The 117,742-nt window shown below is 41.8% G+C and overlaps 1 protein-coding gene across 1 annotated transcript; it reads left to right on the top strand.

Moving 5' to 3' along the window:
• The first annotated feature begins 7,246 nt into the window (after window positions 1–7,246).
• Window positions 7,247–94,081, top strand: LOC126237504 (general transcription factor IIF subunit 2). Its single transcript, XM_049947661.1, has 8 exons — window positions 7,247–7,426; window positions 23,085–23,170; window positions 51,461–51,534; window positions 63,308–63,459; window positions 86,473–86,559; window positions 86,651–86,775; window positions 90,365–90,508; window positions 93,752–94,081. Exons 2-8 carry the CDS (start codon window positions 23,096–23,098, stop codon window positions 93,887–93,889), a joined length of 795 nt encoding a protein of 264 aa, XP_049803618.1. The 5' UTR covers window positions 7,247–7,426; window positions 23,085–23,095; the 3' UTR covers window positions 93,890–94,081.
• Window positions 94,082–117,742: the final 23,661 nt, after the last annotated feature.

Genomic DNA, 117,742 nt, shown 5'->3' with positions numbered 1-117,742 from the left:
TGAATAAGTCTGTTCAAAATCAAAAATTACACTAGAATTCGATGTGCAAACCGTAAAGCAGTGAGCAAAACCGTTATATAAAAGTAAATATTTGTAAAACAAGGTGTGAGTTATACCTCCATTCATACATTAGAAAAGCTGGTTTGCTTTTTTGAATGAGAAACACTGTATACACTAATGCATAGAACTACAATTTACTACTGCATTCTTGAACATCACAAACAAACAATAGAAGTAATCCATTCACAGACATAATCATGATTTTAAGATAATGCAAAATTTAAACAAAAGTCATACAGTGGATTCATTGGAGGAATTACAAATAATTTCGCATCACAAAACACCAGAAAGTAAAATACGCTTAATGAAATGTTGAAGTGCATTTGAAGGTATTTTGATTGACATTAAAGTATGCTGTTGATGGAGAAAATAGGTATTTTTGTCTCTCAAATGTGAAATAAAATGTGGATAAAACGTGAAATATAGCATATCTTTCAAAAGAAAGGCATTCATTGTCAATAATTTAATAATAAATCATGTAATAATAAATCATGAGGGTAAATCTTCAAAACATTGCACACCAATACAGCAAACAACAACACAGAATAAAAACTAAAGGAAACAGTTGATAAATAGTACAAATACTACACAATGAATTTGTATTTATATCATGGAATTTGGATGTAAGTGTTCTCTCTGGACCAAACAAATAAAAAATGTGCATTCATATTTTACTAACAGTGAATTGTAATTTTTTAACTTTAGGACATGAACTTCTACACAGGGTTAACCAAAACTCCACCAACAAACTTTCAGAAGTAAGACTTGTGTAGACAAAAACAAGAAAAAAACTTAATAAACATGTGCTCAGAAATGCATACTTCAGTAGCTATGAGAACTTGTTGATCTTCACACTGTGAAACATATCTCTTGTACTGAACAAGTGTTCATAGCTCCTAAGGTAATCTTGTCAGACCACACGTTAACTGGACTTTTTTTCTTCTTTTGGTATATGCTATCACCTCCCAAAGTATGGCAAGCAAAGAGCTTGCAGTAGCAGTATTAAAGACGAACTGGTGCTCATAGCTCTTAAGATACGTATTTAAAGCCCTTGTTTAATAGCAAATTGACTGCAATACGCACTGTGATGGATGTTTCACTGCCGGGTCAGGCCATGGTATCCAGTATGGGGCTTTGCTGCAGCCACTTTGGGCAAATGATGTAAGGCTCTGCTGTGGCCCCTGACAGCCTTGTGGCAGTCTGTGTGCTACCCATTTGTTTCTTGTTTTGACCTTCTGAATGTCTGTTAGTGGAGTTTTGCATAACAATCTTTGACAGAAGGAAAAAAATATTGATCTCTGAAATAAGCATAACGTGGGACTAAAATGAAGATGCTGCAATGATGTTCAACTAGCTTCAGTAGAAGACGGAAATCGGTCTCGTGACGTCCCTCACTTGCTACTTTGGAGAAGCCTAATTGGATTTCATTGTATTTCATTGTTTACATATTGTAATTTGCATGTTATCACAGGACAACCAAAGAGTGCAGCTTAAATTGCTGCGAATGAAACGATTAGTAATGATATTTACATTCCTTCCTATCATATATATTTAGCTGAAATCGAATCTGTGGGATCCTTCCTACTCATTTAATATAGGGTGCCTAGGAAGCTGTTGTCTCGCATAGCTAGACAACATACAAGCAATTCTTATTAACGGAGTTTATTACAGTAAATTAAATTGACAATACAGATTGTACATAAGGTCTGGGAGCACTTTCAATGATTTATTTAAGAAGAACCAAATATTGCACACATACCGTACATACGAGGATTGACTGCAAAGTAATGCCTCTACCTTCGTAACTCTTCAACAGTTGGCAGCATTGGTATGCGGCAGGTACTGGCTTGTTCCGTAGCCTCTTCTCTACAGTTACAGTTGGCGGGAAGACTTAGCATTGAACGGTTGTGTTGTTACAGTGTAAAGTATGGAAGCCTGCGCAGACGATTGGTCAATGCGATTTAAGCAACGTGCAGTCACTGAATTCTTGACAGCAGAAAGTGCCACCCCAAAGGAGATTCGTCAGAGAATGAAAGCAGTTTATGATGATTGTATTGATGTGAGTACTGTGCACCGTTGGGCGAGTAAGTTTAAAGATGTTGAGGGGGGAACATCTGACCTACTTGACAAACAAAGAATTGGACGTCCAGTGACAGTAACCACCGAGTTTCACAAGCAAAATGTTGACAGATTGATTCAGGATGATCTTCGTATCACTCAGAGAGAAATTGTAAGCACAATCGTCGTTTCACAAGAGCGTGTGGGTCACATTATTGTTTTCCTTGGATTGGAATATCTGTGAACGATAGGTACCCCGGATGCTGACTCATGAAATGAATGCGCACAGACATATTGTTTGCCAGAAACTCCTCTCGCGTTACAAGAATGAAGGTGACTCCTTTCTCCATTCAATTATGACAAGAGACGAAACGTGGGTACACCATTACGACCTGAAGACGAATCGTCATTCTATGGAATATCGACTCAAAGACTCGCCCCAGAAAAAGAAATTCAAGAGGCAACCCTCAGCTGGAAAAATCATGGCCACAGTGTTCTGGGACACAGATGGTGTTCACCACGCTGATTTCCTTGATCATGGAACAACAATAAATTCAGAGCATTACATCATAATGCTGCAAACTCTGGAATATGTTTTCCTGCAGCATGACAATGAAGTTCTGCTGTGGTGGCACGTGAAGTGTGTGGTTTGGCATTGACTGAATCTAACCACCGTAAAGCATCCTCCATAGAGTCGAGATTTAGCAGCATCTGACTTCCATCTGTTCCCAATAACGAAAGACAATCTGTGGGGACATCATTATGCTTCTGATGAAGCCGTTGAGAGAACTGTGAGACTGTGGTTGCCTCACGGGATAGTAGTATGGTCTGAGGCGCCTTGCCGTGGTTCGCGCGGTTCCGCCCGTCGAAGGGTGTGTGTGTTGTCCTTAGTGTAAGGTAGTTCAAGTTAAATTAAGTAGTGTGTAAGCCTAGGGAGCGATGACCTCCGCAGTTTGGTCCCATAGAACTTATCACAAATTTCTAAAAAGAAGAAGAAGACTGGTTGCGGAAACAGAGTGTCGACTTCCTCCGTGACGGCTTCAGAAAACTTGTTCATCATTGGCAGAAAAGTATAAAACTGGCTGGTGATTATGTGGAAAAGATCACATTCTAAGGATTATTTATGAGTTTGATTTATTAAAATATTCCCATCCAAACCCAACTAACGAAGGTGGAGGCATTACCTTTCATTCTACCCTCATATGTCATTTTGAAGAGAAACCCTAAAAGTTTTTTCATGTATACCGTCACAGTACAGTTTGGTAATTTGCCGCTAGTCAGCACTAGTCGCAAACATGCCGAGTTGAGGTGCGGAGCAAGCTTTCTGTGTGTTAGAGTTCGACAAAACAAGTGTGCTGCAGCTGTTCAACGGATATTTAGAACCAAGTATGGTAAGAAGCCACCAACAAGGAAGGCCATTTACCACTGGCACAAAAAATTCGTTACGACGGGTTGCTTGTGCCCAGCAAAGAGAAGCGGACGTCCCAGTGTGAGAGAAGTGAATGTGGAGCTTGTACGAGAGACATTCATAAGGAGTCCAAAGAAATTGGTGCGTCGTGCATCCCGTGAACTCGAAATGGCTTCAATGAGAGCGTGGAAAGTCCTACGACAGAAGCTGTCTATGAAACCATTCAAATTAGAGCTAGTGCGAAGCTCAATGATGACGACAAAGACAAGCGTTTTGAGTTTTGTTTGCAGTTGCAACAATTGAATGAGGATGAGGATGGCATTGTTGATCACTTAATTTTTAGCTACAAAGCCACTTTTCACACTAATGAGAAAGTGAAGAGGCATAATTGTCGAATTTGGGATACAAAGCATCCACACGAATGGATTGAATTTGAGCGTGATTCCCAAAGGTAATTTTTTTTTGTGCCTTGTCACATCGAAAACTATACGAGCCATTCTTCTTCGCCAAGAGCAATGTCACTGGATATTACCACTTGGACATGATGCAGCAATGGCTGATGCCTCAAATGCAATCGGACCCTCTGTTCATCTTTCAGCAGCTGCCACATTTATGGATCTGCCATGCTACAGAAGTGGATAGCTGTTTCATGAAATGGCCTTCCCGATCACCAGATCTCACTCCATGTGACTTTTTCCTGTGGGGACACATTAAATGTACCACCTCTACCATGTGATGCAGCAGAGCTCCGGGAGAGAATACGGGAAACGGCTGCCACAGTCGATGATAAAAAATGTAAATGTCGTGTGACTCGGGCCTCCCGTTGGGGTAGACCGGGTGCAAGTCTTTCGATTTGACGCCACTTCAGCGACTTGCGCGTCGATGGGGATAAAATGATGATGATTAGGACAACACAACACCCAGTCCCTGTGTGGAGAAAATCTCTGACCCAGCTGGGAATCGAACGTGGGCCCTTAGGATTGACAGACTGTCGTGCTTACCACTCAGCTACTGGGGGCAGACACAGTCGACGATGCCATGCTGGGATGGGTATGGCAAGAATTCGATTACCGTATTGACATCGCAAGGTCACTCATGGTTCGCATATAAAATATTTCTATAAAAAACTTTCAGAGTTTCTCTTCACAATGCAATATGTATGACATCTGTACAATGTTTAGTTCTTGTGCAATAAATAACTGAAAGTGTTCCCAGACTTTATGTACAACCTGTGCTTAACTTTGGCTTTTTACAGTAAGGTATCGCAAGCAATTTCCGACATGCAAATAATCAATGTCCTAAGATATATACAATTTCCATGCAAGTAATTAATACAGATCACAAGTCACACCTAAATCGTTTGGATCATGGCTCATCTTCTAGTGCGGCTCTTCTAGCGCGGCTGAGGCTAGCTGGAGCGGCGCTTGTATTCTCTTTGTATAGGTGCCGCTCCTGTTGTGGTGTCGACCTAGTCAGCTTTGTATTGGCTGACGTCGTCTACAGCCTTCTCTGCTGTTACGTTATGGGCCGACGTACGGGCGCTTGATGTTGTGACGGAACAGAATCTTTAACACTTTCGTATATTAGGCATTCAAGACACAAATCGCGCCACACACCGAGCGGTGATGGTCTTGTGACAACACCAGTCTAGCGTCCTTATTTTAGATGCTCATTTAACCAAAGTGCTCGCTTGTGTGTTAGGGATGAAAGAACTAGGTCAAATTAACTATTCCAGGAAAGGAACTATACAAATCAGTCTTTCTTTTAGAGGACTATCATTCCTTTACTCCTCGCTATTGCTTACTGCGGGAAGTTAGAATGCACACGCTTGAATCTCCCCTCTCTTAACAGTGAGTATATCCCACTTCCAGGACCTAAGCGTCCATGATTTTGAATGCCTAGTGGTGAGCTCTTGGAAGCATGTCTGATAGGAAGATCGAAACCGCCCTATTAATTCAGTTAATTCTCTTCTGGCTCCAGTTCTGAACTGTGTGATATCAGGAGACAGAAATCATTCCATTCATTCATTTAGTTCTTATCAGTCTCCAGTTTCGGTACGCCCCTCCCTTGACCCCGAGTACACTCCTCGTTTTGTAAGACAACTGACGTTAGGTCTCACAGCTTTTATTGTTTCTTTACATCTTGTTCACCCTGTATCTAAGTATTTCTTTGGGTGAACTATTGTATTAAGTAAGAATGAATTTTTCCTCTATACAGACTCTATCATATAGGAGAAAGAACTAGGAAGCAGATAAATGCTGTGGTTCCCACTACCTTGGTTAAAATTGAAAGCCCTCATCCCATCCTAATAAAACGATTACATGTACAAGAAATAGTTAGTAGAAATAAGTACAATGAGTTTTTCTCTTAAAGGTCATTCAGTTTTTGTAATCAATAAATTATTGCTTTCTGATTTTTTAGTTTAAGGGTTTTCCTATGTACTCTTGTTTACTTTAACATTAAAAAAGTTTAAACCTGAACTTTAAAAAAGAACTGTGTCGTTCATTTGAACTACTGTTGTTCATTAAGAATAACTACCTCAAAAGGAATAGTTCAATAATATTGTAAAACCGTAAATATATTGACTGTGTGGAATCTTGTACTGACATATTGCCAATACTATAAATATTAACGAGCAGTATTAATGGCTCTCAAAATATTCTCAGTATTATCAGTACATACTGAACATGTGACAGTTTGACAATATTCTCCATCAGATGCTGATAGAGCTTCATGAACCAACCACATGACATGTGTTTATGTTTTCAATTCACCTTTGTGCGTATCATATGTCAGACTAAATTTTTCAAGTAATCTTTTGACACAAAATAATTTTAACAGCCCTATGCAAGAGTAGTAATTGCAGCCTATATACCACTTTAGTATGGTCAGTAGATGATTCACTAACACTGTTTACTTTATTAATTAGAAAATATAGTATAGGATGGCGAATTACGTAGCAGTTTGGAAAAACGCTTCCACTTTGAAAAAATGTGACGTATATCTACAATGACTAGTAACATATCTGTGAAATGCATGTCAGTTTCACAAGTTTATTACAAAAAGAAAACAATGTTTTACGTTACTTGACTGAAGACATATCATTGCCAGGCAGGTATAACTGCTTCACAGGTTTCCATTGAATTTTGCTAATTTGCTTGCTGGTGTTACAGAACTAAACTTCGAGCATTCGAATGACTTGCCTGTCGCCAGAAATATAAAAATTCATCTCTCGTCGAGTGCAATTGCCTCTCATTAACATCTTTTGCTTCTCTGTTTTGTCTCCTATCAGCATTAATAACTTGTCATACCGTGCAGGACACATCGGGAAATAATTTATGAAATCTTTCAGGTCTGTGATTCTACTTTGTCAGTAAATTAACATGTGACCAGTCTCTCCTTTTTGCAACCATTCACAGACCCATATCCTCTTTTTCGCTGTTTTCTGTTCCTTGTAAGGTATAGCTAATATAACTGCAGGACACACTTTCTTATTGCTATTCCACATCTTAAATTCGTAAAACCACATTGTGAACTAACGCATTTTGTCAGTATTATTGATGGTGTAATGCTGGTTTGATATAGTGAAGGTTTGATAAACTGATATTAACATTAAATAACATACGTGTGCGGGCAGAACGATTTGGCCTAACTCTGTTTAGTGTGCATCATATACATGGCAACTTCCCCGGCGCGTCGCTTACGCTGCCGTTGGACATCTATGATAGTAGCGTTCCGTATCTTTGGAATTCCCACACTACACGAGTTTGTTGTTTTAGTTGCAAGTTTGTGGATAATGATGAGGATACAGGTTGTGTATTGTGTATGTTGACATAGAGACACGGAAAAGTAACAAAGTAAAATTATAATCAACTGGTTTCTTTCTTCCACCAGTTCGAGGTAACACTTCAGTCAGTATGAAACATTCTGTCATTAAATTAACAGCATTCATTGTGTTAATAGCTGTCGTAAACAAAGTTGACATGACAGAATTGCTAGTTTAATTAATGATAAAGCAAAGCTCAAGTTTGCTGGAAATATGAAATCAAACTTCCCTACTCCAGTTTGTCAAATGGTATTCATTAGGACGAACACAGGAAAAGACGTCAGAGATGTAGAATGATATAAAAATTAAGTTGTTGATCGTCAGAACTAATGGGGAAGAGAGTAAGCTACTTTTCTGTGACGGTTCTAGTGCTGTTCAACTATTACATATTAACATTTTCGTAAATAGTGGTCTGTGTAGTTGAATGGTGGAGACTGTTATATCTTGGATCATTAATAAATTAATCGATTGGAGACTGATAGCCTTATTCCCATTCATACAAAGTAGCAAGGGTCATGAGCCACAATTTCAGACAGAATTCAGAATTCTTAAATTATTTAGTAATACCTGTGAGTGATTTATTCTTAACTAGGTCATCAACACTTATTTGCCATCAGATTGAGCACCAAATACACAATTATCCAAATGAAACTGTTTGAAATTTTAAGAAAGTTTAGAAACAGAACAAATTTTTTATTTCAACGTCAAGGTGACACCACCACTCTGTAAAGGCTTTTATTTAGTTTGAAGACGAAATGTACATTATCACAGTCTAAAATGTTCCGACAGTTTCATGATATCATCTCCTTGCAGATCCCAATTGAGAAAGGCATTTTTCACATAAAATTGCTTCATGTTTGTATTATACACTGTGGCCAAAGCAAAAAGAATCATACAAATTGATTCATACCTAATAACAGCTGAAAGTTTCTCAGTAAGCTAGTCCCAGTTTCTGGAAATATTTTTTTGCACATAATCTAGCTTTATACTTCTTTATGCTACCATCTGGTTTCCACTTAATTTTCGAAACTCACTCACAATCAACATCTTGTGATGTTGAGTTAGATCTACGAAATCCAAGTTATATATTTAGGGCCAAAGAGGGTATTTCATCTAATTGCTTCATACCTTTTCTCAAAAGTCTGTGGATACCATCACCTTCTGTAAAGATTGTGGCACATCAATAACTGCTGCTGAAGCCACACAACTTTGGAAGTGAACTGGAGGGCAAATTTCATATCAATTTCTAAGATTCATTAGTAGTTGAGTAGGCCTAAGCTACTCAAAAGCACAGGGATCTTGATTTTGCGCTAGTTAACCTCGGTGACAGGTTGTTGGATTTCACCTCCTTTTTACTTTTTGAGAAGTTGGTTCACACATAGGCCTCATGTTTTTGTTCCGGTATTCTGTAGGATATCATGTGGCATTTTCATTGAAGTTCCTGCCTCATAAAATGCCAATTTTCTTTCTTGTAGGATCATAAAACCTGTATTTATTACTGTAAGCAACCATTACCAGCTTCTTTGCTTTACTTTGATATTTGGATTCAAACTGTTTTGGCGTATGCATGAAGCATTTGGCTCAAAACCACCACATATGATTGAATGATGTTTCGTTCCCGAGCTATTTCTCCTAAGGTATCTTTTACAATTAGGCTTACAAGGACAGTGATTTAATGTATAGTCTGCTATGTTGACACGACTGCCCAAGTGTTTCTGGATGGCCAGAGCCAAGAAACATTGTGGGGGCATTTACCACTATAGACTTAATTTCACTTTCAAATTTACCACTCTACGGTTGTTTGTGGTGAACTGGTCTCATGGATAATTGTGGTCTGCTTGAAATAATCATTAAGTTGATTGTTAAGAATGTCTACCCTATTCTCGACTCTAATAACTTAAGACCTATTCCCCATCTGCCTCACCCAGCAGTGGGTTCGACTTCTTGAAACCGTGTATACGTGTATCACATAGTACAGCCATTCCATGCGGTGGACCCTCGTTTGCGAGTAATTGATGAGAAAGAATTCAGAATTTCTATGTGTCACTCTATAGAATTAAAAAAGTTGCACCAAATAGTTGGGGTGCATGGTGTAAAGGATAGGATAATAGCTTTACATGCATGTGTTGTGGATTCGAATTTAGTCAGGTGCAGTAATTTTTTACTTTTAAGTCTTGGATCATTATTTTTGTTCAGTTGCCGTAACTGATTTAAATGTAATTTTTTATTTCCATTCCTTTGTCATTTTGTTCATAATATCAGCTTTTCCATGTGCCCTAAAGCAGACGGGTGGAATCGGACATTTCCGTTAACCCCATTTTTCACACCATTGCACAGTCAATATAAGTAGATTTGGTATTTTGTTTCTTAACTGATGGATGGAAATTTTAAAATAAAAGTTGTAATAGGTAAGTATAATTAAATTCATATTCACAAAAATTCTGACGGAAAAAGGAATGTTATAAACAAATAATGAAACAAATGAAAAAAGTTCATGTGATGATTAAAATAATGTGACAAAAGAACAGAAATAAAAAATAACATTTAAGCCAGTTAACTAAATAAAAATTATGAGCAAAGTCATTTTGATAAAGATTTAAAAATATAAAGTTTACTGCACCTACTGAGATTCAAACCCACAACCTCTTGCATGTGAAGCTATTATCTATCTATTTTACCACATAACCAGACTATGCAATTCGACTATTGTAACATTATTGAGTATCACACAAAATTATGAAATTTTTTTCATCAATTACGCGCAAACGAGGGCCCACCAGAGTGAATGGCTGCTGGGTGTGATACTGAGATCTTAACATACATCACCATGTATTTGGTTTCGAAAAGCCAATCCCACCACTGAGGACCTCTCCTTATAAGAACGCAGAAGCAACATCACTTTTGTTCCATACAGAATGTACAGATCTGTATGAAGAAGAAGCATGCTTAGAAACTACAAAATAACTGGCTTCATGTAATGATGAGAGTGTCATCTTCCCACATACATCAGTATGAACAAATTCTCCAGAGGTTCAGCGGCAGTCTTGTCTGTAACTCCCCACTGGTTCACAAACATCACGAAGAGTCTGTGCTAATGTTTCAGTTGTACTAATATATTGTGCACTAGTATCACAGCAACATTTTATCACTAAAGAACTTGTTTCAATGTAACGTTTTTGTCACAGCAGTATGTTGAAAAAGTAAGTCTCATAAAATTCAGTCATATGAATGTATCACCAACTTCTACTGAAATTAAGAAAATTATACATTTTCTCAAAAGTAAAAGCTGGTTTTGATTGTGTCTGCAGCAGAGTACTAAAGATTTGGTCCCATATAATAAGCTTGGTCTTATCTGAAATATGTATGCCTTTTTCCAGAGAGACTGAAACATGTTATTGTTAAACCCCTCTTTAAGAAAGATAAGAGAAATGTCAGCAACTACTGACATGTTTCACTAACAAAATTTTGCAAAATTTTTGAGATGATGTTTTCTAGAGTAGTGTCATACCTTAACAACATCAACAATAACATCATCAGCAAATCAGTCTGGGTTTCAGAAGAGTTAATCTACTGAGAATGCCATTTGTACACCCACTCGCCAGTTTTACGAGTATTAGATAGTAAAATAGTGCTTGGTGATATTTTCTGTGACCTACCTAAGGTGTTTGACTATGTGAGTCACACTATTCTCCTAGATAAATTGAAGTTTATGGGACTGATAATATAGCCGACCAATGTCATGTCTAACAAAAGAATGCAGAAAGTTGTATGTACTAATTCAACCAAGACAGTCCAGGGACATAATTCTCTCTGAGGACAAATCATGTATTGGGTTCTCCAAGGCTCAATCTTAGGTGCTCAGTTGTTCCTCATACAAATAAATGATCATTTGTCTAGTGTCAAACAAGCAGAATTTACTTTTTGCAGATGACACTAGTATTGTAACCAGTCCAAGCAAAACGAAGAAATGGCAAACAAAGTTTTTAAAAGTATCATTAATTGGTTTTCTGCAAATGGTCTGATCCTCATTTTTAAAAAGACATAATATATTCATTTCTGTACATCGAGGGGTGCTACACCTGTGATGATTGGGGAAATAATAAATAGGGTGGAAACTTCAAAATTCGTAGCTGTCCATATTGGTGAGAGTTTAAATTGGAAAAAACACAGTTTGGAACACCTAAAACAAGTTAGTTAAGACACATTTGCAGTTACAAGGGAAACTCCCCATCATACCCCCCCCCTCATATTTATTCGTAACAAGCAAAATAGAAACAGCGAATGGTCCAAGAACAAGAAGTGCAATAAAGGGGAGCCAGAAGCTGCAACATTGTCGTGGGTAAGTGGTCTTGGTGTTGGAGTGCTAAGTGGACGAGCCGTGTTCACAACTCACTCGTTCCATATACATATATGCATTTTTCACAACATTATGAACTGTCTGTCCAGTCACTGAAATGTTTGTTCCCTTTCTGTAGTCTCGACAGTTGTTATACTATATATTGGTTACAGAATTTGAGTCATGTGGTAAGAATGTGGTACTGTCACAAGTAAATGTGATGAACAGTGAGAACAGGCAAGATACCAGGTAGACATCTCACAGAAATGAAAACACAAATAAACGAGTGTGAACTATCTTACAACAAAGGAATTCAGGAATCAAGACATCCAAAACATATTTTGACATAGCACAGAGAAACTGTGTGATTGTGAAACTGTTGTGTTCATTTGTTGCAGGGTATGTGACAGACTAATATTTTTTCATCATTTCCTTGGGAGTGATCATGTTGAAATACATACAAACACCTGCATCGGGCAAGGAGGCATGTCTCCCTCACTCATCAGTTGTACAAATTAGATGGCTTGATACTAGATTCCAATTGTATGATACATGTACTGTCACTAATGCTGTGTATGACGCATCAGATTTTTTTACGGTGGACGATTCGGTTGACTTGTCGCCTTGTCATCAAATGTTTGCAGCTCCCATTCGAAAGACACTTCTTTTCGGCTGCTGATAGAGTTGTTGTGCAGAAATAACTGTCATTATAGGTCCCAACCTTACACCTCGCTGTTGCAAATGGACTTTACATCACGACGCAGGCACAAATTTGAATAAAGCGAACAGCGAACAAAGAAAAAAATAATTGGTATAGGGAGGTTCGAACATGGCTTGCATGCATGGCAGTCCAATACCGTAACCACTGAACCACAATGCCATCTCTCTTCGCGGCTGCTCTAATGCTTGATATATGATCAGCTTTTGGTGGTCTGTCAACTGGGCTTTCTTATCACTAAATATGGAGGGTGGGTGTGAGGGGGGGGGGGGTGCGTTAGAATCATTGCAAATCTTGGGAAAAGACAAATCATTAAGTTAACGTATTTCACAAATTTTCATTCAATAATGTCATACGAAACAATATTCTGGGGTAACTCATCTTTACCCCTCAGGGGGCTTAGCATTTAGTTGCAGGTTACGGGCTTGGTGACCCCGGAGTCCCTGAGCTGGGGACTGGGAAGCGCCACCAGTCCTCAATACCGTAAGCTCTGAGCGTGCTTCAACGACCACTGTAAGGCGCAACAGTGGAACGTTGTACGGTACAGAGCCCGGGGATCTTAGCTTAACTGCCTGGGTCGTGAGGCTGGTATAAACCTCTATGAAAAACCCCTCAATCCCAAGATGTGCTGCGCACCGAGGAGACGCATGGCTGTTGAAGTGGAACAGTTGCCAGTTGCTAGCGGGCGACCTCTGGGGAACCTGCCCCTGCCCCCCCCCCCCCTTCCGGTTGTATTAGGCTTACCCGGGCAAGTGGGCTCTATCTGGGTGGACATTCCTTCCCCTAGCTGCTCGTGGGACCACCATGAAACAAAATACGAATAGTGCGCAAGCACGAGTCTCTAAGAAAGGAAAGTTCAATGCTTTACAGTATGACCCCCCCAATCGTTCCCTTACCTGTCTACACCAGGGGAGGAACGGCGGTCTAAATTACCTGGTGCAACGTATTCTCCTCGATTTCTGGTTTGCAGTCGAACAGATGGAGACTCATTTCTGACCACAAAGCCTCAGTTTTTTGTGGAAAATTTAGAGGACAAGTTTGGAGAAGTTGAGGGCAAGTCTACAATGAGGTCTGGAACAGTCCTCATACAGACAGCATCCCCAGCACAGTCACGGGCATTGCTTGCTTGTGACAAGCTCGGTGATGTTGCAGTCTCCATTATGCCTCATAAGAGCCTCAATATGGTTCAGGGACTTATTTTTCATCGTGACCTGTTGTTGCAGTCTGATGAGCTCCGTGCAAATCTGGAACGCCGCGGTGTCCACTTTGTACGACGTGTCTTCAGGGGACCTAAAGATAGTAGGGTCGCCACCGGTGCCTTCATCTTGGCTTTTGAGGGAGACACCCTGCCCGAGAAGGTCAAGGTGATGATATATCGATGTGATGTTAAGCCTTACGTCCCTCCTCCCATGTGCTGCTTTAAGTGCTGGAGGTTTGGGCATATGTCATCGTGATGTGATGCCAACCCTACCTGCCGGGATTGTGGACGTGCCTCCCACCCCAACATCCCGTGTTCGTTGCCCCCTGTTTGTGTCAACTGCGGACAGAAACATTCACCTTGCTCGTCTGACTGCGCGGTTTATCAAAAAGAACGGAAGATTATGGAGTATAAGACCTTGGACAGGGTCACTTACACAGAGGCTAAATGCAAGTACGACCGACTTTACCCTGTGTGCATTTCATCAACGTTTGCTGCAGCAGCCTCGATGTCGCCATCCCTGGCGATGAGCCCCCAAGCTCAGCTGCTTTATGTGGGACCTCCAGCCCGGCCGTCTATTCCTGCCGCCCAGGTAGTTGGGGGAACACCCTCTTCCGTTGCTCCCCTGTTATCAACATTGGGAGTAACAACCCCTCCTTCTTTGGGGACTTCAGCCCCCACCTCTGAGCCGGAGAAGTGCCCGCCTCCTCCAGCTCCCCTCGCGCGGAAGGGGTCACTTGGTGCCCTCCCTTCCACGGTTACTCCCCCTCCAGATGTCAGCCAGTGGCTGAAGAAGCCACCACCTGAAGGCCGTAGGGCTTCCAGGTCTTCCTCGGCCCATGAGTCTGGGTCGGAAAAGCCCACCCAGCCTGATAAACCGAAGGACAAACGGGACCCTACCAAAAAGAAGAAAAAGCTAAAGGAGAAGGACATAGAGACAGAAAAGGAGTTCACCTGAAGATGATGTGGAGCATCTAGCGTCCCCTCAGGAGCTAGATGTTGCTCGACCTGCAGCTGCTATGGAAGTTGATCAGGCTACTTCGCAATCGGTGGCGGCGAACGCTTCTACGGCGTAACCTATCCCCCCGCCCCCTCAGGTTCTTTCATGTCTTCACAGTCGGATACCATTACCCTTCAATGGAATTGCCGTGGTTTTTTCCACCACCTTGCTGAGTTGAAACGGCTTTTGTGCCACTTTCCTGCCACTTGTCTGGCCCTACAGGAAACCTGGTTTCCTGTTCGGCGGACCCCTTCCCTATGTGGCTGCCGGGGTTACTATAAGAACTGTGTAGAATATGACAGGGTGTCTGGCGGTGTCTGTGTTTATGTTCTTGCCACTGTTCCTAGTGCCCCAGTGCCACTTCACATGGCTCTTGAGGCTGTGGCTGTTAGAGTCCAGGCAGGAATGGAGCTTACCATCTGTTCCCTCTACCTTCCCCCATATGAAGTTGTCCCTCTTGCTGACCTAGCTGCCTTTTGGGAGATTTTAATGCCCACCACCCTTTATGGGGTGGGGCCCAGATCTGTGGCCAAGGTAGGAATGTTGAGGCTCTCTTGGCACAGCAGGACATTTCCCTCCTAAACACTGGTGCTCCCACATATTTTAGCTTAACTCATGGCACATACTCGGCCATTGACCTTTCTCTTAGTAGCCCAGGTCTTCTTCCTTACCTCAATTGGAGGGTCCATGATGACCTCTGTGGTAGCGACCACTTTCTTATCATGGTTTCTCTTCTTCAGTCACAACCCCCTGACCAGCTGCCACGATGGACTCTTCGTGGAGCTGATTGGGCAGCCTACACCTCGGCTACTATGGCCATTGCTCCGCTTCCTGGTGGCATTGATTTGTCAGTGGACGAGGTCACTATGACCATTGTTTCTGCTGCCGAGGCAACTGTCCCCTGTTCTTCAAGTACCCTAAGGCGTAAGTCAGTCCCTTGGTGGACACCAGAGATTGCAGAAGCTATCCAGGACTGCCGGCGAGCCCTGCAACGACACCGGCGTCATCCTTCCCTAGAGAATCTGGTTGCCTTTAAGTGGCTGCGAGCCCGGGCTCGGCGGTTAATCCAGCGGAGCAAACAGGACTTCTGGGAACGATATGTTGCCACCGTAGGCTCTCGCACCTCCCAATCTCAGGTGTGATCGCGGGTTCGGCGCATTTTTGGCTTTCGCCCTCGTGCATCTGTCCCTTGCCTTTCTCTTTGGGGTACACTTTGTACTGACCCAGTCGCCATTGCCGGACATCTGGCAGAGTACATCGCTCATATTTCTGCGACAGCAGGTTACAGCGCAGAATTCCGCGCCATTAAAGAGCAGGCTGAGCGTACGCAGTTGTCGTTTCGCACGCACTGTTGGGAATGATAAAACGCCCCGTTTAGTGAATGGGAGTTCCAAAGTGCCCTTACAGCTTGCCCCAATACGTCTCCAAGTCCAGACCGAATTCACACCGAGTTTCTTCGCCATCTCTCGGCGCACTGTCAGGGTGAATTACTCGCCCTGTTTAACCGCATCTGGACAGAGGGCGTTTTTTTAACTCGTTAGCAGGATAGCATTACCATCCTGGTGCTGAAACCTGGTGCAGATTCGCTGGTGGTTGATAACTATCGCCCTATCAGCCTTACTAACAGTATGCAACCTTCTGGAACGGATGGTGAGTCAGTGGCTCATGTGGATCCTTGAAGCTCGGGGCCTCCTAGCCCAGCAACAGGGGGGCTTCCGTCAGGGCTGCTCAGCGATCGACAATTTAGTCTCGCTAGAGTCGGCTATTCGTACAGCTTTTACTCAGCGAGAACATCTAGTTGCTATTTTCTTTGATCTCCGGAAGACGTACGACACCACCTGGCACCATCATATCCTTGCTGCACTGCACGAATAGGGCTTATGGGGTCCACTTCTGATTTTTCTACGGAATTTTCTCTCCAGTCGCTCCTTTCGGGTTAGAGTTGGCACATATTGTGGCTCTGCTCATATTCAGGAGAATGGTGTGCCGCAGGGCTCGGTTCTCAGTGCTCCCCTCTTTTTGGTGGCAATTAATGGTCTTGCGGCTGCGGTGGGCTCATCGGTCTGTTCCTCTCTATATGCTGATGACTTTTGTCTTTATTACAGTTCCCCAAGCATCAGTGTCGCTGAATGGTGGCTGCAGGGAGCTATCCGTAAGGCACATTTTTGGGCATCCAACCATGGTTTTCAGTTCTCAGCCTGTAAGACCCGAGTGATGCATTTCTGTCGTCATTGAACGGACCACCTCCATCCAGAGCTCACCTTGCCAATGAACTTCCTCGTATTGAGGAGACGCATCGCTTCCCTGGCATGCTGTTTGATGCTCAGCTCACTTAAACAATGGTGCTGGTGGCACCTCAACATCCTTCACTGCCTCAGCCAGGCCGTTTCGCGGGCTGCACGTACAACCCTCCTACAGCTCTATAAGGCCTTAGTCCAGTCCCTTCTCGACTACGGGAGCATCGTGTACGACTCAGCAGCACCTTCAACATTGCAGATCCTCGACCCGATTCTCCATTGTGGTGTCAGACTGGCTACAGGTGCCTTCCGCACTAGTCCGTTGACTAGCCTTCTTGTAGAAGCTGGAATCCCTCCTCTACGATTCCGCCGACAACAGTTGCTTGCATCATACATCGCCCGCGTCCATGCCTCGCCCGACCACCCAAACCGCAAACTCCTTTTTCCATCTTCTGCACTCCCCTCCCCACGACGGCAGCCTAGGTCGGGTCTCCCGATCGCGGTCCGCATTGGTTCCCTTCTCTCGTCACTAGAGTCCTTTCTTCTTCCTCTATCCATCCGGCCCTCTTCTTCTACCCCTCCTTGGTCCCTCCCTCGCTTGCGGCTTTCCTTGGGTTTGTCCTGCGACTCCAAGTCCTCCGTTCCACCTGCCAGTCTTCGTCAACAATTCCTGGCTCTTCTTGCCTCATTTTGCGATGCAGATGTAGTCTACACCGATGGTTCTATGGTCAATGGACGCACTGGGTTTGCTTTTATCCACGGCGACTACGTTGTGCAGCATTCCCTGCCTTGTGGGAGCAATGTTTTCACTGCGGAGCTGGTTGCTCTTTATCGTGCACTTGCTCACCTTTCCTCCTGCCCTGGGGAGTCATTTGTCATATGCAGTGATTCCCTGAGTGGATTGCAAGCACTCAACCAATGTTTTTCTCGGGACCCTTTGGTGCGCGGTATTCAGGATGCTGTTTTTGCTCTCGCCGAGTGTGGTCGTTCAGCGACATTTGTGTGGACCCTGGGCCACATTGGCATTTCAGGAAACGAACATGTCGATCGGTTGGCCAAGCAGGCCACCTCTTTGCCACCCCTGGAGCTTGGTCTTGTGGAAAGAGACCTCCGGTCAGCCCTACATCGCAAGGTCCACGATGTCTGGAGCTCTGAATGGTCTGTCTTGAACACGCCAAATAAGCTCTGCATGGTCAAGTCGTCCATGGCCGTATGGAACTCATCCTTGAAGGGCACGCATTGGGACTCGGTTGTTCTCTGCCGTCTCCGAATTGGACATACGCGGTTGACCCACAGCTATCTTATCCGTTGTGTTGCTGTGATGCAGGGCTGACAGTGGTCCATCTTCTGATGGACTACCCCCTTTTAGCCCCCTTGCGGCAGTCCTTTAATTTACCAGCTGCACTTCCTTTAATTCTCAGTGACAATGCCTCTATAGCTGACTCAGTTTAAGTTTTATCCGTGCAGCTGGGTTTTATCACTCGCTCTAGTGTGGGCACTCTCACATGATTTCTCAGGCTACACCCACTCCAGCTTCTTTTAATTGTGACGTGGATACCAAAATAGTGTCTTTTATGGTAACGAGTTGTGTTGGTACCTCTATCAACGCTTTCCAGCTGGAGGTTCTTCGTTTGTCGTTGAGTGGTTGATATTTTACCTGATCCATCAACCGCTGTAGTCTGTTTTACTCTAGTCAACTATTTGCTCTGCTCCTTTTAAGTGTCCTTTATTTTGTGTTACTGCGGTGTTCATGTTAGCTCTGTTCCCCTTGGTGTTCCCTCCCTCTGGGTGCAGAGGTTACGCTTTTACTGTATAGGCCTTTTACACGTATGTCTGTTCGGAACTGGGGACTGATGACCTCGATGTTTAGCCCCCATCAAACCCCAAAACCAACCAACCAACTCATCTTTAAGAAAGAAAGTTTCATTACTCAAAAACGTGCTGTAAGAATAATATGTGGTGCTCGGCCATGATCATCTTGTACACATCTGTTTAAGGAGTTGGGCATTCTGACTACTGCTTCACAGTACATTTATTCTCTCATGACATGTATGGTAAATAACAACTACAGTTGAAAACGAACAATGATATACATAATTACAATACCAAAAGGAAAAATGACAATCATCTGCTTTAGAGACACATTAAGGTTGTCTTTTGCACATAAAGGAGTGAACATATTGCAACAAAAACTTTTGGTCACATGCCCAGGATATAGAGTGTCTGGCAGCCACCAAAGGAAAATTTGAAAACAAACTGATAAAGTTTCTCTTTGTCAACTCCTTCTGTTCCACAGAAGAATTTCCATTATTGTAATGTGCAAAAGGTGGTGGGTAAGAACTACTAATTCAGATCAGTATATCCTTTTTATTTAAAAAAAAAAAAAAAACATAGCAGTTTCAGCATGTAACCATATGTACAAATTAATTGATAGTGTGATTGTAAACTGACTCGTTCCACATCATTAAGATTTACTGAGCAAAATTATATGTGGAATGTGAAACTAACCATGGGCGTCTGTGCCCATGTTGTCAATGCCCTCGAAGTGTGTTGTCCTGAACTGAAAAGCTGATACTCATGTTTCCCTTCAAGGAATCTGTCCAGTTCTTCTAGGGCGCCCCAGCACCCAACTAAGGGCCTGATGGTCAGTCACAATTTCAAATGTCTGGTGCGCCAAATACAGCTTAAATTTTTCCAGAGCAAGTAAGACTGCTAATGCTTCAAGCTCGTAAACAGAATACTGCTGCTCAAAGTGATTAAGTGAATTTGAAACAAAGGCAACTGGACAATGCCCTTCACCATCTTCTTGTAGGACAGTGGCCCCTATACCTGTCTGTGGTGCATCAGTCTTAACAATAAAACTCGTATCAAAATCCAGCATTGCTAACACCAGTGCCATCACCACGGCTTCTTTGATATTGAGGAAAGCAGCATCTTGACACTCACCCCACTGAAATTTCACTGCTTTCTTCCTCAAAGCATTCAAGGGAGCTGCCCTTTGGGAAAATCCAGGAATGAACTTGCTAAAAAAACTGGGCTTACCTATAAATTTTGCTATGTGCTTCACATTACGGGACGTAGGAAATCATCTGACTCTTTCACTATCTATAGTGAGACCCTCTGCAGATATCATGTGTCCATGGAACTGTATCAAGGGGCAACCAAACTTCACCTGGTCAGGATTGATCGAACACTATCTCAAAGTCTCAGAAATGATCTTCCATGGATACACTATAAAGTACCACATAATCTAAATGATGATACAAGATCTCAAATTTAATCCCCTCAAAGACTCGATCCAGGAAGTTGTGACAATACTGCAGCACCTGTTAAAAGGCCAAATGAAACACGGTTAAATTAATGTAAGATCCAATCTGTACTAAATGCAGGTAATGCTTTAGACGTCTCTTCAGGGTATATTTGGTAGTATGCCTGATCTAAATCTAGAGTGCTGAAAATCTTAGCTCCCTTAAACCATGCGAAACAGGAGTGGAGATGGGATAATGGTACCAAATGCAAAATTATCTTCTTATTAAGTTCATGGTAGTCAACAACAGGCTGAATTCCTCCTTGCGGCTTCGTAACCATGAATATAAGGGAAGAATAAGGCACAGAGGATGGTTGGATAACCTCCTGTAGGAACATCATCTCTGCTGTGAGCTTTAGCTGGTTTCATGCGAGGAGGAGACAATCTATAAGGCGATCTCCGTGCAGGTACGTCATCACTTACCTCAGTTTTATGTTTCATCAAATGAGTAAGTGCCAATCTCCCATGAAACTGTTTGTTCTATCATTTTACACAACTATACCCCTGGCAGCAACTACCATTTCCTTCCTTGTACCTTCCCTTGGTGTTTCGCACCCTGATGTTGACAAAACTTGGGCATGAGGCTGGCCTTGACAATGAAATCAGATCCTAGTATCAGGCTTGTTGTAAGATTATCCACAACCCTAACCAGTACTTTCCACGTGAAGTTATCAGTCCACAATTTTACCGTGACCGATCCTATAACTTCAACCTGTGATTTCTTAGCCACAGTATACCATCCTCCAGCAGATTTTATTGTTGGAAATTTAAAATGTGATTGGTTCTTTTCCATCCACCAGCTATCAGTGGCTGTAATGGCACTTCCAGAATCCAGTAATCCACAGATGGGTTCCTTGTAAACATACCAACACACAAATGGGAAGGTCCCCACCCTTGGTTCCAATATTCCAGCTATATGGTATTTGTTGTTAACTCTCCTCTGCCGCCACTTCCTTAATTGTCAGATCTCTATTCTGATCACAAAACCTCTATATGCGACCCCTCTTTCTGCATCTAAAATATTTAATCTGACTTCTATCACGATTATTTTGCCTTCTTCCAGCCTCCTGGTTGCACCAGACCTGGAGATTAACCCGCCTTCTTTTGGCCTTATACATTGTTCCCTGAACCTGACATGATAGTTCCCTCAACTGTTGACAATTGTGTGGTGCTTGACACAGTACCACTCGCAACCTATCATCCAGTCTTAGTCCATGGCGTACCACTTGTTTTTCAGTATAGCTCAACCCCAGTGCCTGAACACTTCATTTTACTCTCCGTATATAGTCATTTCTTAGGGTGTCTGCTCTCTACTGTAATGTACATACACCAACCCTTGGAGGGCAAGTAAGGATATAATCTCCACTACAGTTTGACTATGGAGTTAGCTAAATCCCTCCCCACGATCTACAGCCCTTTGTACATAAGATATGAAACCATACTCCACCAGTGATGTGATTAAAACTATTAATTCAGTATCTGGAATACCAGACAATCCAGCTTTCTCTTGCAAATCAACTGGCATATACAAAAACTTAACTACATTATCAATGTAACTATCACACATCATACCAATATCACTCATAAAATTCTGCAAAGGATGGGCCAGTTTACCAAGTACTATTGCCCCCTTATTCCCACCAATCACTAACCCTGAATTCCATTGACCCTGCACTTCTCCATCTTCCACACCATCACCATTACCCAACTCCACCCACTGTAAAAATTCACTCAGGTCATCTTGCAATTGCTCCAACTACCTCAGAATTCTCCTGCTCTCCTAATTTTCCAAGAATTTTCCACCTGTTTTGCTAATGTTCTAGCTTTGTCCTTAATCTCCGCTGCTGGCCAGTGATGGTTTACCGATATGGAAAAGATCTCTAACTGCTTGCAAATTGGTGACTGCTTCTTTAATAGACAGTAGCGTGTCACTTACCATTTCACTACCACAGAATGAAACAGAAACAGGCACTTCCCCCAAATTCTTGAGTGTGCCAAGCGGCTCCTGCACCATACCTTCACCCTCGCTTCCTCGAATATGGACTTCATATTTTAGTTCCTCGTGCCTTGACAGGTGTGGGTCTTGCACAGCTCATATGCTCAGTCTGAAACAATTGCAAAATAATTGTTCAGCTCATCTGCTCAGTCTGAAACAACTGCAAAATAATTAACAAATCAACAGCAGTCCAGCCTCGGCTCCTACACACCTAAACCACACTCTGTACTAACAGTTTTTGTCCTGATACTGTAGGACTGGAGGGCTGGATTATTAAATGTCAAGGTTAGAATGCAATCAATCTTTTTAATTTCTTTAAATGGGTTCCAACAATTAAAAATCAAGCTCTGCTGAATGTTCAACAACCATTGTCAGCTGTATGATAACAGGAAGCGAATGCCCTCTCAGTCCTCATGGAGCTCTGGATTGTGGCCGACCTCTCTAGAAGTTACCCTGCAAGTTCAGGTGGTTAGACTTGAACCCAGGCCAAACATACAACATGCTGTGTGGCAGGTTCCCTGAAACTAAGACCACAATCACTATCTTAATCCTGAAAGTAACTAAGCCCAAACTTAGCAGAGGGCTTAACAGCTTAAGCTTCCAATGAACAATTAAATGTTTTCATTGGCCCTTCTTAACTCTAAGGGGTATGGTCGATGCCAGAAACTCAACTTCTTAGGGCCATGATAAATAAATATCACAGAACAAGAAAGGGCAGTAGGCAACTTTAGTACTAGGGTAAGGTGGCTGATGACCTTGTGTTAATTGCGCATTCTATTTTACATGGATTTGTATATATAGAATCATTGCTTGTAATTAGTCAGTGATTTCTGTTAATGTGTGTGTGTGTGTTTGTTTTTTTGTTTCATTACACAAGAAATCAATTGCAGAGATTTGTGTGCATATGTACATACTAATTTAATGTCCCTTGTGTTTGCAGTACGAGTCAGCATGAGCACAGTCTCATCCCACTCTGATAAGGATCTGGACCTGTCAAATGCAAATAGAGCTGTATGGCTAGTCAAGGTGTGTATGTCTGCAGAAATGTTTGTTAGGGCTGGGTTTTAATTCTAGCATCAATGATTGAAATGGGCAAATACTGAAATTAAATAATATGTACACTCAGGAAATTTTGTCAGTGATATTGTGGAAATATCTCGTCTAAAGAGCTTAGTTCTTTTGTCTTTCACATTTAATACCTTTCTAGTTTGTAGTATCATTTTACAGTTACACTTAAATAATGCCTGGAGCTGTTTTCTCCAAACTTGGTACTCCTATGACTTAGTACACAGGAAAAAGTAACTGGATGTAAGAACAACACTATATTCTTAAGAGTAATGCTGGGGAGTTGGCGCTTCTGGAACTTCTGGAGCTAATTTGACAAAACGTAGTGCACTTGTCACCTTCTAACAGGAAAAGGGGATAAAATGTTGTAGGAAAAGGGGATGAAATGCTGCGGAAGTACAAGTGTGGGTAGAAATTCCAGAATGTGACGACAGTGCATAGGGCTGGGATGCAAGTGGCAAGGCAGGTAGTGGAAATGGCTCGCAAAAGTAGGAAAAAAACCGCAGCTATTTGTGTCCTGTCTGCAGTATTTTGCATCACTAAACTAAGAGTTGAAAGTTCCAGTCACATTTAAGTCCGAGCTAAGTCCCCCCCTCCCTCCCCCCCCCCCCCCACACACACACTGTTTCTTTAAAATAATTTGTAGAAACAAGTGCCAAAATTTGACAAGTTATCCATATCAAAAAATATCAGTTGTTTTTCTTCTTAATGTTAGGAGTGAGTGAATTACAGTGACACTAAGCTGAAATTTGTAGTACAAAAACTGCAGAGATAGTATAAGATGAACTAAATCACAAATGCACAAGAAATGAATTGCTGGCATTGTGTGTATTTTACAGTGTCGTAAAAAATGCATATCGGTGTCCACTGGAACATTGCAGTCCAATTGAATGAATGTTAGAGGTAAAAGATCAGAATGTGAACATAAGGTAGAATACTCTTTGAGGACTTAACTTCAATGGTCTGTGGGAGCAGAGTGTTGTAAATAAAGTTTCTACTGTATCATGTTCATTTATTCAAATATATCATAGTTGTTTATTTCAGTCATGGATGCACTACAACAAATGAAGCGAGTATAGCTAATCTCTCTCTGTACATTTGACATGTCAAATACTCGATTGCCGCACTACTGCTGGATAGTTTCCTTCATCAAGGCCCAATAATGGCGCAGCAGTGTGCTGGGACAGTGTAGTCAGCTGAGACAATGTAAATGTGTATTTAGTAGCTTTGAAGGAGGACATCATATGAAAGGTTTGCAATTATTTCGATGTTGTTTATGTGCCCAAAAGTTGAGCCCCCTCGGGCCTGGGGGTTAGAATAGGCCCAAGGTATTCCTGCCTGTTGTAAGAGGTGACTAAAAGGAGTCTCACACCTTTTGGCCTTTGTAATGACCCCCTGTAGGATTTGACTTCCGTTTTTCAAAATTTTCCCAAAGAGTGAGCCAACTGGGGAAGGGGACCTTACATGGTGCATCGTGTCCATCGTGCATTGAGATCTTTAGCCCACTTTCTTGTTGTGGCATTGCAGTCCCGCTCATCCTCCATCACTTGAGTGAGGACGCCTTCCTGGGTGCAATTTCCTCCACCCTCTATGCAGTGTTGTTTTCTGCACCGACGCGACCATGGAACTCTTTGCACCTCATATCCATCACAGTAGCCAGACTGTTGAGGTGGGGCCACCATGTACCCTGTTGGTTGTAGCCCCCTGACTATACAGGGATTGCTCTGCTGATGCCTGCGCCATTAACTTCCCATGTATGCCAAGGAGTAGATGCCCGTCACCCTGGGGCATCAGGACTCCCGGCAATGGCCATCCTGCCAGGTGGCCTTTGCTGCGGCTGGGTTGTGCCCATGGGGAAGGCCCCTGGTTGGAGTGTGAGGCATCAGGGCGGATGACGCATGATGAAGCGTACCATGTCATCATATGCTGGTGATCAAATGCCAGCAGTCTCTAAGCATTCCAAGTCTCAGTACAATGCAAGGAAGTATGATCCTAAATCATTCTCCTCCCTGGCCACACCATGGGAGGAATGCCAGGCTAAGGATAGCAGCGAACCTTATTTGCCCCGGTACCTTGTATGTATGAGAGTTGATGGGAAATCCTTTGTCTCTATGAAGCCTTAGTTTTTGTAGGGCATTTAGAGGACAAGTTTGAGGAGATGGAGGGCTTGTCCAAAATGCTGTCAGGGTCAGTATTGGTAAAAACAGCACCCTCTGCCCAGTCATGGGCACTACTCGCTTGTGACAAGTTGGGGGATGTTTCCATTACAATCGTGCCTCATAAGAGCTTAAATATTGTCCAGGGTATTATATTCCACAGGGACCTTCTTTTGCAGTCTGACGACGAGTTGTGCGCCAGCTTAGAGCGACGAGGAGTTCATTTCATCCGGCGCGTCCATCAGGGTACAAGGTATAATCAGGTTGCCACCGGTGCCTTCATCTTGGCCTTCAAGGGTGACACATTACCCAAGAAGGTCAAGGTGATAGTCTACTGCTGTGATGTCAAGCCATATATCCCTCCCCCAATGCGGTGATTTAAGTTTTGGAAGTTCGGGCATATGTCTTCCCACTGTACTTCTAGCATCACATGTTGAGATTGTGGGCGTCCATCCCATCCCAATACTCCATGTGCCCTGCCTCCCATCTGTGTCGACTGCAGGGAGCATTGCCCTCCTTGCTCACCAGACTGCAAGATTTTACTGCGAGAAAGGAAAATCGTGGAATACAAGACCCTGGACCGACTGACCTCCACTGAGGCCAAGAGGAAATTTGAGCACCTACATCCTATGGCTATGACCTATTCTTGTGTCGCTGCTACAAGAACAGATGCAGCCCCATCAGTTCCACAAGTTCCAGTCGGCTCTCAGAGCCGGAAGACTACACCTGCCTCCTTGATGGTGGGGACACTTCCCTCCCAGTTGCTCCCACACCACCTACCTCGGGAGCACTGTCCCCCCCTCCCCAATCATCGGGGACCTTCTCGCTAGGAAGGGGTCACTTGGGTCACTCCCTTCCCTGGTTTCTGCTAGTGGGAATGATGACACCTGCCAGTGGCTGAAATGGCCTAAAGCAGCAGGAATTGCAGCAGTTTTTTCCACCACCTGGCTGAGCTATGGCAGCTGTTAAGCTTTACACCTGCTTTCTGCATTGGCTTCCAGGAAACGTGGTTCCCGGCAATGTGGACCCCTGCCCTTCATGGCTACAGGGGATATCGCAAGAGCCATAATGAATATAATAGAGTGTCAGGTGGAGTTTGCATTTATGTCCTGAACTCGGTATGCAGTGAACCTGTGCCCCTTCAAACGCCTCTTGAAGCAGTGGCTGTCAGGATAAGAATGATGCAGGAAATAACTGTCTGCAATGTATATCTTCCTCCAAATGGTGCAGTACCCCTGAACACATTGGCTGCACTGATTGATCAACTCCCTAAACCTTTCCTGCTTTAACGCTCAGAACCCCTTGTGGGGTGGCACCGTGCTTACTGGCTGAGGCAGAGATGTTGAAAATGTATTGTCACAACTCGATCTCTGCCTCTTAAGTATAGGTACCACCACACATTTCAGAGTGGCACATGGCACATATTCGGCCATTGATCTCTTGGTTTGCAGTCCTGACCTTCTCCCATCTATCCGCTGGAGCGCGCCTGACAACCTGTGTAGTAGTGACCATTTCCCCATTTTCCTGTCACTGCTCCGGCATCAGGCCCATGGATGCCTGCCCAGATGGGCTTTAAACAACGCAGACTGAGACACTTTCACCTCTGCTGTCACCATTGTATATCCCCCACATGGTAACATCAATGTGACGGTTGAGCAGGTAACTACAACGATCATTTCTGTGGCGGAAAACGTGATCCCTTGTTCTTTAGGGTGCCCCCAGTGAAAGACAGTCCCTTGGTGATTGCTGGAAGTTGCTGAGGCAATTAAGGAATGTTGGCGAGTTCTACAGCAGCATAAGCAGTACTCTTCCCTGGAGCACCTCATAGCCTTTAAAGGGGTCCTTGCCCATGTTCGCCAGCTCATCAAAAGACGGTAACAGGAGTGTTGGGAGAGATATGTCTCTACCATTGGGTGCCATACGTCACCTTCCCAAGTCTGGGCAAAGATCAAACGAGTTTTTGGGTATCAGACCCCGACAGGTGTTCCCAGTGTTACCATAAATGGCATGTTATCTACTGACGCAAATGCGATTGCTGAGCACTATGCTCGTGCCTCTGCATCGGAGAATTGCCCCCCAGCCTTTTGCACTCTCAAATGGTGGGAGGGAAAGGAAAGTCCTCTCGTTGATTACACGCCGCAGTGAACCCTATAACACCCCATTTACTGAGTGAGAGCTCCTCAGTGCCCCTTGCATGTTGCCCCGACACAGCTCCTGGACCAGATCGGTTCCACAGTCAGGTGATTAAACATATCTCGTCTGACTACAAATGACATCTCCTTGTGATCGTCAACCAGGTCTGGTGCAATGGCGTCTTTCCATCGCACTGGTGCAATGGCGTCTTTCCATTGCACTGGCGGGTAGAGCACCATCATACCAGTGCTCAAAACCGGCAAAAACCTGCTTGATGTGGATAGCTATTGGCCCATCAGCCTCAACAACATTCTTTGTAAGCAGCTGGTTGGGCTGGGTCGTGGAGTCACTTGGCCTACTGGCTCCGTGCCAGGGCGGTTTTCGCCTGGGTTGTTCTACCACTGATACCGTATTTACCCAAATCCAAACCACACTCGAATCTAAGCCGCACCTGAAGAATGAGACTCGAAATCAAGGAAAAAAAAAATTCCCAAATCTAAGCCGCACCTGAAATTTGAGACTCGAAATTCAAGGGGGAGAAACGTTTTAGACCGCACCTCCAAACTGAAACGTAGTTGGTCCATTGTAATATGAGACAATTTAGGTCGAATGAATGACGATACAGCTACAGTAGTTTGGTGCGTGTGGTAAACTTAACAGTTAAGCTTTACCACGTAGTCATTGCTATGCGTCAGGCGCTCCGTCCATATTTATACTAGAGAACCTTTTTCACATGCTTCGTCTGGTTTGAATTGATTGCTTATTTTTCTTTGATCTGATAAGTGCCGTTCTCTTTATTATAGGTGTTTCCGTCACTCTAAGCTCAAAATGCATTATTGTACTGTGCCATGCATTGTTTGTCGCATTCTGATAATGCGTGTTTACGGCCTGACGCCGCTTGCGGCGTGGCTTGCTTTTGTGCACGCTACCACCGCTTACAATTAAAAAAAAGATAGAGGAATCGTCTCATTAGCGAAACAATGGCAAGAGACTGCTATTTGTTGTTACTTACACTGCCGCTTTCTTTGATAATGATCAACAAGAACCAAATAATACACTGCATATGATAGATGTTCTGAACGAAAGTTTAGCGAAAATTTTCCTCCGTTTGAAAATTTGTGCAGACACCTCTTTAGTACATTACATTCTGCACAGAAATTAGTCATCTTAGGTTTAAAAATCTAGTCAGTTGCCGTGCTTCATTTCTGACTATCACTATTCAGCATAGGAATTATACAAATATAAACATGACATGATATGTATATTCTTCCGCGTTTGCTCTTGTCTCACTCTAGTTTTGTAGTTTATTAGGAAGACAGGATTTAAATGAGATAGCAGGAAACACTTAGGAATTCATGGCAAAATGTTTACATTCGTATTATTCTTATGGTGAAGAGAATACTGCATGTGATTCACAATTGATAAAAGTTCCTATTAGCAACCATCTCGTGTCACAGGTAGGAAAAAATTCAGAACGTGGAGTTGGACATATTGGCAAACATTCCAAACAGTCTTGCCAGTCAGATTTTCGTAGTATGTAGGCTGCTACATTCGAAGATGAACAATACGGAATTTGTATTTACTTCGTTGGATAATGTATGAAAATGCAGTGGTCGAAACTCGGGGCAGAGAAAAAAGCTTGTCCTCCACCTTTTTTTAAAAAATTTGTTTACTGATGCAGAGGTTTTGGCGCCAGTATTTATCTGTGTGCCTGCAAAGCATGCCTGTGTAATGCTACATATATTCGACGGCAGAAGTTAGTTGTGGCGGCACCTACCAACATTTTTCAGAACTTCCACTTACATTGCACTCGATTCTAAGCTGCAGGCAGTTTTTTGGATTACAAAAACCGGAAAAAAGTGCGGCTTAGATTCGAGTAAATACGGTAATCTTGTGTCCCTTGAGTCTGCCATCTGAACAGCCTTTTCCAGATGTCAACACCTTCTTGCTGTCTTTTTTGATTTACGAAAACCGTATGACACCACCTGGCGACATCATATTCTTGCCACATTACATGAGTGGGGTCTCTGAGGCCCACTTCCAATTTTTATCCAGAATTTCCTGTCGCTTCGTACTTTTTGTGTTCAAGTTGGTGCCTCCCGTAGGTCCCCCCATATCCAGGAGAATGGGGTCCCGCAGGGCTCTGTATTGAGTGTATCTCTGTTTTAGTGGCCATTAACAGTCTAGCAGCAGCTGTAGGGCCATCCGTCTCACACTCTCTGTATTCAGATGACTTCTGTATTTCGTACTGCTCCACCAGTACTGGTGTTGCTGAGTGGCGTCTACAGGGAGCCATCCGCAAGGTGCAGTCATGGGCTCTAGCCCATGGCTTCCCGTTTTCGGCCACAAAATCGTGTGTCATACACTTCAGTCGGCATTGTACCATTCATCCAGAACCAGAACTTTACCGTGTGATGATCCCCTCACTGCAGTGGAGACATATTGATTTTTAGTACCGGTTTTCGACACCCAATTGACCTGGCTTCGTCACCTTCGTCAGCTTAAGTGGAAGTGCTGGCAGCCGCTCAATGCCCTCCACTGCCTGAACAACACCAAGTGGGGTGCAGATCACTCTACACTGCTGCAGCTCTACAGAGCCCTTGTTCAATCCTACCTTGACTATGGGAGTCTGATTTATGGTTTGGTGGTGCCCTCTGTTTTGTGTTTCCTCGACCCAGTGCATCACTGCAGCGTTCGACTAGCGACAGCAGCTTTTAGGATGAGTCCGGTGACCAGCATCCGGGCAGAGGCTGGAGTCTCTCCATTGCAGGTCAGGCATGCATTACTGCTTGCCAGTTATGTGGTTTACACCAATGGCTGATGATCATGTCGGCTTCGCTTATTTCCATGGAGGACATATTGAACGGTATTTCTTGCCCAGCGGCTGCAGTGTTTTCACTGCAGAGCTGGTGGCTGTATCTTGTGCTCTTGAGCACATCTGTTCGTGCCCTGGAGTGTAGTTTCTTTTGTGTACTGACTTCTTGAGCAGCCTACAAGCTATTGACCAGTGCTATCCTCATCATCCTTTGGTAGCGACCATCCAGGAGTCCATCTGTGCCTGGAACGGTCCATTCGTTCAGTGGTGTTTGTGTGGACCCCAGGAAACGCTGGAATCCCAGGCAACGAACTTGCTGACATGCTGACCTGTGTTCGTTTTTATGCCGCCAGGTTTTTCAGCTTTGGGAGACAGAATGGCATAGTCTCAGTACACACAACACACTGTGTGCCATTAAGGAGACTACGAATGTGTGGCAGTCCATCCGGGTCTCTCGCAGGACTCTGGTTCTGTGCTGGCTCCGCATTAACCACACTTGGGTGACACATGGCTACCTCCTATGCCGTGAAGTCCCGCCTCAGTGTTGATGCAGTGCCTGGTTGACAGTGGACCATATTCTGTTGCACTGTCCCACTTTGACTGCCCTGTAACGAAATCTTCAGTTACCGGACTCGTTGCCGTTAATTTCATCTGACAACACCTCATCAGCTGATTTAGTTTTAAGTTTTATTTGTGAGGGTTGGTTTTATCGTTTTATCTAAGTTTTAGCACATGTCTTTTCTCCCTATGTATCCTCCACCCTAGTGCTTTTAGGGTGGAGGTTTTAACGTGTTGCGGAGTGGCTGGCTTCTCCTTTTTATTCTCATGGTCAGCCAGCCGTGGTAATCTGTTAATCTGTTGTGTCGTTTTAATCTCTTCTACCTGTTTCTTGCATTTGTGCGGTTTTCTTCTCCCCTTTTGTCCATTTAAATATTTGTTGCTCTTCCGTCGTGCTTGTGGTTTTTCCTTTCTCTGCGTTTTGTGTTGTCAGTTTCGCTTGTTTTATTCTCACCCTTGTGGCAGTGTTTTATTCGGAACACAGGACTGATGACCTAGCAGTTTGGGCCTGTTTCCCCTCCTCTAAACCAACCAACCAAAAATTGAGTATTTACATACACTCCTTCCATTATAAATGTAAATTTCATAAGTGTAGAATGTTAATATTTGTACTTCCTGTGGTGTTATTTGAAATTTTGTAAATGATTCTCATTTGATAAATTTAAGTCAACCAACTAGTCAGCTGGTGGGGAGAGCTGCACATTCAGATTGAAGACAACAACACTAACACAGTGTGTCTGAAGAGATGAGTGGTCATGGAATGTATGCACGTTGGTCCTACAGAAAGTCACACTTGTATTTCTTGCCAGTTTGCCCACATCATTTAAGTAACATTACTGTGCAATTTGTATTCATCCTTCATGTTTATGGTTGAATAAGTGTGGCTGAGACTAAATATTAAGACATTATCATTATCTAATGCTCTCACATGTTTAGTATCCCACAACAGGGTGGCTTAGCATGAGTAATGTTGAGTAGCTGCACTGTTTTGCTAAGGAAGGTTATTTGTAGCACTCACGTGTGTCTGTCTGAGAAATCATAGAGAGCTACCCATACAATAATTGACAATAATTGCTCGGGTGGTAGCAAGTGATTTGTAATGCGCTAAGTGATGAATTACTTGTCATTCTGGAAAGAGAAGTATTGGTGCACATAAACAGTGCTGTTCATCCTGTTGATGTAGAGGGAAAAAATTGTGCTTCACAATAATATTATGAAAATAATACATAGCTACTCACTACAAAGAGGAGACATTGAGTCACAGACAGGCACAACAAAAAGACTGCTATAAATGTGAACTTTCAGCCACACACGACCACTGCCACTGACTACTGAGACCAGACTCCTTTTGGCCAAGAGCTCTTATTTATTGTGCCTGTCTGCAAGCAAACGTCTCCTCTATATTGTGTGTCACAATCTTCTCTGTCCATAATATTGTTGTTATTCGATCTTGGATTTTCCATTGTGTATACTTCACAATAAACTCTGGATGTTAGAACAAAATGAAACATTTTGAGTATTAAGTGACACTCAAGATGTTGTATTGTATTCTGTTGAATGTCCGTCAGAGTCTATGTGGCATTGACCATTTTTCAGTTTTTCACCGCAGTTAGTATGTGTGGCGCGTTACACTGCCTCAAAAAAAGATTGTGTAAATGCCTAAGATAGACAGAAAAAGCAATGGTATTTATCCATGTGCATATTTACATAAGAATAGACGGCTATACAATACAAGAGAAGGAAAGTTGCTACTCACCATATAGCGGAGATGTTGAGCCGCAATATATATATATATATATATATATATATATATATATATATATATATATATATATATATATATATGTCTGCTTGTGAGATGTCTGCTTGTGTCTGTATATGTGTGGATGGATATGTGTGTGTGTGCGAGTGTATACCCGTCCTTTTTTCCCCCTAAGGTAAGTCTTTCCGCTCCCGGGATTGGAATGACTCCTTACCCTCCCCCTTAAAACCCACATCCTTTCGTCTTTCCCTCTCCTTCCCTCTTTCCTGATGAGGCAACAGTTTGTTGCGAAAGCATTACATGCAGTCTCCCATCCTTCATCAAAGACACCAACCACTTTCTCGAAAGCCTGGAAGCCTTACACAATCCGTTACCCCCGGAAACCATCCTTGTGACCATTGATGCCACTTCCTTATACACAAATAGTGCGCACGTCCAGGGCCTCGCTGCGATGGAGCACTTCCTTTCACGCCAATCACTTGCCACCCTACCTAAAACCTCTTTCCTCATCACCTTAGCCAGCTTCATCCTGACCCACAACTTCTTCACTTTTGAAGGCCAGACATACCAACAATTAAAGGGAACAGCCATGGGTAACAGGATGGCCCCCTCGTACGCCAACCTATTCATGGGTCGCTTAGAGGAAGCCTTCTTGGTTACCCAGGCCTGCCAACCCAAAGTTTGGTACAGATTTATTGATGACATCTTCATGATCTGGACTCACAGTGAAGAAGAACTTCAGAATTTCCTCTCCAACCTCAACTCCTTTGGTTCCATCAGATTCACCTGGTCCTACTCCAAATCCCATGCCACTTTCCTTGACGTTGACCTCCACCTGTCCAATGGCCAGCTTCACACGTCCGTCCACATCAAACCCACCAACAAGCAACAGTACCTGCATTATGACAGCTGCCACCCATTCCACATCAAACGGTCCCTTCCCTACAGCCTAGGTCTTCGTGGCAAACGAATCTGCTCCAGTCTGGAATCCCTTAACCATTACACCAACAACCTAACAACAGCTTTCGCATCTCGCAACTACCCTCCCGACCTGGTACAGAAGCAAATAACCAGAGCCACTTCCTCATCCCCTCGAACCCAGAATCCCCCACAGAAGAACCACAAAAGTGCCCCACTTGTGACAGGATACTTTCTGGGACTGGACCAGACTCTGAATGTGGCTCTCCAGCAGGGATACGACTTCCTCAAATCCTGCCCTGAAATGAGATCCATCCTTCATGAAATCCTCCCCACTCCACCAAGAGTGTCTTTCCGCCGTCCACCTAACCTTTGTAACCTGTTAGTTCATCCCTATGTAATCCCCAAACAACCTTCCCTACCCTCTGGCTCCTATCCTTGTAACCGCCCCCTGTGTAAAACCTGTCCCATGCACCCTCCCACCACCACCTACTCCAGTCCTGTAACCCGGAAGGTGTACACGATCAAAGGCAGAGCCACATGTGAAAGCACCCACGTGATTTACCAACTGACCTGCCTACACTGTGATGCATTCTATGTGGGAATGACCAGCAACAAACTGTCCATTCGCATGAATGGACACAGGCAGACAGTGTTTGTTGGTAATGAGGATCACCCTGTGGCTAAACATGCCTTGGTGCACGGCCAGCACATCTTGGCACAGTGTTACACCGTCCGGGTTATCTGGATACTTCCCACCAACACCAACCTATCCGAACTCCGGAGATGGGAACTTGCTCTTCAATATATCCTCTCTTCCCGTTACCCACCAGGCCTCAATCTCCGCTAATTTCAAGTTGCCGCCACTCATACCTCACCTGTCATTCAACATCATCTTTGCCTCTTCACTTCCGCCTCGACTGACATCTCTGCCCAAACTCTTTGTCTTTAAATATGTCTGCTTGTGTCTGTGTATGTGCAGATGGATATGTGTGTGTGTGCGCGAGTGTATACCCGTCCTTTTTTCCCCCTAAGCTAAGTCTTTCCGCTCCCGGGATTGGAATGACTCCTTACACTCTCCCTTAAAACCCACATCCTTTCGTCTTTCCCTCTCCTTCCCTCTTTCCTGATGAGGCAACAGTTTGTTGCGAAAGCTTGAATTTTGTGTGTGTGTTTGTGTTTGTTTGTGTGTCTATCGATCTGCCAGCACTTTCGTTCGGTAAGTCACATCATCTTTGTTTATATATATATATATATATATATATATATATATATATATATATATATATATATATATATATATCAGACAGTAATGAGAAGTTCTGCGTATTTGGTGGAGATAGGTGTGGGAGAAATGACAGTAATCAACACACATCATGACACAACACCACAACATGATACAAAAAGGAGCAATATAATTACTACTTTGGAATCACTTCAGTAGTGTGAAATAATTCCTTTTAGTAAATTGTCAGGTAAATTGTATACTATTTATCTCGAAAAATGGGAAGTCCAGGATGGAATAACAGTAATTTGGAAAGGATAGATTGCTACTCACCACATAGAGGAGGTGTTAATTTACAGGCAGGCACAGAGAAGAAGACTGTCCAAATATTTAAGCTTTTGGATGACGTCCTTCTGAAATAGAAAAATCACCTTCCCTGCTTGTACTCCAGCACTATACAGGCACTGTATACCACTAGTGCATCTACTAGTCTTTTCCTCAATCTACTTTTCTTCGGTATGAGGAGCATCAGCATTGTTTTCGTGTGGGATGTTGTAATACTACCTTCGTTAGAAAGGATACTAGTCATTTCTGGAGTTGAAGTGATTATCACTATTTGTATGCAGTACTGGAAAAAGAACAGCCAATTTGAAACTTCAAGCTGAATTGGCAATATCACAAAACAATTACCACAATTGCAAGCTGCAGTTTGAAGTAGTAATCTTAGGGCTACGTCAGAATTAGCCAGTCTTCCAAATTGGTGAAAAGTTATAGTCGTAGTATGGCATTCTGCCTTATGGCAGGTCTTGTCGTGGGTTAAGCCTCTTCCACTTTTGTCTGTCCATAGTGTCTTATCATTTCTGAATATTTGTCTCCTTTTATATTGTCCAACATTTGATATCTTCTTTGTCCTCTTCCCCTTTTACCCTCCACCATTCCTTCTATTCCTTCCTTCAGTAAACAGTCCCTCCTCAAACAATGTCCAATCCAGTTCCGTTTTCTCTTTCTGATAATTTTCATCATGTTTCTTTCTTCTCCAACTCGTGTTAATACTTCTTCATTACTTACTCGGTCTTCCCATTTCACTTTTTCCATTCTTCTCCATATCCACATCTCTAAGAGCCTCCAATCTTCTTTCATCTTCTTCCTCAATGTCCAGGTCTCCACACCATATAGTGCAGCGCTCCAGATGTAACATTTGGTAAGTCTTTTTCTCAGATCTTTGTTTAGTGGCCCACAAAGTAATTTCTGTTTCCTCTTGAATCCTTCTTTTGCATAGCAATTCTTTTCCTAATTTCTGTTGAGCAATACATATCATCCATTATTACACTTCCCAAGTAACTGAAGTTATTCACTTGCTCCATTTCCTCTCTCTCTCTATTTTCTTACGGCATTTATCCCCTTTCCTCCAATTACCATGCTTTTCGTTTTCTTCTTGTTAATCTTCATTCCATATTCTCCTAATTTTGTGTTTAGATCATCTAACATTTGTTCCATCTCTCTTGCACTCTCTGCTATCTCAACCATGTCATCTGCAAATCTTACACACTCCACTCTGTGACCCCTATATAAGCTCCTTTCCTTCCATCAAAACTTTCACTAATAATTTCCTCCAGATATATATTGAACAGTGTTGGTGATAAACAACAACCTTGTTGGACACCTCTTCCCAGTTCTATTTCTTCACTCATCACACCTCCCACTGTTACTCTTGCTCTCTGGTTCAAGTATAAATTTCTAATTAACTGTCTATCCCTCCAGTCAACTCCATCTTTCCATATGATTTCCATCAGTGTGTTCCATCTGACACAGTCAGAAGCCTTTTCAAGATCATTGAACACAACATACACCTTCCTTTTCTTCTCCATGTACCTCTCCCCTATCACTCTCAGTAGCCCAGTGGTATCTCTAGTTCCCATTCCTCGCCTGAAACCAAATTGTTCATATCATATTATGCAATTCAACTTTCCATATAGCCTTCTGTTGAGCGTCCTCAACAAGACTTTGGCTGCATGCAATATCAGGCTCACTGTTCTGTGTTCCTCACACAAAGGTGTAGGATGTGCTATAAATCTGGTAGCTTTAGTTTAGCTATCTCAAATGTGTTTAGAAGCAGCTTAATAGTATCGGTTCTGTGGGGAAGGATCTTGGAAAATATCATATAATAGTTGTAGAGGCAGCAGGTAAAATTTTGACAGCAACAACTATGTCGAATTGCGGATGACTTCAGGCACAATGCTAAGAGTACTCTGCACAATAGCGCAAAATTGATGTCTTTTCTTGAACATTGTGATAAGCCCTAGATTGCATCTGAACACCTCTGATGAGAAATTCCTTTGATGACTAATTATCAGATCACTCTCTTGCTCTTGGGGTGGGAAACTGCCCCTGAAAGTAGAAGAATCAGCAATGATCAATAGCATGAGGATGGAAAAAACAAAAACTGCTGTATTAAAGATAAATAAGGTGTATCCACGGGACATGTACTGTAATTGTAAGTGAAATTAAAAAAGTGTCATGATAATCTATCCATTGGTAAGAGATTCTGGATTGAATCTCTGGGAGGGGACTGCCAAGGGGGAGGAGACCAAGAGAGAAATGTGGAATAACCAACCAAAGAGTGACATTGTGTGAGTTGCGATGTGGAATATCATTAATTCAAACATGGTAGGGGAGCTAGAAAATATGAAAAGGAAAATATTGAGGCTCACTCTAGATATTTTGTGTGTGTGTGTGTGTGGGGGGGGGGGGGGGGGGTGAAGTGAACTGGAAAGAAGACAAGGATGTCTGATCAGGTGAATATAGGGTAATATCAATAGCAATAGAAAATGGCATGACAGGAGTAAGAATTTAATGAGTAGGAAGGTAGGGTAGTGAAAAGAGAGACAGTATATAAAGGGAGAAGAAATTTTATTGTGATGGGGATTGGAATGTGGGAATAGATAAAGGAGCAGAAGAAAGGATTTTGGGCGAAAATGGTCTTGATAGTAGCAATGAGAGAGGAGGAAGACTAATGGAGTTGCAGTAAATTTTAACTAGTAGTAGTGAATAATCTGCTCAAGAATCATGAGATGTGGTGGTATAATTGGAAACAGCTCAGAGACAAGGGAAGATTCCAACTGGATTACTTGTTCAAACAGAGATTCATAAATCAGATATTGGATTTTAAGGTGTACCCAAGAGCAGATTTGGACTCAAATCACAACTTTGTAATGGAGAAGAATAGCCTGAAGTTTAGGAGAATTGTACTGAAGAACCAGTGTGGGTAGAAGTGGGATACTGAAGTACTGAGGAATTACGAGACATGTTTGAAGTTCACTAAAGATGTGGGTACTGTGATAAGGAATATCACAATAGGGAGTTTAGTTGAAGAGGAGCAATCGTAGATTTGGAAAAACAAACAGAGGTACTGCGGAGGAAACCACAAAGAAATCCTTTGGTAATAGAAGATCACAGCAGTATAAATCAGTTAGGAATGAAATAAATATGAAGTGCTAGAAAGCCACGGTGAAGTGGCTGCAGGGAAAATGTGAAGAAATTGTCAGGACTGACTGAGTCAGCCCAACCTTCGGTGAAATTAAAAGCGAGGGCAGCAATATCAAGAGCACAATGGGAATTGAACAGTTTAAACGCAGAGAACAGTGCTAATGGATGGAAAGAGTACATTGAAGGCCTCTCTGAGGGGGAGAATTATCTGTCGACATGATAGAAGAAGAAACTGATGTTGATATGAAATAGATACGGGATCCAGTATTAGTCAGAGTTTAAAAGAACTTTGGAAGGCTTGAGATCAAAGAAGGCAGAAGGGGTAGATAACATTCCATCATAATTTCTTAAGTCGTTGGGAAAATTGGCATCCAAATGATGTCTAATTGTCTGTCTTATTACCTTGATTCAAGGATTGAAAGTATCTGTTAGCTGCATGACAAGTAGTAGTGTTTATAATTGTAAATCTCCATGTAGTAATGTTTTGTAAAAAGACTTCTGTTGTTACTGCTGTAAGTAGCAATTTTTTTAAAACATACGAGGTTGGTTTGATAATCTGCAAAAAAGTAAGAAAAAAATGTTTCTCTCATAAACAGCTTACCTTACTTCTCAACATAGTCTCCTTTGATGATGTACACTTTATCCAGTGATCCTTCAGCTTTTTCATCCCATCGGAAAAATAGATTCTGTCAAACTCTGCAAAATACTCATTGATAGCAACTACGTGGCACTTCCCCATATGATGAAGTTTTTTTAGCAGCAAGCCAAAGTTTCAACTTCAGGAACTGGAGGAAACCGCTTGGGGCTAAGTAGGTGAATAGAGTGGATGAGGAACCAGTTCAAAGCTTAATTCATGCATTTTCACCACTGTTATCGCTGATGTGTGGGATGTTGCATTATCCCATTGAAAGAATACTTTCTTGCGTCCCAGTCTCGATCTTTTTTCAGTGAACACAAGTTTCAGATTATCCAACAATGAAACATAATGGGGTTGAGTTATGGTTCTGGCTTTTTCCAAGTAATTTATGAGGATTATTCCTTGGCAGTCCCAAAAAGATAGTGGCCATCACCTTACCACCTGGCACAATGCCCTTTGCTCCTCTGGTGCATTTTCACCAACCTTTGTTCATTGTTTTGACTAATGCTTTCACTCTGATTTTTAATGATGGCTCCAGGTTTCATCAGTAGTAACAAATCAGCACAAAAAATCTTGCAGATTGCAACTGAACATCACCAGATATTGTGTTGAAATGTTGTGCTGGATGCTCTTCTGGTCGACTGTGAGTAGTCGTGGCACCTACTTCACACAGCTTCTTCGTAGCCAATTCTCCATGCAAGATACTATGCACTCACTCAGTTGAGATACTACAGGTTCAGCAGTATCACAAATTTTCATTCGATGGTCTTCATTACCGTATCATGAATTTTGTCAGTGGTTTCCTTTGTGGTGACCTCAGTGGATGGCCGGAGCACACTTTATCATCACTACTTGTCTGATCACGTTTAAATTCATTAATCCCAAAGTAAATGGCCTTTAACAATGGTGCAAAGTGTGCATGAATGTCAGCTGATTCTGTTTTGATTTATACAGTAGTCCAACCCTTCAAATGAAAACATTTAATTACAGTACGAAACAGTTTTCTCCATTTTCAATCGCAGCCGCCACATTGACAGTTCGGGAGAGCTTCTGTGAAGTTTGGAAGGTCGGAGGCAAGTTGCTGTTGGAGGTAAGGCTGTGAGGGCAGGTCATGAGTCGTGCTTGGGTAGCGCAGATGGTAGAGCTCTTGTTCGCAAAAGGCAATGGTCCCGAGTTCGGGTCTCGGTCCGGCACACAGTTTTAATCTGCCAGGAAGTTTCAATGCACTGTATGGTGTGCATTGTTGAAATTAATTATACAATCTTTGGAATAAACAAGCTTACCAACCATGAAGGAGCAATAAAAATGTTCTATTCTTTCACAGAAATTTGCCACCCTTGAATGACAGTAACAAGGTAAGCATTTTTATTCATTCTTCATTACTGGATGGACATTCTGTTATTAAAAGGGTGAATGAGCTTTCAGACCGTGATGCACAAATTTTAACACTAAAAGGCTTATGTACTAAAAAAAGTCACATTTAATTACAAACTATGTAGGAAAGTTAATCCAACAGCAATAGAGAGTTTTTTAAACCTTGTCGATGAACAAGAGTGGCTGGATGTTTATAGTGCCAGTAACATAGATTATAAATATAATGCTTTCCTTAACACATTTCTCATGCTCTTTGAGCATTGCTTTCCATTAGAACCTTCTAAATGGGGTACTAGCAGTAATAGGCAGCCCGGGTGGCTGACTAGTGGGATGAGGATATCATGTAGAACAAAGTGGGAGTTAATCAGCATCATGTATCCTCTGTCACAATTTGACTATGATTTTGACAAACTCTGGAAACCAGTAAATTTGCACTTCATCCTGTCCTATACGTGTTCAGTTTGTGAGAGATCTAGTGATCTTGCTGGCCAGGGCAGCTGTTGCATGTCGTGAAAAGCATGTTGCATCAGAGTGTGCCGTATGAGGATGTGCATTGTCCTGCTGAAAAAGTACATCACCTTCTTGTCGAAGACATGGCAGTAGTACAGGGATAATTTGAGCAATGCAGTTGGCACTAGGTACCAAACCCTGTAAAAACACTAAATGTGACTGGGAGTTGTAACTGGTAGCTCCATACACCTTGACGCTGATGCACTACAAACGGGCCTTGGCCCGAGGTGTAGGAGTTTTGGCTTATTACAGCCTTTCCTCCTATTCCTTACGATGCGATGATGATGTGGCCTGGCTTTATGGTGTGCCCTCTCGTGGTCCGGTGTTGGTCCTGGCTACTAGCATGCAGGCATGCTAGTGGTGGACTTTGGTCTTCTGTGCCTCGCGCGAGACGTTGTGCAGTGCTGTCTGTACGTCTGAGGACAGCTTCCTCTTGCCGTCACGAATCTCCTTCCTCAGCCGCACGACTGCGTCCTCTAGGATGTAGTCCCAGTTGCACGGCGTGAAGACGGAGTTCGTGTTGATTATGTTGAACTCGAGCAGAATTGTCCGGTGCCCGCCACGTAGCTCGTACGGCCTATGTGGGAGCGACGGCTTCCGTTCCCCTTCCACCTGGGTGAAGAGGTATGGGTTCTTTTGGGCATTGTAGCGCCCATCCCGTAACATGGTGGCTATCTTCTTTAGCACGTCCGGCATGTTCATCCTGTCCGGAAAAGGGATTACATCTGTGCGTAGTTTCCCAGCCTCTTCTTGTTTCCCCTGCTGTTTTACCTGCCCGTCGGGAGTTGGGGAAGGGGAGGACGATGCCACGTCCATGGGCATCTCCCCGGTTTCCTGTATTGCTACAGGTTCCAGGGTGACGTCTGATTGAGTGGCCATGTCCTTCTGTGACAGTAAGTCCGTCTGCGCGGCGGCGTCCACCCCCACCGGGTGCACCGCAGGGGAAGCAGGCACGGGAGCGGGCACCTTCTTCTTGTTGAGAACTCGCAGCTTCTCACGCAGCTGCTGGAGCTGACAATTGACTGCAACGAGTTCTTCCTTAAGCGCGGCCTGTTCGGCCACAAAGGCAGCTTGGAAGCCGGTCATGGTGTCGTCAGTGGCGGCTTCAGGTCGGTGCATCTCATACCCCTTGCCAGAGCGGGGTCAGGATGGGGCAGCCGTCGTGGCATCTGATACCGCCACTGGATGTGGTGCGGTGGGCTGACGGCGAAACTTCTTGAGGTTGTTGCAGCTACGTGAGTTGGCAGCATGTGGACCGCCGCAGTTTGCGCAGCTGCTGGCCACCCCACGTGGCGTGGTGCAACTGCAGGTGTCGTGTGACGCCGCACACTTCAAGCACGCGACAGCGTTCTTGCAATGACTCGCAGTGTGCCCCAGTTGTGGCACCTGTAGCACTGCACGTCCTTGCGTTGCCGGTGAGTGCACTTCGGCGTCAGCGGCGGCCGCTAATGCTCCCCATCGCATTGATGAAAAGCTCAAGTGTGGCTGCGAGCTGCTTTCCCTTGTGTCCAGCCATGGCGTTGGGCTAGTGGCGTTGGCGTGCGCGAGTGACAGTAACGAAGTGAGGTGCGTGTGCGTGCGTGCGTGCGTGCGTGCGTGCATGCGTGCTTCCTACACCTTGAAGCCTGGGGTGCAACCAGTGTGTTGTGGCCAAATGCACCCCAGAAAAGGCCACTCACAAGGTCTGTGTCATACATGTGTATGTCACTCACTCACATACACACAGAATCTGTACTCATCACTCTCCACTCAACTCTCACAATACCAGAGTAGCATGCTTGACGATGTGGTGGCAGTAGTATCCTGGCCAGTGACATATGTCATATTGACCTACTGCAAGCACATAGCCCCACTGCTCCTTGGCCACAAAGCAGATGCAGCATGTCTCCAGATTTCTTCCCTGAATGACTTTTGTTTGGCCACTGCTGCTTACACAACATGTCGATCGTGATGCACGTCTGTATTGTGCAGACGTCCAGGGTCTTCCTATGAGTGTGGGACTGCTGAAAGCAGCGATGCACCATCAATACATAATGTCCAACATGCGCAGCAGTCTGTCAATACGTTCATCCTGCTTCCCACAGGCCCACAGTGTGACCCAGTTCAAATGACTGAGATTGTCAACAGGAGTATGCGCTCATCGGTAGGGTGCGATTGTATCCTAGAATGAAGTTGCGAACAATGTTCATGTCAAACTTCAGCACAGTTATTGCCTGCAGTGTAGATTCAGAGAGTGCGCAGACTGGCCTCTTGAGTGCCATCTGGTTGCTAATGACCATGACAAATAAATCACTAGCACTACAACTCCAGAGTGTGCACATGCTATGCCCTGGTGCTACTGCACACATCCCTTGAGAACGTTGCAATTCCACCCCCCCCCCTCCCCTCCCCCCACCGGTGTATTATACAGGTGGTGGACAGAAATGTGGACAAACAAAAAACACAACACATTACTATGTTTCAAAAGATGCAGAAAACCCATGGACATTCAAAAAAGCTCCCAGTCCTGTTGGAATCCTGTATGGTTTTCAGTGAAATCTTGTGCCATTATTCCTGCAAAATAATGGCAAGTTTAGGTAATAATGATGGATGAGGATAGAAATCGCGCATTCTTTTCTCCAAAGCATACTACAAAGTCTCAGTAATATTGTGGTCTGGTGAGTGGTGGTCATCCTCGTGTTGACGAACCAATCGTGGACAATGCGAGCTGTGTGAAAGGAGCCCTGTTGTATTGGAACACAGCATCACCAATGATGAACAAACATTGTGCCATGGGATGGACATAATCAGCCAAAATGGTCACATAGTCATTGACAGTAATGTGACCTTGCAGAGTAACCATGGGGCCCTTGGAATAACATGCTATTATGGCCTTAATCATATTGGGACCCTTGCCATGTTTCACTCTTGAAAATGAACTTGACCGGAAGTTGGGAACAGTTTGAAACAAGACTTATCAGACCAAATGACTTCCTTCCATTGCTCTTTCCCCCCTGGATCCGGGGGTAAGAATTGGCCTGAGGTATTCCTGCCTGTCGTAAGAGGCAATTAAAAGGAGTTTCACACGTTTTGGCCTTTATATGATGGTCCCCTGTAGGGGTTAACCTCCATTCTTCAAAATTTTCCCGAAGAGTGAGCCAACTGGGGAAGGGGGCCTTACATGGTGCATCGTGTCCATTGTGCATTGAGACCTTTAGCTCACTTTCTCATCGTCGCATTGCAGTCTCGCCCATTCTCCACCTCTTGGGCGAGGACACCGTCCTGGGTGCATTTTACACCATACACTATGTAATGTCACTTTCTGCGTCGACGATGACCATGGACTTCTTTGCACCTGATATCCAGCACGGTAGTCAGTCCGTTGTGGTGGGGCGGCCATGTACCCTGTTGGTTGTAGCCCCCTGCCACACAGGGATTGCTCTGCTGATGCCTGCACTGTTAACTCCCATGTATGCCATGGAGTAGATGCCCATCCCCTGGGCATTGGGACTCCCGGCAACGGCCATCCTGCCAGGTGGCCTTTGCTGTGGCTGGGTGGTGGCCATGGGGAGAGCCCCTGGTCAGAGTGGGTGGCCTGAGATGGATGACACGTCATGAAGCATAGTCCATCACCTCTTGCTGGTGGTGAAACATCAGCAGTCTCTAAGTGTTGACGAGCTCAATTCAACGCACAGAAGCACGACTCCAAATAGTTCCCCTCCCTGGCCATACCAAGGGAGGAATGTCAGGGTGAGGATGGCAGCGGATCTTATTCGCCGCATTTCCTTGTATGTTCGAGAGCTGATGGGGGATCTTTCGTGATGGTGAAGCCTCAGTTTTTTGTTGAGCATTTAGAGGACAAGTTTGGGGAGGTGGAGGGCTTGTCCAAAATGAGATCTGGGTCAGTCTTGATCAAAACAGCATCTTCTGCCAAGTCATGGGAGTTACTCTCTTGTGACAAGCTGGAGGATGTTTCTGTAACCATAACGCCCCATAAGAGCTTAAATATCATCGAGGGTATCATATTTCACAGGGAACTGCTTTTGCAGTCTGACGATGTGCTGTGCGCCAATTTAGAGTGGCGAGGTGTACATTTTGTCCGGCTTGTCAACCGGGGTCCGAGGGATAATCAGGTTGCCGCCGGTGTCTTCATCTTGGCCTCCGATGGTGATGGATTGCCTGAGAAGGTCAAGGTGATGATTTACCCCTGTGATGTAAAGCCCTATATCCCTCCCCCAGTGCGGTGCTTTAAATGCTGGAAGTTCGGCCATATGTCTTCCCGCTGTACTACCAGCATCACATGTCGAGATTGCGGATGCCCATCACTTCCCAATGCTCCATGTGCCCCGCCTCCCATCTGTGTCAACTGCGGAGAGCACCATTCACCTTGCTTGCCAGACTGCAGGATTCTCCAGAAAGAAAGGAAAATCATGGAGTACAAGACCCTGGACCAACTGGCCTACACTGAGGCTAAGAGAAAAAAAAAATGCCTTTATCCTGTGCGTATGACATCGTCTTACGCCGCCGCTACGACAGTTCTGGCACCATCAGCTCCGCCAACCCCAGTCACCTCTCAGAGCTTGAAGACTACACCTGCCCCCTTGATGGTGGGGGGCATTTCCCTCCCTATTGCTCCTGCACCGCCTACTTCTGGAGCAACACCGCCCCCCTCAACTATTCGGGGACATCCGTCCCAACTTCTGAGCCAGAGAAGCGTAAGTCTTCTCCAGCTTCTCTCTCTAGGAGCAGGTCCCTTGGATCACTCCCTTCCCAGGTTTCTGCTAATGGGAAAGATGACACCCGCCAGTGGCTGAAGAGCCCAAAAGCAGCTGGTCAAAGGGCTTCACGCTCATCCTCAGTCCCAGAGACTGACCCAGTGAAGTCCTCCCAGCCAGGGAAACCCAAGGAACAGCAAGAGAAATCCAAAAAGAAAACCCCCAAGACCTAGGAAATTGCAGTGGCACCCACACCACCGCTACCTGCAAGCTCTGCGTCTGAGGATGGGGTGGACATTTTGGCATCCGCTAAAGACCTAGTTCTTGCCAGACCATCAGATACAATGGATATAAGGGGACTGATGACCAAAGATGTTAAGTCCCATAGTGCTCAGAACCACAATGGATATAGCCTGCTCAAGCAAGAAGTCTGTGGCAGCACGTTACTCTGAGGCTTAAACTACCTCATTGAATGTTCCATACCTTCCCAGTCTCATGATCACGTCATCCTCCAGTGGAATTGTGGTGGTTTTTTCCACCGCCTGGCTGAGCTACAGCAACTGTTAAGCTATACACATCTGCATTGCCCTCCAGGAAACTTGGTTCCTGGCAATGCAGACCCCTCCCCTCTGGGGCCATAAGGGATACTACAGGAACCATAGTAACTATAATCGAGTGTCAGGTGGAGTTTCCATTTATGTCCTAGATTCAGTCTGTAGTGTACCTGTGCCCCTTCAAACCCCTCTTGAAGCTGTGGCTGTCAGAATGACGATGACTCGGGAAATAACTGTCTGCAACGTGTATCTTCCTCCAGATGGTGCAGTACCCCTGAATGTATTAGCTGCACTGATTGATCAACTGCCTAAACCTTTCCTACTTTTGGGAGATTTTAATGCCCATTACCCCTTGTGGGGCAGCACAGTGCTTAATGGCCGAGGCAGAGATGTCGAAACTTTATTATCTCAGTTCGACCTCTGTCTCATAAATACTGGGGCCACCTCACATTTCAGTGTGGCTCATAGTAGTTATTCAGCCATTGATTTATCAATTTGCAGCCCAGGACTTATCCCATCTATCCACTGGAGAGCATATGATGACCTGTATGGTAGTGACCACTTCCCATCTTCATGTCACTGTCCCCATATCAGGGCCACGGACTGGGAAACTTTCACCTCTGCTGCCACTGTTGAATCTCCCCCATACGGTAACATAGGTGTGATCGTTGAGCAGGTGACTACAATAATTGTTTCTGTGACAGAAAACGTGATCCCTCGCTCTTGCAGGTGCCTGAGGCGTAAGGCAGCCCCTCGTTGGTCACTGGAAGTCGCTGTAGCAATTAAGGAGTGTTGGTGAGCTCTGCAGTGGCATAAGTGGCACCCTTCCCTGGAGCCTCTCATAGCTTTTAAATGGATCTGTGCCCGCGTTCGTCAACTTATCAAATGACGGAAACAGGAGTTTTGGGAGAGATACGTCTCGAGCATTGGGTGCCATACATCACCTTCCCAAGTCTGGGCAAAGATCAGATGTCTTTTTGGGTACCAGACACCAACAGGTGTTCCCAGTATTACCATAAATGGTGTGTTATCTACCGCCGCAAACGTGATTGCCGAGCACTTTGCTTGAGCCTCTCTGTCGGAGAATTACCCCCCAGCCTTTCTCACTCTCAAATGGCGGCTGGAAGGGAACGTCCTCTCATTCACCACACGCCACAGTGAATCCTATAATGCCCCATTTACAGAGTGGGAGCCCCTCAGTGCCCTTGCACATTGCCCTGACACAGCTCCTAGGCCAGATGATTAAACATCTCTCATCTGACTAAAAGCGATATTTTCTCATCATCTTCAATTGGATCTGGTGCGATGGCATCTTTTCATCGCAATGGCGGGAGACCACCATTATTACAGTGCTCAAACCCGGTAAAAACCCGCTTGATGCGGATAGCTATTGGCCCACCAGCCTCACCAATGTTCTGTGTAAGAATGTATGGTTTGTCAGCTGTTGGGTTGGGTCCTGGAGTCACGTGGCCTACTGGTTCCGTGCCAGGGCGGCTTCCGCCAGGGTCGTTCTACCACTGATAATCTTGTGTCCCTTGAGTCTGCCACCCGAACAGCCTTTTCCAGATGCCAACACCTGGTTGCCGTCTTTTTTGACTTATGTAAAGCATATGACATGACCTGGCGACACCATATGCTTGCCACATTGTACGAGTGGGGTCTCCAGGGCCCGTTCACAATTTTTATCCAAAATGTCCTGTCGCTTCGTACTTTCCATGTCCAAGTTGGTGCCTCCCATAGTTCCATCCATATTGAGGAGAATGGAGTCCCGCAGGGCTCTGTATTGAGCGTCTCTTTATTTTTAGTGGCCATTAACGGTCTAGCAGCAGATGTCGGGCCCTCTGTCTCACCTTCTCTGTATGCAGATGACTTCTGTATTTCACACTGCTCCACCAGCATTGGTGTTGCTGAGCATCGCCTACAGGGAGCCATCCACAAGGTGCGGTCATGGGCTCTAGCTCACGGCTTCTAGTTTTCAGCTGCAAAGTTGTGTGTCATGCACTTCACTCGGCATCGTACTGTTCACTGGACCCAGAACTTTACCTTCATGACGATCCACTCTGTGTAGTGGAGATACATCAATTCTTAGGACTGGTTGTCGACGCTTGGTTGACTTAGCTTCGTCATCTTTGTCAGCTTAAGCAGAAGTGCAAGTAGCACCTCAATGCCCTCCGCTGCCTGAGCAACACCAGTAGGGGTGCAGATCGCTCTACACTGCTGCAGCTCTACAGAGCCTTTGTCCATTCCCGAACTGAATATAGAAGTGTGGTTAATGGTTTAGCAGTGCCGTCAGCATTGCATTTACTTGAACCTGTGCACCACTGCGGGGTTCGACTAGCGACAGGAGCTTTTACGATGAATCCGGTGACCGGCGTACTAGTGGAGGCTAGGGTCCCTCCATTGCAGATCAGACGTGCACAACTGCTCGTCAGTTACACAGCACACACTCGTAGTTCTCCTTAGCATCTGAATTACCATCTCCTTTTCCCACACATGGCGGTCCATCTCCCGCATCGGCGGCCCAGGTTGGGGCTAACAATTACGGTTCACGTGCAGTCCCTTCTCTCCGAACGGGAGTACTTCCCTTTACCATCTCTACTTACGGTCCGCTCACATATGCCTCCATGGTGTACGCCTCAGCTGCAGCTTCATCTGGACCTTTCATGTGGCCCTAAGGACTCCGTTAACTCTGCAGCTCTCCGCTGTCACTTCCTCTCGATTCTTGATGTGTTCCTGGGCTCTGAAGTGGTTTACACCAACGACTCGATGGCTGATGGCCGCGTTGGCTTTGTTTACGTTCACAGCGGCCATATTGAACAGCATTCCTTACCCGATGGCTGCAGTGTGTTCACTGCAGTGCATGTGGCCATTTCTCATGCACTTTAGTATCTTCATTCATGCCCTGGAAAGTCTCTTTTTTTTTTTATGTACTGACTCCTTGAGCAGCCAGAAAACTATCGACCAGTGCTACCCTCGTCATCCTTTGGTAGCATCCATCTATGCCCTGGAATGGTCCAGTCATTCACTGGTGTTCGTCTGGACCCCTGGTTACGTCGGAATCCCAGGAAATGAACTTGTTGACAGGCTGGCCAAACAGGCTACACGCAAACCACTTCTGGGGATGGGCATCCCTGTAACTGACCTGCGTATGTTATTACGCCGCAAGGTTTTTCAGCTTTGGGAGACGGAATGGTAAAATGTCCATACACACAACAAACTGCAAGCCTTTAAGGGGACCATGAATGTGTAGAAGTCCTTGATGAGGGTATTCCGTGGTTCTCTGCCGGCTCTGCACTGGCCATGCCTGGGTGACCCACGGCTGCCTCCTGCGCCGTGAAGACCCACCTCAGTGTCGGTCCAGCGCCTGGTAGACAGTGGCCCGTATTCTTCTGCTCTGTCCTTCTTTGGCTGCCCTGCACCTTCATCTTCAGTTGCCAGACTTGTTATCATTGATTGTAGCAGGCAACGCCTCATTGGCTGTTTTGGTTGTACGTTCCATCCATGAGGGTGGGTTTTATGATTCGATCTGAGTTTTAGCACTTGTCCTTTGTCCCTGTGTGTCCTCAACCTAGTGCTTTTAGGGTGGAGATTTTAATATGTTACAGGGTGGCTGGCTTTCCCTTTTTATTTTCGTGGTCGGCCAGCCACTATAATCTGCTTTCTTGTTTTAGTCTCTTTAACTGCGTCTGTCTGTTGTTTTCTTGTCCATTTTTGTTCCTTTAAGTGTTCGTTACCTTTCCTTCGTTCTTGTGGTCTTTCCTTTCTTTCCGTTTTGTGTTATATGTCTCGTCTGTTTTATTCTCACACTTGTGGCATTATTTTATTAGGAACAAGGGACCAGTTACCTCGTAGTTTGTTCTCTTTCCCCCTCTTTTAAACCAACCAACCAACCAACCAACCATTGCTCTGTAGTCCATGTTTTATGGCTTCAGATACCTAATTGTCCTGTTACAAGCATTTGCATTATTGATGAATGGTTTTGGAATTCCAGTTCTTCCAGCTCACCATGTGATTCCCAGCTTACAGAGTTCCCATCTTGTTTTGATGCTGATAGGGTCCACGAGGGCGACATTCAGTACTGCAGATACTTTTGCAGCTGTCATTGTCTAATTTTTCATCACAGTCCTCTTCAGTGATCATCTGACATGATGACTCAATACATACTTTCATGCATGTTGTGACTTGGTGGATGATGTTTTTTCCAACTTCCCTGATTGCAGTGTAAATCTGCAGTATGGTGCCTTTTGAAACACAAAATGTGTCGACTGCCTCAATTAGAAAAGCACCCACCATATAAGCACTAACAATTTGCCCACATTTGAATTCACTTAGCTCTGACAATGCACACACAACTATACAGACCACTGCTCTGATCATGATTGACATGTCTGCCACATATTGAGCACATTGCACAGGTGCTGTTTGTGATCAAATACAACAGCGCAATCTGCATGTTTGGCTTGCAGATGCATTTATGTTGAGACATGCTTTTATTGTAGTGTTTCCATATTTTTGTCCAACCCCCAAAATTCATGAAAACTTACATCATCATGTTTCGATATACATAAACAACTAGAAACATATATACAATATTGTGAAAGTCGCTACTCACCATATAGCAGAGATGCTGAGTCGCAGATAGGCACAACAAAAAGACTGTCACAGATAAAGCTTTCGGTTGAAAGTTTTGTTTGTGACAGTCTTTTTGTTATACCTATCTGTGACTCAGCATCTCCGCTATATGGTAATGACTTTCATAGTATTGTTACATTCCATCCTGGATTTTCCATTGTTTGATAGAAACACATACACCCATATCATATATATTACAATAAAAAACAAATAAAACTACAAAAAGAACTTTCCATTGAAAATCCCTGCCACACAAATCTAGGCTGCCCAACCCCCCCCCCCCCCCCTCTCTCTCTCTCTCTCTCTCTCTCTCTCTCTCTCACACACACACACACACACACACACACACACACAGATACACACCAGTTATTTCTCTGCCTGAGTGGATCTATGGAACATGATGAATGAATTAGTATGCCATTACTTCACCACCTTCAAAAAACCTACAGCCCAATATAAAGAGAGGAGGTTCACATTAGTAGCTCCACTCAGTGTTTGTGTTTTGACTTACCCTGCTGTGTAGGTCTGTTAGCTATAATTTTTTTTTTAAGTACAAAAATTTACACTATGGGATTCTGGAAATTTTTACTGTTTTAAGTAAATAATAACTCTTACATCTTGTTGAACTCAAAGTACTAAGAGGTTTGTTTTGTGTGTCAGACATTTATTCCATAACCCAGAGCTGAGTTAAGACAGCTGTGCAGTTTGTACATAAATTGCATTTCAGATTATGTATTATTCAGTTCATTTGCAGTATTGCATATTCATGTAGATATTAATAACGCATTTAATTTCAGGTTCCAAAATATGTAGCTAACAAATGGGACAAAGCACCTGGTAACATAGAAGTAGGAAAACTAAAAATTACCAAGTGAGTAGAAAAATTATAATTTTTAAATAATCTTTTGGTGGTTTGTAGCCTAATACATTTCTGGTATTTGTATTTGCCTGATAGGGAAGCTGGAAGAAACATAACTTTATTTTCAAAGCAACAGATTTATCTTCTCGTCATATCTTCAGTTATATAAGGCATTCAAAGGTTTATCAGAATATAAGGGCTATTTGTAAAGTAAACTCCATTTTCATGTGGGATGGGGAGTAGTGTGGAGTACAGAACAATCACCTCACTGATTCAAGCACCTGAGCAGTTTACTTAGAACTGTGATAACTAGAAAATCACAATATTGTTTTTTAGTTTACTGAGATCATTCAAAATGAGTGCTGTAAAGTTTGCATTGCGGCCGCCAGTTGGTTTTACAAGTGCAGCACCTTGAGAAAATAGTTACAAAACAAGAAAAAAAAATTTTATGTTGGAATATCTGAGATGTTTATCTGTTACCACAGTGCAGTGTGCATTCAGAAGGAATTATGATAAAGAACTACTATGTAAACAAGGCATTCTGCATTGATATCAACAATTTAGAGACCCAGGTTGTCTGTAAACAGAAAAGTGCCAGTCAACCAAATCTGCCAGATGCAATGGTGCAGAGGGTGAGTGATGGTTTTGTTTGTGGTCCTCGCATGAACTTGGAATACCACAGCAAACATTTGGGAAGATTTTGCAATGGCGGATGCATGTCAAACCATACCATGTGCAACAGTTAAAACAGGAAGATTAAGGCTGGCTGGCACTTTCAATTATGCATCACAATACAGGAAGCACTGGAAGAGGATATTTTGCTTTCAAGCTGATAGTCAGCTAAGAAGCAAACTTCCGTGTTGTCCGTGGTCAGAGGTGATCTTAAAATTTAATATTCTTGACATAATCCTGAAATTTAATATTCTCGACACACTCTTGGCACTTTGGATTTTAGAATACTGAATTCCCTAATTATTTTCAAAATGCAATTCTCATGTGTCTAGCTCCAACTACTATTCCATGTTCAGAGTCTGTTAATTCCTGTTGTGTAGCCATTATCAAGTCGGAAATCTTTTCGCTCGAATCACCTGAGTACAAATGACAGCTGCGCCAACGCACTGCCCTTTTATACCTTGGGTACATAATACTACTGCCATCTGTATATGTACATAACATTTCTCATGACTATTTTCACCTCAGAGTATTTTGATGCTCTTAACTTGACAGAATTCAGTCTAGGAACTGTAGTACTCTTTTATTAATTAATTGATATCATTTAAGTTAATATCTCTCATATATATATATATATATATATATATATATATATATATATATATATATATATAACAGAGGGAAACATTCCACGTGGAAAAAATATATCTAAAAAGAAAGATGATGGGACTTACCAAACAAAAGCGCTGGCAGGTCGATAGACACACAAACAAAATATACACACAAAATTCAAGCTTTCGCAACAAACTGTTGCCTCATCAGGAAAGAGGGAAGGAGAGGGAAAGACGAAAGGATGTGGGTTTTAAGGGAGAGGGTAAGGAGTCATTCCAATCCCGGGAGCGGAAAGACTTACCTTAGGGGGAAAAAAGGACAGGTATACACTCGCACACACACACATATCCATCCACACATACAGACACAAGCAGACATATGGGTCGCTTAGAGGAAGCCTTCTTGGTTACCCAGGCCTGCCAACCCAAAGTTTGGTACAGATTTATTGATGACATCTTCATGATCTGGACTCACAGTGAAGAAGAACTCCAGAATTTCCTCTCCAGCCTCAACTCCTTTGGTTCCATCAGATTCACCTGGTCCTACTCCAAATCCCATGCCACTTTCCTTGACGTTGACCTCCACCTGTCCAATGGCCAGCTTCACACGTCCGTCCACATCAAACCCACCAACAAGCAACACTACCTCCATTATGACAGCTGCCACCCATTCCACATCAAACGGTCCCTTCCCTACAGCCTAGGTCTTCGTGGCAAACGAATCTGCTCCAGTCCGGAATCCCTGTACCATTACACCAACAACCTGACAACAGCTTTCGCATCCCGCAACTACCCTCCCGACCTGGTACAGAAGCAAATAACCAGAGCCACTTCCTCATCCTCTCAAACCCAGAACCTCCCACAGAAGAACCACAAAAGTGCCCCACTTGTGACAGGATACTTTCCGGGACTGGATCAGACTCTGAATGTGGCTCTCCAGCAGGGATACGACTTCCTCAAATCCTGCCCTGAAATGAGATCCATCGTTCATGAAATCCTCCCCACTCCACCAAGAGTGTCTTTCCGCCGTCCACCTAACCTTTGTAACCTGTTAGTTCATCCCTATGTAATCCCCAAACCACCTTTCCTACCCTCTGGCATCATCTTAGTTATATATATATATATATATATATATATATATATATATATATATATATATAAAGATGATGAGACTTACCAAACAAAAGCGCTGGCAGGTCGATAGACACACAAACAAACATACACACAAAATTCTAGCTTTCGCAACAAACGGTTGCTTCGTCAGGAAAGAGGGAAGGAGAGGGAAAGATGAAAGGAAGTGGGTTTTAAGGGAGAGGGTAAGGAGTCATTCCAATCCCGGGAGCGGAAAGACTTACCTTAGGGGGAAAAAAGGACGGGTATACACTCGCACGCACACACATATCCATCCGCATATACACAGACACAAGCAGACATTTGTAAATTTTTTCCACGTGGAATGTTTCCCTCTGTTATATATATAACAGAGGGAAACATTCCACGTGGAAAAAATATATCTAAAAAGAAAGAAAGTGATGAGACTTACCAAACAAAAGCGCTGGCAGGTCGATAGACACACAAACAAACACAAACATACACACAAAATTCTAGCTTTCGCAACAAACGGTTGCTTCGTCAGGAAAGAGGGAAGGAGAGGGAAAGAGGAAAGGATGTGGGTTTTAAGGGAGAGGGTAAGGAGTCATTCCAATCCCGGGAGCGGAAAGACTTACCTTGGGGGAAAAAAGGACAGGTATACACTCGCGCGCGCGCACACGCGCACACACACACACACACACACACACACACACACACACACACACATCCATCCGCACATACACATGGTGTATGTGCGGACATACACAAATTTCAAGCTTTCGCAACCCACGGTTGCTTCATCAGGAAAGTGGGAAGGAGTGGGAAAGAGGAAAGGATGTGGGTTTTAAGGGAGAGGGTAAGGAGTCATTCCAATCCCGGGAGCGGAAAGACTTACCTTAGGGGGAAAAAGGGACAGGTATACAATCGCACGCGCGCACACGCACGCACGCACATCCATCCGCACACATACAGACACAAGCAGTCATATGTAAAGGCAAAGAGTTGTGTGTGCGTTTGTGTGTTTTTTATTGTGTCTTTCTACCAGCGCTTTCTCGTTCGGTAAGTCACAGCATGTATATATAATCTTTTTTTTTCCTTCTTTCTTTCCCCCGCCCCCCCCCCCCTCTTGCGTACTTAGCAAACTACTAACCATGTGACTATCCACCAACTGAGGGATCTCATGAATTGAGTTGTATGTTAAATGGGAAGAGTTCTGTGATAGAATGTGTGATAGTGGCTAGGATAGAATAGAGCCCCATTGAAAAAAGAGAGAGAGAAAGAAAGAAAGAAAACGTCCAAACAGGACAGAGCAACCAGGACTGAAGAACAACAGAAGACAGGTCCCCAAAGACAGGTACCCTTCTTTCTCCTCACTTCAGGATCCTTCTCTGTGGAGTTTTTCACCTGTGGGCCATAGGTTACAGGTGCTCATCAGTTCTACAGAACAGACACTGACAGCTTCAACCCCACAGGTCCACAAAATTGGCTGTTATTTCCTCTGTTGCAACTGACGCATCCACCCTAACACAAACATCATACCTCTGCTTCAATAATGTCATCCTTGTACAGAGAATCTATCCCCCGACACATCAACAAAATATGAATGTCTAATAATTATGATTAAATCACTCAGACATTATAAAATACTCCCATAAACCTACTCTTTCTTTCATGGTAACCAAAAAGTAGTAAGAGAGAAAAGTTAACCTAATACAAAATACCAAAATCTTCTTGTTTATTTTCTTATTATCCAATGGTTTTGAACATCAATCTATAAACTTCTTTAAATCTGGACAACTATATAATCACTTTCTCTGTCACTACTAGGATTTACCCAAGCACTTACTTCAGAATGGTTGACCATGGCTTATATAAGTAATGATCCAGAGAAGGAAAGTTGCTACTCACCATATAGCGGAGATGCTGAGTCGCGTTAGACAACATATTCACACAATTATAGCTTTCGGCCATTAAGGCCTTTGTCTGCAGTAGACACACATACACACTCACGCAAACGCAACTTGAGACGTGTGCAAGTTGCGTTTGCGTGAGTGTGTGTGTGTGTGTGTGTGTGTGTGTGTGTGTGTGTTTGTGTCTACTGCTGACAAAGGCTTTAATGGCCGAAAGCTATAATTGAGTGAATCTTTTTTGGTGCCTATTGCGACTCAGCATCTCTGCTATATGGTGAGTAGCAACTTTCCTTCTCTGGTATTGTTACATTCCATCCTGGTTTCTGTTGTTTATTAAGTAATAGCTTTCTGGGTCAGGTGTCATACCGCACCTATCGATAATATTTCCTGTCAACACACAAATTTGCGATTAGCTTAATTTGATAGTCTTTCCTCGTTGCAGTGATTTTTCTCATCTACAACTAAGGATCTATTTGCATTGCTCTTGGGGAGTCCGGCCGAGTGCAGTCATTTATGTAACACGATATTTTGTCGGTGTACCTTGACGTGACCTTCAGTTGATACCCGTAGAAGGAGAATCTTCACTATGTTGTGCCTCCTTTATACTCTTATTACTCCACATCACTTCCCTCATTACCTGGCCGCATGCTGCATGAGGTGGATTGATGGGGAAATGTGATTGCCATATGCTGCTAGTGAACTCCTGTCCCTCAGTGCTTCTGCTTTCCCTGTTGCATGTGGAATTTTGACTTCAGTTGGCTGTGCACTGGGTTCTACACTTTACTGAGAGTGAAGCCATCATCTTTATTGATCAGACTGTCAGCCACTTGTATTTCTATACATCCTTTAGAACACAGTCCTAAAACAAAAAGGTCTGTCTTAGCATTTATATTCATATTTCATTGATTCTCTTGACTATTGTCTGTGTATATCAACATCTTACCAAATAATTCATTGGCAGTTGATGTAAGCTCTAATAAAAAATAAAAACCAAAATTAACACATTAAGGCTGAAAATACCATAAATTGATAACTCATTCCTTCAAAGAGAAAGCAGTTTACCCCCCCCCCCCCCCCTGATAGCTAGTGGCTAGTTCCCTGTCCCCACCTGTAAGATTGGTAGTACTAATTTACTGAGCTGCTGTAAATCTAGTTAAAAGTTCAATAGTGGGTGGTCATTTTCTGTAATTTCTTCATATTCTTTTCTTCATTCCCTTTTATTTTTCTATGCATTTTATTTTCTGACCTGTCCATCCCCCTCTGCCCCCCCCCCCTCCCCACCACCACCACCACCACCACATATAATGTAATTAGCTTTCCGCTGTTATTAACTCTTGCATAATGTTTTGTTAGTAATCTCTATCTTGCTTATTGCCCTGTTTTCCTCCTCTAAGCTCTCAGATTTTCAAATATTGTCCGATGTAGTCCCCACCAGTCAGTCTTTCCTGATCTTCCCATCTAGCTAGTCTCCCGTGATGTGGTGTTCTGGACAACTTTCCCGAATGCTACCCATTTCCTAAACCACAGCAGTTTGCGTCATACTGGTGAATAAGCTAATTAGTACCTTTTGTTTAAAACCAAGGATGGGAACCACACCAAGCTCAAAAGTTCTTATTAGTAAAAATAAATATCACAATATCAGTTGCAAGGTCGACATTTTTTTCTTAAAACTGCAGCACACCTGCCTGTAAAACAGCACGTTCAGCAAGTGCGCGTTGTATACTACTTGAGCAAAACCAAAATGGAGCTCACTTCGCTGTTGATTGTCGGGAAGCACTGTGCAAGCAAGGTTTTTTATTGTTTTGCAGCAAGAATTGCCTGAATATTTCCTGGATTCACCTTCCTTGGTTATGTAAATAAGTTTCAAAATGGAGAATACTGTTATAATGCATATCAGAGATTGGTAATATATTATTTCCAATAAAAAAATTATCTTGAAAATATGGAAATTTGTTGTAAATACAGTAGAGGTGACTAGTTTCTAGAATGAAGTATACCAAGCAGATAAGTAAGTACACCATGGTAACAAATGGGAACAAGAGCGGGAACAATGGCTCACTCTCACTCTCTGCCCTTGTTTTGCATAGTTGAGACCTTTGTAGTGTCTGAGGCCAGTGCACTGCCAGTTGGCTCACAAAGAGCTTGGTTATGTTAGTTATTGATCGCTGGCATGTGTAACAGTTGTATTGTATTCGTTCAGGCGTAGTGGTGTACATATTTTCGTCGTGAATAAATGGAAACATACAATGTTAACCTAAAAAAAAAACTGAATGCTTTGAAGTGGATAGACAATGGTGAGAATGTATTTAAATTGGCAACAGAACTAGGTGTTGGCAAAGCAACCATGTGTGATTGGAAGAAGAACCGAGTGGAGCTTGAACAGTCCTGTGCAACATCTTCAGGAAAAACACTGGAAATTCCCAGTATGATAAAGTGGATGAAGCTCTTTTCCTTTGGTGTACGCAGGAAAGAGAAAGGGGAGCTCCTTTGAGTGGAGCACTGGTTCAGGAGAAGGCTGTTTACCTGAACAAGTTAAGGAATGGTGATGAGTCTTTTAGTGTGAGTATGAGTTGTTGGACAGATTCAAGAAACGTCATGCAATCCTTCAGCTAACAATCACTGGAGAGAAGCTTTCTACTGAGCGTGATGTAGCGAAGGAATATTTGGGTGAGTTTGAAAAAATGATAAGAGAAGGAAAGCATTCTCCCCAACAAATTTATGACACTGACAAGACTAGCCTTAATTTTAGGGCATTACCAACAAAAAGACTGGCATCAAAAGCAGACCACCATGCTCCTGGTTTTAAAACGTGCAAAGATCGTGTGACTATTAGCGTGCAGCAACGCTGCTGGTAATCACAAGCTGCCTTTAATGCTGATCGGCAAATCTGCTAGGTCCAGAGCTTTTAAAAACTGCAACATGAAGTCCTTGCCTGTATATTATCGCAACCAGAAAAAAGCATGGATGGATGGGAAGCTGTTCAAAGAATGGTTTCATGGCCAGTTTGTTCCCTCTGTTCGACGGTTTTCTAAGGAAAATCATTTGTCTCCTCATGCAAACCTATTGATTGATAGCGCACCATCTTACCCCAACACTGAGGAATTATGTAATGGAGAAATTGTGGCTAAGTTTTTGCTGCCGAATGTTACACCACTTCTACAGCCAGTGGACCAGGGTGTACTGCAAACATTAAAACTGATTTACAGAAAACAGTTTTTAAGAATGCTGACCCAAGATGATAGCATTCCTTTAGTGGACAAAATAAAAAGACCAATCTGAGGGATGTTGTTTATTGGGCCGCTGAGGCATGGCAGAATATTTCAGAAAATACTCTTGAGAAAATTGTGGAGAAAACTGTGGACATCTCTTGAATTTCAGGACAACCTAGTTGAAAATGAAGAGGAAACTCTACTACAAATGATACAGCAATCCCTGGATGTGAAGAAGATAATGAAGGAGCCGTAAATGAGTGAATTGCATCAGATGGGGCATGTGTGGAGAACCTTACTGACACTGATTTAGTTGCTGCTCTGACTCAAGACCAGGAAGAAGATGACTGCTGTGGCGGAAGTGACGATGAGCCTGAAAACGACAAAGGAGAGCTGGTGCTACACAGTGACACAGCAGAAGCTCTTGACGTCGCACTACATTATTTGGAGCAACAGCCCACTACGACACCTGCTGATTTGATGTTTATGAGATGATGGCACAGTTATGTGTCATATAACAGACTGTCTTCATTCCCCCCTAAAACTATGACTGAGTTTTTGTCATCTACACAGTAGGGATAAAATGTCCGCTGTATTTTAGTAAGGTTGACAACTTTTCTTTCATTCTTATGCATTGTTTAAACCTAATGTTTTCTTGTCAATTTTTCTAATACATGTTTACTGTACTGTGTAAATTAAAATAGTGTGTGTGTACAGCAGTTTACCGCACAGTTTTCCATACTTAGACTAACATTTTTCATGTTCGGATCAACGGAACGTTTGGATTACCAGGGTTCTTTTAAGTGGGACTCTGCTGTATTTCTTTTCTTGTCATTCATAATAAAAAAAATTGTTACATCATCCTCAACAGATTAATACTTGAAACTTCCTGGCAGATTAAAACTCTGTGCCGGACCGAGACTTGAACTCGGGAACTTTGCCTTTCGCGGGCAAGTGCTCTACCGACTGAGCTACCCAAGCACGACTCACGCCCTGTCCTCACAGCTTTACTTCTGCCAGTACCTCGTCTCCTACCTCCCAAACTTTACAGAAGCTCTCCTGCGAACCTTGCAGAACTAGCACTCCTGAAAGAAAGGATATTGTGGAGACATGGCTTAGCCACAGCCTGGGAGATGTTTCTAGAATGAAATTTTCACTTAAGATCAGATTACATTTAAAAGAGATGGGCATGAATGAGAAGCAATAGTTTAGAAAAAAGTTGTGTGAATTTGTAGCCTGCCCCTGATTTTATTCAATCTATACATTGAGCAAACGGTGAAGGAATCCAAAGAGAAAATTAATTCATAGAATTAAAGTTCAGGAAGAAGAAATAAAAGCTTTGACGGAATTAAAGTCTCATCGGCAAACCACAGAGATAATGAAGAACTTGAAAGAGCAGTTGAATAGAATAGGTAGTATCATGAAGAGAGCTTATAACAGCAAAAAAAGAGGGAGGAGGTGATGAAATACACAAGGACATGTTGAAGATCAGTGCCTCTGAATTTTTTGTGTGAAACCTCTTAAAGTTTTTTTTTTTTTAATAAAACAAACTTTATTAACATTCTACATCTTTTTTCTTTGTGTCTACATATTTATTTCTCAACATAGTAATAAACACTTTTCTCCCAAAGAGAGAACAGTTTGTTGATACTGTCATTATAGATGGTTGACTTCGTTGATGTAACCGCAATCTCATCTCTGCTTGAACAGCTTCTTATCTATCTAAGTGAAGTCCTCAGAGATATTCTTTAAGTTCTGGAAACAGTTGAATATCGGATGAAGTCAAGTTGGGACTGTATGGAGGTTTATTGATGACAGAGCGCCCCAGGTGTTGGGTTGCGTTAGGCGTCACAGTGCTCGTGTATGGTCTGGCATTGTCATGCTGAAGGAGAGGGTGCTCCATGTGTGGACAAACTCTTTCAATTCATCCTTTGTTTTCTGAGAGCCTTGAACACTCTCATGCATTGAATTGTTACTTTTACAGACTGCTATATTACACTCCACAAATTTGGAGCCCACTAGCAGCAGAGGGTTGCAACTTGCGTCAACGAAATGGGAAAATTGACTAAGTAATTTGCATGACATACCTTAACCAATATTGAGAACAGAATAAAAAATTCGGAGATGTTACTTTTCAGCACTCCATTGTAGTTAAATTAAATCAGTGATCACTGAGGAATTAGATTAATACATGAAACACTAAAAGTAGAGGATTTGTTGTGTTGTGGTCAGCAAGAAAAGAATTTCTGTAAAAGAGAAATGTGTTAACATTGAGCATAAATTTGCATTACAAACTCTTTTCTGGAGACATTTGTCTTTACTGTAGGCTCTAATGTAAGATAACAGTACAGACAAAATATGTGTAGGAGCTATATGTAGGTGCTATAGAATACTGATAAAGGTTAGGATGAGCAGGTTGGGTAACTGACTGAATTGGAAGAAAAGAACTTTATTGCAAACTGACTAATGTATATCGCAGTAATCATGTAGAGATGAAGAGGCTTGCACAGGATAGGTCAGCATAGAAAGCTGTATCGAATCACTCTTCAATTTGAAGATGGCAACACCAACAAAATAAAAAAGTGTTGTTAAGTACGGCCTTAGACAGTGGATTTGTATTGAAATTAGCAGTTAAATTGTCCTCAGTTTGACATTCATGGAAGTAACGTGAGAGTAGTGAGCACTCAAAGTTTTGTATCGCCACTCTCGCCAATCCAAGTGTCTCAGTGCTGTGTTGAAGGCTAGTGGTTTTAGTTTGAGAGAAATAGGATTGAATAATGTCTTGTAGGTTTTCTGTGGTTTCTCTGAATTATTTAAGGTGATACCCAGATGGGTCCTTTGAAATTGACTCTGCTGATTTTATTCACCATTATTGTCCAATCTAAGCTTGTGCTCAATCTCTTATGACCTTGTCTCTGGCATTGAATGTATCTGGCATTGTGAATAAGAACAACCATCATCTGTAGAATGGTATGACAATAATGAGAATTTATGCTGGACCAGGACTCAAACCCAGATTTCCTGCTTATCGTGGGTGGGCAGTCACTATACCGTTTAGCTATCTGTGTATGACTCACGGCCAGACCTAAACCTCCATTTGTCATCAACCGTTCGTCTATGATCTGTACTCATGCATCCATTACAGGTCAGACATTGTACTTGAAAGCCGCTTGCCTGGTATTGGCAGAGGAATACGATATTGCAGTGCCTGTGCTACTCTGATTATGGTGCAGAGTTCCTTTGGACATGCAAGCATGTCCAAAGGACAGAACTTTGCATCGTAACCAGAAAAACAAAGGGTCTGCACTATCACATTGTCACTAACAGGTAGTAACACTAATCTCTTTGCAAAGATATTTTCTACATTATTTGGAGGAAGCTCTTCTCAAGATAAATTATAGTCGTTAATACTCATGTCCAGATGTAAAATGATACGATTCAATTTCTTGTTCTGACATGTTTATTCACATTCAGTATCTATACTTGTTCACTGATCACCACTGAAACTAATACTGTAAGCTGGTGCAGATGTATGCAAGTCCAGTCAGTGACTTGTGTTCATCTTTCCAAACTTATCACAAAGTGTGCTGTTTTATTTATGTACTATACAGGAATGTAGTTCCAACAGGTTGTTGCCCTATATTGACTTCTTCAAATGCCAAGTGCTGCACCATTATGATGTGCACAAGTTTCACCTGTTTTTCATTATGCTAACCCTTCTAATATTGTGTGTCATAAATAACACTATTATTGCTAAACTTGTTGGTTGGCCTTGAAAACGAAAGTTCCTCAAGGTTCATCCAGTCATATTTGGGCAGTTATAAGGATGTTAGACACTTTGAGACACTTGGGCTCCTCTGTAAAACACGTTGAAGATTTGTTGTATTATTCTGTTCCACTGTTTTTCTGGCTATACCTCATTGTGTAATCAAACAATGGAAAATCTAGAATAGAATGTAACAGTGTGGTTTCAGTTGCCTGAAACTGCAGTTGTGTGTGCAAGGTGTGTGTGTGTGTGTGTGTGTGTGTGTGTGTGTGTGTGTGTGTGAAAGCTTTAATTGTGATAGTCTTTTTGTTGTGCCAATGTGCGACTTAGCATCTCTGCTATCTTTGTGTAATCAGTTGGCTTTGGAGACATACATGAATTTTCAGAATTTTACTAAAATGAGAAATGTCAATTTATTATGTTAGTCACTCACAATTTTGTTTAGTATAGATACACATAATGATGAGTAGCCTAATGTAAAATATTTTTAGTGTTTATAATGGCAATTCTTTTTGTCTCTCCTAGAGCATTGGGGCAAAAGACACATGTTTCTCTCACACTCTCAGAGTCTGTCCTGTGTTTGAAGCAACCCGGAGAAGAGAATATTCCACGAGAGCATCGGCTTGATGTTTCAACCGTAACGAGACAGACTTTAGGTGTCTTCTCACATGTAACACGTAAGGTTATTATTTAATTATAAAGCAAATTTTTCAATGTGCTACTGTTGAATTGCATAAGTGGTGTGTAGGTGCTTCATGTAGCTGCAGCAGAACTGTAAGAAATACCAGAATTACCATAAATAGAATACAAGTGTGCATGAACTGTGCTGAACTGAGGTAGACGTAAAGTTGCAGTCAGCCATGGTTGTACAAAGATGTATGACCAATGGATCCACGGAGGATGAAGAGACTGAAAAAATGTATGATGTGAAAGAATTTATTTATTAAGGGAGACAAAAATTTTAATTGTGGTTGGCTAATGGAATTTTATAATAGGAAAAGAAGAGAAGGGAAACTAATAAGAGAACATGAACTGGGGAAAAGGAATAAAAGAGAAAGATGCCTAGTAGAATTTTGCAGTTTCTTCATTGGTTTAAGAATCATGAAAGAAGTTATATACGAACCCTGGAAGGTTTCATGCAGATAATATTGAAAGACAGATTTTCATACAGGAGTTTAAACTGCAAAGCATTTCCACTCTGGCCACACATTTATTGGTTATGAAATTCAGACTAGTGCTGAAGAAATTATAGAAAGATAGAAAATTAAGAAGTCTTTCTTTGGGTACTCTGGAAATTACCTTTACATCTGTCAGTTTTGTTCCGTTAAGAGTGATGTATGAATTTCTGTCTGCAAGTAAGTCACAAATCTGGTCCAAAGCTCATTAAACTTGTGTTTTGCTCACTGAATGACAGTGTGCAACTGTATCACATGCCTTTGTGAATTTGAGGGACACAGCTTCAACCTGAGTGCAGAGGTCTACGGCACTATGATGAAGTGAGCTGAGTTTCGCAATATTTCCGTTTGTGGAACCGATGTTGATTTGCATGGAGGAGATCTTCACCCTCCAAAAATGTCATAATTCATTAACATAAACCATGTCCCATAATTTTACAACAGATTCGTATCTACAAAGTATGCCTATGCGTCTGTCCTACAACCCTTCTTGAAAATGGGAATGACTGTACTTCTTTCTAAACTGTTGCTAGAAGGGGAAAAAGTTGGTTGGCTGTTTTTTGTAAAATCTCTGTAGAATCTTATAGGTGTCTCGTCTGGCCCGGAAGTGTTCCCACTACTAAGCAATTGTAGTTGCTTTTCTATTCATCAATCATTTATCTCAGTATGCGCTACTTTGTTATTTGTATGATGATTGAAAGGAGGGATCATATTATGATCTTCCTCACTGAAACAGCTTCGGATGACCAAATTCGGTGTCAGTATAGTCACTTAGTGAGCGAATAGATTAATGACCAGCTTCCTCATATTATATATGACCAAAACTCAAAACTTCTCAGAGTTATTAGAAAGATCAGATGGCAGAATGGTACTTACAATTCATTGAATGTTTGTATTGTTACTCTCCTTACCCTCCATTTTTGCTTCGTTCAAATTTTGTTTGGCTTAACTCTTCGAGGGGCAGGTAAACACCATAAAAATTTGCCCTATACGGGTATGAGCAACAGTTTACATCTTTGAAATTTCATACACTTATAACACTTTAGTTGTATTACTGTGTTATGCTTTCTGCGGTAGATTTGTAAAAATTCATGTTAACAACAAAATATTAGCTAATTGTGGTCATTGCTGCTAACCATCATGCCATTACAGTATACAAGCTCGGTAGTTGGTGGTTCAACTTTGGCATAACTTTCTTAATTTTCGTGGTATATCTTGAAACAATTTTTTGCCATCTCTCAGTCACAAAGGTATAAGGGGGGTCAAATACAGGGTGTTACAAAAAGGTACGGCCAAACTTTCAGGAAACATTCCTCACACTTTCCATGTTAGAGATCATTTTATTACTTCTCTTCAAATCACATTAATCATGGAATGGAAACACACAGCAACAGAACGTACCAGCATGACTTCAAACACTTTGTTACAGGAAATGTTCAAAATGTCCTCCGTTACCGAGGATACATGCATCCACCCTCCGTCGCATGGAATCCCTGATGATGCGCTGATGCAGCCCTGGAGAATGACGTATTGTATCACAGCCATCCACAATACGAGCACGAAGAGTCTCTACATTTGATGCCGGGGTTCTTTAGACAAGAGTTTTCAAATGCCCCCCTAAATGAAAGTCAAAAGGGTTGAGGTCAGGAGAGCGTGGAGGCCATGGAATTGGTCCGCCTCTACCTATCCGTCGGTCACCGAATCTGTTGTTGAGAGGCATACAAGCACTTCGACTGAAATGTGCAGGAGCTCCATCGTGCATGAACCACATGTTGTATCGTACTTGTAAAGGCACATGTTCTAGCAGCACAGGTAGAGTATCCCGTATGAAACCAATTGGGCCAACTGGCGGTGAATCGAAGAAGTACAGTACATACTGACGAAACTAAAATGAGCTCTAACATGGAAATTAAGCGTTTCCGGAGTCATGTCCACATAACATATTTTCTTTATTTGTGTGTGAGGAATGTTTCCTGAAAGTTTGGCCGTACCTTTTTGTAACACCCTGTATAAACGGGATTTTTGTTCCTGAACATGAACAGTTGGTAGTACTGGCCCCACACTTCTGCTATGCTTAGGCGGGACTATTAGAAGTGAGGAGAATGTGCTGTTAGATATTTCCCACCATTTTGTCACTAATGCTCATGATGTCTGAGCAACAGGTGCACCCCTCCATTATCAAATTTCTTGCTCATAAAGGAGTTACAGCAGTGGGAATTTGCCAGAGATTGACTGCACAGTTCGGTGATAAAACATTATCAAGGACGCATGTGTTTGCCTGGCATAAAAAGACCAAGGAGGGACAAGGACGTGTGGAAAATCAGCTACACAATCGCTGTCCTCGGACCAGCATTACAGACAAAAACCATTTGCGTGGTTAAAGACATTATTGACGATGATCGATGGGTGAGAGTTTCAGAAATTGCACAGAAAGTTGGAATCAGTTATGGGAGCTGTGAAGCAATCATCACAAACGACCTACAGTCCTGTAAGGTGTGTTCCAGATTGGGCCCTAAACTTTTGACCAAGAATCTGAAGTTGAGGCATTTGGAGGTCTGTCAGAGGCTTACATTAAGGATTGCAGAAGAAGGTGATGCATTTTTCAGTTGGATTGTCACCTGTGACGAAACAGGTTCACCACCACACTTCAGAATCCAAACAAGGCAATAAGGAGTAGCGGAGGAAAGGGGAGGCAGCACCAGTGAAAGCCAAGACTCGAATGTCAGCTGGCAAGGTTCTTTCAACCTTTTTTTTTTTTATCAGCGAGGCATTTTGCCGATTGATTTTTTGCATGAGTGAAGCACAATCAGTGCTGCTTAGTACTGCGAACTGTTGAACAATACGAGAGTTGTGTATTGCTGCAAAAGATGAGACCAATCGATTTAACAGATCATCCTCCTCCACGACAATGCGCAACCCCATACTGCAGCTCTGTCTGTCTCCAAGCTACAGGAAATGCACTGGACTACACTTGATCATCCTTCTTACAGCCCGGACTTATCACCCTGCATTTTCCATTTATTCGGACTGCTTAAAGAAGCTCTAGGAGAGTGACTATTTGAAGATGATGATAGTGTGGAAAATTTCATGCACAACTAGCTGGTGACATGACCCAGTTCTTTTTATGATGAGGGCATCAAAAAGCTGTCCATAAACTGGGACAAATGCATTTCCAAAGCAGGAAACTTATGTGGAAAAATAAATTATAATTGCCTTGAGTTTCTCAATAAATGAATTTAAATAAAAAATAAAATTCTATTTTCCGCCGTCGTATTTTGCATACTAAACACAACCACACAATTCAGACGAGTGTTTTTCTTGAATTGCAAACTGTACATTTAGATGATGAGTGAATGATGAGTGATGTTGACTGCTTATGTGGTGAATACTTTCATCTGCATGTGCTTGTGTGCTTTGATCTGAGATGATATAAAATATTTTTATGTATACAGCATGAAGCAGTATCCACTGAAACTATTTTTGTAACCAACAAACTTTTGTGCACATCTCGATGGAAGTCTTTATCGAAGAATTGCTCCATTTCAGTCTCCTAGTGCATAATGAATGCATTTGTTACACAGTGGTTTACAATGTGAAAGAACAGTCTCATTCACCATTTCTTCCTTTTGCTGTCTATAGCATTGTCCGACTTCAGTCAATCAAAATTATTCACATAGTTTGTACTGGAACTGAAATTTTTCAGCACAAGAGGTCAAGTGATATTGGTTGTTGTTGTTCCGTCTTTCAGTCTGCGACTTACTGTGGATGCATCTGATGGTGCATGACATGTAGAAATTGCTTTGACTGCCCTGTTATTCTTCCATTTGTAGTTAATTACTCCATCAGTGCTTATTCTGTAATCTAATTCTCCTCTCTCCTCCTTGAGTTTTGGCATGTTTTTCCTTCTGGGCTATATTGTTGTACAAGCATACAGACCACTGGACTTAAGGTTCTTGAACAAATCACATAAATTTAAATAAATGCCCTTAAAAATAATATGTTTCTTTCACTGGTTAACTTTAGAACCACTTGTGACCCTAACCCAGCTACTGGACACTGTGAAATTTTTCCTGAATATATATCAAATTTCAAGTTGTGTGACAATTCATCACATAACATCCACACTATATAGGTTTGTCTCTCATGAACTGTTTGAGAGATGATCTGCCTTTGAATTTAGCCATAGTTTTGTCAATAGTGAGATTCTGATGTGGTGTATAGCAGTCTTGGAATCTCCTGCTCAAATGATCTAACCACAGACATAGTTTGCATAGTTTGTCATAATTCTGACTGTTTCTGTCAGTTGTGTAAGAAAATGAAACACCTACAGCCATCCTTACTGTTGAGTCTTGTACCATAGGAGGCAAGGGAGAGGATGTTGTTATGGGGGGCCAGTACCCTCTTTCTACAACACAAATGCACACGTGGCTCAATAGGGTTCTGCTACTTAACTTGAATAGAGTCCATGTTTGTGGTACAAGCTCATCAGTAATAGTCCTCTTGTCGAAAATATAGGTAACGTTGCTATAGTCACAATCTCGGCATGTGGCATAGGCTGTGCTGAACTATGCTGCTCCATGAATGAATTACTGACGCCAACGTGGAGTAGTGGGTCGAATCAGTGAGGCCTTGCAGTCAATGGCAGCAGCCTAAAGACATGCTATTGAGAGGGCATTTGGTGTGTGTTGCTTGTCGGTGTGTCTCTGGTGTCTCTCATGATAGGCACACATGATCCAGCACCTACTATCGATCTTCACGCTACATCTTAACCGCCCGGTGTGCTGGCGACAGCTTATGCCAGCACATTCCTCCTCCCCCCCCCCCTCCCCCCAAATGCTGCACCATTGGCGATTTCATGTAGGGAGGAAGCGAACGACTTTGGGGTGGGAGGCAGGATGCTGCATGTACAGATGAGGCAGGAGCTGTGACTGTGGAGGATGGCATACTCCCGACAGTACCCCACCATCTGGCTTGTGAGACAACAGAAACATCCTCTGGAAAAACTGTTGCTAGGGCACGCATCCAGGCCTGAGGGCATGTTCTGGGGTGATGATGGCAGCAATGACAATGACGACCACAACGGGTCCATGTCCATCAGGTTGGCGAGCAGGGATGGCAGGGCTTCTACTGGGGTGCCCTAGGGGCACCAGTGGGTGGCTGAGAAGGCCGCGCAGTCCTGTGAGCATGTGAATCTGGAGGAAGAAAAGCAGCAGAACCACGGGGCAAATAACACGCATGAATTTGGTACTGGTGGCAGCACTGCAAACCACCGGGACCTGCAATCAAGTACATAAAAGACCCAATGCATTCCTGGATCATGCCTCTTTCCCAATGCCCATGGTTGAACTCTGAAAAGAACTAGATCGCACAGCGCAAAGCGTTACGTGCAGACCTTGATGGTGCCGGTGGGTGTAGCAAGTGGAGCAGCATCCGATGGTGGTGGCCATGTAGAAGTTCCGCTAGTGATGGTCCGTCTCATGGTTGGAAGAGATAGGAGGTGAGAATGAATTGCTACGCCTTTTCCTGTGTGTGGGTGGTGCGAAACTTGAGGTGAAATGAAGCACTTGTTAGACAATGAATGCCATTTTGTTCACAAAACTGTTAAAGATCACGTGAAGTGAACTGTGATCTGTTGTCCAACACAAGTACTTTTGGCAACCTTTTGATGCAAAATATGGAGGACAATGCTCGAATGGTGCTACATGATGTGGTAGAAGCCATAGGCACCGCAAATGGGAACTTGCTAAAAGAGTCTACCACTGTGAGCCAACAAGTGTTCCAGAATGGGCTGCAAAGTCGGTGTGCACTTGTTGCCATGGTGATTGAGCCTTAGGCCAAGCTGCTGTCTGTGGTGGAGCTGATTGGTTTTCCGCACATGTGCAACACTGTGATGTCATCCATTTAATATGGGCATCCAAGCCCTGCCAAATACAGTGCCGTCGCACTAACTGTTTAGTGCGGACAATTCCCTTTCCCCAGTGTTGTCCTTGGTGGAGCAATAAGAACACATCCTTTGGCAACACTTTGGGAATAAGCAAATGTGGTTGTCCACTGTTATTTTGAACTAGAATCTCACCCTGTTGAACTGGAAAGTTATGCCAACATACAAAATATCAGCGTACAACTGAGTTCTGGATATGAATGCGGCCAAGAAGTGCCAATGTAATGCAACAAAAACTTGAGATCTGGGTCTGCTTCCATGGCCTGAGCAATTTTTCTGTAGTGCAAGAGAAAAGATTCCAGCAATTCGGAGTTCTGCGCATCAATTTGGCAACAGATGTGGCAGATGCACCAAACTCAGAGTCTGGGCTAATCAGAAGGCGAGATGGGGCATCTGCACTGCCATGCTTTGCTATAGGTCTGTACACAATTTCATACTGATACTGCGAAAGCAGCAAAACCCAACATTGCAATTTTTGAGCGGTGCGTGTAGGAACAGGCTTCGACAAATGAAACAAGGACTGCTAAGGCTTGTGATCTGTCACTAAAAAGAACTTACGACCATACAAATAGTGATGGAATTTGGTCACACCATATACAGTAGTGAGAGCTTCTGTTTCAATTTGTGAATAATTGCTCTGAGTTTGAGTTAACAACTTTGAGGCAAAAGCAAAGAAGCGTTGACTTGCAAACCTACCGGCTTGGCAGGGTCAAAATGCTCTAAACATCTGTCACTAAGCAAAGCATTTTTGAGTTTCTGAAATGTGTCATGACTCTCTTTACTCCACACGAAAGGCACATTTTTCGATGCAAGTGATGCACTGGATCTGCAATCTGAGCAGCATTCAGTACAAAGCCAATGGAGTATGTCATCTCTCCTAGTACTGACTGCGGTTCAGACACATTGCAAGTAACAAGCAGGTCACAGATTGTAACCAAATGAGATTAGAGGGGGTGCACACCCTGACTGTTTATCACGTGCCCTAACGACTGTTTATCACATGACCTAAGTACTGTAGTTCAGTGTGAAAAGTCACACTTTCTGAGACAACACTTGAGTCCTGTTTCTGACAACACTCGAAAAAGAGTATGCAAATTGGCAATGTGTTTCTCTGCTGTATGACACGATACAACAATATCGTCAAGGTAGTTTGAACAAAATGGTTGTTTTGTAGCCAGCTGCTCCGAGTGACATTGAAAACTAGTGGGTGGGGAAGCACTGCCGAAAGGCAAATGCAAATACTTGAACAGTCCTAAGTGTGTATTTACAACAAACATTTTCTGTGATTCTTCATCCAATGGGATTTGCAGGTAGGCATCATACAAATCTGTCTTAGAAAGTCCTGCACCAAGCCTGTCTATGAGTTCCTCAGGGCGAGGTAATGGGTAAGTGTCAACTAGTGTCTGTGGGTTGACTGTAGCTTGAAGTTAACACGAATGCGAATGTGACCAGAAGGCTTAGGCAATAAAATGAGAGGACTTGCCCATTGACTAGCTTGAATGGGAGCAATTACACTATCATCTTGCAATTCTTGAAATTCACTGGCCTTACTCTTACTTTTGTCAGAACCTGTTGTAGGTTTTGAAAACACAGCATTCACTTCATGTGCATGAGCCAATTTTTTCTGTAGCTGGCAAAATTGGCAGTTTTGTGCCATTGCAAACAAACTGCTTGGGCATGGCCTTTTTTCCACACGTGTAACCTGTTGTGTTACATGGTGAACAATCCTGTCTTTTAAGGTGAACAAAACATCTAGAGCAAGACCTCACAAAATTCACAGGTCTGTTTACCTGTCTACTTGCCCGTCCATGCAGCTGTGTATGTGCTTGTTATTGTAGCTGCTTGGGGCGGTTGTGAGCAAGTGGCGACTTGACCTGACAAATCAGGGCCTGGTCAAACTTATTGGCCACAGTTACACCCGAATCATATTGCTCTGAGATTTGCAATACTTGGGGAAGTGATGGATCAGAGAACTTTAAGATATGTTCCTGTATTGTACTGTATGGGACATTGAATGTTATTGCATTGTGAATTGTTAAATCAATGTAAAAGTTGCCACAACTACACTTAAATTTACACTTCTTGGTCACACCCGTTAATTCTATGTACCACAGGCAGGATGTCCGTTCCAGCTCCTTCTGCAAACGAAACAACTCATATCTAGCTCCAGTTACTTGGACTTGCTGGTCATAGTGTTTAGGTAATGCAGCGATTACCTGGTCATAACAGAGTTTGTCAGGAGACGCGATTGGGAATAGTTTCTGTGTTAACCTGAATACTGGGGACTCCGCAATCGAAAGGAAGTATTGTAACTTTACAGTACCTTGAACATGATGAACTTGACAATGTGCTAGGAATAGAGTCAGGTATTCGAGCCATTCCTCTTCTGTGTCATTAAATTGCTGGGACATAGGTATGCTAGTCACTGGCAGTTGTTGGCGTGGTTGGTTGGTTGGTTGGTTGTGCACCCGACATAGGTTGTGCAGCCAGTAGTTGTTGTGCTGTCGTCAGTATGGGGACGGGAGGTGGAGAGAGCGGAGAATTCGTGGTTTACACAAATACGTTATAGCAAAAAGCAAGCAAAGGCTCTGAAAATAGAAATTTGATTAGTTCTGCAGCTCCTTTCCTGGCATACATGCAAGAACACAACAACAAATTATCAGTTACAAACACTTGCACATGATCATCCCTGCAAGCTAAAACACAAGAGAAACAAGCAAAATCTTCAGCCAGTTGATTATCTTCAACCACCACTGAATTATCCTCGTTGCTACTGTAGAGTCTTGTATCATAGGAAGCAAGGGAGAGGATGTTGTTATGGGTGGTTGGTAATTGCATACATGGATCAATACGATTCTTTATTTACATGAAGCTGCTACTTAAATAGAGTCTGTGTTCGTGGTATAGCCTCATCAGTAATAGTCCTCTTGCAGACAATATCAGTAATCTTGCTATAGTCACAATCTGGATGCTATGTACTGGTGTAGCCTGTGCTGAAATATGCCGCTCCACAAATGAATGACAGACACCAACCTGGAGTACTGAGTCGAGTTTGTGAGGCCCACTGGTCAGTGGCGGTTGCGTAAATACGTGCTTTCGAGAGAGTGTTGGCAGCATGTTGCTTGTCATCTTCAGGCCTTAGCTGATGCTGAAGGTGTTAACACCATCCGTATACATGTTGCATCAGTGGCCAACATCTATAACTGGTTTCGCAGACTACCTGTCTCTACAACCATCAACATGATGTTAATCGTTGGAGAGACAACATGGTGTTAACCTCCTCAGCAACAGCCAATGCCTGAAGATGGTGCACGGAAGCACCAAAACTGGTAACCATACAATAAATGGCATCATAAGGATCGCTGTAGGTGTTTCATTTTCTTACATAAGTGAATGGCCAAAGTCCCCCAGACCACCTATCACGAGGATGGACCAAAACAAAAAAGTTTCTGTCAGGAGCCACAAAATTATCATTGAGGTGCAAGGTACTCACAAGGGAAACTTTGCACCATCCCCACAGATTTAGTGGTAAGAGGGCCCAGTGGACAGCCCATGAAAAATTGAACACAGATCAAGCTTGAAAACAGGAAGAGGGAGGTGTATTGTACTACGGAAAAAAGAAGAGCAAACTAGAAACAGTCAATGGTCCAAGGACAAGAAGTGCAGTATAGTGCAGCTCAAAATAGCAGCGGCTTAATGGTTTAGTGGTCATGGTGTTGGACTGCCACACAGGCAAGCCATGTTCAACTCTTACTTGTGCCCATTTTTTTCCTCACTGTATTCAAATTTGTGTCTGTGTAAGGAAGGGCACCTATAATGACAGTTAATTCTGCACAGCTACTCTATTAGCAACCAAAAGAGATTGGATTTCATATACGAACTGCAGATGTTTGATGACAAGGTGACAAGTCATTTGAATCCTCTTCCGGAAAACACATCTGGTGTGTCATACACTGCATTAATGACAGGTATGTGTGTCATGTGATAGGAATTTCTTACTGATGCACCTAATTTGTATGCCTGGTGAGTGAGTTAGATATGCCTCCTTGCCCGATTTAGGTGTTTGAATGAGTATGAATGTGATCAGTCCCAGGGAAATGACGAAAACATAATACATAAGCTGTAACAAATGAATGCAACAGTTTCAAAGTCACAGAGTTTTTCTGTGCTCTGCCAAAACTTATGTACTTAACTTTTTTTTTAAGTTGCATTCCATTTTGGAAGTTTTGCCTCTTGAGTTCCTTTGTTGTAACATAGTTCACAGCCGTTTATTTGTTGCTTTCATTTTTGTGAGACGTGTATGTGGTATCTTGCCTGCTCTCACTATTCATCATGTTTACTTGCGATGGTAACGTATCCTTACAACATGACTCATATTATATGACCAGTGTATAATATGACAACTGCCAAGACTACAGAAAGAGAACAAACATTTCACTGACCAGATAGACAGTTCTTAATGTTCTGAAAAAAACCCGGCTCGCCCAGTTAACAATCCAATACCGTGACCACTTAACCACGGCATCGGGGCTGCTTGCCATAACTCATTGAAGTTCTTAGCTTAGACCATAGACTGTTTCTATTTTGCAGGTTTTTCTTTTCTTTCTTTTTTTTTCACAGTTCAGTACACTTTCTTCCTGTTTTCATGCTTGATCTGTGTTCAGTTTTTGACGCGCTATCCATTGGGCCATCTTACCAATAAATCTGAGGGGCGGAGGGGAGGGGGGGGGGGAGTTTCCCTTGTCAGTAACCAACTAAATTTTTTATTGGCTTTAGCTTTGATGTATACCGTATTTACTCGAATCTAAGCCGCACTTTTTTTCCGGTTTTTGTAATCCAAAAAACCGCCTGCGGCTTAGAATCGAGTGCAAAGCAAGCGGGAGTTCTGAAAAATGTTGGTGGGTGCCGCCACAACTAACTTCTGCCGTCGAATATATGTAGCGCCACACAGGCATGCTTTGTAGGCACAAAGATAAATACTGGCACCAAAATCTCTGCGTCAGTAAATAAATTAAAAAAAATAAAGTGGAAGACGAGCCTTTTTCCTCCGCCCAGAGTTTCGACCACTGCATTTTGGTACATTATCCAACGAAGTAAATACAAATTCTGTATTGTTGATCTTCGAATGTAGCAGCATTTCAATGTACTAGACTTGGCTACTGTTTCTATGTTTCGGAACAGTGTATCGATACGTGGAACTGTTTCATTGTTTCGAAATGGCTATGTTTCACTGTTTCGAAACAGTGGTGTTTCATTCCGCTCTGTGTCGGATAACGGGACCTGATTCGATCTCGAGCCAGCCACAGAAACTGTATCGTTGTTTCAAAATAACGCTGTTTCAGTTCACTTGTGCTTGGAACGGACTAACTGTATCGAAACAGTGATGTTTCATTTCGCTTTGTCTCGGACGAGATTCGGGCACGGCACAGATACGGAAATACGTTTAATATACTACTTCATCGAACTCTTTCAAGAGTGTCGAAATCCTTTTGACACACAACAGCATGAAGCTTAAGATTTCCGAAAATAAAGCTTCGTTTCTAATTGATTGCTCTATTCCGAAATGGTGTAATACATACTTTATAAACACTAACAAACAATAAAATAAAGCACACTATTGGCATTCAAAATAATAAAAGTGTGAAAAACATTCAGTTAAATTACACATCTCCTATAACATATGCTTATCTGTTGATGTACAGTAATCATATTAAAAAACTCAAGTAAACCTACAACATTTTGAATTAGAAAAAGCGTAGAGTGGCAATTTTTAGACACATACGTAAATTGGATGCACTTGAAGATCAATATGATTGACGGATCATTGATGATGTAATGGTGAACGGAAAGGGCTGAGATGCATGGTGGATTTATAGTAATGATTCGAAACACTTTAAGGGACAAAAATTTTTTTCTCTTATATTTTGTCATTTATTCGAATTATGTGGCTTTATTTGTGAGTCTATAGTCAATGTGCCTATTCTCCACAGTGATTTCTTTTGTGTGTATGGATATTAGCAGGCCGGGTATATATTATCCATACTAACGAAATGTGGGAATCCCAGTAGCGTATCCATTGTTTCTCCAATTTTTTCCCGCCAGTACAGTTCGTGTTAGTTCTTCTGTCTTCAGCTATGGCGTTACGAAGTCCGGTGTGGGATTATTTTATGAAGATAAATCCTGAGAAAATTAAATGTAACTTGTGCTCGGCAGTGTTGTCGTTTAAAAGTAGTTCAACTTCTTGCTTTAACAGACACTTGCGACATAAGCATCCAACAGTTAATTTAAGTGAAACTCGTTCGAAATCAGTCTTTATGAATCTGGGCAGTGACGAAAACAGTTCAGTTTCCACAGCAACTGTTCAGGAATCTGCCATTCCAGTGCCTGTGCGTCAAGATGAACAATCTGTGCAAGAAATACCCAGCACTTCCACCAGTTCAGTTCTGGGTAGGTGTGGTAAACAAACAAAGATTACTGGATTTGCATCAAGGCCAGTGCCTTCATCCAAACGAGCCAAAATAGACGAACAGATTTTAAGACCTATTGTTAAAGAATACCTTCCATTTAATGTAGTTGAGAGTGTAGAGTTTAGAAAAATGACTTATTAATTAAATGAAAACTATGTACCACCAAGTAGAAAAACACTCTCCCACACTTTACTCTCTCAAGTGTTCGACAGCACACTAGTGCGAGTAAGATCTGCAGTGCAAGCTGCATCCTACATCTGCATTACAACTGATGGATGGACATCTGTGAAAAATGAGAATTATATTGCAGTGACTGCTCACTTCATTGATGAAAACTGCAATCTGAAGTCATATTTGTTATCTAGTTTTAAATTCCATGACAAGCATACAGCAGAAAACATTTCCAATGAATTACAAAATGTGACTTCAACTTGGGGTATCACCAATAAAATTGTAGCTTGCACTACAGATAACGCACCTAATATGGTGAAGGCAGTGATGATGTGCAAATGGTGGCATGTACCTTGTTTTGCACATACAATGAATTTAATCGTGCAAGCAAGCCTTGAACCAATTACAAACACAAGGGCAAAGGTGAAGTCAATAGTGGAATTTTTCAAAAGAAGTCCTCAAGCACTTGAGAAATTACACAATATTCAGAAGCAAATGGGCGTTCCTATTTTAAGACCGAAACAAGATTGCCCTATGAGATGGAATTCCACATATGAAATGTTTGACAGGCTTTTGAAAATCAAAGAGCCTTTGCAAAGCACCCTTGCCATCCTCAGTGTGGATTCACAAACAAAACTGTCCAATGAAGACTGGTTAGTTATTGAAAAATCTTGTGAAATACTATCTCCTTTTGAACAAGTCACAAAAGAAATTAGCAGTGAAAGAAATGTAACCTTGTCAAAAGTTGTCTTATTAAGCAAAGGTTTACAAAGTCATTGTCTGAGACTAAAAAACTCAGATCACAGCAGTGAAGCCACAAATACAGTAATTGCTAAACTTGAGGACGGAATCTGTACCCGCCTCGTTCAAAAGTTTGCAGATAAAGCAATTGCTTGTGAGGCAACATTACTGGATCCTCGCTTCAGGGAGCATGGTTTTCCAAAAACTGGGCATCGATTAAAAGAAACAAAAGATGCCATAATTAACAAGTGCTGTGCAATACGACAGAAACCCACTCGGTGTTCTACAGAAAATCCGCCACCAGCCAAACCAGTTGAGGTGAGCACATTCACTTCTAGCAGTGGCAACATTTGGCAAGATTTTGACCAAGCTGTAGGTGGCTTGATCCAAAGTGTAGACAATCCACGTGCTGCAAGTATAGTCGAGCTTGATAAATATATGAAGATGCCACTGATACACAGATCACAAGATCCATTGCTGTGGTGGAAAGAAAATCATGTGTTGTTTCCTACACTGTTTGAAATAATGAAACGACATCTTTGTATTATGGCCACCTCTGTTCCATGTGAGCGCATATTTTCAAAGCAGGGGCAAACAATAACAGACAGACGATCCCGTCTTTCAAGCGAAAAAGTATCAAAAATGATATTTCTAAACTACAACTTAGAATAGTCACAGCAGATCTACTCAGAAATGAAACAGGAAAATTTCAATTGATTTTGTTCTTCTCTGGACAGAGTGCACTGAATTTATATTTGATTGTATTTTGTTTAGTCCACTAAACTGTGTGTGTAGCTACCTTACAAGAACATTTTTCTCAAATTTGTTGCACACAGAAGACACGTTTTTGCTCACCATTCAGTGAGTTTAATTTTTTTTTAGTATGTTATTTATTCATTTATGTGTTTGAGAATAATTATCTGATTTGTGTATGTATATGTTTGTGTGTATATTTTTGTAAATGTGCTGTGTTTGGTTATTACACTATAGGCATCTTGATACTTGTGTATGATAAAATATTCTCAGGCAAATCAACAATTGTACGATACTTCTGTTTTTGGCGTTCAGATACTGTGATAAAAATTGCGTTTCTACAACAACGTAATTTCATCTCTGATTTCCTGGGCAAGTATATAATAAAATGGTAATACATCTGCTTGCTGTGACTACTTGAGGGAACTCCATGTACCTGTACCTCAAACAAACTTCTCTAGCAAGAACTATAAGTGGTGCAGAGGCAGATATGCCATGATACAGGTATCACAAAGGCATTACACTGTAGTAACTGCTTTAAATTTTCGTCTGGATTTTATACTTCAAAGAAACATACGAATCTCTGCATTTCAGTTACCTTGAAATGTTTTCCTATTCTATCAAGTGTACTTACTATGAGATGTATCCAGCTAACTTGTGAATGTTTGATGAGAAACTGCCATACTTGACCATTGCGCTATATCCTCCAGTCTGTTACGGTAATTTTTTGATCTGTGTGCATCAGTCACTTTGCATCCTGCTCTGTGTGACAAACAAAGGAAAATTTATCTTCGGGTAGTAAAAGTGTGAGTGGCATACTCATAAATGTTAATTCAGTGCCTCGCTTCCAGGATGCTATCTCAATAAATTATATCTCATGATATGCCTTTTCAAGAGCACATACAGATTATCACTCATAAAACCTATCAAAATTATGCACTAGAATACAGGGAAACGAGTTTGGCAAAATCTGTTATGTCAAACATATTAAGTCTGACCTCGGCCGATTGGAAAATATGAAAGTCACATGACACGAAAGCAGTGCATTTGCTGCTACACGAAATATGGAACTGCAAAGACGCCTAAGTGAAAGTTTCACACTTTCTGCGATATGATTGGCGGTCTCGCACCTCATTTGTGTTTTTATGACAATATTTATACAGTAGGCACTCAAGATTATATAATGTGACGGCCTATGCAATTATAAGACACAAACTGTTTCACTGTTTCGAAACAGCGTTTCGAAACATTACATTGTACTGTTTCATTTGTTTCGAAACAGTTAGGTGTTTCAGTTTGCCCATCTCTACAGTGTACTACGAAAATCCGACTGGCAAGACTGTTAGGGATGTTTGTCAATATGGCCAACTCTACGTTCTGAATTTTTTCCTACCTCTGAGAAGAGATGGTTGCTGATAGCAACTTTTATGAATTGTGAATCACATGCAGTATTCTATTCACCACAAGAATAATATGAATATAAACATTTTACCATGTATTCTTTCGTGTTTGTTGCTATCTCATTTAAATCCTGTCTGCCTAATAAACTACGAAACTAGAGTGAGACAACAGCAAACGCGGAAGAATATACATATCATGTCATGTTTATATTCGTATTATTCTTATGCCTAATAGTGATACAGTCAGAAATGAAGCACGGCAACTGACTAGATTTTTAAATCTAAGATGACTCTAATTTCTGTGCAGAATGTAATGAACTAAAGAGGCACCTGCAAAGATTTTCAAACGGAGAAAAATTTTCGCTAAAATTTCGTTCAGAACATCATCTATCAAACGCAGTCTATTATTTGGTTCTTGTTGATCATTATCAAAGAAAGCAGTAGTGTAAGTAACAACAAATGTTTCGCTAATGAAATGATTCCTCTCTATTTTTTATTTGTAAGCGGTGGTAGCGCGCACAAAAGCAAGCCACGCCGCGAGCGGCGACAGGCCATAAACACGCACCTATCAGAATGCGACAAACAATGCATGACACAGTACAGTAATGCATTTTCAGCTTAGAGTGACGTAAACACCTATAACAAAGAGAACGGCACTTATCAGATCAAAGAAAAATAAGCAATCAATTCAAACCAGACGAAGCACGTGAAAAAGGAAGGATATCCGTATAAATACGGACAGAGCGCGTGACGCGTAGCAATGGCTACCTGGTAAACCGTAACTGCTAAGCTTACGACTCAAACCAAACTACTGCAGCTGTATCGTCATTCATTCGACCTAAATTGTGTCTCATATTACAATTAGACGAACTTTGTTTCGATTTGGAGGTGCGACCTAAAACTTTTCTCTCCCCTTGAATTTCGAGTCTCAAATTTCAGGTGCGGCTTAGATTCGGGAAATTTTTTTTTCCTTGATTCCGAGTCTCATTTTTCAGGTGCGGCTTAGATTCGAGTGCGGCTTAGATTCGAGTAAATATGGTAACTTTTGTCAAGGTCTGGATGAGTGCTCCAGTAATTTCTGTAGATAGATTTATTCCTATAAAAGTTTTTATTTTGTGTTCGTTGGTGGCGACAAAACATTTGAATGTCTGTGTTGCATACGAATTGGTTTGAAACACTATATGGTTTATAAGCATTCCATCGAAAAACTTGCAAAATAAGTCATCTGGCTTTAGGTTTGGTTTGTTCTTTATTTCTGCAACTGCACCACCTTGTCCAGTAAATAATGGCACGTGGTTGACATTTGTTTTTTGAATCCAGTTTATCTTGACTGTTGATGGAACAGGGAGAGGTACCATGTCATTTTCATTTGTCTCAACATTTTATCCTTAGAATCATACTGTTCAACTGTAAACAAGACTAGAAGTTGCACTATCTGTAGTGAATGCCGTATATTAACATTACTTAAATCACTGTCAACACTGTTGTCACTAGAACGAATTTCATCAAATAATATTTGGTAACATTCTTCCTCTGTTGTTCATTTCTGGTGAGACATACTGGATGGAGAAGAAAATATACTGGATGGAGAAGAAGGACGGTGGTTAGTGCCACTAACCACACAGACATCCATTGTGAAATGTAGAAAAATCTATTCAAATAAAAAGTACTATTACCTTGTACATTTGTGGAAGGTCAGCACATAAATATAAACAATTATGTACCGGAGATAGCCGTATAAAGAAGAGCTACAGAGACAAATGCACGACATTTCCATGAACAACATCAACAATGTATAAAATATCAGTTTGTGTCATAAATATGCAGTAAAAATACTGAACTGTGATTCTTCTCCTGTCTAATGGAACTTAAATCAGCAATTAGATTGTTAGCTGAGAAAAATATGTGGTTAGCCACAGCCACCACTCCCCTTTCAAAGCGTTAATATAGCCTGCTTGTTTCAACTGAAGACATTGAAATAAATCAAAAACTGCACATCAGATCAAAAAAAGTTATAATTCCAATTTGTTTGTCTCAGAGGGGGATGTCTAGTGATACCTCACTCAATCCCCCACTCCACCCCATGCTTGGGTGACGTTAGGAGGGGGGGGCAACTTTGAAATCTTCAATGGTAACCCCCATTTTTAATTGCAGATTAAAATTCTATGGCAAAATCTACATATGTTTTGTGTGTACCATTTTCTTTAATGTGCCACAGATGGTGCTGTAATCAGAGGAATAGAAATGGCCAAACATTCATAATTTACAATGTGCTACTCAATGGCTGTTGAATATGCAATGGCATGTGGGGCCCCACCTTCATGCTGAGAGGGTAGGACGGGATAACTTGTAACTGGAAACCCCATTTGCAACATTGTATTCCGCTTACATATCAATCGTGGGACTACTTGACAAACACTGTGGTTATGGCTCGAGGCGGATGCTACTCTCTTTTCCTATTAGAGTAAGTGTTCAAACGTAGTGCCGCCAACTTTAATACATTAGTGATCCGCTTTTCAAATGGCCGTACACAGGACAGAAGAATATCTGCAGGAATGTGAGCAAAGGCATTTCTGATGTGATTGACCACATCTTCATTGCTTGTTGGCACTTGCTGATACACCTTAGCTTTTAAATATCCCCACAGAAAGAAATCTGGTGACCAAATGGGCCAATTAATAGGGCCATCTCTGCCAATCCACTGACCAGTGTAAAAATGGCCTAATATCTCCCATGCGACAACTGCATAACGCATTGGGCAACCGTCATGCTGAAACCACATATATTGTTGAACATCCAGGGCAACATCCTGCAGTAGTACCGGTAGATCCTGTTCCAAAAATGTTCATTTTTTCAATGAGCCATTGATAAAACATGGACTAATGAGTTTGTTCCCCATGATGCCACACCATACATTATCCAACCAAGGACACTAATGGTTGGCTTGCCACAACTAGCAGGGATTGTCTACACTCCAATAATGCATGCTTTGCTGGTTAATGCTGCCATGGTTTGTGAATTTTGACTCATTGGAAAATAGTATGTTGCCAAAGAATGTGGGGGTTGTTTACATTTGTTGACATGCCCATTCACAAAACACTATCCAGTTATGGAAACCAGCACCACAAAGTTCTTAATGCAGTTACACTTGATATAGATGATACTTATAATTATGCGGTGTTGTGACAATACTACCTAAAGGCATACTGGAATCGCAATGTAATTGCTGAGTGCTTAACTGTGGTTGTGGTATGCAGCTGCTAGTACATCTCCTGTGATACGTTTGCTTTGTTTCCTTTCGTCAGGCTGTATGCTGCCACCAAACATAAAGGCGTTCACAACCTTGTAAAATGACAAACAAGAGTGAGCTTTCTCTGGAAAACGCTCAGCATACAAGGCAACAGCAGCCTCAACATTTCTCCTACATTCTCCGTGGATTATGATCATTTGAATTTTTTCTTCTGTGGTTGCAGCATTGATTGTCCACTTGCATGTCTTTTCTCCAAATGATACGTAGATGTGCAGGCAATAATGCAGGCAATAAACACTGCACAAGTATTGTAATGTTTTGAACCATTATCTCTTGTACGTCTGCACGATATGTGAGCTCTGGTCACTGTGTACTGTCTGGTATGATACGTTATAGTTCACTGCACAGCCATGATGGCCCATCAAGTAGTCCCCTGTTCAATATGTTGGAGGAATACAAAGTTGCGAATGGTGTTTCCAATAAGAAGTTATGAAATTGTGGCCTGTCCTACCCTTGCAACATAAAGATGGGGTCCCATGTGTCATTGGGTATTCAAGGGCCGCTGCGTAGCATGTGGTAAATTACGACTGTGTACCCATTTCTGTTCCTTTGCAGTGAAATGAAGAAAATGCTTCAGACAAAACGTATGTAAATGTGCCATACAGTCATAATCTGCAATTAAAAAAAAGGGTTCATTTGAAGATTTCAAAGTTCCCTCCCCTCCCCTCCCTCCCCCCCTGCCCCCTCCACCTTGGATGTCCCTCTCTGGCATAAACAAATTGGAATTATAACTTTTTTGATCCAATGTGTGGTTTTTGAGATATTCCACTGTCTTCAATTAAAATGAACCCCCTGTATATGTGGTAGGTTGCAGTTAAGCCTACCCTTCAAAGAGTAAAATCTGTGATGAAGCTCACCTTAAATCCATGATGAATCTCTCTTTGCTTCCATAGCAACTTTGTAATATGGCTATTAAACCACAGTGGGTCTTTTCCACCCCTCAAAACCTAGCTGGGAATGTACTTCTCTATGTCATATTGAATGACACTTTTGAATTTCATCAATTCATCCTCAGAACTGAATATTTGATATTGACTACTCAGATACTCTGCAATTTGTGTCCTGTCAGTCTAACTCAGTAAAAATATTTTCCTACTTAAGATTTCTTACAGCATCGATAGTCATTGATGCTATCACAGCCTTTTGATCACCTTTGCCCTCCTCTCTGTTTTATTTGAGAAGTTCAGATCTGTTTGTTGCTAGTAGGTCTTAGACATCACTCTCGCAAGTTAATTTTTCAAATATCTGCTCAAAGTAATTTTTGGACAAGACATTCAGAATAACATCACCCAAATCCCTGTCTGTAGCCCCAGATTTTATCTCATGACTCTCGCATGCTATAGCTAGCAAAGTGAAGTCTCTATGCATTACAGAAGCAGGATCAGGAAACATATTCACAATATTCTGTGAGTCCTCTCTCATGACTAAATTGGGTGGCATGGTTTATGGCTCTAAATATATGTCCTACCTCAAGATGTTAGACTCTGTCTACTATGAGGATATTAGACCACAGCAGGAGGTGTTGGACCAGCCCAGTTCAGAGCCTGTGTGCAGAAGCTGGTGGACCACCTCTGAACATGGCAGCACCTCCTTATAGCTGTAAGGGCCCTGAAAATGTTAGCATTACCTCAGTAATTTTGTGTGGTGGACCGGCTAAACTTTCAGCAGATTTCCAGGACTTGGCCATATTTGACCAAGCCATTTGGGATACACACTTAAGACTGTCTCAGTAAGCTGGATGTATCAGACCTGAGAATTAGCAGCCAGGGATGGAACGAACTGCTGCCTTCATGTCTTCAGATGCTCAGAGTGATTTTAAGCTTGGCAGAGCACAAAAAATCATGTACTCCATATTACTGCTTTAAAAATTTGTTTTCTTCAGTTTTAAGAACACACCAAGGTTTATAGTTTTATATAAATGGATGGATCTAAGCAGGGGAATGCACTTGGTTGTTCGGCAGTTTTTCACGATAGGGTTTTCGGGATATGCCTTCCGGAGCAATGAACAAACAATGATGCAGAGGTATATGGAGTCTTGCAGGCACTGGAGCAGGTACGAAATCATGATAACAAAAAGTTTCTCATCTACTATGACTCACTTAGTGCCCTACAACTGGCACAACAAATATATCCAGTAGCAGAAATGATTCAGACCACCGACAGTGCCTTACAGTGGATCAAAAACTGAGACAAAGAGGTGGTCTTTTGCGGCATACCAGGATACATAAGAATGCGAAGAAATGATACATCTGACAAAGTGACAAAGATGTTCCAGTTTGGTGTGCCATCCTGCACGTCATCATCTCATTGACAGAAGAGTCATGCATCAGTATGAAAATAAATGGTTGAAAGTGCTGAACAACAATTTGATCAGTCAAATCGATCTCTCATGCGTGGTAACACACTGTTTCCCCCTCCAGTGGGAAAGTCTACCGCTACCCTAAGTTTGTAGTGTACCATTTTTGGTACAATATATTTTAACTAGATGTGTTTTACATGCGACATAAGGGAAACACTCATTTTGGCTGCAGCTGTGTCCACCATCCTTGCCAATGCTGACACCAGTGTAACACATTTCAAAATTTTGAGAAATGTCATGTGCTATCTCTTAAATTTTGGCGAGAGGAAGTCAACAGCCTCTCGAATGAATAGCTTGATTGGGCAGTTTAGCATTTTTATTCATCGATTTTAAGTCTTGTTTTTTAATGTATCATAAAGTTAGTTTTTGCAGTTGATAGTTGGATTTTAGTGCTTTACAAGAAACTTAGCCTGTGGGGACATAAATTGTCCCTCCCAAAATATTTGCATGCTGACATCCACTAAGTGTGCTGATGAATGTGCTATTGGGCACTCCAAATCCATCATCATGTAAATGCAAACAGACAAAAAGTTTATCTACAATAGTAATGTAGGCTCAAACAGTGAATTAAAATTTGTAGCTTTTTAATTCTTTGCTTCAACCTACATTATTATTGAAGATAAAGGTGAGACTCCATATGTCTCAAGAATATCAACTATATATTATTAAACAAAAAATAATCACGTAACTTTATTTTTGTGAGGTGGTGATTAAAGCTTTATGAATTCCTCTCATAGAGTTATAAACTCAGTTTTTGGTGCAGTGTTAATAACAGATACAATATATTTCACTTGTCAACCATGTAATGTTTGTCACAGTCTTTATCTGTGTGTGTATGCTAACATGAGTTAGTGTCAGATTATATATTCTGTTCATGTAGAAGTAGATTTAAGTTGTATTTGTAGGATCCTCCACCAATTGTTCTGCCACCAAAACTTTGCTGAAGATAGCACATAATGTGGTGAAATACATACCATTAAAAGAAAAACCAGTGATTTGTTTCTTACTTAAGACAAAAAATTTTCCAATGGGTTTTCGCAGGCCTAAATGTTACGAAGAGCTGAATGTCCAAAAATGCTTATTACATATGGTGTTTGTGTGGGATATGCTCGTGCCATTTCCTTGGTTGTTAGCCCATCACTGAGCAAAGAAGCAGGGGGGGGTGGGGTGGGGGGGGGCGGGGGCAGTATTATAAAATCTCAGTGTATTCTAACATTTTCATATAGTATCAAATTTACCATATTTGCGTTCCTTAGTTCCCCTGTATTTTTTTTATTTTACTTTTTATTTCTTATAACTACTCTTCCTATTGCTATTTTTAAGAAAGAATATCTTTTCAATGTAACTGATACATTCTTTCTCTTGTGTTTCAGCATCAAATTCTGATTCTGTAGTCCCAGAGACTGAAAAATTGAGTTTAGAGGGCCGTGTAGTTCAAAAACTGGAATGCCGACCCTATGGTAACAGTTTTATTAACAACCTTCAAAAGTGTGTTAAACTGTTAGTGGGATGATAATCAAAGGAGACTAAGAATATCTTTTATTCTTTCAGCGGACAATTGCTATATGAAAATGAAGTTGGAATCAATACGTAAAGCGGCTCTTCCCACAAGACAAGTACAGCAGTTGGAGAGAATTGTTCATAACTTCAAACCAGTGTCAGATCATAAACACAATGTTAGTAAACTTTGCCAACTAACTACTTTATTTATTTATTTATTTATTTTCTGGCTTTGATTTTCACATCATTGGTCTAATACAGTGATATGCAATTTCACATGTAAGTGTAAGCTGCAGTGTAGGATTATGAGATGTGTTCTATAAGTAAGTAACTGTGAATTATTGCAAATTGAGAAACGTGTTGAAGACCCGTATCGTAGTGAAGCATGACATAAGTACACCACACCAATGTCCATATAATTATTTCATTTGTGTTTAAAGACGATAAATTTCAGAACCTTAGAATCCTAAAATAGCTTAGTGGAGGCGAATAAAGGGGCAAATCACATGAGAAGTGAAGCAAAAAAGTAAATGAGAGAAACAGAGACCAGACAGTACTGAAATCAGAATATATGCTAAAGTGGGACTTGAATATGACTGTGACAAAACTAAGATGATTAATCAACTCTGTTTTTTTTTGCATATAAAGTTACTCCTCCTTTTCCCTGATTGGTTCTACAGTAGTGTGACATTAGCTTGTATCCACTGAGATGAATCTGTTATGTCCCAGTGGTTTCCATATGAGGTACTCGTATGCACAAGTCTGCTGAAATTTCATCTGCCTTTTCATTTTCCTGATTGGATATCAAAGTTCATCCTTTTTATTTATGAGGCTTCTGGGACTTTAATTGAAGGCACTAAATATTCTGCTTAATCTCTCTTTTAGATATTTCTTACTGATCTGATGGTGTGCATTGAAACATAAGGACTAATTTATACCACTGGTTAGCAGCAGATCTATTTTCGTTTTATTTGAGAGTATGGTTATATACCCTCATTTGAAGTTTGTTGCTTTGGTTTTATCACTTCTGTTTACCATTTTGTGACAAAAATTCTATCATTCTTCTACAGTGACCTGGATACAGACAATAGCTCCAGCTGCAAGATAGCCCCAGTGAGCCAGCCCCACTGGAATGTATTTTATGACTACTTTTTTCATAGTTGTATCTTTGCTTCTTTACTTTTTCTCTTGCCTGGGTGTACATCTCACGTGAAACTGGAAAAGTTCAGATGGGTTGACCACCCTTTACTCCCCTCATGTAATCATTTAGATGTTGATTATTTAAAGGAGAAGGGACCACTAACCTCACAGTTCGATCCGTTTTAACCTCACTAATCAGTTACTTATTCTGTAGACTGAAATTCTTTGATAATGTACTACTTGGTTCACATTAAGAGATTCTGTTAAAGGATGTTGCAGTTATGCCATTTGTCTTCTAAATCACAATAGGCTTATACAGAATAATTAAATTCTAAAAAGGTGCAAAAATACTAGGGTTGGAACTTAAATAGTGGCAATTATTTATTCACAACCAATACAAAAGAGTTACATGTTTGCACCTGTTACTGTCCTTCAAAGTAGTCACCAGCATTGTGTAGAACCCATTGCCAGCGATGTGGAAGGCATAGTATGCCATTAGCAAAGCCTGTTCTGTTGATGCTGCGAATGGAGCGGTCTACTGTCTGTTGAATCTCTGGAACAGTTCTGAAGCGAATGCCATGAAGTGGTTCATTCCTTCATCTATGGAATCAAATCAAAGTCACAAGGAGTTAAGTCCAGGGAGTATGGTGGATGGTACAATACTTCCCAGTCCCATCGACTGAACACAGCAGCCACAGCTTGCGCTGTATGTGCCCGCACATTGTCGTGCAAAATGATGAGTGGGTTGAGCATGAAGTGTAACCGCTTCTTTTGCAAAGCTGGTCGCAGGTGATTCTCCAAAAACGAACAGTAATAAAGTTGATGGTCTGCCATGGAGGAACATAATGCGTTAAGCTAACAGCATCACAGTTGTACACAAGAATCACCATAACTTGAGACCGCTCCATTCGCATCATCAACAGAACAGGCTCTGCTAATGGTATACTACGGCTTCCACATCGCTGGCAATGGGTTCTACACAATGCTGGTGACTACTTTGAAGGACAGTAACAGGTGAAAACATGTAACTCTTTTGTATTGGTTGTGAATAAATAGCTGCCACTATTTAAGTTCCAACCCTCGTACAAAACTTTACACCTCTGAAGCATCAGTCATTCTAATGCAAGTGTGTGTCTCAGTTTGTCTCATAAACCGTAGGCAGCTCTCCATCAAATTCTGCTTGCTGGCACTGTTGTATTGCATGTCTGCTTTGGCCCTCCTCTTCATGAGGCAAATTTATGTGAAATGGATGGTAGATTAGTAGGCTATTATGCAGAAAGTGCACAAAGTTGTTATATTTAATTGGTTTTGTTATTGGCTGGTGATGACGGTGAGCGAATTGCTCAGTAAACATAATTTGAAGTTTGTATCTGTAGTTTTGTCACCTCAGTTTACCATTTTGTATCATTCTGTGATATGCTGCGCAATGACTGTGGACTGAGATCTAGTGCTTCCAAATCCAGCATTTTGTCCATTGACTGCAAATAAACAATGTTTTTGATTCTTCTTTTTTGAAGAGGATCCACTGTGTTATCTTTTCCAGCAAAATGGTTGTAGTATAACATCAGTCCAGCATCAGATACTTGGTAGAACTCGTAACTACCATCATTCACAGGGCTGCTGTTGTGTCTATCCCAAAATTACCTGTTAAACCTAGCAGACAGCCAGTCCCATAGACCCATGGTGGAGCAGGAAATGCCATTTGGCTATGAGGAAAAAGTGGTGGGTGGTTAGGAGCTGGGGGATCTGAAATAATTAAGAGGTATGTGTAAAACACTGTTTAGAATAACCAGGTAAAGCAGTCATTGCCACAAATACTGTGTTTGAATGAATGAGTATCAGAAGGGTTAGGTACTGACGTAAAAATAGTTATTCAAGTGGTCTGACGAGAGTTCAGAAAAAAAGCAAATGAAGAAACATGTTAGCAGAAGAAGAAATGAAAGAAAGGCTATCAGCACATCCTCAGTTACAGGATTACAAACAAAAACCGTACATTTCTGTATTGAAGACAAGTGGATTTCTGATTTAGTGTGTCATATATAGTAAGACAACCTCCAGGAATTTGGTATACTGTAATGCGGCCAACTGCTAGAACAGATGTTTTGTCCTTTCACGAATGATATAAGGACGTGCCTTGTCATAGATAATATTTTGAAAGCTTCACCTGTGACCTAACATACAGAGTACACTGCTTCCCACAGACTCTTGAGGACGAATTGTGGACTGTTGTGTGGGAAAAACCATTCAATTCATGCATGTGGACCAGGGTTTGCAATTAGTACCATAAAAATCACCTGTTCCAGAAATTGTGTGATTGTTGGTGTTTTTGAGTATATTAAACCTTAATTTGTCATATTTTATTGAATGTGAAGAATTCTAATTTGATGCTCTTGGGAAGAAGTCAAGAAAAAGGCAGCTTATTACAGCAGCATGCTTTAAAAATGTGCTGTACTAATTTATATAATAACTAGTGTGTGGGACAGCAAATTTCTTGCATTTTACTACAAGAATATAAGTAAATTTATTAAGAACTTTCTGCTTGACTTTGTCACACAGTGATAGATAAATTTCAGCAATGCATTTTTGTATTCTAATCATTTTTCTTGCGATTTGTTTATTTTATAGATTGAATATGAAGAAAAGAAGAAATCTGAAGGGAAGAAGGCTCGGGATGATAAAGATGCAGTTCTTGAAATGCTTTTTGCAGCTTTTGAAAAACATCAGTATTATAATATAAAGGACCTAGTGAAAATAACGAGGCAGCCTATTGTAAGTATTAATTATAAATTGTGTGTCATAATAAAAGTAAATTCTAGCTTTCAGAAAGAATCTTTCACATTGCAGTGGAATGTGTGCTGATTTTAAACTTGCTACCAGATTAAAACTATGTGCCAGACTGGGACTTGGTCATCCGAGCACGACTCATGACCCATCCTTGCAGCCTCTGTTCCACCAGCACCTCCTACCTGCTCTCCAAACTTCACAGAAGTTTCCCTGCGTATTGCAAAATGTACGGCTTCGGGTTTGAGCCCTGGTCTTGCCAACAGTTGTAATCTGTTAGCAGGTTTCCAATTCTGGCAATATTTTTGTGGTATGGAAAGCTACTGAGGGTCTAGTGTACAAATTTTTGAATGCTGAGTAGAGAATGTGTATTTAATTTGAGTAAATTATTAAAGAAGACCTCAGCTGTGGTCTCAGGTGCTCTAATACAAGTGTTTCTTGCCACACATTAATGCGGAACTTGGAAGTGTGGTGCCTGATGTTGCAGTGGGAGAAGAGGACCTGAAACAGTTCTAGGTACCATCTGCACATACTGTCCCCTCTATTACTTGCCACATAGACTGATGTGTCATGATGGCTGCCCTAGCCCAGACCTGATAAGCTGTATGAAGGTCGCACGTTGGCAGTGTGTGGCTCACAGTTGCTACTTCGACACTGTGTGTTGTGGTGAAGGAAACACGTTTTCAGTTCAATTTGGCTGGCTGGGGTCCCACTTTGATGAACAGAGTATGTAGAATAATTGAGACCATAACTTTTATATCAAGAACAAACACAATTTATGAAACATAGTACTTTATAGAGCAACACGTACGATGCCATGAAGTACATGTTGTGTGTAGCATTGAACACATTGACAGTAAAACAGTAATACAGGTTACAGAATAGGCTAAGCACTCTTTTACAATCGCTTAAATAATGCTGCTCCTTTGGCGGCTCACAAGAGTGCACCTTTATAAGGCAGTCCTGTGAACTATATGGACTCTCAATGTCTGAAATCAAGCACTTCATGAGTGGACGTACATTGCTCCTCCCTTCTAGGGGATGGGAAAACCACATACATACATAAAGACATTAGGCACAGAAAAATAGGTGGTACAGAGAAAAAAGTGTGGTACGGAAGAAAAGCACTGGTACCGAAAAAGCATTGGCACCATGAGAGAAAAAAAAAAGCACTGATCTCACAAGACACCTAGATTATGAGTCGTGGAAAACACCAATGACAGTGCTGGTATCCATTTCATCGCCCAGTGACAATGGCTGCTGCAGCAGGTGGCGGGCAGTCACCTGCGAGTAGAGACGGAAGTAATGAAGGGGTGGGTTGGCGCACTGTCCCCCATCTTGTGAGTGGCTGTGGGACAATACCGGCGACGGGGTCTCCATAATGACTTCCTTGGTGAAGTCACTGGTTGGAGCCGGAGGTGCCAGGGGTGGGGGTGTTGGACCCAGCAACGGAGGCGGCGGTGGCTGGCAACAGATGAAGTGGTAGTTGAGGAGGCAGAAACCCTAGACAGCGATCTAACAGGCATTGACCCCCACTGTGGTGCCAACCGGACCGTCTGTGACACGGGAATGGGCGTAAGTGGTGGCAGGGGAAGGGGAGGTGGTGGGCCTTCTGGAACAGACCCTGCTGTGTACAGCCTGAGCTGGTTGAAATGACGGGACATCCACCTGTCAGGAGTGCATGTTATCTTTTTTTTCTCAAACACTGAATTTTTTGACAGAATTTTGTAAATAAATGAACATAAAAACAAAACAACTCAGGATATTTTAATTATTATATTATATATTATTATATTTTTAATTATTCTAGTTCCATATGTGTTGAATCTCACACTGGGCATGCTGTGGAAATTCCATTTCTCTACCATCAGTACTTTTTTAGAAAACGGGTCTTTTATTGCAAGAAATGTTGTTGCGGTTTAAAACTTTTTTGTTACAAATTCTTATACAGACTTACATTTCTGCATCTTTAATGCACTAGAATTGCCCTGGCCCATAGTCTGTGTCTTCTTCAGTGTCAAAACAGCCCAGCGCTTACCTCCTCCTTTTCTTTCTTGCTTCTTTTGTCATTCGCTGAGCATGCAACTCTGCTTCACGTACACGAAGCTCATCCAGTTCCCGTAGTCCTTTAACTGTGTTCTGTCCAAATCTTACGCCTAACTTCTCCAGAACCTTAAGTCTTTCATAGTTCCACTATTAAAAGTTACTACAGCATCAGACACTGCTAACATTAGAGTCATAAGGCCAACAAATACATTTTTAGTCACATGGCACTACACAACATTATTGCAGGACTCATTCACATTCTGGGTCTTCCCATGTAAATAGGTTTGAATGCCTCCATTACTGCCAAAGGAAGAGAATGTTTGTGTGTAAATTCATGCACAGTGCCAGAAAATTCAGCTTGCCTATATTTACACCTAGTGTTTGGTGGAGGTGGACACAAAGCATGACATGGCTCTTCATCGGTGTTTTCAAGTACTTTAGAAGAAAATGCAGGTCTCTCATATCTGTTGCCCGCAAATTTGTGTTTCTTGAAGTTACTTTTATGCTTAGTCATTTTATTTATATATAAAAAGCAATAGAAGTTAGCTTACTACAAAAATAGCTGATAATCACACTACTTTCAACAAAAACTAGTATCATAAACAAATGACTGATTTGTTTATTCGTGATGTCAACTTCTAAGATGTAGCAGTAGGCACAAAACAAAGCAATTCACAGCCTTCTAGACTGTGTAGTTCCCAAGATATGACTGCTTAACTGTGGCAGTATATGTGTAGCCTCGAAATTCGACAGTCACACGTCAACATGCAAGATATTATTTGAAGGTCTCACAATTGTCTGATTTTAATGAATTATATACCAAAATGTCCAAGAGAGTACAAAGTACATTATGGAGTAAAAAGCAGAAAATGTCAAATTTCAATGAATTCACATACAATGTCCCCTTAACATACATTAACTATGATGGGTATTGTGATAGTATTGAGTGATTTGAATATTATTTATGGAAATAAACATATGGTTTGCAGCTCATAAGCAGGCCACTATTATATTAGAAACCTAATTGATGTTTCAAATGTATTGTGATGGTGTGAATCTATCATATTTTGTTAGTGCTTGAAAGTTATTTGTTTTCCACATTCTGTGCTCTTAGCACACTGTTTCAGAATATGTTAAAAAAGTAAAAGGAGAACATATGTCTCACTAACGTAAACAATTTTTTAGGTGTACCTCAAGGATATATTGAAAGAAGTGTGTAATTACAATATGAAAAATCCACACAAGAATATGTGGGAGCTGAAGCCAGAGTACAGACACTACAAGGATCCTCCACCTGCAACATCAGCTTCGAAAACTGACTGAAATGTTGAGAATATAAAAATATATTCTGGTGTGTGACCAATTTTTGATGTACTTGAATATTTTCTGCAGTCTTTGCTGTGCTACAGCATACCAGATTACAAACTTGCAGTTCTATTATTTCAGATGACTGTATGTTGTTATACTTAGACATGTGTCCTTTTGGTGAAATAAATATTTTTATATGTTCAGATACATCATCAGTATGTTGTAATAAAAACATTGCAGCAAGGATGATGAAGTTTGACCACTACCACCACCACCACCACCACCACCCACCACTACCACCACCACCACCAACAACAACAAAAGCATCTGATTTTTAAAACATACAGAGAATTGAAAAATGTACTCGCACAATAACAGTTTCACAGATAATAGCAGAAGAAGTGAGTAGTAACTTGGTGGTGATTAGCTGGTAATATCAAGCATGAAATATACTGTTTGACATTAGTGTTTGGTGTGAGAAATGTGTCTGTGCCTGATATTTGATCCCTCAATGCAGTAGACATCCTCAAAGCATATAAAGACATCATTAGTTAATTTTCAAATGTAAACTTGTTTCATCAGCCAAAACTGCTGAACTGCTGGTAACCAAACAACAGTTGAGTTGTCACATTATGGCCAGTTTTGATGCTGTATCAATGATTTCCATGATTTCTCTGAATGTAGTTTTGCAAAAGCTGTTGCAAATATAAACTGATGGTAAGGCTGCGGGGGCCCACGCGGTGCAGTTGTAGTGAATTTCCGTATGGAAAACTTCAAAAATAGCAGTTCTTTGTACAACCGATAATAAAACCCTCCTGTCGGTTTCAGTAAGCTGATGTCACCTCCCAGAGAAAATGGCCTCTCAGAATTTTTTAAGGTTCTGAGTGATATTACTGCTAATGCAAAGTTCATAACGGAAAAGGAGAATGAAGAACTACTTCTAGTTTTTGACGTAAGGCACTCAGAAAAAGTAATTGAACTGAAGGGACAGAGTACGCAGAAACCGCGCTCACGTGGATAGATAGTGTCGCAAAAATCCCAGTCGTAAGGAGAGGGAGAAGTGTACTATGTTACAAGAATCTGTGAGCTACAGTATTTGAAGGGAGAACTCGATCATTTAAGAAATATGTTCAGAAGAAAGAGATAAGAAGGGCACTACATCCCGGTGCTGTGGTCGCTAGAAAAAAGGATTAGCTAAGGGGAAAGTTTTCACATTTCTTAAGAAGTTCTTATCACAGATCACGTCAATCAAGTGCTAAGAAGACGCAGCATCTAAACTGACACAAAAGATGTGTGACTATTTGAATAATGCAAATGTCTTACACCCATTGCTGGCTCTGGCAGGAATATACAAATCTTTTGCACACATGGTCAACTCTACATAGGAACAATCCAACAGGCATCAACACCTGCGTTAAAGAAACAAGCAGTTGTGTCATGGGCAACACAGGTACAACGCCAGTAGCAGATCGTCCGTCAGAGCCAGGTAACCATCAAATTCTAGTCTCTGATACTACAGTTTTGTGGAGGTACAATCGTGACTATCATAGTTTGTACAGAGAGGCCATAGAAATTCAAAAACACCTTTAACAAAAGGAGGAAGACTGAAACAAGACAAGTTTTTAGCCTTAGTGCAATATACACTCAGGTGACAAAAGTCATGCAATACTTCCTAATATCTCCTTTAGCCTAATGTAGTGCAGCAACTTGATGTGGCATGAACTCAACAAGTCGTTGAACGTCACCTACATAAATATTGAGGCATGCTGCCTCTATAGCCATTCATGACTGCAAAGGTGTTGCCGGTGCAGGATTTTGTGCGCGAACTGACCTCTCGACTCTGTACCGTTAATGTTCATGGGATTCGTGTTGGGCGATTTGGGTGACCAAATCATTTGCTCAAATATTTCAGAATATTCTTCAAACCAATCGTAAACAATTGTGGCCCAGTGACATGGCGCAGTGTCAACAGTAAAGATTCCATCATTGTGTGCAGTTATGAATGGCTGTAAATGGTCTCCAAGTAGCCAAACATAAGCAGGACTCAGTCCATTCTACTTAAACACACCATTAACATCATTATGGGGCCATCACCAGTTTGCACAGTGCTTTGTTGACAACTCGAGTCCACGACTTCGTGGGCTCTGGACCCCACTCGAACCCTGCCGTCAGCTCTTATCGACCGAAATTGGGATTCATCTGACCAAGCCATGATTTTCCAGTTGTCCAGGATCAAACCGATATATGTGTGCTGCAGGCAATGTCATGCTGTTAGCAAAGGCACTCATCGGTCGTCTGCTGCAGTAGCCTACTAACACCAAATTTTGACACACTGTCTACATTACATATGTCGTATGTCCCATATTGATTCCTGCAGTTATTCATGCAGTGTTGGTTGCCCGTTAGCACTGACAACTGTCTGCATGTCACTGCTATGTCATTAAGTGAAGGCCATCGGCCACTGTGTTGTCCGTGGTGAGAGGTAATGTCTGAAATTTAATATTCTTGGCACGCTCTTGATACTATGGATCTCAGAATATTGAATTCCCTAATGATTGCCGAAATGAAATGTCTCGTGCAGTTAGCTCCAACTGCTATTCCGTATTCAAAGTCTGTTAATTCCCATCATGCAGCCATTACCTTTCACAAGAATCACCTGAGTACAAATGACAGCCTTGCCAATGCACTGCCATTTTGTACCTTGTGTACGTGATACTTCTGCCATCTGTATATGTGTATATCGATATCCCGTTACTTCTGCCATCTCAGAGTAAAGCAAAGAGCACCAACTCTTCTGCTGTACAGATGCCCTAACATATGAAGTGAGATGCTTGGGAATATTGACAGCAATCGGATGACATTTCAGATCAACTATTGCATGGTTACTAATAAACAATTTGGCAATTTCGTCTGTTTAAACAAGTTTATAATTGAAAATGAATAAACTACATTTTTACAGAATGAGATTTTCACTCTGCAGCGGGGTGCGCCCTGATATGAAACTTCCTGGTAGATTAAAACTGTGACCCTTGCCCGCGAAAGGCAAAGGTCCCGAGTTCGAGTCTCAGTCCAGCACACAGTTTTAATCTGCCAGGAAGTTTTTACATTTTTACAGTCTCTGAGAATGTCTAACATATTAGAGGACAAAATGCTAGCCTTAGACTGCAACCTAATGCCCATATACTCAATGTCACCCAGGGTATAAATATTGACTGTGAAAGCCAGCATTGTATGATTGTGCATGAAATGTTAAATTTGCATGTATTCTCTGTAATATATAAACTTTAAATAATTTTCCCATGACTGCAGATCCTAAATGTTTAAACATTACGTGACATAGAAAATCATACAGGTGAGGTTTGTTCTCTCATAAAATTCTGAGAAAATGTCTGTTGTGCTGAACTCTGCATATTCTTGAAAAAAGAACACCACCATAAAGCATCTCCTAATGAGATGATACAAAAACTCATTCTGGGATTAATAAAATCAATATTTGCACAGTTGATTCAGTGTTAAATAATACTCTCATAAGTTGGTATTAATTTAAATTAAGGTTTCAGTGTGACAGTTTCTGCATTAATGTAACCATTGAGACAAGTCCTTATGAACGGGTTCAGGAACAGCAAAGGTAGGGAGGGTGACAGCTGGGAAGAAGATGCAGCAGGGGATTGGCTGGCTACAGGTGTGGCACTGCTAGCCCATCTGGCTGCTTTGAAGAAAAGTTGCAATGAAATGGGATGTTGATGATTGGAGATAGCTAGAACAGAGGGAGGGGAGGCTGCAGAGAGGCACAAGGGACAGCTGGTAGGGAGGGGGTCAATGAGGAGTTGTGAAACCAATCTCATCTGTGCAATTCAGAGAAGCTGACAGTTGTGAGGAAATTGGGGAAAGGGGGGGGGGGGGTGATGCAGATGGCACAGTCATTGAAATTGAAGTCAGGTTGAATGCTGTTGTGTCCAGAGATTTGAACAGTCACAGTTCAGCAGTGATAATTCATTTGGTTGGACATGCCCACATTGGGTGCTCGGGACCATATGAAAGACTGTGCAGAACTGACTGTGGAGTTGGTATATGACACAACAGCATTCAGATGTGCTCATGCCTCCGAAAAGATAGGACATGGATGTAACAGGACTGTACTAGGATGTGTTAAGTGGATGCAATGGGCAACTCTTGCACTTGGATCTTCCACGATGATAAGAACCATGTCAGTGTAGTGTTAAAGAGTGGACAAACCTATTTGGAGAGGTGGAAAAGATATATCTCAATTCAGGACACAGTGAAAGATAGTCAGAAATGTGACAGAGAATGTTAATAATATGGTCCAGTCCTGGGTCATTTTGGGTAATGATTGGTGCACCTCTGCAGATAGTTTGTGGCGGGCTCTTGGATATGACTATGGAGATATGTTTGTAGATTGGATTTGCAGAGTAATACCAGCCTGTGGAAGCCTCAGGAATATCTTCAGTATGCTGGTTAAGGAATTGCTCCGTACTGCAGGAGCACTGTACACTGGCAGCTAGGTTTCATGGGAGAGGCCTTTAGTGGGGAAGGGATGATAGGTATTGACATTAATGGTTAGTGTGCTTTTTATGGACAGAGGTTTGTATGGAGCCGTGGGAGAGATGGAAGTCAATGTCGAAGAAAGTGGCATGCTAAACTGAAATGCACTGGGTGAAATGGATAAGTGGGAAGTTGTAAAGTTTGTGGATAAATTGGTGGAATATCTTGAGGTACAGATAATGAAGGTATCATCAGTGAATCACAGACAGTATCAAAGTCCAGTACAGGACTGACACAAATTTAATGCAGCATTCCATTTTTCTGGATTGTGTGGATAACACATGGAAAAGGACATGTTACACTAAAGTCATCCTGTCTGTTTTCTAGAACTGTTCCGAGAAGAGACAAAAACTTTTCTGCTGTGGCATAGCCTTATACACCCACATATGTTAATCAGTTTATTGAATACTGGGAGGAAATAGAACCTGAAGGAGGCAAGAGGTTTAAGATCTAAGGTTGCTGGGTAGGTTTCTTCCAGTTATTCCACAAACTGATGAGCTTATGTGGGTGTCACCACTGACTTGATTGTATATCTTCCTCTCAGAAGAAACCTAATTGTGGAAAAAGTTAAAGTCAGTCATGTGTGCGAGGAATGAATTTGTGGGCTTCAAACTGGCTGGACAGTGGGAGAGGTAGGGCTCAATTGCAGCACATCCGTTGGCATCCGATGTTAATGTGTAGGTGGCAGCAATGAGGCAGGTGGTATTAAGAGGAGAAGTGAGGAAGGAAGTTGGTTGTGTCCTTAATATTCTAAAGCTGAGATTCTTCTCATGGGAGCACAGAAACCAGTTTTTGCTCTATTAATCTGATTTGATGGAACTGTTTGAGCTAGAGCTGCCTGGTCACAGGAGTCATTACTTAACTCACAGTTGACAAAGAAATTTAAAAATAAAAAAAAATAATTTATATGTTCAACTTAACTATTTTATTAGCTTTTAATGACAATAATGTCTATGGTTCCATGTAAAAAAATGTACACATTCCAAAGAACATAACACGCCTACCGTTGTTCAGGTTTGCACGTAGGTGGAGTATATAGGCCATCAGTTTTTGTGGTCGCCTTTTCTTATCTCTATTAACTGTTTGACTGGACCATGTTGCTCTATCTTGAGACAGCAGATACTGCTCTTGAAGATGCCAAGTCCTTGCCAACTGGAAACCTCAAAACACTAGCCGCTAAAAAATAAGTTAACGCGCTGCTTCTTTATGACACACGTATTATACCTCATTCAATGTTAGATTTTACTATAGCAAATTTTGGCATGCTCTGAATACATATATGCCTCTGTAATTTAGCTCTGTCTGTATTCTATGAGCCTCCCTGGACAAGTGACATCGTGACAATTGTCTTGCATGGTGAGGTTCTGTGGTCCGCAGCAAATCTCTGAGGTGAAATGCCTTTCTCGTGATATAACTTTCCTGATGACCAGGTTCTCCATGCACAGGAAATCCAGATGCCCATCATCTGTGCCATGCAGGTACACTGCGTCCACTTCCATTCTCATGACATGCATAAAAGAAACAGATTTTCCTGCACAATATGCGGCCCAAAACAAACATACTTAGTGAAGTAACAAAAATGCTTATTCGAGGTCATGACTGCCCTTTGCCAGTTACAGAGATGGAGGGCATGACACATCACTTTTCCCAAAGGGATGTTACCTTTCATATCCCACCACTTAGACAAAGATTGTCATGACAATTCGGTTATGTAAACAACTAGAAAGATGTTTAACAAATCAAACAATGGAAACTCCATGTAGGAATTCAACAATGTAAAGTTGAAAGATTTATGTGAGTGTCTTTTAATTGTGCCTCTCTGCAACTTGACTTGTCTACTTTATGGTAATTAGCAATCTGTCTTTTCCTACAATGTTGTAAAAATATGTTTAACTGTTTTACAAGTGACTTTACACTTAACTCATTACAAGTAGACAACAAGCCCTTCTTTGCATTACTTATATCTACTTACACAAACAGATTACAATATATCATTTTACAGTGTTTTAGAGCTCATTTCAAAATGAGAACATAGCTTACACTAAATCCCATACCCCAATGTCGGTATTTCAGTCTTTGGAATATGCAAGTACTAGTAATTACTTAGTATTGCCATACCTTTCTGTTTATATGTATTGTTTTTTTCACAAAGTCCTTTCATTAATAGTACATGGCACAGCAACATTTTGCTCACTACACCATTCTTGTTAATTTTATCATAATTTCCAAGGACGAATCACCTAAAAAAACTGTTCCTCTATTTGTAACTTCCACTAAGTCATCTTGACTTTTTGAGCATCTGGTCTATCTTTATATTTCCATCTGTTTCACTCAAGAAACTGTTAAGTACATCTACCAGTAATTTTCTTGTTGCTATGTTCATTTTGTTCGGCAAGTTACGTAAGAGACTCTTGTACTTGGTATAGCCGGTTGGACCAGCCTTCTCAGGTGGACTCTGTTATTCGACGTTCTGTCATAAATTTCACGGGTAAGTATCTGGTCGAAGCTACATTGTCTGTCTTAAGTAAAGGGCTAAATTTTGCCCCCTACTCCAAAGACTTTGCCGATATCATCTTTCATCAGTGCCATTGAAGAAGCTGTCCGACCACTATCAGAGGATTCTGCTGAAGAAATCAGATGGGAAACCTGCTGAGCAATTACGAAGCATCGTCCACAAAGATGTAATGTTTCCATGGAAGAAAGATGTGTAGTACGAAAGCTGCGTGAGGATACTGACACAGTCATCCTGCATGCTGATAAAGGTAGTGCTACTGTCCTTTTGCCTCAGAAAGACTACAAGGAATAGATATGTGGTCTACTTAGTTCTGGTACATACTGGAAGATTAACAAAGATCCTACTAACAAGGGGACAAGAAGGACTGCTGCCTTGCTGAACACTTCATCACTACCGAAGGAAGTCGTAAGAAGTTTAAAAGTACGAGGTGCAGTACCACCGAGATTTTATGGTCTTCCTAAAGTTCACAAGATGGGTAAGGATGAGGACTTGTCTATGAGACTTATAACGAGCACTATTGGTTCACCAATGTAGTTTTCTGCCAAATATTTAGCTTCCTTATTAAAACCATTGGTAGGAAAATGTAGTCACCACATTCGTAATTCTGTGAATTTTATTCAGAGACTTAGCAATGTCAGGCTAAATAGTACGGATGTGCTTGTTAGTTTTGACATGGTATCATTATACACCAAGGTACCTTTAAAGGACTCTTTTTCTCTCTTATCAGCCAACATTTTGATAAGAACATTACGGCCTTAGTTGAACATGTGCTTTTATCAGCTTATTTTCAGTTTAATGGTGAATTTTATGAGCAGATTGATGGTGTTGCTATGGGGAGCCCCCTCTCCCCTCTGGTACCTAATTTTTTCATGGAAGACTACGAGGACATGGCACTGGACTCAGCAAGTTTAAAACCAACTGTCTTCTGGAGGTACGTGGACGACACATTTGTGGTATGGCCGCATGGGATGGATGAATTAATTGATTTCTTGAGCATTTGAATTCCATCCATGCTAGCATCAAATTTAATATGGAAATAGAAAAAGATGGCTGCCTCCCCTTTTTAGATGCTGTCGTTCGCCGTAAAGTTGATGGCACATTAGGACATGCCATATATCAGAAACCAACACACATAAATCTATATCTTCATGCCAGTAGCTGCCATCACCCTTCACAGACCATAGGTGTGCTTAAGACCTAAGTGCATAGGGCTCACTGTATATCCAGTAAAGACAATTTGTAAGAAGAGCTCACATACATCAAGAGCATTTTTAAATCGAATGGATTTTCTCCACAACAAATTCGTAGAGCATTCAATGCAAAACCAAGAATGCTGGTATGTGACGGGGCAGAAGATAGTAATTCCTTCAGATCTAGTGCGTTTTTGCCCCATGTGGGTGCTCTTTCCTCGAAGATAGGCCGTATTCTTGAGAAACACTGTGTTAAGGTGATCTTCCAGCCCCCCACGAAGATTGCAGCTTTACTCGGCTCTGTGAAGGACGATTTACAACATGCACCGTTCATGAGAGATGTGTGGAGCATCGAAGATACACGCACTTATTACAGCCAGACAATTCAGCTGTGGCCGAACATTGTATTGATACAGAGCATTCCATGAATTACAGTGATGTGACTTTTGGGAATCTGTCTTCAAGGAAGCTATAGAGATCAGATTAGCTAGTAATTTAATAAGTAGAGATAATGGTTTTAACTTGGAAAAAGCATGGAATCTGGCTCTTGGGGTAATTAAACTGCAGAGAAGTTGGCATGGTGTCACCGCCGCCGATCATACGTCGATAAGTGAATCGAATGTCTGTACGCCTTCGCCACAGGCGGCACATGTGTAAGCGTATTTCTTTGCCTCCAACCAGCATCTGTGACCCGCATGCGCAGTACCGCAGCGGTGGAGCATATAAGGCCGTGCTTGGCATCTTGTCATCAGTCTTGTGACTCACTCTGAGGATGGAGGGACAATACGTGGCCCATATATCAGTGGAGGAAATTTTATTTGTGTGGCTGCATGCCCGAAATTTAATGGTTTCCAATTATATACACGTACAACTGAATGCTTTACATTGTTAATGCTACAGGACCTGAGGATGACACTATTGAGGAGTCAAAACTGGTAGCCTAAATAAAAAGCTATAAAAATAATGGCTGGTGAAGTGTTATTTTTACAGTTCATCAACCAACCACAGTCAGGCACTCCATAACTGCGAGACAGAGTTATGTTTAGTAGCTGTTGTTATCAACACCAACCAGACCATGAGTGGAGCAGCCCTATAACAGATACTGAAAGGTTCTGGCAGTCGCTACAGTTCTTCTCCCATAAACTGATAGAGGCAGAGACAATATGGAATGCCTATGACAGGAAACGTTTCATGATCTATGAAGCCATTAAGCATTTTAGAACAGATATAGGTGCATGCCATTTCACAGTTTTTCCCAGTCTTTGGCATTCAACACCCTGGCGACTTTTTTAACCATGTCAGTTATGCCTAGAATTCATCATTCAGTTTATTACTGACATTTGTCACACGTGGAGTGCTGATAATGTTGTGCCTGATTATTTCTGAATAAGTGCAGTATCCATGGCCAGCAACTTCACACAACTGGGTATGGCACAAGAACTGACCCTGGGCTACAGGAATTTACCAAGAAATCAAACGCAGGACCCCCTGTCAAGGTTTCAAATATGTATTCACTGCAGTTCACAGATTCGCCTGATGGGTAGAAGCATCTTGGCAGAAACTGTCACAAATATTTCAAACTTCATTGATATATCTAAAAACAAAGATGATGTGACTTACCGAACGAAAGCGCTGGCAGGTCGATAGACACAAAAACAAACACAAACACACACACAAAATTCAAGCTTTCGCAACAAACTGTTGCCTCATCAGGAAAGAGGGAAAGACGAAAGGATGTGGGTTTTAAGGGAGAGGGTAAGGAGTCATTCCAATCCCGGGAGCGGAAAGACTTACCTTAGTGGGAAAAAAGGACAGGTATACATTCGCACACACACACATATCCATCCACACATATACAGACACAAGCAGACATATTTAAAGACAAAGAGTTTGGGCAGAGATGTCAGTCGAGGCGGAAGTGAAAAGGCAAAGATGATGTTGAATGACAGGTGAGGTATGAGTGGCGGCAACTTGAAATTAGCGGAGATTGAGGCCTGGTGGGTAACGGGAAGAGAGGATATACGACTTCCTCAAATCCTGCCCTGAAATGAGATCCATCCTTCATGAAATCCTCCCCACTGCACCAAGAGTGTCTTTCCGCCATCCACCTAACCTTCGTAACCTGTTAGTTCATCCCTATGAAATCCCCAAACCACCTTCCCTACCCTCTGGCTCCTATCCTTGTAACCTCCCCCGGTGTAAAACCTGTCCCATGCACCCTCCCACCACCACCTACTCCAGTCCTGTAACCCGGAAGGTGTACACGATCAAAGGCAGAGCCACATGTGAAAGCACCCACGTGATTTACCAACTGACCTGCCTACACTGTGATGCATTCTATGTGGGAATGACCAGCAACAAACTGTCCATTCGCATGAATGGACACAGGCAGACAGTGTTTGTTGGTAATGAGGATCACCCTGTGGCTAAACATGCCTTGGTGCACAGCCAGCACATCTTGGCACAGTGTTACACCGTCCGGGTTATCTGGATACTTCCCACCAACACCAACCTATCCGAACTCCGGAGATGGGAACTTGCTCTTCAATATATCCTCTCTTCCCGTTACCCACCAGGCCTCAATCTCCACTAATTTCAAGTTGCCGCCACTCATACCTCACCTGTCATTCAACATCATCTGTGCCTCTTCACTTCCGCCTCGACTGACATCTCTGCCCCAAACTCTTTATTTTTAAATATGTCTGCTTGTGTCTGTATATGTGTGCATGGATGTGTGTGTGTGTGTGCGAATGTATACCTGTCCTTTTTTCTCACTAAGGTAAGTCTTTCCGCTCCTGGGATTGGAATGACTCCTTACTCTCTCCCTTAAAACCCACATCCTTTCGTCTTTCCCTCTCCTTCCCTCTTTCCTGATGAGGCAACAGTTTGTTGCGAAAGCTTGAATTTTGTGTGTGTGTTTATGTGTCTATCGACCTGCCAGCGCTTTCGTTCGGTAAGTCACATCATCTTTGTTTTTAGATATATTTTTCCCACGTGGAATGTTTCCCCATATTATATTAACTTCATTGATAGCATGATTTGGTGTCGTATAGACATGGCAATGGAACAGGGCTGTCAAACTGAGTCAATCTTGTTTTGTGAATGGGCAGATTTATGTGTTTTTATACATCGTTATACCACCAGCTACCACCCCTCTAGCAATGGCATGGTACCAGGTTGCCATCAGACCTTCAGGTCTACCATAATGAGTTGCAACTCTTCTTGGCTGAACATTCTTCCTGCCTTGCTTTATATGCAATATTCAAATTGGACCTTGGTTAATCAGTAGCAGAATTTGTATATGGTGAGACCGTCAGGCTTCCATTAGAATCTTTCAGTCAGCAATGCGGCTATCTTCCTTCAGGTCATCTCTTCCTGGTACAGCATATCAGAAACAGCATTTCCAAATTCTGTCCATTGTCAGTGTCCATCGATATGGAACCGCCAGAAGACCTGGCTACATGAACTCGTGTGCATCTCCATCAAGCCCTCTTTACAACCATCTTATGTTGGCCCATTCATAGTTTTAGACTGTAGTACCCACATAATGACTATCTTAACTAACAATAAACCTACAAATGTTTCTACTGAGCACATAAAGTCAGCATACCTGTTCCAGTTACGTTGCAGCATGCTGCAACTGATGGACCTGCACTGTTGCCAGATGGAACCAATCTCCTCCTATGTACTTCAGCAGATGCAGCATCTGATAATGTGATGCCACCACAGAAAGAACAGTCCCAGGACACTCACTCTGTTTCTACAACACTGCACCCAGTATGCACCACAGCTGGAAGAATCGTCTGGCACAAATATCCATTCATCCTGGTATGAATGCGATTGGCTGAGAGGGGGGGGAGGGGGGGGCAGCTGTTTGGAGTAGCTTCCATTTCCCACTATGTCTTTATGTACCTACTTGCTTAACCTGTAAGCATTTTGTGTGTTTCAGGTGTATTATCAATAGTATGATAAAGTTTTTTGTGTTAACACAGTTCTTATATAATTACAGATCGTCATAACAACATCCCATCATCACTTCCTCTTGCTTTTCATTTTGCAACATTTAGTGACTACAGTAACAATACCATGCACGTTCTACATCACTGACCATTAATACGAGGTCTGTCTAAAAAGTATCTGACCTTCGGCCAGAAAAAGTATTTCGAATCCCTGCCGGAGTTGGGACCCTAATCCCCTTCAAAGTAGGCCCCTTGTGCTTTCACACAATTAGCCCACCAATCCTTCCACTGCCAGAAACGCCTCTGGAAGTCTTCTTTTGGAATGGTGTTTAGCTCCATCATCGTGTTCCACATTATCTCTTCTCTGCTCTCAAAACGGGATCCTTTCAGCGGCATCTTCAATTTTGAAAACAACCAGAAGTCGCAAGGAGCCATGTCTGGAGAGTAGGGAGGTTGGTGAATGGCTGTAATTCCATGTTTGGCTAAGAATTTTTGGATGAAGTGGGATGAATGTGCGGGGGCATTGTCGTGATGCAGTTGTCAGTTTTTCGCCGTCCACATGTCTTGTCTTTTGCGCCGAACTGCATTACGGAGTCGCCAGAGAACGTCTTGATAGTACTCCTTTGTCACTGTTTGTCCTTCCGGTGCATATTCATGATGCACAATTTGACAGACATCAAAGAAGACAGTCAGCATCACCTTAATTTTGCTTCGTACCTGCCGCACTTTATTCGGTCTTGGAGACTCGGGATGCTTCCATTGTGTCGACTGTCTTTTTGTTTCTGTGTTGTACCCATACACCCATGACTCATCTCCAGTTATCACGATGTTCAGAAACCCAGGATCAGTGTTGGTGGTGTCCGGAAGGTCCTGTGCAATGTCAGAACATAGGTCTTTTTGTTCTGGCGACAACAAATTGGGCACAAATTTCGCAGCCACTCGGTGCATGTTAAAATCATCATGCAAAATTAAATGTGCTGAATCTTTACTCCCTCCAACCTCTTGGGCAATCTCCCGCATAGTCAAACGACAATGTGCTATCACCAAATTTTGCACCCTCTCAACAACAGCTGTACTCCGAGGAGTTTGGGGCCTGCCTGAATGCTGGTCACTCTCCGCTGATGTGCGGACATTTTTGATTCAGTTGAACCACTCCTTAATTTGTGTTACACCCATTGCATTTGCTCCAAACACGTGCTGAATCTTACGAATTGTTTCACTTTGAGAATCACCAAGCTTTTGACAAAATTTGATGCAGTATCTTTGCTCAACAAGTTCAGTCATCTTGAGAAAATCAGTAATCTGACAAACACACTGCGTAGCACCTCACTTAGTGACCGACAGGCAGTGACTAACCCGCTGAAAGGTGGGGACAAAGTTTACGCATGCGCGTAAAGGTCTCTTCCTCTACTGTGTACAGTGGCGCCATGCTATCGTCTCTATTTTGAGCGGGAAAATCAAAGGTCAGGTACTTTTTATACAGACCTCGTATGTTCACTATGAAGGCAGAGTACTAACTGATGCATCCCAGACATAACTACTGCACAGTGATATTGTGCTGTTCTTGACCTTGACTTGAGTGTTTGAGGGAACTTTACATGTACCTTAGCAATAGATTGTCATTTACATTGTTTCCCTATTTCACGTTAAGTAAACTGGCAATTATTTTGTAAAATATCTTCATTAAAAGTTAAAGATAGGCAATAATATATTTGCGCTGTAGCTGCATGCTGCCAATCAGAGGCTGTCTCAACTTTCTGTATAACTCATGGAAACGTACAAAGTCAGTTGGCAGGGTGACGTGTGACTTGTTTTCAGTCACAAATTTGGAGAACGGGCCACTGTGAGCAGAAGTGCTTGTATTGGTCCGCATTGAGGCCTGCAAGAAAGACAGGCTGTGGCACATTGTTGTGTTGTCAGCTTCTCAGGCCATAGTGTTATTGCTTATGTACCTCTGTGTTTGAGTGTGTATTTTGAGTGAATGAAGCTATTAGCCTATTCTACACAAGCTAGAGTCACGAGAAGTGGCAACAATATGAAGATGATCTACTAAACTGAAGTCGTTCTGTGTTAAGAGACATACAGGTTGTGAATGATTAAGCTGTGTGATCTGCTACATTTATTAAACATTTTCTCTAGACATACAAAAATCACAAGTTCATCTAGAAAAGTGAATTTTCTGCATAATCTGTTGTTATAGAAACAAAATTTAAATGTAATGTGAGATAGTGATGCCACATAATAAACTGTAGAACATGCCATGTTAGTTCAGAGTAGTGCGTTATCTAGAGAAGATGTGTATTACTCTTAAACAATGGAAAGTCCATGTTGGAGTACCAATGCAATCATTTCATAATATTGTATTACTCTTAATTCAGTTATACAGGGCTATTACAAATGATTGAAGCGATTTCATAAATTCACTGTAGCTCCATTCATTGACATATGGTCACGACACACTACAGATCGTAGAAAAACTCATAAAGTTTTGTTCGGCTGAAGCCGCACTTCAGGTTTATGCCGCCAGAGCACTCGAGAGCGCAGTGAGACAAAATGGCGACAGGAGCTGAGAAAGCGTATGTCGTGCTTGAAATGCACTTCCATCAGTCAGTCATAACAGTGCAACGACACTTCAGGACGAAGTTCAACAAAGATCCACCAACTGCTAACTCCATTTGGCGATGGTATGCGCAGTTTAAAGCTTCTGGATGCCTCTGTAAGGGGAAATCAACGGGTCAGCCTGCAGTGAGCGAAGAAATGGTTGAACGCGTGTGGGCAAGTTTCACGCATAGCCCGCGGAAGTCGACGAATAAAGCAAGCAGGGAGCTAAACGTACCACAGCCGGCGGTTTGGAAAATCTTACAGAAAAGGCTAAAGCAGAAGCCTTACCGTTTAAAATTGCTACAAGCCCTGACACCTGATGACAAAGTCAAATGCTTTGAATTTTTGGCGTGGTTGCAACAGCTCATGGAAGAGGATGCGTTCAGTGCGAAACTTGTTTTCAGTGATGAAGCAACATTTTTTCTTAATGGTGAAGTGAACAGACACAATGTGCGAATCTGGGTGGTAGAGAATCCTCACGCATTCGTGCAGCAAATTCGCAATTCACCAAAAGTTAACGTGTTTTGTGCAATCTCACGGTTTAAAGTTTACGGCCCCTTTTTCTTCTGTGAAAAAAACGTTACAGGACACATGTATCTGGACATGCTGGAAAATCGGCTCATGCCACAACTGGAGACCGACAGCGCCGACTTCATCTTTCAACAGGATGGTGCTCCACCGCACTTCCATCATGATGTTCGGCATTTCTTAAACAGGAGATTGGAAAACCGATGGATCGGTCGTGGTGGAGATCATGATCAGCAATTCATGTCATGGCCTCCACGCTCTCCCGACTTAACCCCATGCGATTTCTTTCTGTGGGGTTATGTGAAAGATTCAGTGTTTAAACCTCCTCTACCAAGAAACGTGCCAGAACTGCGAGCTCGCATCAACGATGCTTTCGAACTCATTGATGGGGACATGCTGCGCCGAGTGTGGGAGGAACTTGATTACCGGCTTGATGTCTGCCGAATCACTAAAGGGGCACATATTGAACATTTGTGAATGCCTAAAAAAACTTTTTGAGTTTTTGTATGTGTGTGCAAAGCATTGTGAAAATATCTCAAATAATAAAGTTATTGTAGAGCTGTGAAATCGCTTCAATAATTTGTAATAACCCTGTATATTGCAGATGTCAGACAAATGTTGTGTGCCAGGATGTTCAAGCAATTACCATTCCAGTGGCAATAAAAGCATGGTTTTCTGGTTCCCATCACATGCCATGAATGATACAAGGCAAGTCCAAGTAAAGACTTATTATCTTTCAAGGGATGTGCAGTCTGTGCTAAACATTTTCGAGATAATAAACTTTGATTTGTTGAAATATGTGCTAGGAAACAGGTAGGAATACCTATGAGCTTGACCAAAATTGAGAGACGGTATAATATTAACAATTTTTGCCGATCTACCTCATTATTTACCAAAACAATCTAAATCTGACAATAGGATGGATCCAGTGGATGCTGCAAGGCCACATGCCTGTTGCAGTGCAATAGAAAGGCAATACTGCTATGCCCTTACAGCCAAATAATGGTCCATTCTTTCTGATGTCACTCGTGGTTGGCCCTGTCCTGGTCTCCGGGATAGAGTTTTGGTCTCTATAAGCTGTCGCCTCATCTCAGAAACAAATGAACAATTCATATTAAGCCATTGGGCCACGTCAGTTTGCGACTCTCATGCTTCCATTCTTCCTGTGGCCCTCCACAGCAGAGTGTCTGTAGGTGTCTTCTGTGTGCCATACTGCACCGTCTGTGACTATGTGCACTGCAATTGTGGATGTGGCACTACCCTTCAAACAATACACTACTTGATAGGTGCCCTTATGTCTTCGTTGGCATGGTTGTCCGTTGATCGGAATGCCATCTCCCGTGTTTTACATGATCGTAATGACATCTGCTGACACTTTGTATGATTATACCATGAATTAGAAACAGGATGGGGAAATAACAGTTTGTTGCTTTAATTTTGGACACTAGTGTATGTGATAATTCCATTTCATATCCCTACAAAGTGTTACACACAGGTATTTGTATGAGTTGGTCAATTCCAACAGTGACTCATTTTATTTTATATTACGTGCCTAGTTCCGTTGGACCAAACTGAGGAGCAAATCTTCAAGGTCATGGAATGCGTCAGTACATGAAATTATAACTTAAAAGTAATAACAGACAAAATAAAATGTTTATGAACCCAAAAAAAGACAAGCCACAAGTTTAAATAAATGTCATCACCAATATAACATAGGAATCAGCTTAATTTTTCAAGGAACTCCTCAACAGAATAGAAGAAGTCACCCATGAGGAAATTCTTCATTTTTTATTTGAAAGTGCGTGCATTACTGCTAAGATTTTTGAATTCTTGTGGTAGCTTTTTAAAAATGGATGCAGCAGCATACTGCACACCTTTCTACACAAGAGTCAAGGAAATGTGATTCAAATGCAGATCGGATTTCTGCCTAGTATTAACTGAGTGAAAGCTGCTAATTCTTGGGATAAGCTGATAATGTTAACAAGAAACGACAGTAAAGGATATATGTTTTGAGAGGCCAATGTCAGAATACCCAGACTAGCGAACAGGAGTCAACAACAGGTTCATGCCCATTTTTGAGCCAAAAATATCCTTTGAGAATGGGAAGAGTTACCCCAAAACATAATATCATACGACATAAGCAAACAAAAATAAGAAAAGTAGACTAATTTTCATGTCAAACTATCACTTACACCACATACCGTTTGAATAGTAAAAATAGCAGTATTAAGTCTTTGAATAAGGTCCTGAACGTGGGCTTTCCACAGTTTACTATCTATCTGAACACCTAGAAATTTGAAGTGTTCAGTATCACTAATCATATGCCCATTCTGTGAAATTACAATGTCAGGTTTTGTTGAATGGTGTGTTAGAAACTATAAAAACTGAATCTTACCATGGTTTAGTGTTAGTTTATTTTCTATAAGCCATGAACTTACATCATGAACTGCACTGTTTGAAACAGAGCCCTGGTGCATTCCCCATTTGACCATGCCCCATTCAGACCCCACATCACAACCATTCTCAATGCTGTGAATAATGACCTTTTGCTGTCTGATGTTAAAGTAAGAGGTGAACCAGTTGTGAGCTACTCCCCATATTCCATAATGGTCCAACTTCTGGAGCAATATTTTGAGATCAACACAATCAAACACCTTAGTTAAATCAAAAAATATGCCTAGCATTAGAAACCTTTCATTTAATCCATCCATTACCTCACAGAGAAAAGAGAGTATAGCATTTTCAGTTGTTAAACCACTTCTAAAGCCGAACTGTACATTTGATAGCAAATTATGTTATATAAAATGATCCATTATCCTTACATGCAAAACCCTTTCAATAACTGTAACAAACACTGATGGCATAGAAGTAGGTCTAAAATTGTCAACATTAACCCTTTCTCCCTTTTTATAAAGCAGCTTTACTACTGAGTGCTTTAAGCGGTCAGAAAACTGACCATTCATAAAGAAAAAATTAGAAACATGACTAAGTGCAACACTAACAGATGCAGTGCAGTACTTTAATTTTCTGCCAGGCACTCCATCATATCCCTGAGAGTCCTTAGTCTTCAGTGATTTAATTATTGACTTCATCTAGCCTCTGTCAGTATCACAGAGGAGTATTTAAGACATCAATCTCAGAAAGACATTTTCCAAGAGAGTTGTATGATTCCTTGTAGAAACTAAGTTTTTATTTAATTGATCAGCAGTGCTCAGAAAATGATTGTTAAATGCTGTACATATATCAACTGTACATATATAAGACTTATCAGTAACAGAATTAATCCTGTGAGTTAGCTATTCTATTTGCCTACCACATAATCTTTGGCTTCGTAATAACGTTTTTAAGCACCTTACAATACTTTTTGTAATGGGCCACTGTAGTCTGATTGTGACTTCTTCTAACATTTTGATATAATTCCCACTTTGTTTTACATGATATCCTTATCCCATTAGTTAGCCACCCAGGCTACCTTTTAGTTGTAGTACCCTGTTTCTAATGTTATAATGGAAAGAAACTCTCAAAGAGCATGGTAAATGTGTTAAGGAAAGCATTATATTTGTCGTCTATGTTATTGGCACCATAAACATCCTGCCACTCTTGTTCCTTAACAAAGCTTAAAAAACTTTCTATTGCCATTGGATTAGCTTCCCTACATTGTCTGTAATTATGTATAACATTTGTTTGAGTACAGAAGCCTTTTAGTGTTACAATTTGTGCATTCACCCTTTTACTAACAGATTGCCCATCTAGTAATGAAGAATGAATAAAAATATTGCCAATAGCTGTGCTACTGTTCCCCTGCACTCTGGTTGATGCACATGATGGATCATGTGTACGTGGCCACTCTGCAGAGAACTCCTTGAAAAACAGCCAGCTGATCTGTAGCCTGGTAAAGGAAGCCTCTGAACTGTCAAATTATTTAGTGGTGCTCCAATATACCAATAATGTCAGAGTCAACATCTATAAGCAGTTCAGTAACTTTTTCTCTAATACATCTTATATTTTGATGAAATATGCTGATTCCTTTTCGACTTGGATACCTGAGCTCTGAAGGTGATTCGTTTTTCCGAGGGATTTTCTTTAAGCAGGTATACGTATCAGCTGACTTCAGTCTAAAAAAGGTGCAGCTCTAACACCAACTACTGCAGGAATTTTTCCATGAGTCATCCCACCACCACCCACTACACTGTCACCTATAACTTTTGCCAGCCTCCCCTTCCCATACCTATTGAGGTGCAGGCCATGCCTAATGAAACCTGATGTATTGATAGACTCAAATGGCACCACTGCAACGTGAGCCATGCCCTCCGACATCAGTGCCTTCTCCAGCCCCATGTTAACGCACCTAACAGCAGCATTAAGATGAGGCCGATCATGACGCTAAAACAGCTGCACAAAGTGCACATTAGTGCCACCAGTTTGAGTAGCTGACTTTACCATTGATATAACAGTCTTAGGATACTTCATTTTCTGTTTTGTGATGTGCAAAGTTTTACATTTCTGAACATTTGGAGCATGTTGCCAATGTCTGCACCACGTTGGAATCTTATCAAGATCTTACTGAATATATACGCAGTTTCTCTCAGATCGTACTTCATTATACATAGCTGCATCATCTGCAAAAAGCCTGACTTCAGTATGTCTGCAAGATAAGTTGGTCTTGCAAGAAAATCAGTGAATCACAAATGCATCACGCCCTGTCTACAGGTGAACAGAAACTGGTAATACTGACAATAATGCTTCATAATAAGCTATGCAATAATGGTTTGTGGTTGCTGCAGTCTGAGCATATAACTCCTGTCCATGACATGCAGGAAGGAAGGGATAGTGATTGTTGCTGCAAGGTGATGAGAGGGAAGAGGAGGAAGTTCAAGCAATGAGAAAGCAACTGTAAGATTAAATTTTGTCATTAATTATTTTTCTAAGGGAAATAGTTATTACATTTTTGCATTCCAAGCATTAGTAAATTATCAAGAGACATGAATGATCATGAAATACACGTAAAAACAACTGAAACTCTATGGTTTAGTGACATAAGCTACAGCTTAATCATGGAGAAATACTTTTGAACATTAGTAAATTATCAAGAGACATGAATGATCATGAAATACACGTAAAAACAACTGAAACTCTATGGTTTAGTGGCATAAGCTACAGCTTAATCATGGAGAAATACTTTTGAACATGTGTATAATTGGAGTTTATTCTACAGAAAACAAGAGTATATAAACATACATTTCACACATGAGAAGAATATATTTATTTTATTGTCTGTTCTTATTATGACAGACACTTTCCTTGATGTGTAACTATTTTGTAGGGAACCTGATGTTTTGCACGGTCTCATCTCACAACACACTCAACCTCCAGTACATAAATATTTTTGTAAATATAGTTACTTTTGTTTCAAAAGTGAATGTGTTGAAGATTCTTGCCATTTTTGGCTCAAATGCAGCAACAGTTATGGAATAGGTTTCTTCTGTAATTGGAACCAGCTTTATTGCTTTTGTTCTTTTATTATCACGTGTGTGGTTTTTCCTGCAGCTACAGTTGTGGTACCTTATCTGCTTTGATAAATAATGCAGGTTTTGCATTCCTTACACTTTTCCCATATTCACTGATTTGACTGGAGGTGTAATGAAAAAACTTCACTTTTTGAGCAGAAACAAGACGACTTTCTACAAAAGGCCAGGTCTTCTGCTGCTTACCAGCAATTTTTTTGTTCTTTCAAAATGTAACATTTTCCACTAAATATCTGTAGGTTACAAGAAATTCGTAAATAAGCTGTTCTATAATATAGTAGTTCACACCTCCTAGGATTGATAGTAGACCTGAAAAAAGACAAATGTGGTGTCTCCTTCTTCTTGTTACTGCAATTTATTGCACTACAGATGCTCCCGTTTGTAAAAACCATTGTACAGACCAATATAAACAATTATGATTCACTACCGCTCTCACAAGCTCTCGCTGAAGTCAACAGTATAACTTTCTGGCCGCTTGGCATGCTAGAATCACAGTGGGTAACAAAAAAGAGGCGGAGTGTCGTGAGTGTTATGTAGTCTGATGCTGGCCGCTATGCATTTAGTCTCAAGTGGCTGGTTGCAAGTGTTACCAACTCATATTTGTAACCACCGTGGACATTTGTTATACATATAGCCATGAAAACAACCATGTTATGGTTCCCTAGCATTTAAAGTTCTTCTGAAATTAAGGAAAGTATTTGCATGAAAATTGTCAAAGAGGATTATTAGGGACCCCAGGGAGGGAACTACAACTGCTTCAGGGTCACTGGTACCACTTTAGCTATTGACATTATCAAAGATGTCAGATCTATTTGTTTCCATTAGGTCTAATATATTTTCGTCATGAGTGGCCTTCTAAACTACCTGTTCTAGATTCCAAGTCTTTGCCCACTTTATCTGACTGCTCATTATTTCTATTGGTGAAAACACTTTTACTGAATGTGGTAATTCATTCAAAACCACCTCCACTTGACACAAATTCTACCCACCTTCAAGGTCCACTGCCACAATAAGTCCTGAAAATTCTGACCAACACTCTCATGATACATGTACATGACTAATCCGCAGTTCTCAACTAAGGACCTGGCAGATGGATCACCAAATCACATTCAAGCTATTTTCCTACCATTCCATTCTCAAACAGAGCACAGGAAAAACAGACACTTAAATATTTCAATGTTGAGCTATGACTTTTATATTTTATTATGATAATCGTTTCTCCGTAGATAGGTGGCAAAAAATATTTTTGCATTCCGAGGAGAGAGTTGGTGATGAAATTTTGTGAAAAGATCCTGCCGCAATGAAAAACACCTTTGTTTTAATGACTGCCACCCCAACTCACTTATCGTACCTGTTACAGGCTCTCCCCTATTTCGTGATAATACAAATCGAATTAAACTTCTTTGAACTTTTTCAATGTCCCTCATCAATCCTACTTGATGCGAATTTCATATAGTGCGGCAATACTCCAGAAGAGGAAGGACAACTGTAGAGTAGACAATGTTTTTAGTAGATCTATTGCATGTTCTAAGCTTTCTGCCAATAAAACACAGCCTTTGATTCACTTTCTTGCCACAACATTATCAATGTGATGTTACAGTTATTCATAGTGTGATTCATCATGTAACCAGAATTTAGCTGATTCCTTTTATGACTCTTGAACATGTTTTCATACTTTTCATTGAACAGATCAATTGCCACTTTTTGCACCTGGCAGATATCAAGTCTGAATCGTTTTGCAATTGGTTTTGATCTTCTGATGATGTTACGAGACTGTAAATGACAGCACCATTTGTAAACAATCTAAAAGGCCTACTCAGATTGTCTATTAAATTGTTTACATGGATCAGAAATGACTGAGAGATCACCAGATATAACTTCCGTTTTACTCAATGACTTTCCATCAGTCACTATGATCACTCCATAGGCATGCAATTTGATTAGAAGTCACTTGCAAGGAATGATGTCAAAAGCTTTCTGAAAATCTAAAAAAAAAATGGAATCATTTTGAGGTCTCCTGTCAATAGTATTCATTACTTAGAGTGAATAAAGAGCTAGTTGTTTCACAACAATATTTTGTCAACCTGTGCTGCCTGTTTGTCGATAGATTGTTTTCTTCAAGGTAATGGATAATGTCTGAACATAGTGTATGTTCCAAAATCCAACTGAAAATTGATGTCAGTGATACGTAATTCAGCAGGTGACTCCCATTTCCTTTCTTGAGTGTTGGTGTGATCTGTGCAACTTTCCAGCTTTTAGGTATCCCCATCCCATTGTACCAGTTAGGAGGGTTTCTTCCTGTCCCCATTCATATATGAAGTGCAGGACAAGCGAATGTTTAAATGGCTCTGTATGAGCTGTAATTAATCTAATAATCTTCTCACAATCCCTATAAGTGATACATAAGAGGTTGTACTATATTCTTAGAGTAATGGTACAAGATGGCCGCGGGTGTAGAAGTGTGTGAATCTAAAGGCCCGTCCACACGCAACGATCTGTCTGCGCACATTACATCTGCGCAGATAGATCGTTGCGTGTAGACAGAAGATTTGCACCGACCTGAGGTGTGTGCAAACCTGGAAGTTGGAGTTGGAGGTTTGAACGAAACCTCTCAAATCTGTGGGTTCAAACCACATCTGCGCAGATAAGTTGGAGCGTGTGGACAGGAGATCGCCGCAAATCTGGCGCGAAACAGCTGTTTGCTCAGTCTAGTGTTTGTATTTGTGTGCATAGGGCATTAAAATGGCTGATACTCGTCAGTGTTCTCGAGAGTTTGTAAGTGAATTCATTGAAATATATAGAAACCACCCATGTTTGTGGAAGATTAAAAGTGAAGAATATAGTGACCGAGACAAAAAGACAGCAGCATACAATGCTCTAATTGAAAAATTGCGGGCAGTTGACGCCTCGGCAAACAGAGAAACGGTAATAAAAAAAAAAAATTCGTTGCAAACTGGCGAAATTATTTGCGGATGGATGTCGAAACT

This window comes from Schistocerca nitens, chromosome 2 (genome assembly GCF_023898315.1).
Source record: "Schistocerca nitens isolate TAMUIC-IGC-003100 chromosome 2, iqSchNite1.1, whole genome shotgun sequence".
NCBI lineage: Eukaryota > Metazoa > Arthropoda > Insecta > Orthoptera > Acrididae > Schistocerca > Schistocerca nitens.
Note: the sequence above shows the minus strand (reverse complement) of the source record. Positions and strands in the feature narration are given on the sequence as shown.

What these genes read in the sequence shown, in the direction of transcription:
- LOC126237504 (XM_049947661.1), top strand. Translation starts at nt 23,096, where the DNA reads ATGAGCACAGTCTCATCCCACTCTGATAAGGATCTGGACCTGTCAAAT. An exon ending in GAGCTGTATGGCTAGTCAAG is followed by an intron (nt 23,171 to 51,460) that starts GTGTGTATGTCT and finishes ATTTAATTTCAG; the next exon opens with GTTCCAAAATATGTAGCTAA. An exon ending in GGAAAACTAAAAATTACCAA is followed by an intron (nt 51,535 to 63,307) that starts GTGAGTAGAAAA and finishes TGTCTCTCCTAG; the next exon opens with AGCATTGGGGCAAAAGACAC.